The following is a 143,812-nucleotide window of genomic DNA, read 5'->3' as shown; positions in this document are numbered from 1 at the left end:
GAATCAGCTCCTTCTCATCCGAACCCAACTTGGCTCCGGTGGCCCCAGCAGTGATCCCGAAAAGCACCACCAGGTAATCCGGAGACGCCGTCATGACGATAGGTGGGGAGGGGGAGAAGGGGGGTCGGGAGGAGGTGAGGAGGGTTGGAAGTGAGAACGAGAAAACCTGTGCTTTAAAAAAAAAAAAAAAAAGTCCTCTTCTAAGAGAAAAAGAAAGAGCGCCCACCCCCCCTCCTCGCTGCCGCCGGTGCGAAAGGCGGTAACCAACCACCCAGCCTACACCTGGCCCGGCCGGGGCTCCACGCCCAGGGCAGGAAGGGGGGTGGGAAGGAGGGCGCAGGAGGCCAGGCCTTTTTGTATTCAATTGCCCGTGCGTAGCTGCTGAGCCAGGAGCCGGGCTGCACCCCCGGGAGGCGCGCAATGGCTGAAAGCTTTTCTGTTTGGGGATGTGGCTCTACCTGCCCGCCCCTTCCCCTCCCCCACGTGGTGCAGGTAAGAGACACCTGGCGGCGCCGGCCCATTGGCTCCTTCAAACCACGACGTGGCGGGGGGGGAGGGGGGTGAAGGCCGCCCGGGGAAGGGGAGGAGGAGGCGGGAGACAATGGCTGGATGAATGGAGAAGGCTCGGGGGAGAGGGCAGGAAGGGGAGGCCAGAGGGGCGGGGAAGAGGTGGTTGCCACTCGGAGGGTAGAACGAGTCAGACTGGGAGTGGGTGAGGGGGGTCCCCGCTGGAGGTTACCGGGGTTGTGTGTTAGGGGGCGGGGGTGGAGGGAAGGTTGGCTGTGGGGAACGACGCCCACGATTCTGGAGGGTCGAGCGCAAAAGGCCAGGCGCTGGGAAGCGAAAGGAGGCCAGAGGTGAGGCGCGGGCCACCGAGCAGCGCAGGGTGCGGCGCCCAAGAGGGCGAGCCGCGGTGGGAGGGACCGGCCAACGGCAGCCGGGAGGTGGCTGGGGCAGTTGCCGAACCCCGGAAAAGCCGCTCCTCTGCCTAACACACCTTGGAGTGCAAACAGCGGGGAGAAGTCCAGCCGGCCCGGCCCTACCCCGGGTCGGAGCCGGGCGCACGCCCCCCCCCCCCCCAGCACGCGACGCGTCCCGCGGCGGAGCAGGGGTGGGGAGGAACCTCTCCCGGGGCGCCGCGCCGCGGGACGCCCGGGGCTGGACGCCCGGCCACCTGGTCACGCCCCAGGACGCAGTTACTCACCGCGCGCCCCACCGCTGGGGACCCCCGGGAGGAAATCCAGTCTCCAGACTCCCTACTCCCTTCTCTCTCAAGTCCTGTAATTGCTACCTGTTTGGTTTCTCGCGGCTGCTAGTTGGAGGCAGCAAAGCCCTCCTTCAGGCTGGGGCGCTCTCACTTTGATTTGTCTGGGGCCCGAAATTGCTCCTGCCTTCGTCTACCTAATAAAAGTTTGCCTAAATCTGGCCAGACCCAACTTTGTTCCTTCACCGGGCGTTGGAATCCGCAGGCCCTCCATTCCTGCCTCCTCTGGGGGAGTGTGACTTCCCGGGGTCCCTGGTGAACTTGCTTGTCTAGCTCCAGCTTGGTGGGCGCCGTGGCCGGAGCGTCGGCCAGGCCCTTTCTCGCCAAAGCCACCCAGGGGACCGCCGGGAGCTAGGTCCCGTTGACCGTGTGGAAAGGTAGTTGTCCTCCAGCTTTGTATTTCTAACTTGGTCTATTCTTGGGGAAGGAGTGCGTCGGAAGCGTTACAGATTGGACTCAGGTGTTCGGGGCCTTGGCATTCGGGATGTGAAATCGGCCACACACACACGTCACGGCAGGAACCCACTCCCCCGTACAAGTGGGGAACGGGTCAGGGGAAGCGGGAGACCCCCGCTTTCCCCGTGGGGGCTGGGCCGGAGGCCGCCGCCACCCGTTTCCTGGTAGGGCCAGGCTCGCCCGGAGGCGGAGCGGCCCGCGGTGCAGGTGGCAGCTCGCACTCCCCACCCCCGTCCCCGGGGCGCACCCCGGCCCGGGCTCAGCTCCCACGCTCGCCACGCGGCTCGGGCCGGCGCCGGCTCAGGGTATCACTCTGGTCGGCGGCTTGGTTGCTGGGTCGCGCGTTCGTTTCCCTCGCTGGGACTTCAGGATGCGCAGTCACAAATCGCCCTAGGCTGGCTCTCGGCGGCAGCCGGGCCCCGCCCTGGCCTTGGTATCACAGAGCCAACCTAGCCAGCCCTTGGCGTCGCGGGGACAGGAACTGGGCGCGGAACCAGGCCGTGAGGGACCTGGAAAAACCACCCAGATTGCATTGCAGTGGGCGAGGCTGCTTGGCGGAGCCGGTTCCCCCGAGCCACGTCCCCGCGGGGCTTTGTCGGTGCGCACGGTTCCCAGGTGCGCTGCTCTCTAGCTCTCTACCCGGCGAGAGAGGTGCCACCTCCAAGGGGGTGCGGGACCAGGTGCGTGACTCTGGCGGGTACACCCGATCACCCGTGGCAACTGGAAGGCCGGACTCCAGGCTGGGTATTGTTGCCGAAAAAGTGATCGCAACAGCTCAGGAAGAACAGCCCCGCTTTGGTGTTTGGATCCATTTGTAGCGTCCATTTGTAGCGCTTTTGAACAAACTACAGATTTATTGAATCCACGTGTTTACTAGAGGATTCCACAGCAGGTTATCCAAATTGGAATCTTGAGTCTCACACCTGGCCTTCTTTGCACTTTCTTTTCCCCTGTTTAAGGAAATTGGATCACTTCTGGTTTTATTTAGTTAGTTAGTTTGTGCAACTGGGTTTACAAGAATATTGTTGGAATTGTTTTAGAATATATTTTCCTGGATTGGAACAAAGCCTGGCATCTAAGTTGGACTCAACAAATATTTGTTGAATGATTGAAATACACCCACCATTTTTGCAGCTCTTTGTCTTCTGATCCCAGGGCATAGTTCAACACTGTAAGAATGAGATTCTCAAAATGGGAGTCCATGGTTAATTTAAATTTCAAATGTTTGTAACGAGTAGGTGATGATTGTTCACAAATTTTGTTTTTATTACATTAAACTTGTAAAAAGAGAATGGCAAAGAAGGAAATCTATGCAATGCAAGTGAATCTGTTGTGGCTACAAAAAATGTTTTATATCTTTCACCAACATCCATTTTGGTGGTTGGCGGGAGATCGAAGAACTACATTTTTCCTCAAGTCTGTACTCAAGATCGTGCCTAAAAAACCCCAAACCAACAACACCAGGGACTCAAATTGAGAAACAAGGTACAAAATAGAACTAACTTGTACTCTGAACATATTAAAGTCTTACAAGATAAAGCCTGAAGAACTCTTTTGGATTAAACGAATTTAAGAAAAATGATCCTGAACCTGGGTTTTGTTTTGTTTTTGTAACAAATGTTAATGAGACAATAGGAAAAATTCGAATAATATGCATACATTATCAGTGATAATAGTTTATCAGTGATACTTTCTCAAATTTTTTTTTGGGGGGGGGTCGGTCATGGGGCTTGAACTCTGGGCCTGGGCGCTGTCCCTCAGCTCTTCAGCTCAAGGCTAGCACTCTACTACTTGAGCCTCAGCGCCACTTCCGGGCGCTACTTCCGGTTTTCTTGGGGTTTATTGGAGACAAGTCTCAATAGACTTTCCTCCCCAACTGGCTTTGAACCTCAATCCTCAGAGCCACGCGGCGCCCAGCGTCTTTCTCAATTTTTTGTAACATCATCATGGTGCAACAGGATATTTTTATTTTAAGAAAGTAGCCAAGAGCTGGGCACTGGTGGATTACAAATTAGGACTACACTGGATTACAAATTAGGGTTACACTGTGATTATTACCCAAGTCTGTAAACCTAACTACTCAGGAGGCTGAGATCTAAGGAGCAAAAGAAAAAAACTAAGGGAAGATCCCAGGCCCTGAGTTTAAGCACCAGTCTCAGAAAGAAAAAGAAAAAAGCCTAGAAATATTTAGGCATAAACAGGAATCACACTTACAAATTACTCTCAAAAAATTCAGACAAAACATTATTTATAGATAATGAAGGTATGGTAAGATGGAAACTAGGTGATTATACTATTCATAATGGTTCTATAAGACTACAGTTGTTTCAAATTTAAAAGTTAAAGATTTTAATGCCTTTGTTATGGTGCATAACAAGGCTCTGAATTACAACTCTTTCTGTGCTAACTTCTAATAAACGGAATACATTTTATTTTTTCCTTAGTGAATGAAAGAAAGATTAAAAAATGATCACTTTTCTATATAGTAACAATTTCATGTGCTTTAAACATGTTAACCTTTTCTAGACTATAAGCTTTAAGGTTTCATTACGATTCTTGCTTTGCTGCTCTTTATCTTCTTTATCTTTTTTTTTTTTTTTTTTTTTTTGTAGGTAGTAAGGTTTGAACTCTGGGCCTGAGCGCTTTCCCTCAGCTCTTCAGCTCAAGGCGAGCACTCTACCACTTGAGCTACAGTACCACTTCCAGTTTTCTGGTGGTTTATTGGAGATAAAGAATTTCACAGACTTTCTTGCCCAGGCTGGCTTTGAACCTTGATCCTCAGATCTCAGCCTCCTGAGTAGCTAGGATTACAGGCATGAGCTACCAGTGCCCGGCTAATCTTCTTTAACTTCTTTAGCCTTTTCCTTGTCAGTTTTCACAGAGCAGCTCTGATGCTGAACAGAATACAAATGTGTCTGGTAGGGCTCACTTTTCACACAGTGCTACCTGTGTGTCATATATATATATATATATATATTGGGTCCGGTCGTGTGGCTTGAACTCTGGGCCTGGGCGCTGTCCCTCAGCTCTTCAGCTCAAGGCAAGCGCTCTACCACTTGAGCCACAGCGTCACTTCCGGCTTTTTTCTTTTTTGCTTATGTGGTGCTGAGGAATCGAACCCAGGGCCTCATGCATTCAAGGCAAGCGCTCTACCACTGAGCCACCTTCCCAGCCTGTCATATTTTTTTTTTATTGGAATGAGTTACCTTTTTTTGTTACCATTATAGAATTAACATTGTATTTGCTCACTCTTGTTTGTTTTGAGAACGCTGTATCTTTTTTTTTTTTTTTTTGTCTTTTCTTGGTACTGGGGGTTGAGCCCAGGATGTTGCACTTGCTAGGCAAGCGTTTTGCCACTGAGTTACATCCCAACCCTATATCATTCTTAAGTTACATGAACTTAATTGTTTTTTTCATAGCTGTAAGAAAAGATCCTTCAAATGTAAGTCAGAAGTATGAAATATCTCAAATTATTCAGTGATGATAGCTGACCATATTTGTGGAAAAACTGGAATCTTGGCATTTGGGAGGTTGAGGCAGAAGGATCCTGAATTCAAGGCCACCATGGACTACAAAGCAAGACCCTGATTCAAAATAAAATGGAACAATGGAACATCTTATTAAAAAACGTCTGAAGGAAGGACTGAAGCCCAAAATTCTGAAAGCTATACATCTGTGATACAGTTCAACACAAAATAATTTTCAATAAAAAGGTTCAACATAAGCCAAGCTCAGAGAGACAAAGAGTACATGTTTTCTCTCATATACAGAAGCTAGATCTAAAATATACTGGGACCTGATAAATTATACAGGACTCTAGGCATTCACACACAGTGAGACTAGAGGATATTCTTCGGGGAGGAACACAAAGGTGCAATGCCTATGTGCTTCTGATCATATAAACAGTAACTTACTATAAAGCCCAGGCTGACCTCTAATTTAAGATCCTTCTTTCTCAGGCTCATGAGTGCTGGGATTTATAGACACACACACACACACACACACACACACACACACACACACACACACACACACACACACACACACACACACACACACACACACACACACACACACACACACACACACACACACACACACACACACACACACACACTTATATATAAATATAAAGATGTATAAATATATAAAATAAAAAATATACTAAGCAAATAAAACCCTATGTTTTGAAGCTAACACAATCACTGACATTTCTTAATTATTCTCAGTAGATATAGTTCTAAGAGACCTCATTTTATATCCTCTTGCAAAGTCTACTGTGATTTGGGCAGGTAAGGAGAAGTGATAGTAAAGATAACTAAATATAGTTTTTATCAATTACTCTGTTCATTACACATTTAAACAAATTACTGGTCTGAACTTTTATTATTACAATTATTATAGACTGTCTATATGGAAAAGCATGGGTTTAGTAGTTGGCCCGGCCACTTTCTATAGACATGTTCCTTAACCTCAAAAGAACTGTGTTTCTCACCTGTTGATGATGATGCACAGTTTGTAAGTTTTAAGGGAAGAGGTAATATGTAAAGTGTCTTCCTAGTGCCAGGCACTGGTGGCTCTTGCCTGTAATCCTAGCTACTCAGGAGGCTGATTATCATAGTTCAAAGCCAGCCCAAGCAGGAAAATCCTTGAGACTCTTATCTCAAACCACCAGAAAACCGGAAGTGGCACTGTGGCTCAAGTGGCAGAGTGCTAGCCTTGAGCTGAAGAACTCAGGGACAGCCCCCATGCCCAGAGTTCAAGCCCCATGACCATCAAAAAAAAAAAAAGTCTCTTCCTAAAAGAACACTGAGAAACAGAAGGTTACTACTAAGGAGGGCTCAGGAGGGCTCCTTGGGGCTAGAGATGTAGCTCAGTGGTGCAGTGCATACTTAGCATGTGAGTCCTGCATTCCAAGAGGGGAGGAGTATCTTAAAACCACAAAAGCCATTGACTCTGGCTTTATCTGAGACTAAAGACACCATTCAGGTGTTTAGACAAAACTTTAATACCTGCAAAATACAGAAAAATACAGATGGGAAATGTGCTAGGAATCTGGACATGGTGACATATGAGATACACTTGATCTTTGTCACTGAGTCCAGAGAGCTGGGCGCTAGTGGCTCACACCTGTAATCCTAGCTACTCAGGAGGCTGAGATCTAAGCATTATGATTCAAAACCAACCTGGGCAGAAAAGTCCTTGAGACTCGTACCTCCAATAAACCACCACAAAACAGAAGTAGTGCTGTGAGCTGGAGAACTCAGGAACATTGCCCAGGCCCAGAGTTCAAGCCCTGTGAAAAAAAAAACAAAAAACAAAAAAACCCAACCAAACAAAAACAAAACCGAGTCCATTTATCTGGTCATCTAAAGGGAGATTTACTCTGGCCATAGGACATCAAAGCACAGCTTTCTTCCTTCCATGGTCTGCCTCTTTGAAAATCCACAGAGATGGGCTGGGAAGGCAGCTCAGTGGTAAAGCGCTTGCCTTGCATGCCTGAGGCCCTGGGTTCCATTCCTCAGCACCACATCAGCAAAAAGAAAAAAGCCGGAAGTGGCGCTGTGGCTCAAGTGGTAGAGCGCTAGCCTTGAGCTGAAGAGCTGAGGGACAGCGCCCAGGCCCAGAGTTCAGGCCCCACGACCGGACCCCCCCCCAAAAAAAAAGAAAGAAAAAGAAAATCCACAGAGAAAAGAGCATGCCAGCAAACCTTTCTTTTAAGTCTTGGTGAGGTTGACAACAGCAGGTATTTCCAGAAGAAAAGGAAGTATTGTTTTCTTACCTCCTTCCATAGAGAATGCTCTATTTTTGGCCAGTTAGTCTGGCAAAAAGTAATACAAAGACCAATAAATGTTTGTCATCCTGCTTTGTGTCCTTGTGGCTGTTAAACTGTAAGAGTATATTTGGCAGAAACTTCCTGCTATTGGGGGACAATGGCAATCATTTTATGATGTGCCTGTATCTGCTTCACTTGTATATCAGTGCTTTCTCATCTGTGATTTTGGAATTGAATTAACATCTGCATAGAATGTTAGGCACAATGGATTATTTATTTACTTTTTTATTTAAATACAACTAGATTGAATCCAGCAAAATGTTAGGGACAAGAAACACAATTATAAATAAATACAGAGTTTATGCCCTTATTAAATAGGGAAGAAAGCCAATTAGGAAGACAAATAGATCATAAGAAGAATCTTAAGTGTTCTAAAATTTCAGAGCCCTGCAACTGTACAGGAGTGGGACAAAATGCCATTAGGGAAACAGCAAGTGTCCATGGAACAGTGGCATTTAAATCCATTGGTATTTACAATCCACAGGTAGAGTGGAGATAACCAGATACAGGAGCAAGTAAGGAAGAAGAAGAGCTTTCTACCAAGATTTGTAAAAATCAGTGATACGAGGCACTCAGTATCCAGAAATAATTACGGAAAGGGCCACAAGATAGCAGTGAAGATAAGGCTTTGGGAGTTGTTCTTGACTTTTTCAGAGTCTACTCATTCATTCCATTCTTCACAGAACTACAGAATCTTTCTCTCTATTTTTTTTTTTTTTTTTTTTTTTTGTCAGTGGTGGGGTTGCATTCAGGTCCTAGGTGCTGTTCCTGAGCTCTTTTGCTCAAGCCTAGCACTGTACCACTTGAACCACAGCACCATTACAGCTTTTTTTGAGTAGGGTTTTTTTTTTTTTTTTTTTGGTTCCGGTCATGGGGCCTGAACTCTGGGTCTGGGCACTGTCCCTCAGCTCTGAAGCTTGAGGCTAGCGCTCTACCACTTGAACCACAGCGCCACTTCCGGCTTTTTTCTTTTTGCTTATGTGGTGCTGAGGAATGGAACCCAGGGCCTCATGCATGCAAGGCAAGTGCTCTACCACTGAGCCATCTTCCTAGCCCTTCTGAGTAGTTTATTGGAGATATGAGTCTCACAGAATTTTCTGCCAGAGCTGGCTCTGAACTAAAATCCTTAGATCTCAATCTCCTGAAGAACTAGGATTATAGGCATGAGCCACCAGTGCCCAGCCAGAATCTTTTACTTGAATGCTTGCAACTATCTTGCATACTATGTACTAATTTTTCCCAAGAAACGTACAGTGGCTCTTAAATTATTGGATTTTATAATATTTAAATTTTAGGGGCTGGGAAGGTGGCTCAGTGGTAGAGCGCTTGCCTTGCATGCCTGAGGCCCTGGGTTCAATTCCTTAGCACCACATACACAGAAAAAGCTGGAAGTAGACACTGTAGTTTAAGTGGTAGAGTGCTCGCCTTGAGCTGAAGAGCTCAGGGACAGCACCCAGGCCCAGAGTTCAAGCTCCACAAATGACAAAAAAAAAATTAACTAAGAAAAGGACTGTGCTAGAGGTGTGGCTCAAGTGGTAAAGCACTGGCTAGCAGTGTAAAGCCCAGAGTTCAAACGTATATTACCATGAATAAAATAAATAAGTAAATCCAAAATTCAAACTGAATTGGAGCACTGGGGAGTAATGTATGTGCCCACTGGCTCATATTTCAATCCACCTATGAAGCTTAACACTTAAGCCTACAGTAGTTACCCTCTAGACCACATTGCTTAAATGCTACTCCACACTTTATTTCAAGTAAGCACTGACTTTCTTTCTTTTTTTTTTTTTTGGTGGGGGGGGGGGTCCGGTAGTGGGTCCTGAACTCTGGGCCTGGGCGCTGTCCCTCAGCTCTTCAGCTCAAGGCTAGGGCTCTACCACTTGAGCCACAGCGCCACTTCCAGCCTTTTTTTCTGCTTATGTGGTGCTGAGGAATCGAACCCAGAGCCTCATGCATGCAAGGCAAGCACTCTACCACTAAGCCCTTCCCAGCCCCTCCCTGACTTTTTTTGCTCAAGGCTAGTGATATATCATTCAAGCCACAGCTCTACTTCCAGCTCTGTTGGTAGTTTAGTGGCGATAAGAGTCTCACCAACTTTTGTGCCCAGACTGGCACCGAACTGCAATCCTCAGATCTCAGCCTCCTGAGTAGATATGAGAGGCATGAGGCACTAGTGCCCAACCTTACTGGAGTATTATAAGGAATGTCTTATCAATCATGCTGGCCTAAGAGAGAAGAGTAAACACTTCTGAAATCAAAGAACTGTTCCCAGTAATAGAAAATTCCTTTCTTGCCCAAATTTGTATCCCTGCTTTAGCTGCTAGCAGAGGCAGTATCTGATTTCAATCAATACGTTTCTACAAGCAGTATTTTGCATCAAGCCATCCTTCTGAAAGGCAACACAAAAAAACTGTCAGCACTAGCTCCCTCTGAGAATAGGTTCTAGGGTCTGATGGGAGTGTGAACAGAAAGGAGACCTTTCTCTTTATATATCACAAATAACAATAAGACAGCTTTTGTTTATTGAGTGGATACTACCTACCAAGCACTATTCTAAATACTAATCTCATTAGCTCTAAGACTTATTTAATTCATAACAGCCAAATAAGATTGAGGTTTTTACACTTGCTTTAAAGCTGAGGAGGGCTGGGAACATGGCTTAGTGGTAAAGTGATTGCTTAGCATCCTTGAAGCCCTGGGATCGATTACTCAGTACCACATACACAGAAAAAGCCAGAAGTGGCACTGTGGCCACTGTAGTAGAGTGCTAGCCTTGAGCAAAAGCAGCTCAGGGACAGTGCCCAGGCCCTGAGTTCAAGCCTCAGGACTGGCAAAAATAAACAAATAAATAAAATAAAGCTGAGGAAACCAGAGGAGAAACACAAATATCTCAGGCAAGTCTATTTGCATATATCTGAGTCTCTCAGATACTTTGGAGAATGAAGTAGGAAAATCACTTAAGCCAGCTTGGGAAACATAAAGACATTATCTCCAAAAGTCAATGAGGGGGCTGGGAAGGTGGCTCAGAGGTAGAGTGCTTGCCTAGCATGCATGAAGCCCTGGGTTTGATTCCTCAGTACCACATAAGCAGAAAGTTGGAAGTGGCACTGTGGCTCAAATGGTAGAGGCCTAGCCTTGAGCTGAAGAGCTGAGGGACAGTACCCAGTCCAGAGTTCAGCCCCACGACTGACCAAAACAAAACAAAAGTCAAGAGTTGTGAGCTCATGACATGATGGTAGTGTTGTGCCTAGGTCGCAAGACCCCCACCAAGAAGACCACCGAGAGTGAGACTTTACAGCTGTTTTAAGGTTTTATTTAAACGGGCTGTAGCTCGGGCCTCGTCCTACACTCCGACACAGCAGAGCCTAGGAGGAGAGCCCTGAGCTGAAGATTTGCAAGGGTTATAAAGGCACACAACCAACAAGGTGTTTGGATTACCACCACCTGTCGCTCTGCTAGAAACAAGCAACAAGTGGTCACTGCCTCAAAACTTTAACCCTTCAGGTAGCACATCTGACTCCCTAAGTATAAACATTGACTCAGTGTGACCAGTTTTGGGCTTCATCACAGAATTTCGGTTACTCAGTAAACTTGAGAGTTCATTTTCCACACATTCAACTGAGAGCCTTGGACCTCAAGGTTCAGGAATGGCCATCTCTAAAGACCGACCAAGCTGATGGAACAAGCAAGGAGTCTCTGCATCTTTATATTCAGGAACTTATGGAAAAGAAGGACTTATGGGACAAAGAGACTTCTCAGTTGATAGCAGGTTGCATCAGTGTGGATGAGCAGGGAGATCTCTTAGTTCCATGCATATATTGACTATACAGATGTAGGTAGGACAGTGCTGCTGAGCAAACCAGCATCCATCTACGACGTCACCACCAATGTTGTATCCAGATTTTTTTTTGGGGGGGGGGTCCGGTCATGGGGCCTGAACTCTAGACCTGGGCGCTGTCCCTCAGCTCTTCAGCTCAAGGCTAGTGCTCTACCACTTGAGCCACAGTGCCACTTCTGGCTTTTGGCTTATGTGGTGCTGAGGAATCGAACCCAGGGCTTCATGCATGCAAGGCAAACACTCTACCACTAAGCCACCTTCCCAGCCCCTGATTTTTATGATATGAAAAACAGAACAAAAGCTCCTAAGTTCTGTCTATGGCCCACAGGGTTATGTGAATGTAGATATCAGAAACAGGGAGAAGGCAAGTACAGGCGGCTCATGCCTGTAATCCTAACTACCCAGTAGGCTGGGATCTGAAGATTGAGGTTTGAAGCCAGCTCAATCAGGAAAGTCCATGAAACTCATCCCTAATTCAAGCCCCAGTAGTGACTCAAAGTAAAAGAAGAAGAAACAAGGAAAACTGAACCATTGAACCTACAGTGTTTCTAGTCAGAAAATGCTAGAACCTCTTTTCTAAAGAACCCAAGTTAGAGCAAAATACCAATAATACATGTACAAGCCTGCCACTAATGGTCCATGCCTATAATCCCAGCTACTCAAGAGGCTGAGATCAAGGATCATGGTTCAAAGCCAGCCCAGGCAGGAAAGTCCGTGAAACTCTTATTAATCATAGAAAAAGCCAGAAGCGGTGCTGTGGCTTAAGTGGCAGAGTGCTAGCCTGAGCAAAAGAGCTCAGGGACAGTGCAGGCCCAGAGTTCAGGCCCCATTACCACCAAAAAGAAAATGTAGAAATAAAAATAAATAATGTATATACATCTAAAATAATCTAGTGAAACCACTTAGTGCGATTTTAATACACACCAAAGAACAAACAAACAAAAGTGACAGCAAAGTAAAATAGGCTTTGTTAGGACAGTGGGTACCTGAAGAATGGAGTTAGGCAAACGGGGTGAAAAAAGACAAACATACTTGAAGTGATTTGTTTGCATGCATGAAAACAGAACAATGAAGTCTACAGAAATTGCTTTAAGAAAAGGGGAAGAGCCGGGCGCTGGTGGCTTACGCCTGTAATCCTAGCTACTCAGGAGGCTGAGATCTGAGGATCGCGGTTCAAAGCCAGCCCGGGCAAGAAAGACCGTGAGACTCCTATCTCCAATAAACTACCAGAAAACCGGAAGTGGCGCTGTAGCTCAAGTGGTAGAGCGCTCGCCTTGAGCTGAAGAGCTGAGGGACAACGCCCAGGCCCAGAGTTCAAGCCCCACGACCGACAAAAAAAAAAAAAAGAAAAGGGGAAGGAAGAGTGATAGAAGAGGTAAGACTGATTGGGATATATTTATCCTTGTGTGGAAATGTCATAGTAATCCCCCACTTGTGCAACTTATTCAGACTAATTTTAAAAATTAAACATTTTTAAAATTTTTTTTGTTTTTGGATAATGTGTGATGCCTAAAAGAATAAATAAAACATTATCAAGCTGAAAAAAAAAAGAACCCAAGCTACTACAGAGGCTGAAATCAGGATCACAATTGAAACCCATAGCAGGCAAAAAAGTCACAAGTCTTCGAGAGCTGAGGGCTAGTGGCTCACACATGTAATCCTAGCTACTTAGGAGGCTGAAATCTGAAGGTCATGGTTCTAGCCAACCTCGGGCAGAAAAGTTTGCAAGACTTGGGCTGGGAAGGTGGCTCAGTGGTAGAGTGCTTGCCTTGCATGCATGAGACCCTGGGTTCGATTCCTCAGCACCACATAAGCAGAAAAAGCCGGAAGTGGTGCTGTGGTTCAAGTGGTAGAGCACTAGCCTTGAGCTGAAGAGCTGAGGGACAGTGCCTAGGCCCAGAGTTCAGGCCCCTTGAGCATAAAGAATTCAGGGACAGCACCCTAGGTCCTGAGTTCAAGCCTCATGACCAACCAAAAAAAAAAGAAGAAAAAGACCCCACTCAACCAGCTAAAAGCTGGCCAAAAAGTGTGGCCAAGCACTAACTTTGAGTAAGCAAGGTGAGTGCAAGGCCTTGAGTTCAAGCCACCATACTGACACACACACACACACACACACACACACACACACACACACACACACACACAGAGTCAGGATCCTAGAGAAGTCCAGGAAGAGGCATTCCCAGTTCCAAGGTTTTTGAAATGCCTCGGTAGTACCTGTGTGTGAGTATTTATTTGTTTTTTTATTTTTATTTTTATTTTTGTCATGGGGCTTGAACTCTGAGCTTGAGCACGGTCCCTCAGTCTCTACCACTTGAGCCACAGCACCACTTCCGGCTTTCTAGTGGTTAATTGGAGATAAGAGTCTCACAGACTTTCCTGCCAGGACTGGCTTTGAACCATGATCCTCAGATCTCAGCCTCCTGATTAGCAAGGATTCCAGGCATGAGCTACCTGCTCCTGGCTTTACATCTATTTATCAATAAATATATTAACAGTAGTTTTAAAACAAAATCAAGTGTCACCTGTTTACAATCCTAGCCTTTGAAAGGCAGAAGCAGGAAAAGGACAAGCTCAAGGCCTGCCTGTATTACACAGTGAGATCCTGTCTTAAATACAAAAAATCTTGTCAAAACGACATGAATGATACTGATGGAATGAGGACTTATACCTAGTATCTGACTCTTCTGAGATCATGCTTTGGCTTCTATACTGCACAGAATTTGCACCTTAGCTATTTTAGAAAACCCTGTTAAAGGGCTAGGGAAGTTTGCTCAGTGGTAGAGTGCTTGCCTTGCATGTATGAGGCCCTGGGTTCGATTCCTCAGCACCACATAAGCAGGAAAAAGCCAGAAATGGCACTGTGGCTTAAGTGATAAGTTACTAGCCTTGAGCTGAAGAGCTGAGGGACAGCGCCCAAGCTCAGAGTTGAAGCCCCATGACCGCCATAAAAAAAAAAACAAAAAAACAAAAAAAAAAACCTGTAAACTGTGCACCAGTGGCTCACATCTGTAATCCTAGCTATTCAGGAGGCTGAGATCTGAAGATCACCGTTCAAAGCCAGCCCAGGCAACAAAGTCCATGAGACTCTTATCTCCAATTCACCACCAGAAAACCGAAAGTTGCACTATGGCTCAAGTGGTAGAGCTCTTACCTTGAGCTGAAGAGCTCAGGACCAGTGCCCAGGCCCAGAGTTCAAGCCCCATTACTGAAAAAAACAAATCGGAAATGGAGCTGTAGCTGACAATGGTAGAATGCTAGCCTTGAGCAAAGAAGGTCAGAGATAATGCCCAGGTCCTGATTTCAAGCCCCAGGACCAGCAAAAAGTAAATAGATAAGAAAGAAAGCCTGGAACAGGTGCCTCATGCCTGTAATCATACTCACAACACTGAGATCTAAGACTCGCGATTTGGAGTCAGCCCAGGCAGAAAAGTGTATGAGACTCTTATCTCCAGTTAACCAGAAAAGAAGCTAGAACTGAAGATGTGGCTCAATTGGTAGAATGCCAGCCTTGAGCGGAATAAGCTAAGGGAATAAGCTAAGGAAGAAGCTCAAGGCCTTTCATTCAAGCCCTGATACTGACAACAAAAGTAATAAAATTCTGTTACTAAACAAAAATGAGTCATATTGTGACTAAGTAAAACATTTCCGTCACTGTCATTTCCCTATGGCAGCTTGGCTACAGCATACCCACATGACCAATAATAATAATCCTGTTTAATATTTTTATCTTATCCATTTTTAATTCAATAAGCTACACATTTTGTTTTGTTTTGTTTTGTTTTATTAGTCTTGTGCTTGAACTCAGGGCCTGGGCTCTGTCCCTGATAGCACTCTACACAGCACCTAGAGGTTAATCAGAGATAACAATCTCACAGACTTTCCTGCCTGGACTAGCTCTGAACCATGAACTTCAGATCCCAGCCTCCTTAGTAGCTAGGATTACAGATGAGAGCCACCACTGCCCCCCACCTAAATACATGTTATAACCTCAGATTATAAAATAGCCACAAATTATGAAGAACACTTTGGACACCTGAAGTGACATTCTACAACAACTATACATATCATGTTAGATATTAAATGCCATGTTGGGGGAGGACATACCATGTTAGATATTAAATGCCATGTTGGGGGGGGGGAGGGCGGGGAGGATTGGATGGGGGGGAGGATGGGAAGGGATGGGAAGGGGAAACAAAGGAGGAGGCTACAATGCTTGATAAGAAATGTACTCATTATCTTGCCCATGTAATTGTAACCCCTCTGTACAGTATTTTCACAATAAAAAAATTGCCATATTAGCTATTGTTTTTCTTATTTGGAAAAGACTTCAGTAGCTATTTTATTCTAATTCCCTTGTTTCACAAGAGGCTGAAGAAGTGAAATGGCTTGCCCAACCAACGCGACACAACTAATTAGTGGCAGGACTATACTCAGCTCAGGTCTCCTGGCTCCCAATCCAATGCTCTTTCTCTGTTGTGTCCATGGCTACCCAGACACTGTGATGCCTCTGAGAATATGCTAAGTTTTCAAGATGGGCCTTTGAGATGTCTTGTGTAACTACTTTTGCTTAAAATTAGTTCTCTTGTTAAATTTCTGTATTCTAGTTTCTTTCTTTCCTTCTTTCTTTCTTTCTTTCTTTCTTTCGCTCTCTCTCTTTCTTTCTTTCTTTCTTTCTTTCTTTCTTTCTTTCTTTCTTTCTTTCTTTCTTTCTTTCTTTCTCTTTCTCTCTTTCTTTCTTTCTTTCTTTCTTTCAAGTATCAGGGCCTTTTCCTGCCTGGGATGGCTTTGGATTGTGATCCTCAGATCTCAGCCTCCTGAATAGTCTGAGATTATGGGCATGAGCCACCGACATCCAGCTTAAAAATTAATCTTGTAAGAAGAACATCCTGGAATGGCCAGGTGCTGGTAGCTCACACATGTAAGTGACAGTCTATAAGCTCTCAGGAGGCTGAGATCTGAGGATCTCAATTTCTAGCCAGCCTGGGCAGGAAAGTCTGGGAGATTCTTATCTCCAATTAACCAGCAGAAAACCAGATGTGGAGCTATAGTTCAAAGTGGTAGAACACTAGCCTTGAACAAAGATGTTCAGGGACAGTGGCCAGGCACTAAGTTCAAGCCCCATGACTGACAAAAAAACAACAAAAAGACCTGGAGTTTATCTTCACCACTTAGAATTAAGTAATGATTCCTTAAATGTGACTGCAAAAGCGCAAGTGACAGAAGAAATACATACACAAATTGTGCCTTATCAAAACTGAAAAAAGTTCTTGATGCACACCTGTAATTCCGGCACTCAGGAGGATAACACAGGAGAATCTAATTTGAGTCTAGCCTACATAGCAAGATCTTGTCTCAAAACAAAATAGCTTGGTGAGTTGGCTTGTGTCTGTAATCCTTGTTACTCAGGGATTGAGACCTGGAGGACTGTGGTTTCAGGTTAACCTGGGCAGAAAAGTTTGCTAGATTCCATCTCCAACATAACTAGCAAAATACCAAACTGAAGGCATAGCTCAAGTAGTATAGCAACAGTTGAACAAACTGAGTTAAAACCCCAGTACTGCAAAAAAAAAAAAAATCCCTACATATACAAACAGAAGAGTGAACACAAGAAAAATGCTGCCCATTATTATCACCATGGATCAGAGTAAGAAAGAAATACCATTTATCCATGTGAAGCTGCCTAAAATTAAAAGGCAGACAATGGTAAGTGTTGGTGAGAGATGGAGAAAATGGAATTTTCTTACAGTGTTGGAAGGATTATACAATAGTATAGCTACTTTGGAAAATAGTCTGATCTTCAAAAACTTAAACACAGGTGGGTACAAGTGGCTCACACCTGTAATCCTTGTTACTCAGGAGCCTGAGATCTGAGGATCACCATTTGAAGCCAACCCAGGCAGAAAAGTCCATAAGACTCTTATCCCCATTCACCAGAAAGCAAGAAATGGAACTGTGGTTCAAGTGGTAGAGCACCAGCCCTGAGCTAAAAAGGCTCAGGGACAATGCCCAGGCCCTGAGTTCACACACACACACACACACACACACACACACACACACACACACACACACACACACACACACACAGAAAGAAAGAGAATGGCCAGGTACCACTGGCTCATGCCTGTAATCCTAGCTACTCAGGAGGCTGAGATCTTAGGATCTTGGTTCAAAGCCAGCCCCAGCAGGAAAGTCCATGAGACTCTTATCTCCAGTTAACCACCAGAAAACCAGACGTGCTGCTATGGTGCAAGTGGTGGAGCACTGGCCTTGAGCTGAAGAGCTGAGGGACAGAACCTAGGTCCAGAGTTCAAGCCCCACAACTGGCAAAAAAAAAAAAAAAAAAAAAAAAAAAAAAAAAGGAAGGTGGCTGGGAAGGTGGCTCAGTGGTAGAGCACTTGCCTTGCATGCATGAGGCCCTGGGTTCAATTCCTCAGCACCACAGAAGCAGAAAAAGCTGGAAGTGGGGCTGATGCTCAAGTGGTAGAGTGCTATCCTTCAGCTGAAGAGCTGAGGGACAGCGCCCAGACCCAGAGTTCAGGCCCTACGACTGACCAAAAAAAAAAAAAGATTTCATATGCAATATTCCATTTGATATTCAATAATAAAACACCAGGAATTGGGTAGTAGGAAAGGGATGGCTTGGGTCAAGAGGAAAGAGGAATGCAGCCAAGAGTGCAATGTAAGGGAGGCAGTGGTTCACACTCAAGAGGCTGAGATTTGAGGATCAAGGTTTAAGGCCAGCCTGGGCAAGGAAGTTAGTGAGACTCTTATCTTCAATTAATCACAGGAAAAGCCTACCTTTGAGCAAAAGAAGCCCAGGAACAGTGCCTAGGACCTGAGTTCAAGTCCCAGGACTGGCACACACAAAAATTCAACATATATCCTACAAAATTAAGGATGAGGGAAGGTGTGAGTAAGAATACTGAAAGGGATATTGATTAAGATATATTGTATTCATAAACTGCTTTGTTAAATTACAACTTCTTTGTACAACTACTTAAAGATAATAAAAATAGGCCAGGCACCAGTGGCTCATTCTTTTAATCCTAACTACTGAGGAAGCTGAGATATGAGGACTGTGGTTTGAAGACAGCTAGGGCAGAAAAGTCCCCGTGAGACTCTTATCTCCAATTAACCACCCAAAACTGAAAGTGGAGCTATAACTCAAAGTAGTAGAACCCTAACCTTGAGGGAAAGAGCTCAGGGACAGTGCTAAGGCCCTGAGTTCAAGCACGTAACTGACTAATAATAATAATACATAAAGGGAGCACAGGAATGAGATTGGAGAGGTTAAATGATTTCTTCAAATACACACACAGCTTTTCATCAGAGAACCCTATTTGCAAATCCAGCCATGTACTCTTTTCTTCCTTCCTTCTTCAAGTGGTTATACAAAGGCATTTCTGCTGGTCTTAGGGCTTGAACTCAGGGCCTGGGTGCTGTTTCTTTTGCTCAAGGCTAACACTCTACCACTTTGAGCCACAGTACCACTTCTAGTTTTATGGTGGTAAATTGGAGATAAGAGTCTCAAAGATTTTTCCTGCCCAGGCTGGCTTTGAACTTCAGTCTGCAGAACACAGCCTGCTGGGTAGCTAGGATTACAGGCAGGAGCCACCAGCATCTGGCACACAGACAGAAATTCCGACTTCACAGCTTGCTTCTGTGTTTAAATAATAAGGCAGTGGAGAACCCTTAGGTGTTTTTTTTTTTTTTTTTTGTGTGTGTGTGTGTGTGTGTGTGTGTGTGAATATAGGAGTTCAAACTCAGGGCAAGGCCCTGAGATTTTACATTTTTATTTCTTTTTTGCCAGTACTGATTCTTGAATTCATGATCTGAGTGATGTTACTAGTGTTCTGCTACTTAAGCCACAGCTCCACTTTTGGCTTTTTGGTTGTGTTTTATTGGAGATAAGAGTCTCATAGACTTTTCATTGGTGGTCAGGCTTTGAACCATGATCTACATATCTCAGCCTTCTGAGTAGCTAGGGGTATAAGCATGAGCCACAGGTACCCTGTGGACTTTGCACTTTTATTTACCTTTCTTCCTCACAATTGGTGCACTACTATTTGAGCTACTCCTCCAGTCTAGAATTTTTCTGATTAATTGGAGATAGATTCTCATGGACTTTTTTGGCCTAGGCTAGCTTTTTTTATGGGGGGAGGGAGGGGTTCTGGTCATGAGCCTGAACTCTGGGCCTGGGCGCTGTCCCTCAGCTCTTCAGCTCAAGGCTAGCACTCTACCATTTGAGCCATAGCGCCACTTCTGGCTTTTATTTTTTTTTCTGCTTATATGGTGCTGAGGAATTGAACCCAGGGCCTCATGCGTGCAAGGCAAGCGCTCTACCACTGAGCCACCTTCCCAGCCCCCTAGGCTAGCTTTGAGCCTCAACTCTCCAGGTCTCATTGCCTTCTAAGTAGTTAGGACTATAGGTATAATCCAGAGATGCCCAGTTCTTTAAAAATTCTTAGTCAACTAAAAGTATGTTTATTTTTAATTTTATAAGCAAGCAGCCCTCAAGAAGCACAGTAATGAACCCAGCCAATGAGAACATTATGAAATTTTGTTTCTGTGAGACTTATAAGTACATGGTTAATAAACTGAGAAATTAAACTGTTAGGAAGTAGCCAAATGTATAGTTCTTAACTAGTAGAGGCCACCAAAACTGTGTCGTAGAGGACCTGTACTTTACCCTAAAACCACCTGCCTGCATGTGAATGAATGGCTCCCAGCCCAAGTCAGCCTGCCAAAAGCCTGGTACACTGGGCACATAAACAAAAACCAAGCCCCAGTTTTTCCAGCTCACTGTCTACCTAGTGAAACAAATAATTAAAATACAATGGCAAAGCTATGTGTAGTGGCTTGCCTATAGTCACTGCTACTACAGGCAGAAACAGGAAGATTGGGGCCTGAAGCCTGGCAACTTAATGTGACCCCCATCTCTTTAAAAAACAAAAAATAGGACTGGGAATGTGGCTTAGTGGTAGAGTGCTTGCCTCCCATGTCTGAAACCCTGAGTTTGATTCCTCGGTACCACGTACATAGAACCAGATGTAGAACTGTGACTCAAAGAGATAGCGTGCCAGTCTTGAGCAAAAGAGCTCAGGTATAGTTCCCAGGCCCTGAGTTCAAGCACCATGACCCACTCAAAAAAAAAAAGTTTGGGAGGAGATATATACAATTATCAACTGTGTTTCTAGGAAATGACATTAGAGACTTCCCTTTTACTTAAAACATTTCTAATTAGTTTTAGTGTGACTAAAACTTATGAACTCTATAAAGACATTTCTGTTTTGGTAGAACTGCACTGTGGCTCAAGTGGTAGAGCACTATCCTTGAGAACCAAGAGATTAAGGGACAGTGGCCAGGTACTGAGTTCAAGCCCCAGAACAGACAACAAAAAAAAGATATTTCTGTTTTAGGAAAATGGTTATTTGAGGGGCTGGGAAGGTAGCTCAGTGGTAGAGCGCTTGCCTTGCATGCCTGAGGCCCTGGATCTGATTCCTCAGCACCACATAAACAAAAAGAAAAAAGCTGGAAGTGGCGCTGTGGCTCAAGTGGTAGAGTGCTAGCCTTGAGCTGAAGAGCTGAGGGACAGCGCCCAGGCCCAGAGTTCAGGCCCCACGACCGGACCCAAAAACAAAAACAAAAACAAGAAAATGGTTATTTGACTCAAAGGATTCTGTTTTTTTGTTTGTTTTGGTGATGGTGGTGCTCAGGTTTGAACTCAAGGTCTTATATTTGCTAGGCAGGTGCTCTACTACTTGAACCTTGAATTCTTAAAAGACTATCCTTTGGCTGGGAATGTGCTTAGTGGTAGAGTGCTTGCCTCCCATGCATGAAACCCTGGGTTTGATTCCTCACTTCCACATAAACAGAAAAAGACAGAAGTGATTTTGTGGCTCAAGTGGTAGAGTACTACCCTTGAGCAAAAGAAGCTCAGGGACAGTACCTAGGCCCTGAGTTCAAGCCCCAGGACTGGTTTAAAAAAATTTTTTTTTTTAGTACTGGGGAATCAAACCCAAGTGTTTTGTCAATAAGCTGTATCCATCCAGCCCATACTAACATTTTTTCTTTCTCTCTCAGAGGTGAAGACTGAACGCAGGGCCTGGTACTTCCCAGGCAGGTGCCTTTCTATGGAGCTAAATTCCCAATCCCTCAGAAGACTCTTCGAAGCTTTCAAAAACTGCAATTATATGTCATGTAAACTCTTATTTCTGGTACTTGGTAAGGACATGCTCTACCACTGCATTACCTAAGTATCCCCAGAAGCTTCTTTCTTTCTTTCTTTCTTTCTTTGTTTTTTTGTCTTTTCTTTTTTGGTACTGGGGATCGAACCCAGGACGTTGCACTTGCTAGGCAAGTGCTTTGCCACTGAGCTACATCCCAGCCCATCTTTCTTTCTTTCTTTTTCTTTCTTTCTTTCTATCTTTCGTGTGTGTGTGTGTGTGTGTGTGTGTGTGTGTGTGTGTGTGTGTGTGTGTGTGTGTGTGTGTGTGTGTGTGTGTGTGTGTGTGTGTGTGCGTGCTAGTTCTGGGGCTGGAATTCAGGACCTAGCTTCTATCCGTGAGCAAGGCTAGTACTACTTGAGCCACAACTCCACTTCCAGCTATTTGCTGTCTGATGCTGTCAAACCACTATCCTTAGATCTCAGTCTCCTGAGTAGCTAAGATTAAGGGTGTGAGCCACTAGAGCCAGGGCACTGTTTCAGGTTTTCTTCTCACAGCTCTGGAAAATTGTTTAAAGAAAGATATGGATATTGTTGGGAAAATGGAGGAAAAGGAAAAGGAATAGGCCAGACTTGATTGTCAACAGGCAAGGACTGTTTATAGAGGAATAGCAGGGGCACAGACCTTCCCACGGCTTTGGAGGTTGTCCAAGGGACTGGATTTGGGGGTGGGCTTATATAGATCTTAACAAGGAAACACAGGGGAAAAAATGAGCTATGGTCTCCTGGGGACCAAGGGCGATGTCCTGGGCCAGGCCCACAGTGGAATGCTCCACCTGGGGTGTGGGGGCTATTGTCTCTTTAGAGGGTTGGAATGACCTGCCTGAGGAAAAGCACACACTTGGTGCTTTGTTTGACCCTGAGGAATTAGGCAGGACTCAAGCCTTCAGATATGTTTTACAACATTAATTATTTGATGAGGCCAATGCAATTCTAACAACATGACCAAAAATAATAGCCATAAATAAAAATGTATGTTAATCCTGTCTGTATATGTGTGCAACCCAACTTGGCTACAGAGAAGTAAAATCTTCTAGCACACTTGGAATCCTAGTTATTCAGGATACTGAAATCTGGAGGATCAAGATTTGAGGCCAGCCCAGAGAGGAAAGTCTGTAAGACTCTATCTTCAAAATAATTAGCAATAATTGTCAATGTCACAGTTCTCTGAAAGACTGAATTTAAAACCTAATACCAATATTTAAATGCATGACTGGTGTTTCAACCCAAAAAGTAGTATTTGTTTCTTTTTCAATAAAGTCATGAATACATAACTGGTTTTAGAATTGAAAAAAAAAATTAGCAAAAACAAGGACTGGAGGTGTGGCTCAAGCAGTTGAGTGCCAGCACAGTGAAAAGCTAAACAAGTCCTGTGTTCCAGCCCTGGTAAAGGCAAACAGAAAGAGAGAAAGACAGACAGACAGACAGACAGACAGTCTGACAGACAGACAGACATTTTCCTCACCCTAAGCAAACTTGTTCCAGGTATGCATATACAGATAGATAGATAGATAGATAGATAGATAGATAGATAGATAGAAGATAGATAGATAGATAATTTTTGTGTGTGTGTGATTGTGGGGTTTGAACACAGGGCCTGGGCACTGTCCCTGAGCCTCTTTGTCTTCAAGGCTAGTACTCTACCACTTGAACCACAGCACCACTTCTGGTTTTTGAGCACTTAATTAGAGATAAGAGTCTCACAAGGACTTTTCTGCCTCAGCCAGCTTTGAACCAGGATCCTCAGATTTCAACCTCCTGAGTAGGATTATAGGCATGAGCCATCCGCACCTGACATATATATATATATATATATATATAGATAGATAGATAGATAGATAGATAGATAGATAGATATATGAATATATATGAATATATGTTTACATTTTTGTCATATAATTATATTGACATAGGATACTGTATCTAACTGATGCCATCTTGGCAACATGGTGGATGATGGGGAGTTGGGTTTAACTGGCACCATCTTGTCTTCTTGGTGGCTGAATGTGAAGTCCCAACCCCAGGTGATTGGTGTGCCTAAATTCCTGGAGGCAGGGGTGGGGACCTGGACAACAGGTTACTAGACTGGCCAGTCCTGTGCCATGAACTTGGGACGCTATCAAGCTCCCTGTGACTCTACCCCCTAGAGTCCTCCCCCTCCCCACAGCTCAGCAACCATTTTGTACCAGGTCTCATGTTTCTTCTCCTGACTCTCCTCAGATCATCATGGCATCCCTCTTTGGATCTCCATTGGAGTTAATCTGTTGGTAGTGTCCTGGGGAAAACTGCTTGCAGCTGCTGGCTTTCTAATAAGACTCCAAATTGGATCTTTCAAAATGTGTCTTCTGTCGCGTGATTCTGTTCCCATGTAACAATATAATGTGAGATGTGACAAAGGGGGGTAAAGGGGACCTTGGTGTTCATTCATACATTCTCTACTCTTCTCAATGTGCTTGAGGTGTTATAATACCAAAGCTTAAATGATTAAAAATAATATATATTTAAAATTGTATTCTCAACTGCATCTTGGTATCTCATACCTGTAATTCTAACCTATTCAGGAGACAGAGATCTGAAGACTCACAGTTCAAAGTGTTGTAATATTGGAGTCTTTACTATACAGTTAACAGGCTGCAGGCAGCCTGTTGTTACAAAGGCGTGCAGACCCCATATATACATAACACAGCTAGGAAACATGCTAGAGAGGGAAGAAATAACAAAAACAATACCTATTCAGCTCAAATGGAGAGTGAATTGGGATGCCATGATGATTAGAAAGGAGCCGGGAGACAGGAGAGAGGACTCGATCACAAAGACACACTTGGCATGGTATCCTGGTGGCTAGGCTGGTCTGGGGCGAAATAGGGTCAGGGCAGGGGGCGATCCACAGGAAATTCCCAGTCCCAGGCACTGGACTGACAGATTCAACAACCTATCAGTCAAGTGCCCACCCTGCCTCCAGCCTGGGAGGCAGGTGGTAGGCAGGGGGTTTTCTTCCCCCAGCATGAAGACATGATACCAGACCCTCCCATCCACCATGTGGCCAATATGGCGCCAGCCAGACCTTACTTCAAAAGCCAACCCAGGCAGGGAAATCCCTGAAATTCTTATCTCCAATTAACTGCTACAACTGTGGTTCAAGTGGCAGAGTGTGAGCATTGAGCCAAAAAAGCTTAGGGACAGCATTGGGCCCCTGAGTTCAAGCCCCACAACCAAAAAAAAAAAAAGAAAGAAAAGAAAGAAAGAAAGAAAGGCGGGTGCCTGTGGCTCACATCTGTAATCCTAGCTACTCAGGAGATTGAGATCTGAGGATCACAGTTCAAAGACAGCCTGGGCAGGAAAGTCCGTGAGACTCTTATCTCCAATAAACCACTAGAAAACCGGAAGTGGTGCTGTGGCTCAAGTGGTAGAGCTCTCACCTTGAGCTGAAGAGCTGAGGGAGAGCGCCCAGGCTCAGAGTTCAAGCCCCAAGACGGACAAAAATGAATTAAAAAAGAAAGAAGGAAGGAAGGAAAGAAGGAAGGAAGGAAGTGTAAGGTCCGCTCCTGGATGGTGAGCAGACTCCACCCTCCTCGCAGCAAAGTCTCCACCCAGTACCTGCGATACCTAGGCAACTGGCACACCTGGAAGAGGTCACATCTGCATCCGCTGAGGTCACATCTGAATTTGATGTGGCCACACCTTTCTCTGCCCATCCCTAGATAAGGCCTAGCCCTGGACCAGACACTCTCTTTTCTAGCTCTTTTCTCAGCTCTTTCTCAGCTCTTTCCTTCTCTTCTCTTTCCCAGCTCTCTCTTCTCTTTCCCAGCTCTCTCTCTTTCCCAGTTCTCATTCCCAGGCTTTTCCCAGCCATGTGGAGTGCCAACATGGCCTGGTGCCAGGCAGAATGATGAATAAACCTACCCCTTACCTGAATACCACTTGTGTGGTGCTGTTCTTACTCAGCTATCTCTTTTTAAAAACCTAACAGGAAGGAAGGAAGGAAGGAAGGAAGGAAGGAAGGAAGGAAGGAAGGAAGGAAGGAAGGAAGGAAGGAAGGAAGGAAGGAAGGAAGGAGGGAAGGAAGGAAGGAAAAAAAAGGAAGAAAGAAAATAGTTTCATGCCCAGGACCTTGTCCCTAGCATTAGTAACTTTTGCCTGGTGCAGGGTCCCCACATTGCTCTCATTGCCTCCAAACTAGTATTCTTAATCTCAGAGCTGCTATCTTAAATCTCTCTCCAGTGATGTAGCTAAAACACAACTCTGGCAGGGCCAACCACAACTCTAGACCACCCCTGAATTAATAAGGAAGCTGAGCACAGGATCCTGTCCAGTAGTAAGTACGTAGCACGGCTTCTTTCCAACACCCCACCTCCCTAAGGGATACAGTGAAATACATACTTGGTCTGCTGACCCATTTCCTGACAAACAGTTCCTAAAATTCTTAGAATCTCAAAAGTATTTAATGTCTTTTATATGCAATGGCATTCACTCTTAGAAAGCTTAAGGAAGTAAGTTGATTACAAGACCAAAGCCCCATTTGTAGGATGGGAATTTCAGCTCTATCTCCCAGCTTCTGGGATGGGAGAGAGATTAAAAATTGGTCATTTCCAGGCACATGGCTCCCACCTGTAATTGTAGCTACTCAGGAGGCTGAGATCTGCAGTTCAAGGCCAGCCCAGGTTGAAAAGTCCTGGTGATACTCATATACAATTAAGCTCCCCCCTCCCCACACACACACAAACTGGTAGGGGCTCTGTGGATAAAGTGGTAGAGTGCTAGCCTTGAGCAAAAGAGCTTGGGGACAGCGCCCATGCCTGAGTTCAAGTCCCATGACCACCACCACCAACAACAAAAGTTGGTACTGTCAGGCACTGGTCTGTCATCTGAGGATAGTGGTTTAAAGCCATCTGGAGCAAGTAAGACCATCCTCAATTAGCTACAAAAACCAAAACCAGAAGTGGATCTATGGCTCAAGTGGTAGAGCACTAGCTTTGAGCAAAAACACTCAAGAACTCAAGAATAGCACCCAGATCCTGAGTTCAAGCCCCAGGAAAGGCAAAAAAAAATAAATAAATAAATAAAAGGTTAATGCCATTTTCCACTACCTTGACCCTTGCCATGAAAAGGCCTTGTTTGATTAAACAAAATTAAAATAAGCTGCATAGGAATAATTTTAAACTCAAAAAGGTATCAGCTTTGTTGTTATTATTATTTTTTGGGGGGGTCCAGTCGTGGGGCCTGAACTGTGGGCCTGGGCGCTGTCCCTCAGTTCTTCAGCTCGACTAGCGCTCTACCACTTGTGTCACAGCGCCACTTCTGACTTTTTTTTCTTTTTGCTTATGTGGTGCTGAGGAATCGAACCCAGGACCTCATGCATGCAAGGCAGCGCTCTACCACTGAGCCACCTTCCCAGCCCTTTGTTGTTATTTTTTACAAATATTGTTTATTTGGGTCTGGGAAGGTGGCTCAGTGGTAGAGCGCTTGCCTTGCATGCATGAGGCCCTGGGTTCGATTCCTCAGCACCACATAAGCAAAAAGAAAAAAGCTGGAAGTAGCACTGTGGCTCAAGTGGTAGAGCGCTTGTCTTGAGCTGAAGAGCTGAGGGACAGTTCCCAGGCCCAGAGTTCAGGTCCCATGACCGGACCCCACCCCCCCAAAAAAAAGAAACCCTAGTAACTAACAAATATTGTTTATTTTAATGAGGCTGGTACAGACAGTGTCCATTTAAAACCCTTGTCCCAGGCCAAAAAATACAAATAAAATAAAAAGGAGCAGTGTTTTTTTTGTATATGCTTCTTCATGAATGACTTCATTAACTTTTAATGAAAATTAGAAATTTTCTGGGTTCTTCTGACATGATTTTGTTTGTTAAACCTTGAAACACTTTCTCTTCAGTGAAGCCATCTTTGAGTTAAGCATCTCTTACCATGTCTGCCAGCTTGATTCCAATCCTGCTATATTTCCTCTTCTTTTGGTAGAAACCCTCAGACTTTAAGAAGTTTTTTTTTGTTTTGTTTTGTTTTTGGTTGGTCACGGGGCTTGAACTCTGGGCCTGGGCGCTGTCCCTCAGCTCTTCAGCTCAAGGCGAGTGCTCTACCACTTGAGCTACAGCGCCACTTCAGGTTTTCTGGTGGTTTATTGGAGATAGGAGTCTCACGGTCTCTCCTGCCCGGGCTGGCTTTGAACCGTGATCCTCAGATCTCAGCCTCCTGAGTAGCTAGGATTACAGGCGTGAGCCACCAGTGCCCAGCTACCCTCAGACTTTAAAAAGCAGCTTCAAGTTAAGAAAAGGTCAGTTCTATGAAAAACTTCCATCTATCACTGAAAGTCATAGTCCAGGAACAAAGCAATCATATGCTAGAACTTCAGGGCCAGCTGGAAAGTCTTTGTGGACACTCACATTGGTCAATCTTACCTAAAATTGCAGACCTCTCTGTGCGCATACGTCATTTATTTTTTTTTTTTATTTTACTTTTTGTGAAAATACTGTACAGAGACATGTCATTTTTTAAAATGAGAGGGCAATGTGAAAGGAACTGAGGTTTGATCACCAAAAGTCAGCACAATGAAAACAAATAATAATAATGAGCCCTAGAAAAATTAACAGATGTTTTAAAGAGATGGAGTGCCAGTATTCAGTTCCATTTTGAACACCACATTACAAAAGAACTATTTTTAAAAATAAAAAAGGATTGAAGGAAAACAAAAAGAAAAGTAAAAGAATATCTAAACTACTGAATGATTCTACCCCCCACTCACCCTCCCCACCTGTTTGTTCCTGATAAACTTCAATCACATCTTCTTCCTCCATTCCCAATTCTTTTGGAGTATGATTATCAGCAATTCTCTGACCTTCAAAGAGAAACCTGAGTGAATTCATTGGAACTCCCTGTCTTTGACAGTATGATTCTTTGAGTTTCTTGAGATGTGTTGTCATTTTCACTTTGAAGTGAGTCTCACTGCTATCCTGCCCAATGACTTTGAGTTTATGTATTCTCCCCTCTTCTCCTCCATTGAAAGTATTGCCTCCTGATCAGACATGGTGACAGTGGCTTCACCTGGAGGTCTCAACACCACTGCAGTGGCCTCGGGCAGACTGAACCACACTCGGGTTTACAAATCCTTCTCCTTTCCCTACAGCATAACACCGAAGCTGCAGGCTCAATTTTTTTTTAAGACTATAGAAGCAGATGTCCCTCTGTGCTCCCTTCTTTAGCCATTTCTGTGGACCACAAGGATATATTCAAAAGCCTATTAGCTAATACTTAGAGTAGTTTTGTTTGGGACTTGAACTCAGTGCTTGGGCACTATCTCTTTGAGAGAGAGAGTGAGAGCAAGCGAAAGTGAGAGAGAGCTATATAGATATCTATATCTATTATCTATCATATTATATATTCTGTATATATTATATGTAATATATTTGATAGTGTTGGGAATTGAATCCAGAACCTTGTACATGCTAGGAGAGTGCTCTATCTGAGACTGAGCTACATACTTAATATTGTAGGGATTTTTTGTTTGTTTCCTTTTGTGCTGGTCCTGGGACTTGAACTTAGAGTGTGCGTCCTGTCCCCAAACTTTATTGCTCAAGGATAACACTCTACCATTTGAACCACAGCTCAACTTGCAGCTTTTTTGGATGTAAGAGTCTCCCAGAATTTCCTACCCAGGCTAGCTTCAAACTGTAATCCTAAAATCTCAGCCCCCTAAATAGTTAGGATTACAGGTATCAGCCACCAGTGCTAGGCAGTAAAGGAATTTGAAACAAGTACTATTTAACTTCTTAATTCCAACCAGCAGTACTATAATAAAAACTGGTTAGAGGGCTGGGAATGTGGCTTAGTGGTTTGCTTGCCTAGCATGCATGAAGCCCTGGGTTGGATTCCTCAGCACTACATACACAGAAAAGCCAGTGGTTCCATGACTCAAGTGGTAGACTGCTAGCGTTGAGCAAAAGAATCTCAGAGACAGTGCCTAGGCCCTGAGTTCAAGCCCCAGGACTGGCAAAACAAACAAACAAAAACTGACTAGCAATACAAATTTTAAGGCCCTACTTTGAGTTGTTTGGTGCATTGAGTGGGACTAGAGACTAGTTTTTGTTTTGGAGTGTGTGTGTGTTTCTGTTTATCTGTCTGTCCTAGGTATGATACCTAAGCTTTTTTTTGCTGAAGGCTAGCACTGTACCAATTGAGCCACAGCTGAGCAGATAGGATTACAGGTGTAAGCCACTAATGCCCTACTCCAGTATTTTCTTTAATCCCCATACCTAAATTGACTGCACATTTACTAACCCTGGATTTCTGTGTAGGGGACCAGTTGATTCTAATGGTCAGCCAAGATGAGAGCCATTGCTTGATCTCACAATAATATAATTTAATATTATCACTTATTGAGCCCTAATAATATGCCAAACATTGGACTCCCTCCTTTCTATTTACATGTGGTCCTCACAACAACTTTGGTTATTACTTTGGTTGGCTTTACAGATCAAAGCCTACCAAGGTTTGCATCTTGTCCACAAGCACCAAATTAGTAGAGCTAGGATGCAAGGATTTTCTGACTCAAAATGTTGGTTACTGCACAGTAGCAGATAATATCGCATTCTGCCATCCATCATTAATAGTGAGCAAGTAATTATTAGGGTACTGTGAGAGCAGAGACCAGAACTAGGGACAAGCTCAAGGATTGCAAAGAAGAATCATTATCTCTTCTGTAAGAACTCAGAGTTACGATGCTGACAAACATGTGCCGAAGGTCCTACTTTGTGACTTTACCTCCCTGAGCCTTACTGTCCTCAGGTACAAGGTAGAGATAAGATACCTGTGTTGTGGGATTGCTGTAAAGATTACATGAGGTAATACCTATGACAGTACATGGAGCATAACTACGAATGTCTATGTATCCCTCCCCAGGGATAAATTCCTCTCTCATTTTAACCCTAACCTGTTGGAACCCTCGAGGTTAGTAGGTTGCTATCCTTGTGAAACCAGAAGTTTTTCTGGTCTCTAGTGTTTTCTAGTAGAGACTAGTTTTTGTTTTGGGATGTGTGTGTGTGTGTGTGTGTGTGTGTGTGTGTGTGTGTGTGTGTGTGTGTGTGTGTGTGTGTGTGTGTGTGTGTGTGTGTGTGTGTGTGTGTGTATGCGCACGTGCGCACGTGAGGTGGTCCTGGGGCTTGAGCCCAGGGCCTGGACACTTTTCTTCAGTGTTTGTGCTCAAGGCTATCGCTCTACCAGTAGAGCCACAGTTCTGCTGTTGGCTTTTTGGCAGTTCATTGGAGATAGGAGTCTCGAGCTTTCCTACCTGGGCTGTCTTTGAACTGTAACCCTCAGATCTCAGTCTTCTGAGTTGCTAGGATTGAGCTACCATGCCTGGCTTTCCATATTCTCTTTTTTGACTCAGACCCTGCTGAGGACTATTTTTCTCTTTTCCCTGCCACTGTTTGACTCACCTCCATTCACACCTTTGCCTAGATGCATGAAATGAGTCACCTCCCTCTTCTAGTTTGACAGTCATTTTGCCAAATCCCTCCTCCTCTCCTGATTCTGTCAGCTCTTTCCTCTTCTGATTAACCACCCCCACTGGAACCATTGCTTATAGGTCTTGCCCAAGTGTAATTACAATGTTGACCTGCACTATCTTTGGGTTGATGGCATATGCTTTTATTTTAACCATATGGACAGTGTATCTCCTGCTCATTAAGAACACTTAGCCTCCAGGAAAAGTCTGAATGAAGTGGCCCTCCCACTTTTCATTCTCCACGTAGGCTCGATAGCCTCTTGTCAGCATTCCACCACTCCTGGCTGCAAAGGCTTGTTTCCTGAGACTCAGACAAAGCTGAAAGGGACTTTAGACAGGGGATTGCCAATCCAGCCCTTTTGTGTTATAGGTGAGGAAATAACCTGTTCTAGGTCAAGTGGCAAATTGGAGGAGAAGCTCACACTGTATTATTTTGTTAACTCCAACAAAGCCCTTTTGCATCAAGAAGTTGTTTCTTTGTAGAGACACACTGGAGATGGCTTTAGACTGGAGCTGCAGTTTTATATGGAAGTCATAGAAACAGCAACATTTGTACTTTTTCAGTTTATGGGTGTCTTTGGGCTTTGGTGCTTTTTCCACAGTTTTGTTTTGTTTTGTTTTGTTTTCTGCCAGTTGTGGGGCTTGAACTCAGGGCCTGGGTACTGTCCCTGAGCTTTCCTGATCAAGGATAGTGTTTTATCACTTGAGCCACAGTTCTGCTTCTGGCTTTGACTTTTCTGCCTGGGCTGGCTTTTAACCAAGATCCTCAGATCAAAGCCTCCTGAGTAGTTGGGATTACAGATATGAGCCACTGATGCCCAGCCTTTTTTGTTAATTCCTTAAAAGTATTATACTAACTAAAACAGGGCCCTGGGTTCAATTCCTCATCACCACATAAGCAGAAAAAACCAGAAGTGGTGCTGTGGCTCAGGTGGTAGAACACTAGCCTTGAGCTGAAAGCTGAGGGACAGTGCCCAGACCCAGAGTTCAGACCCCACGACCAGCAAAAAAAAAAAAAAAAGAGTCACAGGGACTTTCTTGCCTGGGCTAGATTTAAACCATGATCCTCAGATTTTGGTCTCCTGAGTATCTTGGATTTTAGGTGTGAGCCACCAGTGCTGAGCTCCTTGCCTTTAATTATATCTTCTAGGTTAAATTTTACATATACCACCCCCTTTTATTGTGCCAGTACTAAGGCTTGAACTCAGGAGTGTGGTGCTGTCTTTAAGCTTTTTTACTCAAGGCTGGCATCATACCATTTGAGCAATAGCTCCACGTTATTTTTTTTTTTTGTCGGTCGTGGGGCTTGAACTCTGGGCCTGGGCGCTGTCCCTCAGCTCTTCAGCTCAAGGCGAGCGCCCTACTACTTGAGCTACAGCGCCACTTCCGGTTTTCTGGTGGTTTATTGGAGATAGGAGTTTGACAGTCTTTCCTGCCCGGGCTGGCTTTGAACCGCGATCCTCAGATCTCAGCCTCCTGAGTAGCTAGGATTACAGGCGTGAGCCACCAGCGCCCGGCAATAGCTCCACGTTAATATACCCCCTTTCTTACTCACTCAAATATAGTGAGTCAAGTTGGGGATTATGAGAGCAAGATCATATCTTACTTCATTTCACATAGGGATGGTATACAATGCAAAGACAAAAATAGTCATCAGAAACAAACTGACTCATTTGTTACTTTAATAGAAGCTTTTATTGAGATAATTATGGATACATATGTAGCCATAGAAATTAGACAAAGAAATCCAGTATATCCTTTATCTAGTTTTTCTTCCTATAACATTTTGTTTGATACTGATATTTAGATTCCCCCAGCTTTATGTGTGTGTGTGTGTGTCCCCAGGTTGACTCATTGCATTTAGAATAAATTAGATATATCTAAATTACTCTGGGATACATAATTAAAGGCATGTTGTACTTTATCACATGGGAAGGTTTACATATCCCCTATCATAGTCTAGATACTGAGCAGTTCCATCTTCACACAGATCCATTGTGTTGTCCTCCTACAGCTATGTCCACCTCCCTCCTACCCATTTTCTTCCCATCATATCCAACCATTCACAACCACTATTCCACTATTCTATTTCCAAAAATTCATCATACCATGTGTAACCCTTTGGCATTTCTTTTCTATTCAGCAGAATAACTTATCACACAAGTCATGTACTGGTGGCTTGCATCTGTAATCCTAGCTATTCAGGACACTGAGATCTGAGGATTATTATTATTATTATTATTATTATTATTATTATTATTATTATTATTATTATTATTATTCAAAGCCAGCTTAAGCAGAAAGTCTGAGATTCTTACTTCCAGTTGGCCACCAGAAAACTAGAAGTGAACTGTAGCTCAAAGTGGTGGAATGTTAGCCTTGAGCAAAAAAGCTCAGGGACAGAGCCCAGTTCCTGAGTTTAAGCCGGATGACCACCACCACCAAGAACAACATCAAAACAATAATCATAATAATGTGCCATACCACATATTCTATTTAATAACATAATTTGTCACACAAATTGCTCCCTGTATCAACAGTTTCCATCATTGCTGAGTTCATCCCCTCAAAATTCTGTGATTGTCAATGGGTCACTGATTAGATTATGCTTCTCTACCTGCAGAATCTTGCAAATTGTCTTTTTTTTTTTTTTTTGTCGGTCGTGGGGCCTGAACTCTGGGCCTGGGTGCTGTCCCTCAGCTCTTCAGCTCAAGGCTAGCTCTCTACCACTTGAGCCATAGCACCACTTCCAGTTTTCTGAATGGTTTATTGGTGATAATAGTCTCACAGACTTTCTTTTTTTTTTTGGTCAGTTGTGGGGCTTGAACTCTGGGCCTGGGCGCTGTCCCTGTGCTCTTCAGCTCAAGGTGAGCCCTCTGCTGCTTGAGCCACAGCACCACTTCCGGTTTTCTAGTGGTTAATTGGAGATAAGAGTCTCAAGGACTCTTCTGCCAGGGCTGGCTTTGAACTGTGATCCTCAAATCTCAGCCTCCTCAGTTGCTAGGATTACAGGCGTGAGCCACCAGTGCCCAGCTGCAAATTGTCTTAACCTATGTAAACTTCCATTTATTCATGTTCTTCAATAGTTTTTCCTAGGACTGATTTAAGGATAAAATGAGATAATAAGCCTAATGTATTGTGAAGTATAAAATGATGTACATAGTGTTAGTATAATGGCTTCTTGGAAGGAAGCTCCTATTTTCACTGTTGTTTCTTGCTTCTTCTAAATAGATAATATTACTTACTTCAGTAAGCTGAATTTAAGGGGAGCAGGGATTTTATTTTTTTCAGGCCTCCCTTGAACTTAGTTACCTGAGGAATGTGGGAGGGGTTGGCATATTATAATTTCCAGAGCTATTTTCATGTATTGATTGATTGATTGATTGATTGATTGATTGATGGTCTTAGAGCTTGAACTCAGGGCCTCGGTGCTGTCCCTGAGTCTCTTTGTGCTCAAGGCTCAAAGCACTTTACCACTTGAGCCACAGAGCCTCTTCCAGCTTTTTCTGAATAGTTTATTGGAGATCAGAGTCTCATGGACTTTTCTGCCCAGGCTGGCTTGGAACCATCCTCAGATCCTCAGATCTCAGTCTCCTGAGTAGATAGGATTACAGGTGTGAGGTATTGGCACCCAGCTTTAAATCCATTCTGGAAGTAGGCAGAAGACTTGGAAGTCTCTGTGTAATATAAAGGACACCATCAAATTGTGAAAACAACAAAATCCCCTATTATATAACAAAACAACTTTGGCTACATTAAAAAATACCACTAATTCTATACATGCAGTATAACATACATTACAGTCACTAATACACATATGCATGCAGAAGAACAGAATGTCTAACTAAGAGTTGCTTGTACCTGAGTTTTTCTGTAAATATTCACATTTTAGAGCTCACTTGAAGACAAATTATAGCAATTGCTAAAGGTTAAAGAAAAAATTTAAGAAAGAAAAACTGTGAAAATTTTAACTATTCATGAGAAGTAGGTATTTATTCGGTTTGATGGGAATATTCCTGCCCTGTTTTCAACTCTAATTCTGCTAAATCAGAACTAATTGAGGATTCTTGTATAGACTCCAGTCCCCGCCCCTTGCCGTCCCCGCGTGCGCCCCTCCCCTCTCTTTTGCTATTATTATTTTTTTTTGCAAGCATTGGGACTTGAATTCAGTTTTTGTTTTTAAATTATGACTGGTTCTCTACAACAGAGCCATGCTTCTTTTTCTGGCTTTTTGCTGGTTATGTGGAAATAAAATTCTTTTTTTTTTGGGGGGGGGGGAGGTCCAGTCATGGGGCCTGACCTATGCCTGGGCGCTGTCCCTCAGCTCTTCAGCTCAAGGCTAGCGCTCTACCACTTGAGCCACAGCGCCACTTCCGGCTTTTTTCTTTTTGCTTATGTGGTGCTGAGGAATCGAACCCATGGGCCTCAGGCATGCAAGGCAAGCACTCTACCACGGAGCCACCTTCCCAGCCCCGGAAATAAAATTCTTGAGGATTTGTCTGTCTAGTCTAGTCAATATTCTCAGATCTCAGCCTCCTGAGTAGCTGGGATTACAGGCATGAGCCACCAGTGCCTGGTTTCCAGTTCACTTTCATTAATTCAATAAATCTAAGATGGGAACGGGAAATGTATTTATTTATTTTTCTTAAATTCCAGGGGCTACGGGCATGGCTCAAGTAGAAGAGAGCCTGTGTCAGGTCCTGAGTTCAAACCCTTATACCACCAATAATAGAACAAGAAAGGCCGGGCATTGATGTCTCATGCTTGTAATCCTGGCTACTCAGGAGGCTGATATCTGAGGATTGTTGTTCAAAGCTAGCCTAGGCAAGAAAGTAAATGAGTCTCATCTCCAATTAACCATCAGAAAACCAGAAGTGGTGCTGTGTTTCAAAGTGGTAGAGTGCTAGCTAGCCTTGAGCAGAAAAACTCAGGGGCAGTGCCTATGCCCTGAGTTCAAGCCCCATGACTGACAAAAGAAGAAGAAGAAGAAGAAGAAGAAGAAGAAGAAGAAGAAGAAGAAGAAGAAGAAGAAGAAGAAGAAGAAGAAGAAGAAGAAGAAGAAGAAGAAGAAGAAGAAGAAGAAGAAGAAGAAGAAGAAGAAGAAGAAGAAGAAGAAGAAGGAAGAAGAAGAAGAAGAAGAAGAAGAAGAAGAAGAAGAAGAAGAAGGAAGGAAGGAAGAAAAAGAGAGAATGAGACACAGAAAGAAGAAACAAAGATTGTTTTTAATTTTTAAAAAATTTTTCAGGGGCTGGGAAGGTGGCTCAGTGGTAGAGCGCTTGCCTTGCATGCCTGAGGCCCTGGGTTCCATTCCTCAGCACCACATAAGCAAAAAGAAAAAAGCCGGAAGTGGCACTGTGGCTCAAGTGGTAGAGCACTAGCCTTGAGCTGAAGAGCTGAGGGACAGTGCCCAGGCCCAGAGTTCAGGCCCCACAACTGGACAAAAAAAAAAAAAAAAAAAAATTTTTTTCACGGCTGGGAAGGTGGCTCAGTGGTAGAGCGCTTGCCTTGCATGCATGAGGCCCTGGGTTTGATTCCTCAGTACCACATAAGCAGAAAAAAGCTAGAAGTGGTGCTGTGGTTCAAGTGGTAGGGTGCAGCCTTGAGCTGAAGAGCTGAGGGACAGCGACCAGGTCCAGAGTTCAGGCCCCATGACCGACCGAAAAAAAAAAAAATCAGCCAAGGTAGAAGCCTTTCCTATTTGAGATTTATCTTTATCTTTGGTGGCCCCTGGTGGACTTATCCTAACATCTCTGGATACTGCTCTCTTGTGGTTCTGGTCTCATAAAACAACTTCATTTTCATCAAAACCTATAATTCCCTTCCTCCCTCCCTCCCTTCCTTCCTTCCTTCCCTCCTTCCTTCCTTCCTTCCTTCCTTCCTTCCTTCCTTCCTTCCTTCCTTCCCATTCTTCATTTTCTTTTTTCCTCTCTTTCCCCTCCCCACTTTTTTTTCTTTTTTGCTTATGTGGTGCTGAGGAATCGAACCCAGGGCCTCAAGCATGCAAGGCAAGCGCTCTACCACTGAGCCACCTTCCCAGCCCCCCCACTTTTTTTTCTTAAAAAAATTTTTTTATTAAGTACCTGTACAAAGGAATTGCCATTTAAAAGCAGTCTGTGTCCAGGTGCTGCTGGCTTACGCCTGTAATTCTAGCTACTCAGGAGGCTGAGATCTGAGGATCGCAGTTCAAAGCCAGCCCAGGCAGGAAAGTTCATGAGACTCTTATCTCCAATTAACCACCAGAAAACTGAAAGTGGTTCTGTGGCTCAAATGGTAAGAGTGCTTGCTTTGAGCTGAAGAGCTGAGGGACAGCACCCAAGCCTAGATTTCAAGCCCCACAACCAACAAAGAAGAAGAAGAAAAAGAAGAGAGAGAGAAAGCAGTCTATGAATACAATGCATTTTGATTAGTGTCAGCCCCTTCAACATTCACATCCCCCTTGGACCCACCCTTCCTTTAAAAAATTTTGTGGCATATGTACTGAATTTTTTTTTTTTTTTTTGTCGGTTGTGGGGCTTGAACTCTGGGCTTGGGCACTGTCCCTGCACTCTTCAGTTCAAGGCGAGTGCTCTACCACTTGGGCCACAGCACCACTTCCGGTTTTCTAGTGGTTTATTGGAGATAAGAATCTCACGGACTTTCCTGCCTCGACTGGCTTTGAACTGTGATCCTCAGATCTGAGCCTCTTCAGTAGCTAGGATTACAGGCGTGAGCCGCCAGCGCCCAGCTGTAGTGAATTCTTGACTGCATCTCTCCTCTTCCTCCTTCATTGGTCTACCCCTTTCTCCTTGGCCTCTCCTCCCCTCTTTTCTCTCTTTTTCTTTTCTTTTCCTTTCTTTTTTCATTTTTTTTTCAATGCTGGGGATAGAATCTAAGGTCTTGTTCATGCTAACCATATTCATAGCACCAAGGATAAATTTTCAGATTCAGTGGGTTTTCTATTTCATCACCTGAAACTACCTTTGTCCAGTTCCTCATCACTTCACTGTCTCATCTTACTCAACTGCTCAGCTGCGTTTGATCTACTGGACCACACCCTCTTAGCTTGCTGCTTGTTCCGCTCCCATATTGTTAATGTCTCTCTCCTCTCAAATTTTTTTTTCTCATCTCCTTTACTGGCTCTACCTTTCTGCCTCCCTCCTGGTCCCAATAACTCTGGCTGTGTTCTTTTCTTCCTTGTCTGCACTGTGTCCTTAGGTGATTGAATTTAGGTACTTGGCTTTCAATAATATCCATACACTAATAATATTTACAGTTCGACCTGTACCTTCTTCCAGTGTCTTTGGATATCTTCTTGCCCTCCCTCCCTCTCTTCCTTCCTTCCTTCCTTCCTTCCTTCCTTCCTTCCTTCCTGTGCTACTGGAGTTTGAACTCAGGATCTTATTCTTGCTAGGGAGGCTCTATTCCACTTGAGCTAGGTCCCCTGCCCCAAAATAGAATTCTCAATCCCTCTATACCTTCAACATCTCTAAGCTTGGTTCTGCAGTCTCCTTCATTTTATTTAACAGCTCTTCCATCTGTGCAAGTAGTCATTCAAGAAAAACATGTAGCAATCAACCACGCTTGTTCTTACTTTTCTCATGCACTTATAAAACTTCTCACTATCATCTCTGCTACTTTGCATTCACAGCACCATCATCTTTAACTGAAACCATGAAACACAACTACTGTCACTCCTCCTGCTTCTTTCTGCACCTTTTTTTTTTGTTGGGGGTGTGTGCCTGGGATGGAAATCAGAGTCTACTGTATGCTAGGCAAGTGGTGCACCATTGAGCTACACCTCCAATTCTCTGTCTCAATGTTCGTCTCATTAGAGTTAATGTGCAACTGTGTATTATTAAAAATACATGAACTTTAATAATATGTGGCTTAGTGGTAGAGTGCTTGCCTAAGACCCTGAGCTTGATCCTTAGCACTAACGAGAGAGAGAGAGAGAGAGAGAGAGAGAGAGCGCACACACATGTACACCTCGTGCCAGTGTCTCATATGTATAATCCTAGCTATGCAGGAGACTGAGATTTATGTCCCATTAACCAGCAACAGCCAGAAGGGAAATATGGCTGAAGTGGTAGCCAGCCTTGGGTGGAAAAAGCTGAGGCATAGTAACTAGGTCCTGAGTTTGAGATCTAGTACTGGCAGCGGGCATGCACGCACACACACACACTTCTAAATAGTAAAACCCTAAATCCTCACAATGTTGTTCCCTCTGCCTGTAATGCTTTCCCGCAGATTTTTGCATTGCCAACCAGTTAGTTTTTAGCCTTGGGTAAAAGAGACTTTTCTTATGTATATTACTGAAGAGTCCTCCAGCCTGCCCAGATTTTTATTCTTTTTCCTAATCTGACTTATTTTATCCTTTGCTCTCTCCCGTCTCTTGTTTATATACTTGTTTACTTGAGCTTGGGGCTCCATTAGCATTTCCATAATCAGCCATGAATTCAGCCCATTAAATAAATAATGGACAAAACCCCTGAGTTCTCCATTTTTCTTGGGCACTGAAATTTTAGTTGGGACCAGAGCTATAAGCTCAGAAAAACCCCTAGCCACTGCTGCTGGCACAGAAGCTCAAGGACAGCACCCAGGTGCAGCCCCAGACCCAGAAAAAAAATCAGAGAAATAGCAAGCTGGTAAGCTTTCAATAACTAATTTACTGATGGAGGAGAATTTCTTCACCACTCCCCAGAAAAGTCATTCTTCTACTTTTACAGGCCACCCCTACTTTCTGTCTGTACTTGCTTCTGGAGCCCTTCCAACTTTCCTGGGAGGTTCCCTCAGAAAACTTTCTTCCCTATGAGGACTGGCCCCTCTTTTTCTGAACAGAAGTTTGAGGGTCCAGGCTTAGAAGATGACCCCTGATTCTTGTCTGCAGTAACCACAGCTCGACTTTCCCCCAGCCCCAGCAGAGGCAACGCAAGGCTCAGCTGGGATTTTTATACCCGGCTCCCAGCAGATCTCAGTAGCCTGTTGCCACCTCAGCAATATGCTCCTGGTCTGTCCACACCCTGTTGCGCCCAGCAGCTCCGCCCTGCCCTTCTTTCCTGTACCTTTTCAGGCCTGCTTAATTTTCTTGCTTTTTAACGGGCAAGATGCCAAATTTGGCCTCAAGTTTCTCTGTTTCTGGAAATATCTCACCATTACTGGAGCCTCCATTCTGCCCTCTAGTAGCTGAAACTGGCAACACAGATCTCTGCTGGAAAGACTGCACTCCCTTTTTCTAGCACCTTCCTCATAGTCTCTGCCCTTCCAGGAATTAATTAAGTGGTGGACTCAACGCAAAGGAGTTCAGGAGAGCTAGTTTTCTCAGTGCCATGGAGAAGGCAAGATATATATGTAAGCTACAGTCTCCACCTCTCCTCTCTAATGTATGTCCCCCCCCGCCCCCTCCACCCCCATAGCCATGGCTCATGCCAAGGATGAGTTATTCCAAAGGCTAGATTGAAGAGTTGATACCAGCCACACACCATGACTCATATCTGTAATCCTAGCCACTCAGGAGGCTAAGATATGAGGATCCTGATTTTAAGCCAACAACTCCATTTCTGACTTTTTTTTTTTTTGTAGCTTAGTGGAGATAAGAGTCTCACAGACTTTCTTTCTTTTTTTTTTTTTTAATTCTTTAAAAATATTTATTGTAAAGATGTTATACGGAGTCACAGACTTTCTTGCCAAGGATGGCTTTGAACTACGATCCTCAGACCTTAGCCTCCTGAATAGCTAAGATTACAGGTGTGAGCCACTGGTGCCTTGCTCAGTTTTCTTTTCCTTTCTTTCCTTCCTTCTGTCCTTGCTTCCTTCCTTTCTTTTCCTTTCCTTTCCTTTCCTTTCTTTTCTTTTCCTTTGTTCAGTCGTGGGGCTTGAACTTTGGGCCTGGGCACTGTCCCTCAGCAATTTAGCTCAAGGCTAATGCTCTACCATTGGAGCCACAATGCCACTTCTTGCTTTCTATTGGTCTTTATTAGAGATAAGAGTCTCATGGACATTCTTGCCTGGACTGAGATCCTCAGATCTCAGCCTCCTGAGTAGCTAGGATTACAGGTGTGAGCCACTGGTACCTGGCTTCAGTTTTCTTTTTTTCTTTTCCTTTCCTTTCTTCTCTATCCCGCCCCACCCCCGTGTGTGTGTGTGTGTGTGTGTGTGTGTGTGTGTGTGTGTGTGTGTGTGTGTGTGTGTGTGTGCATGAGCATGTGCCAGTACTGGGTCTTGAATTCAAGGCCTTGTGCTCGTTATTAGTTTTTTTACTCAAAACTAGCTCCACCACTTGAGCCACAGTGCCCCTTCTAGCTTTTTCTGCTTCTGTGGTGTTGAGGAATTGAACCCAAGGCCTCATGCATGCCAGGCAAGCACTCTACCACTGAGCCACCTTCCAAGCTCTATACTTGTGTATATTTGTGTTGATAGTCCTGGGGCTTGAACTTAGCACCTGGGCACTGTCCCTGAGCTTCTTTTTTTTTTGCTCAAGTTCTACCACTTGAGTCACTGCACCACTTCCGGCTTTTTCTGTGTTTGTGGTACTGAGGAATCGAATCCAGGGCTTCATGCTTGCTAGGCAAGCACTCTACCACTAAGCCACATTCCCAGCCCTACAATTTGTTTATCCATGTTATTATTGATGGACATTTAGATTTTTCCCTATTGTTTTCAGTCTCAGGAATAAACCTACTGTGAACATTTGTGTGACACTCTTTTCAAGAATGTCCAATTTAATTTGTTTGGGAAATTACTCAGGAGCAGAATTGTGTATATATATATATATATATATATATATATATATATATATACACACATATATATGACCTATAACTTAGCAATTTTGTATATATATGTATATATATATACATATATATGGCCTATAACTTATATATGGCCTATGTATATATATGGACCAACAGACTTTTATTTAAAAGCCGGAGGGGGATGCCAGAATCTTCCAGCCAGACTGGAGAGACAATTGAGATCTCTTTTTTTAAAAAAGTATTATTATTATAAAAGTGAAGTACAGAGGGGTTACAGTTTCAAAAGTCAGGTAATGAGTACATTTCTTTTTTTTTTTTTTTTGGGTCCGTTCATGGGGCCTGAACTCTGGGCCTGGGCGCTGTCAGCTCAAGGCTAGCGCTCTACCACTTGAGCCACAGCGCCACTTCTGGCTTTTTTCTTTTTGCTTATGTGGTGCTGAGGAATCGAACCCAGGGCCTCTGGCATGCAAGGCATGCGCTCTACCACTGAGCCACCTTCCCAGCCCTGAGTACATTTCTTTTGGGACAATGTTACCCCTTGCCTCATTCTTTCCCAGGTTTTCCCTCCCATCCCCATTCACAAGTTGTATAGTTCACTTTCTATATACTGTCTAGTGTGTGTCACTGCTGCATCTGTTCACCCTTTGTGCTTCCATTTCTGTGTCCCCCTTACCCTCCCAAAGACAGATAAGAAAGAAGCAAGACAAAAAGAAAACAATATGGGGCTGGGAAGGTGGCTCAGTGGTAGAGTGCTTGCCTTGCATACATGAGGCCCTGGGTTCGATTCCTTAGCACCACATAAGCAGAAAAAGTTGGAAATGCCTCTGTGGCTCAAGTGGTAGAGCACTACCCTTGAGCTGAAGAGCTGAGGGACAGTGCCCAGGCCCAGAGTTCAGGCCCCATGACCAACAACAACAACAAATGTTAAGAAAACAATACAAAAACAACTCGTATCCATTTCCTGGAGTTCATTTCTATAAATATTATTTTAGCCAGGCGCCAGTGGCTCACGCCTGTAATCCTAGCTACTGAGGAGGCTGAGATCTGAGGATTACAGTTCAAAGCCAGCCCAGGCAAGAAAGTCTGTGAGACTCTTATCTTCAATAAAACCACTAGAAAACCAGAAGTGGTGCTGTGGCTCATGCGGAAGAGCACTCACCTTGAGATGAAGAGCGCAGGGATAGTGCCCAAGCCCAGAGTTCAAGCCCTACGACCGACCAAAAAACAAAACAAAACATATTATTTTATATAATCAGAGTCTCATGAGCATCATACCTTTGTGTTCCTCTCCTAAGAGTATCTTCCTTTGTTCTCACTGTGGGTGTCCAGAATCCTATATAATTTATTATGCCCTGGTATATTTTAGATCTAGCTTCCATATATGTGAGAAAATATATGCCACTTGTCTCTCTCTGAGCTTGGCTTACCTCACTTAACATTATTTATTCTAGGCCCATCCATTATTCCTGCAAATGAATGGACCTAGAAAACAAATGTTATTCTTTCTAATGGCTGTGTAAAATTGCACTGGGTATAGCTATCACAATTTTTGGATCCACTTGACTGTTTCCATACTTTTAGGCTGTATATTTAAGTTTATTAGAAAAGTTCCAGTTTTCCAAAGTGCTTATGTCATTTTATGTTTGGGGAGATATATTAAACTGTTTAAAAGGTAGGTAGTAAAATCAATATGTGCAGTAACCATCCTTATACTATGCTTCATTTGCTGTTTGAATTTCATTGATCATGATCATGAGTCTACTGGAAATTATTGGCTAGAAAGTTTGTAGGTTGAAGGCTCACCTTTTTGTAGAGATGTTTTTGTTATAACAAGGCTTCTTTCCTTCCTCCTTCTTTGTTTTCCTCCCTACCTTCCTCTCTCACTACTTTCCTTTCTTCCCTCCTTCCTGATAAAATGTGTGTGTGTGTGAGAGAGAGAGAGAGAGAGAAAGAGAAGGAAAGACACACACACACACACACACACACACACACACACACACACACACACACACACACACACAAGATCCTCAGATCTCAGCCTTCTGAATAGCTAGAATTACTGGTGTGAGCCAACTAGCACCCAGCATAACATTCTCTGTCTCTCTCTCTGTCTCTTTCCTTCCTTCCTTCTTTCTTCCTCTTTCTCTTTCTTTCATCTCCCCTGTCCTCAAGCTTCTTTTATTCAAGGCTAGTGTTTTACCACTTGAGCCACAGTTCCTCTTCCAGCTTTTTAGTAGTTTTTATTGGAGATAAGAGTTGTACAGGGCTGGGAAGGTGGCTCAGTGGTAGAGTGCTTGCCTTGCATGCATGAGGCCCTGGGTTCGATTCCTCAGCACCACATAAGCAAAAAGAAAAAGGCCAGAAGTGGCGCTGTGGCTCAAGTGGTAGAGCACTAGCCTTGAGCTGAAGAGCTGAGGGACAGCGCCCAGGCCCAGAGTTCAGGCCCCATGACTGGACCCCCCCAAAAAAAATTTTTTTAATTAAAAAAAAAGAGGTATACAAATTTTCCTGCCTGGGCCGGCTTTGGGCTGCGGTCCTCAGATTTCAGCCTCCTGAGTAGCTAGGATTATAGGTGTGAACCATCAGTGCCCAGCATGGCATAACATTTCTTGAATCATACTGTGGTGTGAGTTTTTGCAGATGTGTAACTGTAGCCAGCCCAGTGTGAGAGGGGACTGCACAGAGGCGTGAACAGTGAGCAATGAGGGTCTTTGGGACATCTCTGAAGACTTGGTGCACATCTCTTTGGGTCCCTCTTATTCCCTTCTCATATTCCACTTTCCCAGGCTATCTCATCAACTTCCAGTCCTTTAATTACTGGCTCCCAGTGACTCCTACTCCCCTATCTCTACCATCCTTAGCTCTAGACTTAGCTTGCAGACATATCCTCCTGAAAGTGCCACAGTATCTTTTCCCAAACTTATTCCATTTGTGGTATCCTTGTGATTTGTTCTTTATTTTAACCATGCCACCTAAACTTCAATACCCACAAACAAAACCAATAGATCCCAGATGTTTGAGTTTCTTTCCAAATAGCTCTGGACTCAGTTCTCCAACTACCTGTTTTTGAGTTGGTGTTAGTATTATTATCTCTCCACTAGGATGCTTTTTGTCTCTGTGAACTTCCTTCTTCTGGCCTTCTTCTTCTCTATCTGTCACACTTTTTCTCAGACTGTATACCTCTTCCTCCTCATCTATTTTTTTTTCTCAGTCTATTCTCAACAGTCTGCAATTGTATTTTCTGTCTTCTTTCTTCTTTTTGTGCTGGTCCTGAGGTTTGAATTCAAGGCCTGTCCCTGAGCTTCTTTTGCTTAAGGCTAACACTCTACCTCTTTTTTTTTTTTTTTTTTTTTTTTTTTTGTCGGTCGTGGGGCTTGAACTCTGGGCCTGAGCGCTGTCCCTCAGCTCTTCAGCTCAAGGCGAGCACTCTACCACTTGAGCTACAGCGCCACTTCCGGTTTTCTGGTGGTTTATTGGAGATAGGAGTCTCACGGTCTCTCCTGCCCGGGCTGGCTTTGAACCGCAATCCTCAGATCTCAGCCTCCTGAGTAGCTAGGATTACAGGCGTGAGCCACCAGCGCCCGGCTTAACACTCTACCTCTTGAACCATACCTCTACTTCTAGCTTCTTTGGTAATTTATTGGGAATGAGTCTCTCAGGCTTTCCTGCCCAGTCTGGCTTTTTAAATAAACCACAGTCTTCAGATCTCAACCTCCCTACTAGCTAGGATTACAAGCAGAAGCCACTGGGCTGAACTGCTAATTTTAATTAAGCCCAGCTTCTTTTTCTTTGGTGGTTGTTGGCTTTTAACTTAGGGTCATGTTCTGGGGAAGCACTTTACCACCTGAGCCACTCGGCTTTTTTTTTTTTTTTTTTTTTTTAACTCCAGGAAATGAAAACAAGAGGGTTTTCTTTTTCTCTTTTTCTTTTCTTTCTTTTTTGCTGTTTTTGTTTTCTTTGCATTTTTTTGTAGGTCTTTGAGAGTGTATGGGGAGGCAAAGAAAAAGAAATTCACTTTAAGTTAATCAATCCCTCTAAATCCTTCCATCCCCTTTGTGCTAATTCTCAGCACTGCTCTATCATACTGCTTCAGTGATTTCATTTCTTGACAAATAAGGCTCCTTCCAGAGCTGATCCTATAGCTTGAGGCATAAGTTTCTTAACTGATAAATCAAGACTGACTTCTGCTACCTTAGACCTTAAGTAAAGTCTAAGAATGTGTACCAACCTAGATCCAGTTTCAGAGCTAGAGATATAGCTCAGTGGTGGAGTGGTTGCCTAGAATGTTCAAGGCCCTGGATTTGACTCCTAGCAACACACACACACACACACACACACACACACACACACACACACACACACACACACACACACACACACACACACACACACACACACACACACAGAGCAATGCAGTTTCTAGTATTGTGAGAGCTCATCTTCATTTTATCAGTTTGAGCCAACAGCCTTAAAATTAAACCAACCATTTGGAAATTGTCTATTGTGTGTTGAATTTATTTTTTCTTTTTCTGTCAGTCGTGGGCTTGCATTATGGGCCTGGGCACTGTCCTGAGCTCTTCAACTCAAGGCTAGCGCTCTACCACTTGAGCCACAACACTACTTATAGTTTTCCAGTGGATTATTGGAGACAAGAGTCTCAGGAGCTTTCCTGCCTGGTCTGGCTTTGAACCATGATCTCAGCCTCCTGAGTAGCTAGGATTACAGGCATGAGCCACTAGCACCCGGCTTTGTGTTGAATTTTTAAAACTAATCAACAAACTATAGAAATATGTAATATTGTAAATTTCACTCCTTCTGTTGATATATTTCATCAACTATCCATTGTACTGTGAATGGTGATGGAAAAATGAAATCTGAAGATTTTATGTTTGTGAGAGGGACAGGCATTTAAAGAACTATAAGAGAAGGCAAATGTGTGTGTGTATATATATATATATATATATATATACACACACATACATATGTGTGTATTATATACCTATATATACATATATGTATATGTGTATGTATATACATATATGTATATGCATATATGTATATATACATATGAATATATTCAAGCAAAAATATGATAGATAAGACATATATAGAGATATGCAACTATATATATATTTACACACGCAAACACTTATTTTGTTGTTGGTTGTGTGGGCTTGAACTCTGGGCCTGGGCACTGTCCCTCAAGTCTTTAGCTCAAGGCTAGCGCTCTACCACTTGAGCCACAGCACTACTTTGGTTTTCTGGTGGTTAATTGGAGATTAGAGTCTCACGGAGCCAGGCGCTGATGGCTCCTCCTCCCCCTCCTCCTCCTCCTCCTCCTCCTTCTTCTTTTTGGTCGGTCATGGGTCTTGAACTCCGGGCCTGGATGCTGTCCCTGAGCTCTTCAGCTCAAGGTGAGCGCTCTACCATGTGAGCCACAGTGCCACTTCCCACACAAGAATTTTAAACACCCACTTATAATCCTAGCTACTCAGGAGACTGAGATCTGGGGATTGTGGTTCAAAAAAGCCAGCCCAGACAAGAAGGTCTGTGAGACTCTTATCTCCAATTAACTACCAAAAAGCCAGAAATAGAGCTGTGACTCAAAATGATAGAACATTAGCCTTGAGCACAAAAGCTCAGGGACAGTGCCCAGGCCCTGAGTTCAAACCTAGGACTGGCAAAAAAAAAAAAAAAAAAAAAAGCCTCATGGACTTTCCTGCCTGGGCTGGCTTTGAACCATGGCCCTCAGACCTCAGCCTCCTGAGTAGGATTACTGGCATGCTGCTACCAGGAACACACAGCTTTTTAAAGAAAAATACATTGTCTGTCAATGTTCATGGATGATTAGTGTAGGATGTGTTGTGGATACCAAAATGTGAGGATGCTCAAATCCCTATATATAAAAATGGTATAAGCTGGGTGCCAGTGGCTCATGCCTATAATCCTAGCTACTCAGGAGGCTGAGATCTGAGGATCACCATTCAAAGCCAACCTGGGCAGGAAAGTCCGTGAGACTCTTCCCTCCAATAAACCACCAGAAAACTGGAAGTGGTGCTGTGGCTCAAGTGGTAGAGCGCTCGCCTTGAGCTGATAAAGCTGAGGGATAGTGCCCAGGCCCAGAGTTTAAGCCCCATGACCAAAAAAAAGTACAATTTATTATCTTTGTATTTATGTACTTATTTTTGCAATACTAAACTTTGTATATGCTAGCAAATGCTCTATGACTGAGCTATGTCCAAAACCCTCCCATATACTCTCTCATCTTTAGATGACATAATATTTAATACAACTAATTGCTACAGAAATCATACAGTACAGATGCTTTGATGCTTTTTCCCCTTTCTATTTTCAACCTACAGATATGTAAGGCCAATTGTGTACTGTGAATTTTTTTTTCTTTGTGGGGCTGGATTGGCTGAGAGCTTCAAGCAAGTTAGGCAAACACTTTACTTCTGAACTATAACCCCAGCCACTGTTGTGAAATCTTACACACACACACACACACACACACACACACACACACACACACACACACACACACACACAACTTTTTTAAATGAAGATAGTATCCTACTATGTCATTCAGGCTGTTCTTGAACACCTGTGCTCAAAAAAATCCTTGCGCCTTAGTACCTGGGACTATGTGTTTTCTACGGTGCCTGTTTTACCTTACTTAAATTTTTTTTTTTGTATTAATGTGGTTTTGAAGTTAGAGCTTTTTGCTTGCTAAGCAGGCACACTACCTCCACTTCTTAAACCATGAATCCAGCCCTCGAACTAACCTTTGTTGTTGGTGGTGATGGTGATGGTGGTGGTTGTGGGCCTGAACTCTGAGCACTGTTCCTGAGCAATTTTGCTCAAAGCTAACACTCTACCACTCTGAGCAATGGGGCCACTTCTGGTATTCTGATGGTTAAGGAGACAAGGGTCTTACAGACTTTCCTGCCTGGTCTGGCTTTGAACTGGGATTCTCAGATCTCAGCCTCCTGGCCTTGAACTCATTTCTTCAATAACCCCAAATTATATCTTAACTCATTTGTATTTCTCATGATGCCCACCAATTGATATTCACAAGAGACTCAATATATTGTGTTTGATTGATTCTCTGATACATTCAAATTAGTTGTTATGTATTATAAAAATTAAAAAATAGATCTTGGCTGGGAATGTGGTTTAGTGGTAGAGTGCTTGCCTAGCATGTATGAAGCACTGGGTTTGATTCCTCAATACCACACAAACAGAAAAAGCTGGAAGTGACACTGTGGCTCAAGTGGTAGAGTGTTAGCCCTGAGCAAAAGAAGCTTTAGGACAGTTCCCTGGCCCTGCGTTCAAACCCCAGGCAAAAAAAACATCCTCAGCAGAGATTAAAAGCGAGAAGGTAGATCACAAATAAACTGTAAACTGTATGTTCTTGAAATATCATGTAATAACAGTTGAGATAACACCTACCTGGTACCTTAAAATTGTAGCCTGAAATTTCTGTTTATGCCTACATGTCATTTTAAGTATATACAATATTGCCCTCATAATAACTTACAAGGACAGTTTGTTTTAGTATGTCCCTGGGCATACTACGTTTTCCTGAAGGTAATCCCAAGACTTCATGTTACTCACAATAGATATGAAAGAATAGCAAAATGAATCAGAGTTCCATTTGGAATACTCCCTTCTCTCCTCCCTCCCTTCTCTCTCTCTTATTGTTGCCAGTATCAGGGCTTGAACTCAGAGCCTCTCTATCTATGGTTTCTTAATCACAGGCACACTTCCAATCTAACACTTTGCTGGTTACTTGGAGGTAGAATCTCAGACTTTTCTGCCCTCGCTGGCTTTAAATTTCAGCTGCCCAGGTCTCAGCTGCATGAGTAGCTAGGATTATAGGTATGAACCACATTGGTGCCCAGCTTTAGAATACCTACTTTTCAATGAGAAAAATATTTCAAGAGAGTTTTGTATTTTTCTGGAAGAATAGTTTTCACAAATGATTTATTTGTTTCTTTGTTTTGGAGATTGAACCCAGACTCTTGCGCTTTATCTCATCACTAAGCTATAACCCCTAAAAGGTGTGTGTGTGTGTGTGTGTGTGTGTGTGTGTGTGTGTGTGTGTTTGTGTGTGTGTGTGTGTGTGTATGCACGCACGCGTGCATGCGTGCTCACTACTCCTGGGTATTGTACTCAGGGCCTAGATACTCTCCCTGAGCTTTTGCTCAAAGCTAACATTCTACTCATTGAGCCATAGCTTCCTTCCATCTTTTTGGTAGTTTATTAGAGATAAGAGTCTCATTGATTCTATTTCCTACTCATGCTGGCTTCAAATTGTCATCCTCAGATCTCAGCTTCCTGAGTAGTTAGAGTTACAGGCATGAGCCACTGCTGGCTTGCTTTTTAATTAAAACAACAACAACCAACAACAACAAAAATCAATGTGGTAAGCTGGGCACCAGTAGCTTACACTTGTAATCCTAGCTACTCAGTAGGCTGAGATTCAAGGACTGTGGTTCAAAGCCAGCCTGGGTTGGAAAGTCTGTAAGACTCTTATTTCCAATTAACCACCAGAAAACCAAATGTGGTGCTGTGGCTCAAAGTAGTAGAGTGCTAGCCTTGAGCACAAAGCTCGGGGACAGTGTCCATACCCTGAGTTCAAGCCCCATTACTAACCAAAAAAAAAAAAAAAAGTGTTGATGGACAAAATATCTTGTTGGTGGAATGGCTTATGGGACATGAAAGTTTAGTAATAAGCTGTTTGCACATACCCTGATATTTATTATTGAAAACTAGTAAAACAAGATTCATTGTAGATGCCTGAATAATATTATGATTATCTAATACCTATGTTAATTTCAGAAATTATTTAAATCAGAGTGGGATTCATAGAGTAAGGGAAAAAGATTAAGGTGTAAAACAGTCAGGCCCAAGTATGTTTTTAATGTTCAAATCAAAAGCTTTGACTTTTACCCTCTGCTCTTTCTAAGCTACCAAACTGGCTTTTCTGGTGGCAGGCTTTGTTGGGATGAGTGACAGTTGGTAATATTTCTGTTTTGGTAAAAATCTCCTTTGAATTTTTGGGCTGTAGCCTCAACTCTTTTAACTCTTTCATCCTTTTATCTTTATCTTGTGTTATTTTTGTCTCTGCTCCGGTTTTCTCGGATCTTGGTTTGCTTCCCTCAGCATCTTTTTGTAGTTCTTTCAGTCTTTCCAGTCTTGCTTTTCCAAGACTGTCTAGTTTTTTATTTTGTTGTAAAAGTGCTATACAGAGGGGTTACAGTTACATAAGTAAGTTAATGACTACATTTCTTTTTCTTTTATTTTTATTGTGAAAATACTGTACAGAGGGGCTACAATTACATGGACAAGATAATGAGTACATTTCTTGTCAAACATTGTTACCCATTCCTTTGTTTTTTGCTCCTAACTATCCCCCCTCTCCCCAATAAGGCTGTCTAGTTCTAAGCCTGTTTTCTTAGGCAAAGTGTTTGGGAAATGTCCTAGGGTGGGAAAGTAAACAAAGCAAGTTTGCATTTCAACTGTTGTGTGTGAGATGTTAATTGTTACAACAAATCTTTACAAACAAGTGCAATTGTTTTTGGGGAGTGTGTTTACTAAAGACACACACATTGACTCTCAGACCCTTTAGGATTACTATCATTAAGAGAAAAAAAAAAGAGAGAGAGAGAGGGCAAGAGGGCTGGGAAGGTGGCTCAGTGGTAGAGCGCTTGCCTTGCATGCCTGAGGCCCTGGGTTCGATTCCTCAGCACCACATAAGCAAAAAGAAAAAAGCTGGAAGTGGCTCTGTGGCTCAAGTGGTAGAGCGCTAGCCTTGAGCTGAAGAGCTGAGGGACAGCGCCCAGGCCCAGAGTTCAGGCCCCATGACCGGACCCAAAAAAAAAAAAAAAAAAAGAGGGCTGGGAAGGTGGCTCAGTAGTAGATGCTTACCTTACATGCATGAGGCCCTGGGTTCAATTCCTCAGCACCACATAAGCAGAAAAAGCCGGAAGTGGCGCTGTGGCTCAAGTGGTAGAGCACTAGCCTTGAGCTGAAGAGCTGAGGGACAGCACCCAGAGTTCAAACCCCACAACCAACAACAACAACAACAAAAAGATACCTTGTTTTGTGCCCTGTGTCTTCTGTGTCCTGGCTCTTCAGGTCACTGTGGTGTCCCACTACAGCTCTCCATTGGAGTTGATCTGGTTTGTTGGTGTTGTTTTTCTGCTTTACTTTGCTTTACTACTGTCATGGCTTCGTTTTCTAACAGTGTTAAGTGTACTTGGGAGCTGCAGGTCTTTGTGACAGGAGTCCTCCTGCGTTTGTTGGCTTTCCAATAAAGACTCCCAATTTGAGAATGAGCGAGTGAGCAAGAGGAGGGGGAGGGAGCGGGGGGGGGGGGTCAGGTGCCAGTGACACACACCTGTTATGCTAGTCAGGTTGCTGAGATTCTGAGGATTACTTCCAGAAGCTGGTGACTCATACCTACAATCCTAGCTACTCAGGAGGCTGAGATCTGAGGATCAGCATTCAAAACCATTCAGGGCAGGAAAGTCCATGATTCTTATCTCCAAAAAGCTGGGAGTGAAGCTGTAGTTCAAAGTTCAAAAGCTCAGGGACTGTGCCCAGGTCCTGAATTCAAGCCCCACAACAGGCACCCAAACTAAAAACAATCTTCAGATTTCATTTCCAAAACAACCAGCAAAAAATCAAGCTGTAGGGCTGGGAAGGTGGCTCAGTGGTAGAGCGCTTGCCTTGCATGCATGAGGCCTTGGGTTCAATTCCTCAGCACCACATAAGCAGAAAAAAAAAGCCGGAAGTGGTGCTGTGGCTCAAGTGATAGAATGCTAGCCTTGAGCTGAAGAGCTGAGGGACAGCGTCCAGGCCCAGAGTTCAGGCCCCACAACCGGATCCCCCCCCCCAAAAAAAATCAAGCTGTACGTGTGTTTTAAGTTATAAAGGACAAGTCAAGCCAACAAGCCAACCAAGTTTGAAGCCCTGAGTCTGAACCTCAGTAACAACAACAAAAACCCCAAAAACAGCTATTGGTGAAGATGTGGAGATATTGCAATCTTCATGCTTTGCCAATGGGGATATAACATTTTATACTTAATTACCCCATGGTCCAAAAATTCTACTCCTTAGGTATATGAATTAAAAGCAGGTGCACCAATGGTCATAGAAACTTTATGGACAAACTGTCTTACAAATTATCTCACAAATGGTGGCAGCATCCTGTTTCTATTTACTGATAAACGAGTAAACAAAATTGATTTATACATCCAATGGAATATTATTCAACCTGAAAAAGAAATGAAATCTTTTTGCCTACATTATAAATAAACCTTAGGTCTGGGCAGGTGGTTCAGTGGTAGAGTGCTTGCCTCGCATGCATGCGGCCCTGGGTTCGATTCCTCAGCACCACATAAGCAGAAAAAGCCCGAAGGACGGCCACGGCGGAGGAAGTGCTTGCAGGGTCTGGGAGCAGCTGAGCTGAGTCGCGATGTTTGGGATCGAGGGTCTTGTGCCAAAACTGGACCCTGAGGAGATGACACAGGAGATGCGCGGGGATGTGCTCTCCTCCATACGGAACTTCCTCATCTACGTGGCCCTGCTGCGAGTCAGTCCATTATCTTAAAGACATTGGACAGCACATGAAGACTTGGGTGTCAACCGTGACTGCATGATATGAAGAACCTGACTACAGTTTGTCCTCCTGTCTGCAAATGAATAGGCCCAGAAAGGTGTAAGAGACTCTGATTGAATGAATGGACATAAAAAAATCTTCTTGTTCAGAACAAGTTGACTATGGTAACTGATCTTTGCAGTTAAAATATAAAACTATTTGGAAAGTTTGAAATGTCTTGTGGTTATCATGTGCCCTTATGTCTGTGGTATTTGGCTTCTGGGAGTGTTGGTGTAATGATAAATAACATCAAACTCCACTTTCTAGCAAGTGTTAATTGTAAGGGGAATATGTCTGAAATAGCAGTCATTTCTGTTTACATTTTTGTGTTCAGAGTATATTTGTGAAGAGTCTTCTACAATTAGTTATGTTTTGCAGAAATCAGCAAACAACCACGGTGACGTTTAAGCACAGGACCCAGGACCGGTCATCAGTTCTTTATTTTAAATAAACATACCAATTGAGAAAAAAGAAAAAGAAAAAGCCAGAAGTGGGACTGTGGCTCAAGTGGTAGAGCACTAGCCTTGAGCTGAAATGCTGAGGGACAGTGCCCAGGCCCAGAGTTCAGGCCCCACAACTGACAAGATAAACAAACAAACAAACAAACCTTAACTATTATATTAAATAAATCAGGTAAAAATGGATAAAAATGGGTCTGGGAATGTGACTCAGTGGTAGAGTGCTTGCCTCACATGCATGAGGCCCTGGGTTCGATTCCTCAGCACAACATAAGCAGAAAAAGCCATAAGTAGTGCTGTGTCTCAAGTAGAGCCTTGAGCTGAAATGCTGAGGGACAGTGCCCAGACCCAGAGTTTAGGCTCCATGACCAACCAAAAAAAAAAAAAAAAAGGATAAATACTGTATGATTGTATTTCTGTGAAGTGCTTGGAGCAATCAAATGCATGGGGATGACAAGCAGAATCATGGTTTCCAGGAGCAAGTGGAATGGGATTTGTTTAATGGGTAGTTTCTGTGTTGCAGTAATAAATTCTCATGGAAAGCAATAATGACTACACTTTTTTTTTTTTTTTTGGGGTCCGGTTGTGGGGCCTGAACTCTGGGCTTGGGCGCTGTCCCTCAGCTCTTCAGCTCAAGGCTAGTGCTTTACCACTTGAGCCACAGTGCCACTTCCGGCTTTTTTCTTTTTGCTTATGTGGTGCTGAGGAATCAAACCCAGGGCCTCTGGCATGCAAGGCAAGTGCTCTACCACTGAGCCACCTTCCCAGGCTATGGCTGCACATTTTTTGTCATTGAATTGTACAATTAAATTGACTGAACTGATAAATTCTGTTGAATGTATTTTACCACACACATAAATGTGTACCGTTGGTCAACCCAAATTTGGTTCCTCTACATTGTCTTTTCCAGGGGCTGAGAAGGTGGCTCAGTGGTAGAATGCTTGCCTTGCATGCATGAGGCCCTGGGTTCAATTCCTCAGCACCATATAAGCAGAAAAAGCCAGAAGTGGCACTGTGGCTCAAGTAGTAGAGTGCTAGTCTTGAGCTGAATTGCTGAGGGACAGGGCCGAGGCCCAGAGTTCAGGCCCTATGACCAACAAAAAACAAAACAAACAAACAAAAACAACACAAATAATGTGTCTTCTCCAAATGAGAGTCATCTTTGGGCTTTCTGAATCAGCTTTGTGTCTGTACCAACTCTAGGGCTTGGAAGAGAATGAGCATTGCTTCAATGAGTTCCCAGTCAGCCAAGAGAAGTCATCAATTATTTATGCCTCCTATGGTATAGGGCTTATGGTCATACTATTTTCTGCAATAATTAAGGGGGCTGGACTCCTTGGGAAAGAAGCGGGCTGAGTATAGACACAGGGGAATGTTAAGACAGAAAGTTCATCTGCATTCTTTTTGTTGTTGTTGTTGTCATTGTGGGCTTGAATTCAGGGCCTGAGTGCTGTCTCTGAGCCCCTTAGTGCTAAAAGCTAGCACTTGAGCCACTTTTGGTTTTTGAGTGGTTAATCAGAGATAAGAGTCTCACAGGGATTTTTCTGCCTGGGCTGTCTTTGAACAAGATCCTCAGCTCTCAGTCTCCTGAGTAGCTAGCATTATAGGCGTTATAGCATATAGCTAGCATTATGAGCCTCTAGTGCAGGGCTTCTGCGTTCTTAAGTTCTTAAGACCTCAAAGTGTTTACTGTACAAGGTGCAGCACTCAATCTGACAATAAATCAAACTTATTTCTATGGCTTTTTTTCCTTTGTCCGTCCTGGGCCTTGAACTCTTGCCCTGGGCACTGTCCCTCAGCTCTTTAGCTCAATGCAAGCACTCTACCACTAGAGCCACAGCACCACTTCATGTTTCCTGGTGGTTAATCAGAGATAAGAGTCTCACAAGTACTTTCCTGCCTGGGCTGGCTTTGAACTGTGATCCTCAGATCTCAGCCTCCTGAGTAGCTAGGATTACAGGTGTGAGCCAAAGGCGCTAGGCAGATAATTTCTTTATGGAGCCTTTAAAGAGAATCTAGAAAGCAGGATAGATAGATAGATAGATAGATAGATAGATAGATAGATAGATAGATAGATAGATAGAGAAGCCAGACAGATATTGGTGGTTCATGACTGTAATCCTAGCTACTCAGGACGCTAAGATCTGAAGATCATGATTCTAAGACTACTGGGGTAGGAAAATTGATAAGACACTTATCTCCAATTAATCACTAGAAAACAAGAAGTGGAGCTGTGGCTCAAAGTGGTAGAGTCGACAGAGTCTAGGCTCCAAGTTCAAGCCCTAGCATCCCCCCCCCAAAAAAACAAACAAACAAAAAACAGAGCAGGGTATTGGTGGCTTGCTGATGGCTTGAGAATTTCTATTTGAATGAATGGTAACAGAAGCACATTATCTGTGTGAAAAGCTGAATGTGTTTTGTTTTTTAAACTATAGAATCTACTTAGTGTTCTCTACACACAAGTTGTAGTTAGAATTGGGATCCTGGTAATCACTTCTATTTGGAACACTCCCTTAGTCATACTGACCTCTTAACTACTTTGGTGAAACATCAGACAGGAAAATTCCTTAGGCATTATGACACTTCAGGAAATTAGGACTGGGTTGCCTTAAGCAATTTAGGTATGCTTTTGGATTTCAATCAGGTCAAAAGCAATGTTTCAACGCTGCGGAGGTATTGCTGATAAAATAGTCACAGTTTAGACTCCTCCTGCTGGCCATACCAAGTCAAGACAGTGAGCTTCATTTGCAGAATTACAGTTTGGTGGTTTGTTACAACTCTCTGGCCTTTTTGTTAAATTCTCAGATGATCCTTTACATCATAGAAAACATAGCTGAGGTCTTTTGTTTTTGGTTCAAGAATTCTGTCTAGAGCTGAGCGCCAGTGGCTCACACCTGTAATCCTAGGTTCTCAGTAGGCTGAGATCTGAAGATCACAGTTCAAAGCCAGCCTGGGCAGGAAAGTCTGTGAGACTCTTACCTCTAATACACCACCAGAAAACCAGAAGTGGCGCTCTGGTTTAAGTGGTAGAGTGGTCTCCTTGAGCTAAAGAGCTCAGGGACAGCGCCCAGACCTAGATTTCATGCCCCATGACCGCCCCCCCCAAATAATAATAATTTTGTCTAGAAATGAGAATAATATCAGCATCTTTACTTGAAAGTAGAATATTCAACAAAGATAAAGCATAAGAAAATAAAACATTTAGGGAATTTAGGAAGGAGGTCAATATTAGTCAGTGGAATCAGTAAGAGCCACTGTAAGATACAAACAAAAACTAGAGCTCTGGAAGCAAAGAAATCCTACTGTTACATGTTTCCAAATATTTAACAGACTTTAAAGACATCCCTTTAATTTTGTGCTTTAAGTAATAAGCTACGTGAGTCTAGGATGTTCTTTGCTTGTTTGGTTATAACAACATCTTTCCAACAAAGCCCTGCTGGCTTTGAACTCATAATCTTTTTGCCTCAATATCTAGAATTCCAGGCATGCTCCACCACACCTGTTTAGTATGCCCTTTTAAGATAAAATAGATATCTACTTGTCTGGAATGTTAGATCTCTTTCAACTATTGCTGGAATCTTATTATTCTTTCCTACACAGAAAAATGAGTGGTGGGAGAATGATGGAAGGTATGATATTGATCAAGATGCATTGCACTCATAAATTAACATTTTAAATTGAAACCCTTTGTACAGCTACTTAAAGATAACAATAACTGGGCTGGGAAGGTGGCTCAGTGGTAGAGCGCTTGCCTTGCATGCATGAGGCCCTGGGTTCAATTCCCCAGTACCACATAAGCAAAAAGAAAAAAAAGCCGGAAGCAATGCTGTGGCTCAAGTGGTAGAGTGCTAGTCTTGAGCTGAAGAGCTGAGGGACAGCGCTCAGGCCCAGAATTCAGGCCCCACAACCGGACCCCCCCCCAAAAAAAAGATAACAATAACAACAACAATAATAAAACAGCCTTATGGAATGCCCTGGTGAAACTCAAGTGCCAAACTAAAGTGGCCAGGGGAGGTAAAAACCAAAAAGTATTCTTATGACAGGCCAGTGTGCTTTGCTAGTTAGAGTTCATCAAGAAAAGTGGCTTGGGCAGTGTCCAAGTTGAGACAAGGAGGAACTGGCTGTAATAGGTACATGCAGTGTCGCCATGGCAAGTCCTTGTGAACCTGCTTCCTTCAGAGGATCTGTAATTAGTCCTGCAGAAAGTACTACCAGCTGCAGCATTCCCTTTCTGACCCAGTGGTGTTAGGTTGATATATGCAGTCTAGCATTAGAGCTTCCTACACATAGTTTGTTTTTTGTTTTTGTTTTTGTTTTTTGTTTTTGTCCATCATGGGGCTTGAACTCAGGGCTTAGGTACTGTCCCAGAGCTTTTTCTGTCAAGGCTAGTAGTGCTCTACTACTTTGAGCTACAGGGTCACTTCTGGTTTTCTAGTGATTAATTGGAGATAAGAGTCTCACAGATTTTCCTGCCCAGGCTGGCTCTAAACCAGATCTCCTGAGTAGCTAGGATTACAGGCATGAGCCACTGGCACCTAGCTTATTTTTCAAAGAACTGACATTACAAGTTTATTAGAAAAACAGGAAGGAATTGAGACCTATGCAACTTACATATGGCAGGGTATCTTCCTGACAAAATATGGGCTGGGGCTACAAACAAATGAGGAAATAAGGATCTTTGGCCCCAGAATCTTATAAGAAACAGAATGCAGACTCATCTTTAAGGACTCCAGTTCTCCCTATTTAACTGAGGGCTAGTCTCTGAGAGGACAGAACAAGATGGTTGAGATGGGCTAAAGTGCTGTCTTCCCGTGTCATGTCTGTCACATGTTCTTTTTTTAAAAAATACATTTTTATTGTGAAAATACTGTACAGAGGGGTTACAATTACACGAGTATGTCACATGTTCTTTACCGCATTTTTTTTTCTAACCAACTTTCCTATCTTTATTTATTCTTCTCTTGTCGAACTGGGGTCAACTTAGTTGCACTAAATTTCTAGTAACACTGGTTCCTCTTCCCATAAATCCCAAATCCCAAATCCAGTATTACAGGCCTTTCTCTCTCTCTCTCTCTCTCTCTTTCTTTCTTTCTTTTCCCTTCCTTCCTTCTTTCTTTTCTTTTTTTGTTGGTTGTGGGGCTTGAACTTGTGCCTGGGCACTGTCCCTGAGCCTCTTTGTGCTCAAGGCTAGTGCCATACCACTTGAGCCACAGCACCATTCCCTGTTTTTGAGTGGTTAATTGTAGATAAGAGTCTCATGGAGACTTTTCTGCCTGGGCTGGCTTTTAACGATGATCTTCAGCTCTCAGCCTACTGAGTAGCTAGGATTATAGGCATGAGCCACTGGTGCCAGGCCCAGAGTTATGGTTTTATACAAAGCTTCCCCTAATATCCCATTTGTTTTTCTTTTTCTTTCTTTCTTTCTTTCTTTTATTTTTTTTTTGTCAGTTGTGGGGCCTTAACTCTGGACCTGGGTGCTGTTGCTCAGCTCTACAGCTCAAGGCTAGAGCTCTACCGCTTGAGACACAGCACCACATCTGGCTTTTTCTGCTTATGTGGTGCTGAGGAATTGAACCCAGGGCCTTGTGCATGCAAGCAAGCATTCTACTACTGAGCCACCTTCCCAGCCCCCCTATTTGTTTTTCTATACAAGAACCATTTGTCTACTTCCAAGCACCTCTTAATTTTTAAGTGCATTTATTGGTTTGTGTCTTAGTTCTTTGAGTTGCTGAAACAAAAAACCATACATGAATAGGATAAAAGCAATAGAAATTTAATTCTCAACATTTTGGAGCCTAGAAGTCCAAGGTGAAGACACAGTTTCAATGTCTGGTGAGTGCCTACTTTTGTACATATGTGAAGCCCAAACAAAATGTAATATAGGGGAAGGGGGAGGGCAGAAATAGGGTGGGGGATGGGAGATGGGAAGGGATGGGAAGGGGAAACAAAGGAGGAGGCAACAATGCTTGATAAGAAATATACTCATTATCTTGCCCATGTAATTGTAACCCCTCTATATGGTATTTTCACAATAAAATAAAAAAAAATCAAGGTGACTTAAAAAAATGTAATATAGCCATTTTAGATTTAGATTCCATCCTATTAAGGCAGTATAACTGAAACTACAGGAACTGTTTCAGCAACTCCCCTTGAGCCCAAATTCCAGGAACAATCAATCCCCTTTACAGTAAATTCCACTAACTACAGCTAAGTTCCAAATGTTCCTGAAAGATAGAGACCACTTGGTCCCAGCTCAGATAATCTGCTTTAGCCAATTATTTTGAAAAGCATTAGCCCCATGAACCAGCCAACCCCCAGTCCCTGGTCGGTTCCCACCACTGGTTATGCTAATCATCTCTTAGAATTATTTTATGAATTTCCTGCGGTGTGATATGATTTGCTACATGATGCTATGGTATATAGAATGCCCCTGAAACCCTATAAAAACCCTGCTGAAGGAAGGGTCATGGCTCTGAACTCTGACCTACTGCGTTGTGGTGACGGTTGTGAGTCCAGGCTTGGGCTTGTAAAATAAATGACTTACATCGGTATAGGCTCCTTGGTGGTTGTTGGGGATCCTTATCTGGGCATAAGACATAGATGAACATTTTCTTTTTTTGTTGGTCATGGGGCTTGAACTCTGGGACTGGGTACTGTCCCTCAGCTCTTTAGCTCAAGGCTAGTGCTCTACCACTTGAGCCACAGCATCACTTCCAGTTTTCTGGTGGTTTATTGGAAATAAGAGTCTCATGGACTTTCCTGCTGGCTTTGAACCATGATCTCCAGATCTCAGCCTCCTGAGTAGCTAGGATTACAGGCCTGATCCACTAGTGCCCAGCCTATTTATGGTTTTTGAGTGGTTAATTGGAGATCAGAGTCTGCCCCAGCTGCCTTTGAACTGTGATCCTCATATCTCGACCTCCCGAGTTCCTAGGATTACAAGTGTGAACCTTTTATTTTTATTTTATGTCATCATGGGGGCTTGAACTCTGGGCCTGGGCACTGTCCCTGAGCTCTTCAGCCCAAGGCAAGCACTCTACCACTTGAGCCACAGCACCACTTTCCTTTTTCTGCCAGCCCAGGCTGGCTTTGAACCACGATTGGTTTTTTTATTTTTTGTTTTGACAGGTCTTGCTAGTCTTTTAGGCCATGTTAAATCATATTTACATTGATAAAATATTGCATTTTTTCTTTACATTTATAAAGTATAAAAGGTTGGTTATGTTGTGGTTATAAAGTGTTGCAAAAGGTTATATTGTTGATTTATCATTGCTGGAAATAGTGTAATTTAAAGTAACATTCTAAACAGGTGTGTTGCCATATGCCTAGGCTACATAGCAAGATCCTGTCTCAAAAACAAAGTAAAAATTAAACTGAAGAACATGAACAACCAAGTCCTGGTGGCACATGCTTGTAATCCTAGCTACTCAGGAAGCTGAGATCTGAGATTTGTGGTTACAAATTAGTCTGGCCAGGAAAGTCTGTAAGACTCATCCAATTAAACCACCAAAATGCTAGAAGTAGAGTTGCAGTTCAAGTGACTGAGTGCTAGCATTGAGTAGAAAAAACTAAGGGCCTGTAAACTCCCAGTACAACATGTGCATGGACACATGAGAGAGAGAGGGAGGGAGGGAAGGAGGGAGAGAGGGAGAGGGAGAGGGAGAGGGAGAGGGAGAGGGAGAGAGGGGCAGAGATAGAGACAGAGACACACACAGAGGGGGAAATATGTGAAATATGTTGGTTACTTTGTGGCAAGAACAGTTAAAAAAATCAGCAGGAGAGAGATGTTGGTTACTTTCTGGCAAGAACTGTTAAAAACTCAGCAGGTGGGAGAGAGAGAAAGAGAGGGAGGGAGAAAGAGGAGAGAGAGAGAGGGAAGAGGGAGAGGGAAGGAGGGTGCAAGAGCCAGAGGGAGAGAGGGGCAGAGATAGAGACAGAGACACCGAGAGAGACGGGAAATATGTGAAATATGTTGGTTACTTTCTGGCAAGAACAGTTAAAATCAGAAGGTGGGAGAGAGAGAAAGAAAGAGAGGGAGGGAGAAAAAGGAGAGAGGGGGAGGGGAGAGAGAGAGAGAGAGAGAGAGAGAGAGAGAGAGAGAGAGAGAGAGAGAGAGAGAGAGAGAGAGAGAGAGAGAATATTACAATTTTATTTGCTATTTCCAAAGTATTCTCCCAAGGACTTGTGACAATTCAGTCGCTCTCTCTTTAATATTTGAGAGAAACTTTTTTTCACTTTACTTTCTTTGTATATTCATGAACTTTCACTTATACAATTCTTTGAATTTTATGTGTTATACTCCTCATCATCAGCGATGGGTTAGGTATTGTTCCCTTCTTTTTTCTTCTTTTTTGATGCTGGTTCTGAAGCTTGAACTCAGAGCCTGGGCGCTGTCCCTGAGCTCTTCAGCTCAAGGCTAGCGCTCTACCACTTCGATCTGTAGCCTCACTAACGATTTTCTGGTGGTTCACTGGACTTTGCTGCCCGGGCTGGCTTTGAACCGCGATCCTCAGATCTCGGCCTCCTGAGTGGCTAGGATCACAGGCCGGAGCCACCGGCGGCCGGCCCGTCGTTTTTCACGTTTTACTGATGAGAAAACAAAGTCTCGTTTACTGAGACAAGTTTCTTCTTTTTAAAAATAATGTCTTTTCAGATTCACTCAAGCCATCTCTTTTTGCTTCTCAAACTGGACATTTTCTTTGTGGGGAGGGACAAAAGGGGCCCAGGTACCCCGAGTTGGGGGTGTGCCCCTCTCCACGCAACCAAAGCCGGCTCCACCCACCGCCTCCGAGACCGGGATGGCAGGGTACCGCGCTCCCACCACGGGGTTTGGGCCGCTGGTGACTCCGTAGCCCACATCCCCCTCCCGCTTCCTTGCTCTCGCTGTCGTGCGGGAGCGCCCAGCGCCGCGCTGGAGAGGGCCGGGTCAGCGACTTCCGGCGGCAAGGCGCGTTGGGATAGGTGGAGGCGTGCGGCGCGAGCGCGGCGATCACCGGAAGTGCTGTCGTTTCTCCCGCGGCAGGACCGCTGCCTTCCAGGTTGGAGCGTTGCCCCGGAAGTGCTCCCCTTACCCTAGCCAGCGGCAAACATGGCGGTGGACTCGTCCATGGAGCTGCTATTTTTAGATACTTTTAAGCATCCGAGCGCTGAGGTAAGGCTTGGCCGCTTGGTTCCGACGCCGTTTGCGGCTCTGGAGGCTCTCGCGCACAGCACGGAAGCCGTTAGGCGTCGTGGGCTCTTCGTCTGGTGCGGGTCGCCAGTTCTGCCCGTACACACCCCGCTCCCTCAGCTTGCGTGTAGCGGCGCCGCGGCGGCGGCCGGCCCGCCGTTCTCCGCCTTTACGGCCCCCCTGCGGCTTCGGCTGCCCTGAGGTCGTGCTGGCATCGGGGTTTTCTTCGTTGTCGTTGTTGCTTTTATTTTGTCCTGTCCGCCTCGGGCCTCGAGGACTGTGGGGGTCAAGAGGGAGCCTGGGCCTCTGGTGCTTGACAGGGGCCGGGGTCCGAGCAGTGCGCGCCGGCTTCGTGGACTGCCAGCGGGGGCGTCTCTACCATCCCCTCTTAGACCCCTTCTTCCGACGGGAGTCATAGGGCTCTCAGTTGTTCGCGTCCTGCAGTTCCTCACGACACTTTAACACTCTTGGGGGGCGGGTAGGGGGTGTCACACATTAGGGCCCGAGATACTTTTATCTCTCTTTTTTTTGGGGGGGGGGTGGAGGAGTACTTGGAAACAGCGAGAATTGTTATCAAAATTGGCCTCAAAAAGGCAGATATATGGTCGATTTGAGGGTCTCGCATGGGTGGGGTGTCGTGGAAAAGCCTTCCTAAAGTAACGAACGATTCCCGCTCCTCTGAATGCGTGAGATCCTTAACTATAGGTTGTTAACTATAGATTGTAATTTAAAGGCGTAAACAGATAAATCGAGGGGCTGGGAAGGTGGCTCAGTGGTAGAGCGCTTGCCTTGCATGCCTGAGGTCCTGGGTTCGATTCCTCAGCACCACATAAGCAAAAAGAAAAAAGCCGGAAGTGGCTCAAGTGGTAGAGGGCTAGCTTTGAGCAGAAGAGCTGAGGGACAGCGCCCAGGCCCAGAGTTCAGGCCCCACGACTGGACCCCCCCCCCAAAAAAAAAAAAAACAGATAAATCGAAAACAACAATAAAAAAGCAACTCTCCTTTGTTCGTCTTAATATAAACAGTTTACAGAAAGGTTCTTTCTTCGAAGATTCTTTCTTTCTTTTTAATTTGTTTTGAGCCTGTACTGGGACTTCAATTGGGAGCCTGGGCATGGTCCGTTAGCTTTTTCTTTAGCTCAAGATTGGCTCTATAGGGGCTGAGAAAGTGGCTCAGTGGTAAACCGCTTGCCTCACATGCATGAGGCCCTGGGTTCTATTCCTCAGCACCACATAAACAGAAAAGACCAGAAGTGGCTCGGTGGCTCTAGTGGTAGAGCGCTAGTCTTGAGCTGAAGAGCTGAGGGACAGCGCCCAGGCCCAGAGTTCAGGCCATACAACCAACAACAACAACAAAAAGATTGGCTCTATGCCCCTTGATCCACACTTCCACTTTAGCTTTCCATGTAACTAATAGTAGAGATGAAAGCCAACTATAGAGGAAGTAGGTATTTTTGGGGAAGGCACATGATGATTTTTTTTTTGTGTGTGTGTATGCCATCAAACTCAAAACCAGACTTTTCTGTTATCATCAGTGGTCCCATTTATTCTGTAGTCTAAAAGTAGAATTTTGATTTTTTTTCTTCTTCTGCCGGTCCTGAGGGTTGAACTCTGGACTTAGGTGCTATCCCTGAGTGCCCAAAAGTGCTCAAGCCTAGCATTCTACCACTTGAGTCACCGCTCCACTTCCGGCGTTTTGTGGTTAATTGAAGATAAGAGTCTCATGACTTTCCTGCCTTGAATTTTGATTTTTTTTTATGGCCAGTTCTGGGGCTTGAATCTAGAATCTGGGCACTGTCCCTGAGCTGCTTTTGCTCAAAACTAGCACCCTACTACTTGAGCCGCATTGCCACTTCTGGTCTTTTCTATTTATGTGGTCCTGAGGAATTGAACCCAGGGTTTGGTGCATGGTAGACAATCACTGTGCCACGAAACCACATTCCCACCCTGAAGTTTGATTTTTTTTTTTAAGCCAGGTTAATTAATCAGCAGTACCTTAAATGTTTAGGGAAAACAGAGGTGGCAAAAATCAGAAAGAAAAAAATGAGTCATATGACATCAGGGGATCAACATACCTTGAATTAGTAGGTAGAAATATTCATTTGTGCTAGAAACTGTGTTTTGGTTAAAGTACCAGCATTTGAACCCAAGGCTTTTCTGTTGCTCATTGTGCTTTGTAGTGCTGGCTTTGAACCATGATCCTGCATAGCTTATCCTGAGTAGCGAGGATGACAGGCATAAGCCAAGGCACCTATCTGCTACTAGGTTTGATGTAGTTATCTTTATTTTGTAGATAAATGAATGTGAGAAGTTCAGTGACTACCTTCAAGAGGCATAACTAGATTAAGGTACAGCCAGTTGGATATGGTGGTTCTTATTTATCCTAACACTTAATTAAGAGACCAGGGAAGTTTGACTATTTAATAAGAGACTGTCATTAAATAAAAAAATAGAAATACACTCCATGTTTTTCTGGCTCCAGCTCTGTGTTCCCACCCAACTAACTAAGAAGAAATACATATAAGATAAATTTTTTATATAGATTTGATATTATAACAGCTGATCATGTCTAGTTAAAAAATACCAGAATTCTAGTTTTAGAGAGTAGAGAATGAATGGGACCATTGATGATAATAGTAAAGTCTGGAAATGAGTTTGATGGGAACAAAATAATTTCTTTTTTTTTTTGGTTCCAGTCCTGAGACTTGAACTCAGGGCTTGTGTGCTATCCTGAGCTTTTATGCTCTCCCTCTTTTTTTTTTTTTTTTGTCAGTCATGGGGCTTGAACTCGGCCTGGGCACTGTCCCTTAGCTCTTCAGCTCAAGGTGAGCACTTGAACCAAGATCCTCAGATATCAGCCTCCTGAGTAGCTAGGATGACAGGTGTGAGCCACCAGCACCCAGCTATGCTCTACTTCTTGATCCACAGCTCCATATCCAGTGGTTTTTTTTTGTTTGTTTGTTTTAATCTTTTTTGTCAGTCATGGGCCTTGAACTCAGGACCTAGGTCCTGTCCCTGAGCTCTCTTGCTCAAGGCTTGTGCTTTACGACTTTGAACAGCAGGTAAGAGTCTAATGGATTTTCCTGCCCAGGCTGGCTTCAAACTGATCTTCAGCTCTCAGCCTCCTGAGTCACTAGGATTATGGGTGTGAGCGGCTGGCACCTGGCTGGAACAAAATAACTTGTTTAGTTTTTAATTTTTTCTTCTGTTTAGTACTAGATGCTTGAACAGGGCTTTGTATTTGGTCAGCTTCTGTGCTTGGTTAGTGCTCTACCACTTGAGCCATACCTATATAAACCAACATTTTGATGGTTGTTTTAGAGGTGGAGTTAAGGCTGAGACCTGAGGATTGCAGTTTGAAGCCAGCCTGGGTAGGAAAGTTTGTGAGACTTTTTTTTTTTTTTGTCATGGGGCTTGAAGTCAGGGCCTAAGTGCTATCCCTGAGCTCTTTTGCTCAAGGCTAGTTCTCTGCTACTTTGAGCTACAGAGCCACTTCTGATTTTTTGGTGGTTGATTGGAGCTGAGAGTCTCATGGACTTTCTTACCTGGGCTGGCTTTGAACTTTGATCTCAGCCTCCTTAGTAGTTAGGATTAGTGGTATGAACCATTAGTGCCCAGCCCAGGCAACTCTTTATCTCCATTTAGTCTCAGAAAAGCTGGAAGTGGCACTGTGAATCAAGTGGTAAAGTGCTAGTCTTGAGCAAAAAGTAGCTCAGGGACAGCACCCAAGCACAGAGTTGAAGCCCCAGGACTGACCAAAAAAATTCCAGAAATTCAGGATTTTGAAAGGTACCTGGTTGCAGAGGTTTCAGATAAGGGATTGTGGTTGTCTTTAGTGGGTCTGAGCAAAACATCAATAGAGAGTTAAGTGCATTACAGAATATTTTATGCTAATTGAGGGACTCACAACATGTATTTAATCACATGGACTTTGTTTAGATTTTAGTATTTGGAATCGAACCCAGGGCTTTACACATGCTAGTCAAACACTACAACTGAGCTACATCTCTAGCCTTGGACTTTATTTTAATGTTATTTGTGACATTTGAATGAAGAAAGCTAAAAGATAAGTGTATTTTCAGTTGGAAAAGACTGTTTTACTTATAGTATTTCCATTTCCCCCTTTTCTTTTTAAAGCAAAGTTCTCATATAGATGTGGTTCGCTTTCCATGTGTTGTTTATATAAATGAAGTCCGAGTCATACCCCCAGGAGTAAGAGCCCATAGCAGCCTACCTGACAACAGAGCATATGGGTAAGTTTCTGTATAACTACTTTGACTAAGACTAATATATATTAACGCTGGGAATGAAGGTGTGGCTCAGGTGGTAGAGTGCAGGCCTTGAGCAAAAAAGCTAAGCAAGAATGAGAGGGCCTAAGTTCAAGCTCCAGCACAGGCACTAAACAAAAAACACAATAACAAAAAGAAATGAATATATATTGTGTTGGGGATCAAATCCAGGTCATCATACATGTTAGCCAAGCACTCCTATCATTGACTTGTATCTTCAGCCCAGCATAAAGTGTTTTGACTTGACTTTTCCTTTTTAAAGTAATTCAGGATTAATTTGAGTATTTGGAATTTTTATTTATTTTTTTGCCAGTCCTGGGGCTTGAACTTAGGACCTGGGCACTGTCCCTGAGTTTCTTTTGCTCAAGGCTAGCACTCTACTACTTGAGCCACAGCGCCACTTCTGGCTTTTTCTGCTTATGTAGTACTGAGGAGTCAAACCCAGGGCTTCATGCATGCTAGGCAAGTACTCTACCACTGTGTGTGTATATATATATATTTTTTTTTTGGGGGGGGGTCTGGTCATGCGTCCTAAACTCTGGGCCTGGGTGCTGTCCCTCAGCTCTTCAGGTCAAGGCTAGCGCTCTACCACTGGAGCCACAACACCACTTCCGGCTTTTTTCTTTTTGCTTATGTGGTGCTGAGGAATCAAACCCAGGGCCTCAGGCATGCAAGGGAAGCGCTCTACCACTGAGCCACCTTCCCAGCCCCTAGAAATGTATTTTTATTATTTTCTCTCTCTCTCCCTCTTCCCCTTTCTTCCTCTCTTCCTCTCTTTCTCTCTCCCTCCCTCCTTTCCTCCTTCCCTCCTTCCCTCCTTCCCTCCTTCCCTCCTTCCCTCCTTCCCTCCTTCCCTCCTTCCCTCCTTCCCTCCTTCCCTCCTTCCCTCCTTCCCTCTCCCCCTATTTTTCTTTTCATTTGGTACTGATATTTGAATCCAGGATCTTTTTTTTTTTTTTTTTTTGTTGGTCGTGGGGCTTGAACTCTGGGCCTGGGAGCTGTCCCTCAGCTCTTCAGCTCAAGGCGAGCGCTCTACCACTTGAGCTACAGCGCCACTTCCGGTTTTCTGGTGATTTATTGGAGATAGGAGTCTCACGGTCTCTCCTGCCCGGGCTGGCTTTGAACCGCGATCCTCAGATCTCAGCCTCCTGAGTAGCTAGGATTACAGGCGTGAGCCACCAGCGCCCGGCTGAATCCAGGATCTTTTAGCTACTCTTCCATCCTCTCACCCCCATTTAAAAAATTTTATTGTGACAGGTTTTCACTAATTTACCTAGGCTGACTTTGTTGTTGGTCCTGGGGCTTGAACTCGGGCCTAGGTGCTGTCCCTCTCAGTGTTCAAGTAGCACCTTGAGCCACAGTGCTACTTCTGGTGTTTTGGTGTTTAATTGGAAATAAGTCTCAAGGAATTTTTTGTCCAGATTGTTTTTCTTTTTTTTTTTTTTTTGGTCATGGGGCTTGAACTCTGGGCCTGGGCACTGTCCCTGAGCTCTTCAGCTCAAGGCTAACACTCTTATCACTTTTATTGGAGATAAGAGTCTCACGGACTTTTCCTGCCCAGGCTGGCTTTGAACCGCAACCCTCAGATCTCAGCCTGTTGAGTAGCTAGGATTACAGGTGTGAGCCATCGGTACCTGGCTCCAGACTGGTTTTGAACTGTGATCCTCATTTCTCTGCCTCCTGACTAGTTAGGATTAGAAGTGTGAACCACTGGCTGCTTTCTTTTTTGTAAGTTCTGTGTGATAAAAAATGTAAGATTATTAGAGCTAACAGAGTGTCTCAAGTGGTAGAACACCTGGCTAACAAGTATGAGGTATTGAATTCAAACCCCACTACTACGAGGAAAAAAAAAGTTAAGAGATGGAGGTATAGATAACTTTAAGAGCCGACATCAAAGAGAGGAATGTGATCTTTATTATAACACGAATAATCATTATTTTCCAATTTTAATTACATAGGTTAGAGATACTAGCTTATAGCCTAGGTATTAGCTTTATATATTAATGTATTTCATTTTATTAATGTTATGAATAATTTCTATTATGTGAAAAAATTACTTATAAGAATTATGGAATAGATTCAAAGTTAAAGAGTTCTAATTATAAGAAAGTTATTTATAAATAACTTAAAATTTGTAAGTAAGTTTATATGTAAAATCTTCAGAGCTGCCATTTAAAAATTAAAATGAAACTAAGGATTTTTCATTAATGCTTATGATATGTTTAAGAAAATTAAAAGTTGGGTGCTGGTGGCCCACACCTATAATTTTAGCTGCTCAGGAGGTTGAGATGAGGATTGTTGTTTAAGGCCTTGGATGGAGAAAGTCCATGTATCTCTTTTTTTTTGGGGGGGTCCGGTCGTGGGGCCTGAACTCTGGGCCTGAGTGCTGTCCCTCAGCTCTTCAGCTCAAGGCTATTGCTCTACCACTTGAGCCACAGCCCAACTTCTGGCTTTTTCTTTTTGCTTATGTGGTGCTGAGGAATCGAACCTAGGACCTCATGCCTGCAAGGCAAGTTTTCTACCACTGAGCCACCTTCCTAGCCCCCCATGTATCTCTTATCTCCAATAAACTACCAAAAACAAAACAAAACAAAAACCTGGAAATGGAGCTGTGACTCAAGTGGTAGAATTCTATTCCTTGAGCAAAAGAAACACTGGGACAGTGCCCAGGCCCTGAGTTTAAACTCCACGACTGACCAATACACAAAAAGAAGAAAATTGAAGCAAGGCACTGGTGGCTCGTGCCTATATAATCCTAGCTACTCAGGAGGTTGAGATCTGAGGATCACAGTTCAAAGCCAGCCAGGGCAGGAATGTCCGTGAGACTCTTCTTACAAAAATCTGGAAATGAAGCTGTGGCTCAAGTGGTAGAGAGCTAGCCTGGAACACAAAAGCTCAGGGACAGTGTCCAAGCCCAGAGTTTAAGCTCCAGGACTGGCAAAAAGAAAATTAAAACTTTTATCTTCATCCTATACATTTTCCTCACACTTATCAGACAAAAGGAAATAAATGTGTATAAAATGGAAAAGATGGAAAATAATAGTATATCCAATAGCCTTTTCTGGTTATACTGTTTTGGTCAGGAAGGTCTATTGGTTATCTTTTTTATGCAGTCGTGGGGCTTGAACTCAGGGCCTGGGTGCTCAGTTCCACTTCTGGTTTTCTGGTGGTTAATTGGAGATAAGTCACATAGACTTTTTTTGTTGTTGTTGTTGGTTGTGGGGCTTGAACTGAGCCTTGGCGCTGTCCTTGGACCTCTTTGTACTTAAGGTTAGCATTCTACCACTTGCCACAGCACCACTTCCAGTTCTTGAGTGATTAATTGGATAAAAGTCCTATGGGAACTTTTCTGCTTGTGTTGGCTTCAAACTGCAATACTCAGATCTCAGCTTCCAGAGTAGCTAGGATTACAGGTGTGAGCCACCAATATGGGGCTCTCATAGACTTTTCAGCCTGGGCTGGCTTTTTTTTGGTCAATTGTGGTCCTTGAACTCAGGGCCTGGGCACTGTCCTTGAACTCATTTGCTCAAAGTTTGTGTTCTACCATTTTGAGCCACAGTGCCACTTCTCATTTTCTGGTGGTTAATTGGAGATAAGAGCTTATGGACTTTCCTGCCCAGGCTGGTTTTGAACTGCAGTCCTCAGATCTCAGCCTCTTAAACAGTTAGGATTACAGGCGTGAGCCATCAGCCCCTACCCTGCTTATCTATTTTTTTTTTTTTTGCCAGTCATGGACCTGAACTCTGGGCCTGGGCGCTGCCCTTAGCTCTTCAGCTCAAGGCGAGCGCTTTACCACTTGAGCCACAGCACCACTTCCAGCTTTTTCTGTTTATGTGGTGCTGAGGAATCAAACCCAGGGCCTCATGCATGCAAGGCAAGCACTCTACCACTGAGCCACCTTCCCAGCCCCACAGTGCCACTTCCTGCTTTTTTCTTTTTGCTTATGTAGTGTTGAGGAATTGAACCCAGGGCCCCAGGCATGCAAGGCAAGCGCTCTACCACTGAGCCACCTTCCCAGCCCTTGCTTATCTATTTTTAAAAGTGTAATTATACTCCAGGTACCGGTGGCTCACACCTGTAATCCTAGCTACTTAGGAGGCTGAGAACTGAAGATCACGGTTCAAAGCCAGCCTGGGCAGGGAAGTTTGTGAGACTCCTATCTCAAACCACCAGAAAACCAGAAGTGGCACTGTGGCTTAAGTGGTAGAGTGCTTGCCTTGAGCTGAATAGCTTAGGGACAGCGCCCAGGCTCAGAGTTCAAGCCCCATGACTCACAAAAAAAATATTAAATAATGGACATCATGTATCATCCCTTCTATCATTCTCCCATATCTTTCCCAATCCCATCCATACCTTCAAGTTAAGTGATTCCATATTCCCCTAAGTACATTTAACATTATGACTATTCACTGAACCTTTCACCATTCACCTGCTTCCCCCCTTCACTTTTTATTTCCCCCTAGCAAAACCATGTTTCAGCTTTCTGATATTCACTTTTTATACTGTTCATTAGTTGTTATACTGTTCATTAGGAGTTACACCATTAGAATCCTCCCGTGAATATACCATCCTTCAATTTTATATATATATATATATATATATATATATATGCACATATATATATATGCACATATATATATATATCTCACCCTGTATATGTTTTCATATATGTTTGCAGTTTAGATCTAACTTTCACATATGAGAATAAACACGTGCCATTTGTCTTTCAACCTGATTTACTTCATGTAACATTTTTTTCCCCATAGATTTTTTTGTGTGTGTCTGCTGGTGCTTGAATTAAGGGCTTGGGTGCTATCTCTAAGCTTTTTTCCTCAAGGCTTGAGAAAGTGGAGCCACAGCTCCGCTTACTGGTTTTTGCTGGTTACTTGAAGATAAAAGTCTCATGGACTTTACTGCTTGGGCTACCTTTGAATAGTGATCCTCAGATTTCAGCGTGAATTACAGATGTGAGCCACCAGCATCCAGCTATATTTGCCATTCCATTCATCATTGTAGGGCATCTGGGCTGCTTCCATAAATTGGCTATGGGTGAACAGTGCTGCAACGAACATGGATATGAAAGTGTCATTACTCTATCCTGTCTTGTGATCTTTTGGATAAATATTCAAGAACGATATTTCTGGAAAATGGGGCTTGAATTTGGGGCCTAGGCATTGTCTCTGAGCTTCTGTGCACAAGGCTACCACTTTACCATTTGAGCCACATCTCTGCTAGGATTTTATTATTCATATTCTTGATGATGGCCCCTCTTAGTTGGGTGAGATAAATATCAGAGTTGTTTTGGTTTGTATTTTCTTGACTGCTTGTTTGCTTGTTTGCTTGCTTGCTTGCTTGCTTGCTTCCTTCCTTCCTTCTTTCTTTCCTTCCTTTCTTTTCTTTCTTTCTTTCTTCTTTGGGTCCAGTTGTGGGCCTGAACTCTGGGCCTGGGCGCTGTCCCTCAGCTCTTCAGCTCAAGGCTAGTGCTCTACCACTTGAGCCACAGCACCACTTCCAGCTTCTTTTTTTCTTTTTGCTTATGTGGTGCTGAGGAATCGAGCCCAGGGCCTCAAGCATGCAAGGCAAGTGCTCTACCACTGAGCCACCTTCCCAGTCTTTTTTTTTTTGGTCCGGTCGTGGGGCCTGAACTCTGGGCCTGGGCGCTGTCCCTCAGCTCTTCAGCTCAAGGCTAGCTCTCTACCACTTGAGCCACAGCGCCACTTCTGGCTTTTTGCTTATGTGGTACTGAGGAATTGAACCCAGGGCCTCATGCATGCAAGGCAAGCGCTCTACCACTGAGCTACCTTCCCAACCCGCTTCTTTATTTCTTCATGAATTTCTTTCTTTTTTTTTTTTTTCCGGTCCGGTCGTGGGGCCTGAACTCTGGGCCTGGGCACTGTCCATCAGCTCTTCAGCTCAAGATTAGCACTCTATCACTTGAGCCACAGTGCCACTTCTGGCTTTTTTTCTTTTTGCTTATGTGGTGCTGAGAAATGGAACCCAGAGCCTCATGCATGCAAGGCAAGCGCTCTACCACTGAGCCACCTTCCCAGTCCCCTTCATGAATTTCTTGGCCATTCTTTTTTGTTGTTTCTGTTTTTCATTTTGTGCCGGTCATGAGGTTGGAACTCAGAGCCTGAGTATTGCCTCTGAGCTTTTTTGCTCAGTGGAGCCACAGCTCCACTTCTGGCTTTTTGGTGGTTAGTTGAAGATGAGTCTCACAGACTTTCCTGCGTGGGCTAGCTTTGAACCTTGATCCTCAAGTCTCAGTCTCCTTAGCAGCGAGGAATACAAGTATGAGCCACTGGTGCATAGCTTGTTGGTCATTCTTCTTCTGAAGAAGTCTCTATTTAGTAGCTTTACCCATTTATTTGGGTTATTGATTTTTTGGGAGTTTAGTTTCTTTAACTTGTATATTCTGGATATTAGGCCTTTGTCACATGTGTAGCTTGCAAAAATTTCCTATTCCGGGCTGGGAAGGTGGTTCAGTGGTAGAGCGCTTGCCTTGCATGCTTGGGTTCAATTCCTCAGCACCACATAAGCAAAAAAGAAAAAAGCTGGAAGTGGCACTGTGACTCAAGTGGTAGAGCACTAGCCTTGAGCTGAATGGCTCAGGGACAGTGTCCAGGCCCAGAATTCAGGCCCCACGACCGGACCCCCCCAAAAAAAAAAATCCTATTTCTAAGCTGTCTGTCTAGCTTGTAACTATGTCTTTTTTTTTTTTTTTTTTTTTTTTGAGGATGAATGACTGCTCATGTAACTACTAGAAATATTTTTGCAGGGGGTTAATGTTCTAACACAATAAAAGGATTAATGGAATATTACAGATATAAGAATCTAGAGGCTGGTAATGGGACTTCTGGGTTCCATTCCTTAGTACCAAATAAACAGAAAAAGCTGGACATTGTGCTGTGACTTAAGTTGGTAGTTAGTCTTGAGAAGAAGCAGCTTAGGGACAGTGCCTAGGCCGAGTTTAAGCCCCAGAACTGGCAAAAAAAAAAAAAAAAAAAAAAAGTATACTATACAAGTATATTCTGTTCTCTTAACATTACTTTTAACTGTGAGATTCCAGAGTTCCAGATTCTTTTTTTTGGCCAGTCCTGGGGTTGGACACTGATCCTAATGTTTCTTTTTGCTCAAGGCTACCATTCTGCCACTAGTAGAATTCTACCACTAGTACCATTCTACCACAGCACTAGTTCCAGCTTTTTCTGTTCATAGGGTGCTAAGGAATCGAACCCAGGGCAGAGCAAGCACTATCAAGAGTTTAAGGTCACATAAATTACATTGAGAGAATTTGTCTCAGGACCCCACATTCTCCCTATCCCTTCCCTTCCCTTTCTTTTTGCTATGGCTTGAAACCAGGGACTCACACATATTAAGTGTTAGTGCTCTGCCACTAAACTATATTTCCAACGTTAAAATTTTTTTCTTGTAATTTTTTTATTGTGATTAATCGATTACATAAATTTCACAAATTTCACAGTATTGTGAGATAGTGATACTTAGTTAAACTGTCACAAACACATTCTAATCTTCATGAGACAAATTGTCATTATCGTGATTTATAAAGTTTGTGAATTTTATGAGCTTTGACAATACAACTATTTCTTCCACATCAGGTGGCATGTACATTTCTTTCCTTTTGCTTAATGTTAGCTGTTTCCCCTTTCCCTCTTACTCTCTTAGTTCATTTTGCTTAGTTCATTTTCATTAATGTCCAGTATAGCTGATGGGCCCCTCTGTTGTATGTTTCCCGTTTCCCTCTGATTCTGTGTCCTCCTCCTAACTTCCCTCATATGTGCGCATATATATACCATGTATGTGGTCAACAACATGGGGTCATTTAGTAATGCTACGACAAGGGCTGGGAATGTGGCTCAGTGGTAGAGCGCTTGCCTTGCATGCATGAGGCCCTGGGTTCGATTCCTCAGTACCACATAAACAGAAAATAAAAAAGCCGGAAGTGGTGCTATGGCTCAAGTGGTAGAGCGCTAGCCTTGAGCTGAAAAGCTGAGGGACAGCGCCCAGGCCCAGAGTTCAGGTCCCACGACTGGACCCCCCCAAAAAAAAATTAAAAAAAAAAAGTAATGCTACAACAAGATGAGTGGAGGTCCTTTGTTTCTTGAGTCCTATTTACTTTTTTTGTTGTTGTTGTTGTGGGGCTTGAACTCTGGGCCTGGGCGCTGTCCCTCAGCTCTTCAGCTCAAGGCAAGTGCTCTACCACTTGAGCTACAGCGCCTCTTCCTGTTTTCTAGTGGTTTATTGGAGATAAGAGTCTCACACGGTCTTTTCTGCCCGGGCTGGCTTTGAACCGAGATCCTCAGATCTCAGCCTGGGAATGTGGCTCAGTGGTATGCATGCATGAGGCCCTGGGTTGGATTCCTCGGTACCACATAAGCAGAAAAATCCAGAAGTTGTGCTGTGGCTCAAGTGGTAGAGGACTAGCCTTGAGCTGAAGAGCTGAGGGACAGTGCACAGACCCAGAGTTCAGGCCCCACAACTGACAAAAATAAATAAATAAATAAAAAATTAAAGCTTAGGGTAAATGCTAAATAGCCGGTAAAAGTAATTAAAATGATCCTGATGATTTTGTTTTTAATAATTTTTAAAGCTAACAGTTGGCTACTTGGGAATTATATATGAGTGAGATTTTGCTAAATATCATAGTTAATTGCATTTTTGTTATTTGGATATGAATATTGTTATAGTCTAATTCTAGGATTGCTCTTTTTACTTGCCATGGCTTTTATTTTAACAAAGTAAATGATTGTTACAAAGGCTGACATTTTGACCTTGTTTTGTTCACAGGGAAACATCTCCACATACATTTCAACTAGACTTATTCTTCAACAATGTAAGCAAACCAAGTGCCCCAGTTTTTGATAGGTTGGGAAGGTATGTATCTACTGTGTAATTTCATTGGATACCTCATGGGTTGTAAGTTATGAGATGAGAAGACAAGGTAGTATCTGGTGGTAGAACCAGAAATGCAGGGTTTAACTTTTATCAATTGGCAATATGAAATAAATGTCAAATTTGTAAAAAGATGTCTATTTAATAGACTTAATTGTGTGAATTATAAGTCATATTTCTTTTTTTTTTTTTTTTAACTTTTACATACATTTCTTTCTTTTTTTGTGCCAGTCCTGGGGCTTGAACTTAGGACTCAGGTCACTCTTTTTCGTTTAAGGCTAGTACTCTAGCACTTGAGTCATATCTCTGCTTCTGGCTTTTTTTGTGGTTAACTGGAAATAATAGTCTCATGGATTTTCCTGTCTGGGCTGGTTTTGAATTACTATTATTATTTCTCAGGATTATAGGCATGAGCCATGGGTTCTCATGCATATATTTCTTTTTTCTTTTTCTTTTTCTTTTTTTTTTTTTTCTTTTGTCAGTCATGGGACTTGAACTCTAGGCTTGGGTGCTGTCCCTGTGTTCTTCAGCTCAAGGCGAGTGCTTTACTACTTGAGCTACAATGGCACTTTTAGTTTTCTAGTGGTTTATTGGAGATAAGAGTCTCATGGACTTTTCTGCCCAGGCTGGCTTTGAACCGTGATCCTCAGAGCTCAGCCTCCTGAGTAGTTAGGATTACAGGCATGAGCTACCAGCACCTGGTGCATGTTTCTTAGATACATGATACTATCATGATATATCTGGTTTGTTAGCAACGATTTGGAAAAGATTGCTTGGGGGGGTAGGGGGTGGGAGTGGGGTGGGCATTACTGGAATTTGAACTCAAGGCCTCACACTGCTAGGCAATAGCTCTTAACACTGAGCCATACTTCCAGGCAGAAAAGACTGCCTTTGATTTTTTTTTTTTTTCTCTCTCTCTCTCTCTCTCTTTTTTTTTTATGGTGGTACTGGGGTTTGAACTTAAAGTCTTGTACTTATTAAATGAGCACTATACCCCTTGAGCCATATTCCAGCTCTGCTGTTTGATTTTTTGAAAAGCTATATAAACACAATGAAAGATAATATTTTTGTGTATGTGGTAGTTCTAGGACTTGAATGTGGGGCTTTGTGCTCTTATTTTCCTTTTAACTTGCCTTTTCATTCACAGCTGGCTCTACCAATTGAGTCTCTTAGTCTAGTTTTTACTGTGTAATTTGAGGTAAGAGTTTCTTTATCTTCTCAGGCTGGCTTCTAACCATGTGATCATCAGATCTCAGCCTACTGAATAGCTAGGACTATAGGCACTACAGGCAGTGCCCTGTCAAAGCTAATGTTATGGTTGGTTTATTTTTTTTTGGTTGGCTGTGAGGCCTGAACTCTGGGCCAGGGCGCTGTCTCTCAGCTTTTCAGCTCAAGGCTAGCGCTCTACCACTTGAGCCACAGTAATACTTCCCACTTCTTTTTTCTGCTTATGTAGTGCTGAAGAATCAAACCCAGGGCCTCAGGCATGCAAGGGAAGCACTGTACCATTGAGCCAACCTCCCAGCCCCATGTTATGTGTTTTTTTATAGCATACTGGTGCTAAATTTGAAACTCATATCACTATCAGAGAACATTATATGCATTTTTGGAAATATCACCATAATTAATATACATTAATAAAAATAAGGACAAGAAAAATTTCTGTGGTTATATTTTCACATTTTACAAGATGAAAGTTATTTATTATTAGTAGTAAGTAGTTATACAATGCGGTTACAATTTCTTTTTTTTTTTTTGGGTCCGGTCGTGAGGCCTGAACTCTGGGCCTGGGTGCTGTCCCTCAGCTCTTCAGCTCAAGGCTAGCACTCTACCACTTGAGCCACAGCGCCACTTCCAGCTTTTTTTTTTTTCTGCTTATGTGGTGCTGAGGAATGGAACCCAGGGCCTCAGGCATGCAAGGCAAACGCTCTACCACTGAGCCACCTCCCCAGCCCCAGTTTTGATCAGTTTCTTGATCAATGAATGATGCTTTCCATTGTTCTTCCCTCCTTGTGTGTGTGTTCGTGCGTGCGTGTGTGCACACTTGGGCTTAATTCAGAGTCTGGGCACTATCCCCAAACTGCTTTTGCTCAAGCCTGGCTAGCACTCTACCACTTGAGCCACACCTCCACTTCCAGCTTTTTCAAAGTAGTTTATTGGAGATCAGAGTCTCATGGACTTCCCTGCCTGGCCTGGCTTTGAACCACAATCCTTAGATCTAGCTTCCTGAGTAGCTAGGATTATAGGTATGAGCCTATTTCCCTGTCCCCAGTTATTACTATTATTTTTTTTTTATGCCAGTTGTGGGGCTTGGTCTCAGGGTGCTGTGTTCTCCCTTAGCTTTTTTTCTTTTTCCTCAAAGCTGACAGTCTTATCACTTGAGCCACAGCTCTTCTTGTGGGCTTTCTGGTAGTTAATTGGAAATAAGAGTCTTATGGACTTTCTTTCCTATACAGCCTGACTTTGAGCCACAATCCTCAGATCTCAGCTTCCTGAGTTGTTAGGATTATAGGCATGAGCCACCAGTGCCTGGTTGAAGCTTATTTTTTTTAGAATTCATTATGCTAAAAACTAAAAAGCTTAAGATGGAAAAATGTTCTATTTCAATGAGGAATTTGTATTTTCTTTCTTTTCTTTTTTTTGGGGGGGGGGCGGTCGTGGGGCCTAAACTCTGGGCCTGGGCGCTGTCCCTCAGCTCTTCAGCTCAAGGCTAGCGCTCTACCACTTGAGCTACAGCGCCACTTCCGGCTTTTTTCTTTTTTGCTTATGTGGTGCTGAGGAATCGAACCCAGGGCCTCAGGCATGCAAGGCAAGCACTCTACCACTGAGCCACCTTCCCAGCCCCCAGGAATTTGTATTTTCTTAAACTTCATTTTATTAATTTTATAAAATCATATTGATAATTGAACCTTTTACCTTTTAAAAAAAATTGCCATCCTGGGGATCAAACCCAGAACCTTTCCCATGTGAAACAAGTGCTCATCAGTGATCTATAACCCCCAGTTCTATAATGCTTTTTCACAAATGTTGGTTCTAGCATATACTTATTATTATTTTTTTTTTTTGTCGGTCGTGGGGCTTGAACTCTGGGCCTGGGAGCTGTCCCTCAGCTCTTCAGCTCAAGGCGAGCACTCTACCACTTGAGCTACAGCGCCACTTCCGGTTTTCTGGTGGTTTATTGGAGATAGGAGTCTCACGGTCTCTCCTGCCCGGGTTAGCTTTGAACTGCGATCCTCAGATCTCAGCCTCCTGAGTAGCTAGGATTACAGGCGTGAGCCACCAGCACCTGGCTAGCGTATACTTTTGTAAGACTATAGTGCAGTGGTTCTTAACTCTGCCTGTAGATTATAGTTGCCTGGAAGATTTTTTAAAATTACCTATGTCTATATTTATCTCAAACTAAGTCAATCTTTATGGCTTATACTTTTATACTATGATTTATACTGTTTTAGGGAGAAGTAATTAAGCTCAAGCTTGTAGTTTGTTAATTCAAAACAAAAATTTTAATGGCAATTGTATTGAATTATTATATCTAGAAAGTCTTCTTCAAATTATTATATTTAGAAAGTCTCTTTCATTATTTGTAATGTTTGTTGTTTGTATTGGTATATTTATTTATTCCTACTTTTTGACAGCCTGGAATATGATGAGAATACTTCTATCATCTTTAGACCCAACTCAAAGGTAATTATATAAAAGTTATTTTTCACCTCGTCACTGCTGACTTCTCACTTGCAAAGTTTTGGTCCACATAAATGAATGGTGCAGACTTTGGTTCTAGTGCTTCAGAATGTCATTTTCTTGTCTCTGTCCTCTTGCATCCAGATGCTATTTTAAAGTTGTTTTATAAAGCCACTCTGTAAAGAGTATAAAGATCTCTTTCCCATTATTGTATACATGAGTCTTCAAGAGGACAGCATTCTTGTCTTCCCTTTTTAAAAATTTAGGTCAGGCTAGGGAACATCCAGACCTCAGGTAGAATAAGGCTAGTGAAGTAATTTGATTCATGATGAAACTCATAGGCTTCACATTTATTTCTTGTGTGCTTCTTATTGGAGGCCCAAGTCATTTTCCATCTTGGTAATTTTGTTTGAGCTGCAAATGTTCTTATAAATAGCCCTTGACAGAAGAAAAGTTCCCCACCCTTGATATAGGTGGACAAGTTCAGTAGATTCAGTTAGGCAACTTACTACATACCAGCCTGTGCTTTAATTGAGTTTTCTTTTTTCTTTTTTTGTCAGTGTTGTGCCTGAACTCTGGGCCTGGGCACTGTCCCTGAGCTCCTCAGCTCAAGGCTAGCACTCTACCACTTGAGCCACTGTGCCACTTCCAGCTTTTTCTGTTTATGTGGTGCTGAGGAATCGAACCCAAGGCCTCATGCATGCAAGGCAAGCACTCTACCACTGAGTCACCTTCCCAGCCCCTAATTGAGTTTTCTTAAAATATACATTTCCTATTTCCTTCTTTTATATCACTAACATGCCTTATTTTTTTATGTACCAAAATGCCATTATAGAAGCATCTAGTGGAAGATCTGAAATGCAAAAATAACTGTGACTAAGTATGCAACTCATTTGCTATTTGATTTTGGGAGCATCCTGTTCATTAAAAAATGATCTGGGGCTGGGACTGTGACTTAGTAGTAGAATGCTTGCCTGGCATGCATGAAGCATTGGGTTTAATTCCTTAGTACCACATAAACAGAAAAAGCCAGAAGTGGCACTGTGGCTCAAGTGGTAGAATGCTAGCCTTGAGCTAGCTCAGGGATGTACCCTGGCCCCGAGTTCCAGCCCTAGCACTGGCAAAAAAAAAAAAAAAAATCCAATGGAATTTCTGTTTTGAGTTGCTATCAGTTTATGGGCCTCATCTTTGAGATTTTTTTTTTTTTTAGGGCTTCAATGTAGAGTCTGTGCTCTGTCCCTGAGCTTTTGTGTTCAAAGCTAGTGCTTTGCTACTTTGAGCCACAGTGTCATTCTAGTTTTCTGATGGTTTATTGGAGATAGGAGTCTCACGGATTTTCTTGTCTGGGCTGGCCTTGAACAACTATCTTCAGATTTCAGCCTCCTGAATAACTAGGATTATAGTTAGGAGCTACCAGTGCCTGGCTTATCTTTCAGCCTTTCTCATCAGCCTTTCCCAACTTTCTCTTTAATAGTCTAGGAGAATAATAATTATTCTCATCCATATTGTGCCTTCAGAAGGGTTTTTTTTTTTTTTTTTTTTTTGGTCGGTTGTGGGGCTTGAACTCTGGGCCTGGGGGCTGTTCCTTAGCTCTTCAGCTCAAGGTGAGCACGAGGTCAGCTCAAGGTTTTCTGGTGCTTAATTGGAGATAATAGTTTCACAGGGACTTTTCTGCCTGGGCTGGCTTTGAAACTTGGTCCTCAGATCTCAGCCTCCTGAGTAGCTAGGATTATAGGCATCATTAGCCACAGGCGCTTGGCTTAGATGCTCTAAATTTCTTATTCATTAAATAGTAATGGTAGCCAGGCACCGGTGGCTCACGCCTGTGATCCTAGCTACTCAGGAGACTGAGATCTGAGGATTGCAGTTCAAAGCCAGCCTGGGCAGCAAAGTCCATGAGACTCTTATCTCCAATACAACAACCAGAAACCGGAAATGGCACTGTAGCTCAAGTGGCAGAGTGCTAGCTTTGAGCTGAATTGCTGAGGGACAGTGTCCAAGCCCAGAGTTCAAGCCCCACGACCAGTATATGTAAATGTGTGTGTGTATGTGTGTGTATTATTTTAAAAGGATATATTGAGGGTTAATGTTATTGGTGAAGTACGATCTTTCCTTTTTTTTTTTTTTCCAGTCCTGGGGCTTGAACTCTGGGCCTGGGCACTGTCCCTCAGCTCTTCAGCTCAAGAAGAATACCTTGAGCCACAGCAATACTTCCGATTTTCTAGTGGTTTATTGGAGATAAGAATCTCATGGACTGGGTTGGCTTTGAACCTTGATCCTCAGATCTTAGACTCCTGTGTAGGATTACAGGCGTGAGCCACCAGTGCTTGGCTAATGTGAAAATTTTATCTCCAGTTAATGACCTGAAAACCGGAAGTGGTGCTGTGGCTCAGGTGGTAGAGTGCTCTCCTTGAGCTGAAGAGGTGAGGGATAGCACCCAGGCCCAGAGTTTAAGCCCCACAACCAACCAAAAAAAAAGACAATTTATTAACTGGGTGTAGAGGCTCACACTTGTAACCCCAGCACTTGAGAGAATAGGGAAATCTAGGCTAGCCTGAGCTACATGGTAAGGTAGAAGAAACAAGTCTGGGTTATATAACAAAGCTGGGTTATATAAACAAAGTTTCAGAAGATAAGCCAGCCTCCCCAAAAAGTTGGCTTAATGAATCTGGGTGGCTATACTTTTTTTTTCTTTTTTTCGGTCTTGGTGCTTGAACTCTGGACCTGGGCGCTGTCCCTCAGCTTTTCAGCTCAAGGCTCGCGATCTAACCCCTGAGCCACAGCACCACTTCCAGTTTTTTGGTGGTTAATTGGACATAATAGTCTCATGGACTTTGCTGCCCAGGCTGGCTTTGAACCGCTATTCTCACATCTCAGCCTCCTGAATAGCTAGGATTATAGGCATGAGCCACCAGCGTGGGTGCCTATACTTTTAAGCTGCAGTTTGAATTCATAAAGCATAACTCTCAGGTATGACTTGGACCATTTGCATTCTGGAGACTGGCACAATTTATGATTTTGTTTACCTTTGTGATCCAGGTTATACATTTTGAAAAGGATTAGCAGCAAGTGCAGAGCTAGAAAAGATGTCTTAGGATAGTTTAGTTAGAGAAAGAATCATAAAATCTGTGCCTTAGGTAAATTTTGCAAATATTAGTAAAGGTACAATAACATTTTGAATTTTCAGCATGCTTTTAAAGACTTTATTCTTTAAAATTATAAACTAACAATTTCAGTTTACTTCTAGTACATTTAAATATTAATTTGAAAGATTTCCTTCCCCCCCTAAACTTCAGGTGAATACTGATGGTCTGGTGCTAAGAGGCTGGTATAATTGTCTGACACTGGCAATATATGGCTCAGTTGATAGAGTGATAAGTCATGACAGAGACTCTCCACCACCACCACCTCCTCCTCCACCACCTCCTCAGACACAGCCCAGTTTAAAAAGGAATCCAAAGCATGGTGAGAATTATAAATTTGATTTTGTCAATGAAACATGTCTGTTGTAAGAAAAGCTAATTCAAGAATTTTTTTATCTTTTTTTTTTGCCGGTTGTGGGACTTGAACTCTGGGTCTGGGTGCTGTTCCTCAGCTCTTCATCTCAAAGCTAGCACTCAACCACTTGATCCACAGCGCCACTTCCCGCTTTTTCTGTTTATGTGGTGGTGAGGAATTAAACCCAAGGCCTCATGCATGCTAGGCAAGCACTCTACTACTGAATTGTATTAAGCCAATATCTGTTCTTTTCTACAATGTCTTGTAGAATGTCTTTTTTTTAATGTTTTATTTTATTTATTTATTTTGGTCAATCATGGGGCTTGAACGCTAGGCCTGAGCGCTGTCCCTCAGCTCTTCAGCTCAAGGCTAGTGCTCTACTGTAGCACCACTTCCGGTTTTCTGGTGGTTTATTGGAGATGGTTTCACTGCTTTTTCTTCCTGGGCTGGCTTTAAACCGTGATCCTTACATGTCAGCCTCCTGAGTAGCTAGGATTATAGGCATGAGCCACCGGCGCCTGGCTTTAAGTTTTATTTTTAAAGAAAATGTCTGTATTTCTCTCTTTCTTTCTCTCTGTTTTTCCTTCCTTACCTCACAACTTTTTTTTCTTTTCTACAGACTACACATGCTAGGCAAAGCGTTTACAATTGAGCATCTCAGCTAGGGAGTTTTTCAAATTGATACAGGAATTTCTTTCTCATTCTGCAATCCAGTGCTATTTTTTTTTAAACAGAAGAATTGAAGAATAGCTAGAAAGTTGGGCATGGGTTCCTTGAACATTTATGTTAATTTTTTTAGGAGTGTGTTTAAAATATGTTGGTAGGAATGTATTATTAAATATAGAAGTAGCTTAGCTTATTAAGCTACTCAATACTTAACAGTAAATATTGAAGATAAACTCAAATGAAAAGCATTTTTCATGCATTAATTTCACTATAACAATTTGAATTTTTTTTTCCTTTCTCTAATAACACTCTAGTTGATGGTGAGAAAGAAGATCAGTTTAATGGAAGTCCTCCAAGACCACAGCCAAGGGGACCAAGAACTCCTCCAGGGCCTCCTCCACCAGATGATGATGAAGATGATCCTATGCCTTTGCCAGGTATAGAATCAGAGCTATGGGCTTGTAACCATCCCCTCTCCCACCATTAGTGTTAATTAGTGCTTTTTTCAGTTGAAAAAAAATTTTTATTTATTTTTTGGTTCTCACACTCGGGGTTGAATTCAGGGCTTTGCACTCTGGTTTAGCTTTTTCTCCTAAGGCTAATACCTCTACTTCTGTCTTTTTTTTGTTGTTGTTGCTGGTGGGGCCTGAATTCTGGGCCTGGGTGCTGTCCCTCAGCTCTTCAGCTCAAGACTATCACTCTACCACTTGAGCCACAGTGCCACTTCCCGTTTTTTCTGCTTATGTGGTCTGAAGATTCGAACCTAGGGCCTCATGCATTCAAGGCAAGCACCCTACCACTGAGCCACCTTCCCTCCTTCCCTTTTTTTTTTTTTTCCCAGTCATAGCGCTTGAATTCTGGCACTAGGCACTGTCCCTCAGCTCTTCAGCTCAAGGCAAGCACTCTACCACTGGAGCCACAGCTCCACGTCCAGTTTTCTGGTAGTTTATTGGAGATAAGAGTCTCATAGACTTTCCTGCCTGGGCTGGCTTTGAACCTTGATCCTCAGATCTCGGCCTCCTGAGAAGCCAGGATTATAGGCATGAGCTACCAACACCTGGCAAGGATTGTGTTTTGAAATGAACTCAGGAATGAAAGTTCATGAGGCCCTTACTCTAGTTACCTACCAAAAAGCTGAAAATGAAGCTGTGACTCAAGTGGTAGTGTACTAGCTCTGAGACAAAAGTGTAGGGACAGCACCTAGTCCTTGAGTTTAAGCCCTAGGAATGGCACAGATACCAAAAACAAACAAAACAAAAACTACAAATCTCTTGGATTCATCTACCTAGACTAGCTTTTTTTTTTTTTTTGGGTCCGGTCGTGGGGCCTGAACCCTGGGCCTGGGCACTGTCCCTCAGCTCTTCAGCTCAAGGCTAGCGCTCTACCACTTGAGCCACAGCACCACTTCCGGCTTTTTTCTTTTTGCTTATGTGGTGCTGAGGAATCGAACCCAGGGCCTCATGCATGCAAGGCAAGTGCTCTACCACTGAGCCACCTTCTCAGCCCTAGACTAGCTTTTATCCTCATATTCCAGCCTCTTGAGTAGCATAAGCCACAGCTCCTGGAACTCTTTAATATACATATATTTTTTAGAAGCCATTTTTTTTTCCCCAGTCCTGGGGCTTGAACTCAGGGCCTGGATACTGTTCCTGAGCTGCTTTTGCTCAAGGCTAGCACTCTACACTTGAGCCACTTCTGTTTGTATGGTACTGAGGAATTGAACCTAGGGCTTCATGCATGCTAGGCAAGCACTCTACTACTAAGTCACATTCACAGCCCTTCTTAGTATTTGTTTTTTGTTGTTGTTGTTGTTGTTGTTGTTTGTCTTGGGACTTGAACTCAAGCCTGGTGTTGTCCATGAGCTCTTCAGCTCAAGGCGGGTGCTCTACCACTTGAGTCACAGTAGCGTTGTCCATTTTCAGTTTTCTGGTGGTTAATTGGAGATAAAGAGTCTCATGAGCTCCCCATGGCTCATGCCTGTAATCCTAGCTACTTGGGATGCTGAGATTTGAGGATCAGAGTTCAAAGCCAGCCCAGGCAGGAAAAGCTGTGAGACTCTTATCTCCAATAAACCACCAGAAAACCGGAAGGGGCACTGTCACTTAAGTGGTAGAGTGCTAGGCCTTGAGCTGAAGAGTTCAGCGACAGCCCCCAGGCCCAGAGTTCAAGCCTAATGACTAAAAAAAAAAAAAGTCTCATAGACTTTTCTGCCCAGGCTGGCTTTGAACCGTGATCCGCAGATCTCAGCCTCCTGAGTTGCTAGGATTATAGGCATGAGCCACTGGCATCTGGCCTCTTAGTATTTTTTGAAAGCAAATATTCTGCCACTTTTTAAGGTATGCATAAGCTAAGTCATCCAGAATGTCATTAACTTGATGTAATATCCAGTCCTGCTGCTTTGTGTGACATAAATCATTGAAATAATATGTCTTAAATCTCATTTTTTTTCAGTGTCTGGTGATAAGGAAGAGGATGTTCCCCATAGAGAAGATTACTTTGAGCCCATTTCTCCAGATCGGAATTCTGTTCCCCAGGAAGGTCAGTATTCTGATGAAGGAGAAGTAGAAGAGGAACAGCAAGAAGAAGGAGAAGATGATGATGATGATGTGGATGTAGAGGAAGAAGAGGATGAGGATGAAGATGATCGCCATACAGTAGACAGTATCCCTGAGGAGGAAGAGGAAGATGAAGAAGAAGAAGGTGAAGAGGATGAAGAAGGTGAAGGTGGGCTATATTAATTCGAACTTTTTGGTTTTAAGTACTAGAAATTACCTAGATGTAGCTTTAAGTACTAACAGAAATTTTTTTTTTTTTTTTTTTTTTTGGGTCCAGTCGTGGGGCCTGAACTCTGGGCCTGGGCGCTGTCTCTCAGCTCTTCAGAGCTCAAGGCTAGCACTCTACCACTTGAGCCACAGCACCACTTCTGGCTTTTTTTTTTTCTGCTTATGTGGTACTGAGGAATCGAACCCAGGGCCTCAAGCATGCATGGCAAGCATTCTACCACCGAGCCATCTTCCCAGCCCCAGAAAATTTTTTATCAAAGATAAAAGGGATTCAGGAAATGAAGAGTTAAGTCGGTAGCCTTCAAGACACAACTAGAAGTGAGATTTGTATATCTGCTTTTTGTATTTATTTTATTCTGTGTCAATTAACCTGTTTATTTTCTCCACAACCAAATCTCTGTTAAACCAACTTGAATTGTCTGACTTGATTTCACTCCCATTTGCAATTTCCTAGGAGAACGATTTTTGTATTTCTTGCCACAATATGAATTGAGCCTTGTTTCCATCAGCTTTAGCCAGGAAGACTGTCATGAAGTAAAAACATGGTGATTAGGGATTTGGTGGCTTGAAGTATTTCTCATTTTATTTCTGGGATAACAAGACATCTATTATAGTTAGCTGTAAAGCTTAACAGGTGAAATAGGAGAAGTATTAAAAAAAAAAAAAAAAAACTAGTTTGTTCAGCCGGGCGCTGCTGGCTTACACCTATAATCCTAGCTACTCAGGGTACTGAGATCTTAGGATTGTGGTTCAAAACCAGCCTGGGCAGGAAAGTCTGTGAGACTCTTTTCTCCAATAAACTACCAGAAAACTGGAAGTGGTTCTATGGCTCAAGTGGTAGAGCACTAGCCTTGAGCTGAAGAGCTGAGGAACAGTGCTCAAGTCCAGAGTTCAAGCCTCATGACACACACACACACACACACACACACACACACACACACACACACACACACACAAATTTGTTGATAATTAACTATTAGGAATGAGGAAATAAATATACTTGAACTATACCTCCCACTTTATTCTTTTTTCTTTTCTCTCTCTCTCTCTCTCTCTCTCTCTCTCTCTCTCTCTCTCTCTCTCTCTCCCTCCCTCTCTCCCTCTCTCCCTCTCTCCCTCTCTCTCTCTCTCTCTCTCCCTCTCCTCTTTTGTCGGTTGTGGGTTTGAACTCTGGGCCTAGGTGTGACCCTGTGCTCTTCAGCTCAAGGTGAATGAGTGCTCTGCCACTTGAGCCACATTGCCATGCCTGCTTTTCAGGTGGTTAATTGGCAATAACAGTCTCATGGACTTTCCTGCCCCAGATGGCTTTGAACCTTGATCCTTAGATCTCAGCCTCCTGAGTAGCTAGGATTACAGGTGTGAGCCAACGGTGCCCAGCTTATTCAGGCTCTTTTGCTGGTTAATTAGATTTCTTTTTTTTTTTTTGGTCCGGTCGTGGGGCCTGAACTCTGGGTCTGGGCGCTGTCCCTCAGCTCTTGAGCTCAAGGCTAGCGCTCTACCACTAGAGCCACAGCGCCACTTCCGGCTTTTTTCTTATGTGGTGCTGAGGAACTAACCCAGGGCCTCAGGCATGCAAGGCAAGCGCTCTACCTCTGAGCCACCTTCCCAGCCCCAGTTAATTAGATTTCTGATGCTTGTAATCCTACTTAGGAAGCTTAGATCTGAAGATCATGGTTCAAAGCCAGCCAAGTACAGGAAAGTCCACGAGAGTCTTTTTGTTTTTGTTGGTTATGGGACTTGAACTTGGAATCTGAGCGCTGACTCTGAGCTGTTTTGCTGAAGGCTATCACTCTACTACTTAGAGCCACAGTTCTACTTCTAGTTTTCTGGTGGTTTAGTGGAGATATAAGAATTCGCAGGCTAGCCGGGCGCTGGTGGCTCACGCCTGTAATCCTAGCTACTCAGGAGGCTGAGATCTGAGGATCGCGGTTCAAAGCCAGCCCGGGCAGGAAAGACTGTGAGACTCCTATCTCCAATAAACCACCAGAAAACCGGAAGTGGCGCTGTAGCTCAAGTGGTAGAGCGCTCGCCTTGAGCTGAAGAGCTAAGGGACAACGCCCAGGCCCAGAGTTCAAGCCCCACGACTGACAAAAAAAAAAAAAAAAAAAAAAGAATTTGCAGGCTTTTCCTGCCTTTTCAACTGTGATGCTAAGGTTTTAGCCTCACTAAGTATGTAGGATTACGGGTGTGAGCCACTTGTGCCTGCTCTATGAGACTCTTATCTCTAATTACCACCCAGATAGCCAGAAATAGAGCTGTGGCTCGAGAAGAACACTAGTGTTTTTTGTTTTTATTTTTTTCAGCCCTGGGGCTTGAACTTAGGGCCTGGGCACTGTCTCTGAGATTCTTTTTCTCAAGGCTAGCACTCTAACACTTGAGCCACAGTGTCACTTGAGCCACAGTGTCACTTCTGGCTTTTTCTGTTTATGTGGTGCTGTGGAATCGAACTCAGGGCTTCATGCATGCTAGGCAAGCACTCTACCACTGAGCCACATTCCCAGCCTAGAGCACTAGTCTTTAACACAGAAGCTCAGGGAAGTGCCCAGGCCTCCTTGAGTTCAAAGACCAGGACTGGCACAAAAACAAAATACAAAGCCTGCCGTAGTGGCTCATGTCTGTAATCCCAGCTGCTCGGGAGGCTGAGATCTGAGAATCATAGTTTGAAGCTAGCTGCTAGTCTGGTCGGGATAGTCCATGAGACTCTTCAATTACTAACCAAAAACATTCTGGAAGTGACTTGGAAGGATGACTGTACTCTAGTTGAAACTGTGGGGCAGTACAGAGAAGAGTACAGAGAAGACAGTATAGGGGCTGGGAAGGTGGCTCAGTGGTAGAGCGCTTGCCTTGCTGCCTGAGGCCCTGGGTTCGATTCCTCAGCACCATATAAGCAAAAAAGAAAAAGCTGGAGGTGGCGCTGTGGCTCAAGTGGTAGAGCGCTAGCCTTGAGCTGAAGAGCTGAGGGACAGCGCCCAGGCCCAGAGTTCAGGCCCCACGACTGGACCCCCCCCCAAAAAAAGAAGAGACAGCATAGGAATATGTGCAGAAAAGCAAAATGGATACGATTCTCTGCAGCGGGATCAAGCTGTGTGCATCAGTACAAATGGTGCCGTCTTTGTCAATGGAAAAGAAATGACTAATCAGTTGCCTGCAGTTACCTCTGGATCCACTGTGACTCTGTGGAAACTTCAAGCTTGGAGTGACTATTAGCTCCAATAACAGAGAAGTGGTTTTTGATTGGTTACTTGATCAGTCTTGTGGTTCTCTTTATTTTGGATGTTCCTTTTTCTATCTAGGATGGAAAGTTTTGGTGTTTTGAGAGTTTTGATATATGGCTTTGATTTGCAGGGTTTATTGTAGCTATCTTCATTGTAGTTGTAGCTCATTTTTTTGTTTTTTGTTTTTTTTTGGTCAGTGGTGGGGCTTGAACTCTGGGCTTGGGCACTCTCCCTGCGTCTTCAGCTCAAGGCGAGCACTCTACCACTAGAGCCACAGTGCCATTTCCAGTTTTCTAGTGGTTTTTATTGGAGATAAGACTCTCACGGACTTTCCTGCCCAGGCTGGCTTTGAATCGCGATCCTCAGATCTCAGCCTCCTGAGTAGCTAGGATCACAGGCGTGAGCCACCAGCGCCCGGCTGTAGCTGATTTTTAAAAGCTGAATTCATCTGGTGCTGGAAATGAAAAGCATTTACAGATTCATATTCTAATATTTTAGTAATAGGAGAATTGAGCAGTGCAGACAAAACCATAAGTTATTTTTGTTTTTAGCTACTGTTAAAATGCTACAACACAATAAAAATGAAATTAGCTGTAAAACAAAAAAAATTCTGGAAGTGGAGCTGTGGTTTAAGTGGCAGAGCATCAGCCTTGAACAATAAAGTTCAGGGACAGCACTCAGGCCCTGAGTTCAAGTCCCAAGTCATGCACCTTTCTCTTTAGAGAAAGAGATGGAGACAGATAAAGTAGTAGCAAGGAGAGGGAGAAGAGAGAGTAATCATTGTTGTAAAGGGAAACAAATGGATTATGCTGAGAAAAATAATTAATTCTTGATGTTTTGCATATTATAAAATAAATTATTTTTTGAGAAAAAATATGCATTAATCACCAATGGTATAATACTCTGAAACTTATTTTCAGGGGATGATGGTTATGAACAAATTTCCAGTGATGAAGATGGAATTGCTGACTTGGAGCGGGAAACATTTAAGTATCCAAATTTTGATGTTGAATACACTGCTGAAGATTTAGCATCTGTTCCTCCTATGACATATGATCCATATGACAGAGAGCTAGTGCCACTCTTATACTTCAGTTGTCCATACAAGACTACTTTTGAAATTGAAGTCAGTAGAATGAAGGATCAAGGTCCAGATAAAGAAAATTCTGGGGCAATAGAAGCATCATTGAAGTTAACTGAATTGTTAGAGTTGTATCAGGAAGATAGAGGTGCAAAATGGGTAACTGCACTAGAAGAAATTCCAGGTTTAATAATAAAAGGATTAAGCTATTTGCAATTGAAAAACACAAAACAAGACTCACTTGGCCAATTGGTGGACTGGACAATGCAAGCTTTAAATTTACAAGTAGCCTTTCGACAACCCATTGCCTTAAATGTCCGACAGCTGAAAGCTGGGACCAAATTAGTATCTTCATTAGCAGAATGTGGAACTCAAGGAATAACAGAATTACTACAAGCAGGAGTGATCAGTGTATTATTTGAGCTTCTATTTGCAGATCATGTTTCATCTTCCCTTAAGTTAAATGCTTTTAAAGCTTTGGACAGTGTCATTAGTATGACAGAAGGAATGGAAGCTTTTTTAAGAGGTAGTCAGGATGAAAAAAGTGGCTATCAAAAACTTCTGGAGCTCATACTTTTAGATCAGACTGTGAGGGTTGTTACTGCTGGTTCAGCTATTCTTCAAAAATGCCATTTCTATGAAATCTTGTCAGAGATTAAAAGACTTGGTGATCTTTTAGCAGAGAAGACTTCATCTGTTCCTAACCATAGTGAACCTGATCATGACACAGATGCTGGACTTGAGAGAACAAATACAGATTATGAAAATGAAGTAGAAGCATCTATGGACATGGATCTTTTGGAATCCTCAAATATAAGTGAAGGGGAAATAGAAAAACTCATTAACCTCTTAGAAGAAATTTTTCATTTAATGGAAACTGCACCTCATACAATGATCCAGCCTCCTGTTAAATCTTTTCCAACAATGGCAAGAATTACTGGACCTCTAGAGAGAGATGATCCATACCCTGTTCTCTTTAGGTAAGACATATTTTGTCTTTTGGTGGAAAAAGATTTCACCAATCATTAGAGGTAATTGTATGTCATAAGTTTTTTGTTGTTGTTGTTTTTGTTTTTTACTGTACTGAGGATTGAACTTAGGACTTTCTGCTTACTATATAGGTGCTCTTGAGCCATGCTTCCAGCCCATGATACTGTTCTTTTTTCTAATTCTTCATAATGCATAAAATGATTGTAAAAATAATTGGTATTTCAAACTAGATATTCAAAATTGAGAATCATGATCCTGTAATTGAACATATATTGTTTTAGTAGTTAAAGCAGAATTAAGAACATGTGTGAAAGATAGTAAACAATTAGTATAAGCAAGTCTGTAAGTAAAAACAAATGGGAAGTAATATAAAGGCCTGGTATAGGAAGGAGAGAGCTTTTATCTATGAAACTTTGTACCTTACTAACTCCAATACATTGTAAGTTAACAACTCTTTCCTTAGATTCAAAGCAGGTCAGCAGGGATTTAAGTCCTCTGTGCTTCTAGTGCTCCTTGTGATCTGAGCATTCTTTTATAACTTTAGAGAATGCTCTGAGAATGAAGGGTGGAAGAGGCAGAGTGAATACTTAAAGCTAGATAGTGAAAGTGTGAACATATTGAATAGTGGGAGTTCAATGATGAATCCTTGGGGAGCAGAAATATATAAATGAGCTGGGTACCAGTGACTCACATCTGTAATCCTACCTACTCAGGAGGCTGAAATCTAAGGATCACAGTTTGAAGCTAGCCTGGGCAGAAAAGTCCATGAGACTATCTCCAGTTAACCACGAAAAAGCTACCAGTGGAACTATGACTCAAGCAGAGCACCAGCTTTGAGTGCAAAAGCTAAGGGAGAGCTCAAGGTCCTGAGTCCAAGCCCTAGGATGTATTCACACATGCACGTGTGTGTGTGTGTGTGTGTGCGTGTACACACGCCCAGACACACATACACGTTATGTATTCAAATAAACTTTGTAATTTGTACAGACGTATTCAGGTATATAATAAATCTAAGCTTAATGTTTATTATACATGCTATATTTTTCTTGGGTAAACTAATTCTTATATAACAATAGGCCATGAATCACGAAGAACTCTAGAGAAAAAGAATGTGTGATAAGTAGCTTAGAAAGAAGGCCCAGAGTTTAGTCAGGATTAACTGAGAAGGAAAAAACTATTTATCATTTGGTCCAGTGGAGAAAAGACTTGTCACTTTTTGTTTGGCCGGTTGTGGGGCTTGAACTCTAGGCCTGGGCACTGCCCCTGAGCTCTTCAGCTCAAGGCTAGTGCTCTACCATTTGAGCCACAGTGCCACTTCCGGCCTTTTCTGTTATGTGGTGCTGAGGAATTGAACCCAGAGCCTCCTGCATGCGAGGCAAACACTCTACCACTGAGCCACCTTCCCAGCTCCCAGACGTGCCACTTTTATTGCAGTTTTCAGTAAAAGGAGTTTATTTCTGAGGATAAGAATTAAAGACACAGCAGGGTGCTGGTGGCTCACACCTGTAATCCTAGCTACTCAGGAGGCTGAGATCTGAGGATCACAGTTCAAAGCCAGCCCGGGCAGGAAAGTCCGTGAGACTCTTATCTCCAATAAACCACTTGAAAACTGGAAGTGGTGCTATGGCTCAAGCAGTAGAGTGCTTGTCTTGAGCTGAAGAGTGCAGGGACAGGCCCAGAGTTCAAGCCCCACGACTGATCCAAAAAAAAAAAAAAAAAAAAGAGGGCTGGGAAGGTGGCTCAGTGGTAGAGCGCTTGCCTTGCATGCCAGAGGCCCTGGGTTCGATTCCTCAGCACCACATACGCAAAAAGAAAAAAGCCGGAAGTGGCGCTGTGGCTCAAGTGGTAGAGTGCTAGCCTTGAGCTGAAGAGCTGAGGGACAGCGCCCAGGCCCAGAGTTCAGGCCCCACGACCGGACCCAAAAACAAACAAACAAACAAACAAAAAAAAAAAAAAAAAAAAAAAAAGAATTAAAGACAGCTGGGTGCCTGGAGTTTACACCTGTAATCCTAGCTACTTAGGAGGCTGAGATCTGAGATATGAGGATCATGGTTCAAAGCCATCCTGGGCAGGAAAGTCTTGTGAGACTCATCTCCAATTAACCACCAGAAAACTGGAAATGATACTATGGCTCAAAGGGATAAAGCCCTAGTCTTGAACAAAAGAGCTCAGGGACAGTGCCCAGGCCCTGAATTCAAGTCCCACCAAAAAACAAAGTTACCAAATTAAAGACATTAAACATTTATCCTTTCTAGTGACTGTTTCATAAATAATGCTTTGTACTTATTTGTTATATCTCAATTTTTCCACAGATATCTTCACAGTCATCACTTCTTGGAGTTGGTTACCTTGCTTCTGTCAATTCCAGTAACAAGTGCCCACCCTGGTGTGCTACAATGCACAAAAGATGTTTTAAAGTTTCTTGCACAGTCACAAAAAGGTCTTCTTTTCTTTATGTCAGAATATGAAGCAACCAATTTGTTGATTCGAGCTCTGTGTCATCTTTATGATCAGGATGAAGAGGAAGGTCTCCAGTCTGATGGTGTTATTGATGATGCATTTGCCTTGTGGCTACAGGACTCAACTCAGACATTACAGTGTATCACTGAACTGTTCACTCATTTTCAGCGTTCTACAGCTAGTGAAGAAACTGACCATTCTGATCTTTTGGGAACTCTTCACAATCTTTATTTGATTACTTTTAATGCTGTGGGAAGATCAGCTGTTGGCCATGTTTTCAGTCTTGAGAAAAATCTCCAAAGTCTCATTACTCTAATGGAGTACTATTCCAAGGAAGCCTTAGGGTAATTTTCTACTTCTTAAACTTTCAAGTATATTAGAAAACTAGATGACTAATGGGCTAGTTATTTTTTTTAAAGTATCCATTTAAAAACAAAAACTATATTTTTTGAGATAGGTAACTTATTAATTAAGAATTAATATTGCAGAAATCTCTGAAATATAAGATGTGGCTGTAAAGCTATTTATTGGACTTTTCATTAGTTTCAGTTGCCTTATGAAAAAATCACAGTTGTAGATTCTGCTCATTTGTGTAGAGGGGAATCCTAAGGCCCAGGAATATATACCTTAAGAGTAGTGAGCATTTTCTTGTTGTCTTCTGCCCTTTCCTTTTAAAGCCTCATAGTGCTGTGGTTTCAGAAGTGATTTGACTGGATGGGGCATTTGAGAAGGATAATGGTTTTGAAGAGCCTACCCATTAGTATGATGGATTCTAGTGAGAAGAGAGAGACATGTTCTTTTTCTTGCATATATTGCATAAAACAGTAACATCCAGATAAATGCCATCACAGTGGGGACTTGGTGTGACTCCTTGAATGGTGAATCTTCTTTGAGGGCCTGTGAAAGCAAACTTTGGTGGCTTCTATACCTAGCTATATCTTAACATCTCTGAAACAGAAGACTGAGTGATGCTTCAGATTATCACATTTGTTCCTATATTTCCAGATTGGATGAATATTTTAAGGAGAACAGTATTTTTAAAATATACTTGTTAATACTTCATTGTTTATTTTTATTCTTAATAGAATTTTGCTATCTACTGTGTATGCTTTTATTCTTACATACAATTGTCCCTCCTTATCTGTGGTTCCTGCTTCCATGGATTTCAGTTATGAATCAAAAATAATTGGAAAAAATGTATCTGTACTGAACATGCACAGACTTTTTTCTCATCATTCCCTACACAATATAGTGTAACAACTGCATTTACACTATATTAGTTATTACAGGTAGAAATGATTTACAGTATATGAGAAGATGTACATAGATTCTTTGCAAATACGATTCCATTTTATATAAGAGCCTTGAACCTCCATGGATCTTGATATCATGGAGGTGTCCTGGAACCAGTACTCCATGGATGCTAGGAATGACCTTATTGTCTCATAGTGTTTTCAGGTGAATTGGATTTGAACTGTAAAATCTGATTTATTATCTTCAAGATATTAGGTGATGTTTTATCAATTCCTTGTTTAAAACCAAATAGAAAAGAATGTTTAAAATCATTCCTGAAAATCTTTTTTTTACTCCAAACTTTTAAAAACCTTATTTTGTTTCAGTGATTCCAAGTCTAAGAAGTCAGTAGCTTATAATTATGCATGCATACTTATTTTGGTGGTGGTTCAGTCTTCCAGTGATGTCCAAATGCTAGAACAACATGCAGCATCTCTCTTGAAGCTTTGTAAAGCAGATGAAAATAATGCTAAATTGCAAGGTATGGTACCAGAAGTTATTTTAAGCATTTGTGATTTGTGAAAGAAAAGTCATTGAATATCTATATCTGGTGCTTTATCGTAGTTAAATAAAATATACTTTTTAATTTTTTGAAATTACTTTCTACAAAGGCAATCAAGCCATAGATTTGATAAAACATTTCAATATATAAATTAAAAGCTTTGGAAGAGCTATTGGTTTTTTTTTTTTTTTTTGAAAGTCACAAAAATTGGTGGTTAAAGTGTATAATCAAAATGGAAGAGGTTGACTTGGAATGTGGCTTAGTGGTAGAGTGCTTGCCTAACATGCATGAAGCCCTGGGCTCAGTTCCTCAGTACCACATAAACAGAAAAAGCTGAAGTGGTGCTGTGGCTCAAATGGTACAGTGCTAGCCTTGAGCAAAAAGAAGGTCAGGGACAGTGCTTAAGCCCTGAGTTCAAGCCCCACATCTGGCACAAAAAAAAAAAAAGAAGAAGGGGTGGATCTGGGGGTGTGGGGTATACAGAAGGATCCAAAGTTGAGGCTGCTGGGTGAGTAGGTAGCTTATACCTATAATCAATCTTATCTACTCTGGATCTGAGGTTCATAGTTTGAAGCCAGCCTCGGCGGAGAAGTCCAAGGAACTTTTAGTTCTAATATATCACCAAAAAGTGGGCAGTGGAGCTGTGGATCTTGTGGTAAGAGGGCTAGTCTTGAGCATAAAAGCTCAGGGACAGCACCCAGGCCCTAAGTTCAATCATTAAGACAGGCTAGTTTGGGTTGCAAAGTGAGACACTGTCTTAAAAAACAAGACTAAAGAAAAATATAGGCCATGTAATCCTAGCACTGGAGAGGCTGAGGCAAGAAAACCTTGACTTCAGTTCAAGCCTTTGGTTCATATCATATACTTTCTCAAAAAAAAAAAAACGAAGCAGGGAAAACAAATTAACACAAATGTATCCCTTTATGAAATTTAGATTATTGAAATTAATACAAATCTAATAATGTTTTTCTTTGGAAAAAATATCTTTACTTTCTTTGTTATAACAGCTTTTAGTTTTAAATATTATAGATTATTTTGTTTGTTTGTTTTTAAGAACTTGGCAAGTGGCTTGAACCTCTGAAAAACCTTAGATTTGAAATTAACTGCATACCAAACTTAATTGAATATATTAAACAGGTAAGTAAAACTTAAAAATGCTTTGATTTTATGAAACTTGTGATAATATATGAAGTCATTTGTATTGTTAATGGCAAAATCTTGTCCTTGATTTATTAGACCACATAGGTACAAATGAAATATAGTTTTGTGTTTGAATACACACATACACACAGTTGTGTGTACTATATTGCTTTTCTACTGGGTTCTGTGCTAATTTTTATTTGAAGTAGGAATAAACTTCATTTTGATGACATTTACAAAAGTATTCTAAAGTTTTATAGTGGTATTATAATATGTAACTGTTTCATTTAAACTTTTTTTTTTTTTTTTTGTCAGTCCTGGGGCTTGAACTCTGGGTCTGGGCGCTGTTCCTCAGCTGTTCAGCTCAAGGCAAGCGCTCTACCGCTTGAGCCACAATGCCACTTCCAGTTTTCTAGTGCCTTATTGGAGATAGGAGTCTCATGGTCTTTCCTGCCTGGGCTGGCTTTGAACTGTGATCCTCAGATCTCAGCTCCCTGAGTTGCTAGGATTACAGGTGTGAACCACCAGCTCCCGGCTCAGTTAAACTTTTTTTTTGGGGGGTCCGGTCGTGGGGCCTGAACTCTGGGCCTGGGTGCTGTCCCTCAGCTCTTCAGCTCAAGGCTAGTGCTCTACCACTTGAGCCACAGCACCACTTCTGGCATTTTTCTTTTTGCTTATGTGGTGCTGAGGAATCGAACCCAGGGCCTCATGTATGCAAGGCAAGTGCTCTACCATTGAGCCACCTTCCCAGCCCTCAGAAACTTTTAACTATTGGAAATGTATTTCATTCAGAATTTTTAGTTGAAAACCAGGTGCTGGTGGCTCGTGCCTGTAATCCAAGTTACTTAGGAGACTGAGATCTGTGGATCATGGTTCAAAACAACCCTGAGCACCGAAGTGCATGAGATTCTTTATCTCCAGTTGACCACCAGAAAACCAGAAGTGGCGCTGTGGCTCAAGTGGTAGAGCGCTTGCCTTGAGCTGAAGAGCTCAGGGACAGCGGCTAGCCCCAGAGTTCAATCCCCATGACCACCAAAAAAAAAAAAAAAAAAAAAAAATTTAAGTGAAAATTGATGTGTCTACTTCTAGATAATTGAAGAAGGAACTAGTTTTCTCTGGCTAATATGAGATAGTTTATATCCTTGAAATTTATAAATTGAAATTTCTAAAAATTTATATACTTGAAATTTATAAATTGAAATTTCTAAAAACCTATAAAATTCATCATGAAAATCTATAAATTTCATTACAAAAATTTAAAAAGTTCTATGTAATCTATAAAATTTATTACAAAAACCTATAAAAATGTACTGATTTTGTAATAGTTTGCTGTTAAAAATTCACACTGGAATGCCGGGCGCCGGTGGCTCACGCCTGTAATCCTAGCTACTCAGGAGGCTGAGATCTGAGAATCGCGGTTCAAAGCCAGCCCGGGCAGAAAAGACCGTGAGACTCCTATCTCCAATAAACCACCAGAAAACCGGAAGTGGCGCTGTAGCTCAAGTGGTAGAGCGCTCGCCTTGAGCTGAAGAGCTGAGGGACAGCGCCCAAGCCCAGAGTTCAAGCCCCATGACCGACAAAAAAAAAAAAAAAAATTCACACTGGAAAACAATCACTCTATTATTAATCTTGAAAGTTATTTTTCTTTGCTCAAATGTAGCATATGGACTTGGAATTATCTTTACTTGGTAAATGAGATGTGTATATGTTTGCATCTGTGGGGGTGAGATGGGGAACTATATTGATCTTTAAACTGCAATGTATGTTTGTAAAGGATTATATATATGTATTCTAATCTTGCTAACAGATTTTGACCTAACAGCAAACAAAATATTGTTTAGGTTTCTGTTTCATAATTTTCTGGAACTTCATTTGCCTTTTTGTTTTTTAGCACAAATATAAATATCTTGTAAATATAGGTGTTCATAAATTTATATATATATATATTTTTACTGTAAAGATACTGTACAGAGGGGTTACAGTTACATGAGTAAGGTAATGAGTACATTTTCTATTGAGCATTGTTACCCCCTCCTTTGTTTTTCCCCTATCATCCCTTCCCTCCCCAGTGGTCATGAATTTTGTATACCTGTTCTTAGTAATTCTGCAGTTTGCCAATATCAAAGTGCTTGAGTAAAGATACTTAACTACTAAGAAACTTTTAGTTACAGAAATTTGAATTATATGACACAAGAGTTTTGATTCTTATGTCCATTTTTACTCTGTCATGGTATTATTATAAATATCTGTACTAAAGACCGTTGCTTCAAGACTGAAACTTCACTTTTGGCTCTCTCCTGCCTTAAGTTTAGAAAAAAATTAGAGGAAAATATAAGAAAGAAATTGTTTTGTTTTTGGTGCTGGTCCTGGAGCTTGAACTCAAGCTTGGGGGGGCTCTCACTGAGCTTTTTTTTGTTCAAAGCTAGTGCTCTACCACTTGAGTCACAGTTCTTACTCTAAGTAGTTTAGTGGAATCTTCTTTTTTGCCTAGGCTGGCTTCGAATTACGATCTTCAGATCTCAGCCTCCTAAGTAGCTAGGATTACAGGCATGAGCCATCAGTGCCTGGCTAATTTATTGATTTTATATTATTTAGAATGTTATTTTATGAAAGCTACAATTTAGACTATTTGTTGTTATAAATTATACCATAAGCAGGCAATAAAGACACAACCAGCTTCATTTCTTGTTTTGGTATAACCATGTCCTTGACGCTTGGTATCTCCATTTAAAAAAAGCAATCTATACTATGTGGTCCAGAAAGATTCCATGTTGCTTCTCTGAAGTTTAGTACCTACAGAGCTTTTTAAATACAGTCATTGTAGTCTGACGGGTTATTATATACTTGTAATCTTAGTTACTTAAGAAACTGATACAGGAGAACCATGAGATCAAGACCAACTGAGGTACGTTACCAAGACCCTGTGATCATTCTAGTCAGCTGCTTCATTTTGGAGAGAGAAGACGGTATAAAATGAATGAATAGGATGGGCTGGGGAATGTGGCTTAGTGTTGGAGTGCTTGTCTAGCATGCATGAAGCCCTGGGTTCAGTTCTTCAGTACCACATAAACAGAAAAAGCCAGAAGTGGCGCTGTGGCTCAAGTGGTAGAGTGCTAGCCTTGAGCAAAAGAAGCTCAGGGACAGAGCCCAGTCTCCGAGTCAAGCCCCAGTACTGGCCCCCCCCCCAAAAAAAAAAAAAAAAAAAAGGATGTATAGGAAAAATTTATTTTAAATTCTTTTTTAAGAGTACTGAGGATTGGACTTGGGGCTTGTCAGGCACTGTACCACCTGAGCCATGCCTCCAAGAGTCCCTTTTTACATTGATTTTTTTTTTTTTTTTTTTTAAATAGGGCCTCCGTTTATGTCTAGGCAGGCCTGAACTGTGATTCTTCTACTTGTTCCGTTTACCAGTGGCAATGATAGGCATATACCACTATGCCATTGTTTGGTTTTTTTTTTTTTTGGGTTCGGTCGTGGGGCCTGAACTCTGAGCCTGGGCACTGTCCCTCAGCTCTTCAGCTCAAGGCTAGCACTCTACCACTTGAGCCACAGCGCCACTTCCAGCTTTTTTTTTTTTTTTTTTTTTTGCTTATGTGGTGCTGGGGAATCAAACCCAGGGTCTCATGCATGCAAAGCAAGCACTCTACCACTGAACCACCTTCTCAGCCCACCACTATGCCATTGAGAGGGATGGAGTGTGATGACCTTTTATGTCTGGGCTAGCCTTGAACTGTGATCTCTGATCTCTGTCTTTGCAGTAGGTAGGATTACAGGCTTGAGGTACTATATCCAGTCCATTTTAACCTCTTAATACAGAGTACCATACATTTCTGTTTCAGTCAATACATTAAATACATTTGTATAATTCTTTTTATCTACATGATGCCACACATCATATAGAAACCTGAATTTTTTTTTTTTTTTTTTGTCCGTCATGGGGCCTGAACACTGGGCCTGAGCGCTGTTCCTCAGTTCTTCAGCTCAAGGCTAGCGCTCTACCACTTGAGCCACAGCACCACTCCCGGCTTTTACTGCTTATGTGGTGCTAAGGAATCTAACCCAGGACCTCATGCATGCAAAGCAAGCACTTTACCACTGAGCCACCTTCCCAGCCCCACACATCGTGCAAAATAATTTTCATAAGCTTCTCTAGCTCTAGAGCTTTACTCATGTTTAAATTTACTGAAAATATAAAATATTGTGTGTTCTGAAAGTTTCATTTTCTTTTTTGGTTCTGGGAATTGGAAGATCATATTCTGTGGACACGCATGTGTGTGCACATACACATGTTTGTGGGTGCACATTTGTGTTCTGTCCTAGGGCTTGAACTCAGGGCTTGGGTGCTGTCCCTAAGCTTCTTTTGCTCAAGGCTAGTGCTCTTTCCACTTGAGCCACAACTCCACTTCTGGCTTTTTCTCAGTAGTTTATTAGTTTATTTGAGGTGAGGGTTGCATGGACTTCCTATCCATGCTGGTTTTGAACTGTGATCCTTAGATCTCAGCTTTCTGAGTAGCTAGAATTACAGGTATAAGTCATCAGTGTTGGTGGTGGTGGTGGGGCTTGAACTCTGGGTCTGGGTGCTGTCCCTTAGCTCTTCAGCTCGAGGCTAGCATTCTATCAATTGAGCCACAGTGCCACTTGTGGTTTTTTGGTGGTCAATTAGAAATAATAGTCTGTCTGCCTTCCCTGCCCAGGCAGGCTTTGAACCACAGTACTCAGATCTCAGCCTCTTGAGTAGCTAGGATTATAGGCATGAGCCACTGGTATCTGGCTGGAAGATCATATTCTTTTTTTTGTTGGTCGTGGGGCTTGAACTCTGGGCCTGGGTGCTGGCCCTGAGCTCTTCATCTCAAGGCAAGCACTCTTACCACGTGGGCCATAGCACCACTTCTGGAAGATCATATTCTTAACCCTATGTTGTCACTCATTGTAATAGGAAATGAGAAATTAAGGTTTCTGTTTATTTTTATTTTTTATTTATTTACTGTTTCAGATATCATTAGTTATATAGGGAGGTTTTATTATGACATTTCCATACAGGTATAGGGTACTTTGACCATATTCACCATCCTCATTTACTCTTCATATTTGTTCTCTTGCTGATACCAACCCCATAACAGAACCTATTTTATTCTATCTTTTTTTTTTTTTTTTGGTCATGGGGCTTGAACCTCAGTGCTTAGGTGCTGTCCTTGAGTGTTTTCACTCAAAACTAGTGCTCTACCATTTTGAGCCACAGTGCCACTTCTGGTTTTCTGGAGGTAAGAGTCTCACGGACTTTCTTGCCTAGGCTGCCTTTGAACTATGATTCTTAGATTTCAGCCTCCAAGTAGCTAGGATTATAATCATGAGCCACTAGTCCCCAGCCCTGTGTGTGTATGTGTGTGTGTGTTAAGGATACCACAGGGTTTTGACATGGTATTTCACATGTGTATATATTAATCAGCATAATTCTCTCTATTCTGTCCATTTTTATTTTAAAGAATATTGATAACTTGATGACTGCAGAAGGGGTTGGCCTTACCACTGCCCTACGTGTTCTTTGTAATGTGGCGTGTCCACCACCTCCTGTTGAAGGTAATGTTAGTAATATGCTTCAAAATCTCCTATTCTTTAAGACTAGAGTGCATATCATTTACTAAATATTCAAAATTCGTGACTGATTTTTTAATATTTAAGTAATTAGGTTTTTCTTCTTCTCCCTATTATAAAGGTCAACAGAAAGACCTGAAATGGAATCTTGCTGTTATTCAGCTTTTTTCTGCTGAAGGAATGGACACCTTTATTCGGGTTCTGCAAAAATTGAACAGTATTTTGACTCAGCCTTGGAGGCTCCATGTCAACATGGGGACTACCCTTCACAGAGTTACTACTATTTCAATGGCTCGCTGCACACTCACTCTTCTTAAAACTATGTTGACGGAACTCTTGAGAGGTGGCTCCTTTGAGTTTAAGGACATGCGTGTTCCTTCAGCACTTGTTACTTTACACATGCTCCTGTGCTCTATCCCCCTCTCAGGTCGTTTGGATAGTGATGAGCAGAAAATTCAGAATGATATAATTGATATTTTACTGACTTTTACACAAGGAGTTAATGAAAAACTTACGATTTCAGAAGAGACTCTGGCCAATAATACGTGGTCTTTAATGCTAAAAGAAGTTCTTTCTTCAATCTTGAAGGTTCCTGAGGGATTTTTTTCTGGACTCATACTCCTTTCAGAGCTGCTGCCTCTTCCTTTGCCAATGCAAACAACTCAGGTATCACTTCTGTATAACATGCATCTTATAAATGACTGCAGTAACACTTTTAATAAAGCCATTGATTTTTGTTAAAAAAACAAAAGCAAACCCTCATTCTCCCCCCCCCCCAAAAAAAGACGTAACATAACTGAATGAGGATGAGATAAAACTGAAGCAAGATGGTCATTCAGGAAATATGGGGGGTAACATAAATTTTTGTCAAAGTGAGTTTTATTATGCTGTTATGTATACTTGTACTTATATTTTTCTGTTATTTCAAATCTTCTGCCCCCTCCCTTTATTATGTTATAGAATTTACCAATAACTATTGCCTCATTAATGTACTCTGTTCAACTGACTGCTAACCTGAGAACAATAAGGTTTTTTTAGAATTATTGAATTCAAACAATGTTTAATTGTGTAATAGAAAACTAAATGTTTTAGGCATGTAGTAAAAATGTTCATTTCTTAACAGTTCTTCCTGGTCAATTTTTATGACTATAAATAAAAATTAAAAACCTATGTACACACACATTATACTTTTTTAACAGGTTATTGAGCCACATGATATATCAGTGGCACTCAACACCCGAAAATTGTGGAGCATGCACCTTCATGTCCAAGCAAAGTTGCTCCAAGAGATAGTTCGTTCTTTCTCTGGCACAACCTGCCAGCCCATTCAACATATGCTACGGCGTATTTGTGTTCAGTTATGTGACCTTGCCTCACCTACTGCACTTCTGATTATGAGAACTGTGTTGGATTTGATTGTAGAAGACTTGCAAAGGTATTTTCATTTTGCCATGGAATTTTTTCCTCAAGTTATTCTCGACACCGATATACATTTTTTTCTTATATCAGGGTTTAGAATGAGTATATAACACATATCCATGTAAATGTATGTAAATGGTTTAAAACTGGAAATTAGTTGTTTTATTATTGCAAGCATAAAATACATGTAATTGTAAAGATTTGGAAAGGTGAACGATACTGGGCTTGGGGTGACTCAAGTGGTAAACTGCTTGGGAAGAATGAGGTCTTGAGTTTAAACCCTAGTTCTTGCCAAAAAGAAAAGGAAGATAAACTATGGAAAAGTAAATATTAAGAAAATATTAGGGCTGGAAAAGTGGCTTAGTGGTAGAGTGCTTGTCTTGCATGTACGAGGCTCTGAGTTTGATTCCTCAGTACCACACAAGCAGAAAAAGCTGGAAGTGGCGCTGTAGCTCAAATGGTAGAGCCCTAGCCGTTAGCTGAAGAACTGAGGGAGAGTTCCCAAGCCCAGAGTTTAGGCCCCACAACCACCCCCCCCCCAAAAAAAAAAAAGAAAAGAAAATATATTATTAAAAACTTGGACTTATAAAATTTTAGAGTCATGGTAAAATTCTAGAAGACTAAGCCAGGTGCTGGTGGCTCATGCCTGTGATCCCAGCTATTTAGGCTGAGATCTGAGAGGACTGTAGTTCAAAGTTAGCCCAGGCATGAAAGTTTATGAGACTCTTATCTCCAGTTAAACATCAGAAAACCAGAAGTGGAGCTCTGGCACAAGTGGTAGAGCACTGGCTTTGAGCAAAAGAGCTCAGGGACAGTGCCTAGACCCTAAGTTCAAGCCCCACTGCTGACAAAAAAATTCTAGAAAACTATCATATCCAAGAATGAAATGTTTTATACAAAATTTGTGTAAATTGATAATGTATAGAAAAATAAGTATTAAATAGTGCCTTTAAAATCAAGAACTTGTTTACTAAATATGTTAATTTTATTCCAGCACTTCAGAAGATAAAGAAAAACAGTATACTAGCCAAACCACAAGATTGCTTGCTCTTCTTGATGCTCTGGCTTCACATAAAGCTTGTAAATTAGCTATTTTGCACCTAATTAATGGAACTATTAAAGGTGATGAAAGATATGCAGAAATATTCCAAGATCTTTTAGCTTTGGTGCGGTCTCCTGGAGACAGTGTTATTCGGCAACAGTGTGTTGAATATATCACATCTATTTTGCAGTCTCTCTGTGATCAGGTATTTCTTTATAATTATTTATAAAGTTAGTGTGTATATGTATGTTTTAAAGCTCTTGCTATACATCTTGGTTGTGAACAAGGAGATGTCACCTATATTTTATTAGTCCTACTATTGTTTAGGAACATAAATTTGGTAAGTGAAGCAACAGTAAAATGATTTGTCGTTTCATAGCTTTTTGGGGTATTTCATGGGTTTCTCTAAAGAGCTTTTTCCTTATCCTTTGTAATGTTGCAGTTTTGGATAATTGCTTTTTTAAAAAAATTTTTATTGTGGGGCTGGGAAGGTGGCTCAGTGGTAGAGTGCTTGCCTTGCATGCCTGAGGCCCTGGGTTCAATTCCTCAGCACTACATAAGCAAAAAGAAAAAAGCCGGAAGTGGCGCTGTGGCTCCAGTGGTAGAGCGCTAACCTTGAGCTGAAGAGCTGAGGGACAGTGCCCAGGCCCAGAGTTCAGGCCCCACGACCGGACCCCCCCCAAAAAAAAATTTATTGTAAAGATGCTGTGTAGAGGGGCTGGATAAGTGCTTTTATAACACTGTTTCAACATTTTAAGGATGGTTAATGTCTATACCAATTACATTATATGCTAAGTCATGCTTGAATTTTATGGCTTTATTACTGAGTTAAATTATTTTGCCCTCCCCCTCCTTATTATTATTATTATTGCCAGTCCTGGGGCTTGAATTCAGGGCCTGGGCATTGTCCCTGAGCTTCTTTTTCTCATGGCTATCAACCACTTGGGCCACAGTGCTACTTCTGGCTCTTTCTATTTATGTGGTACTGAGGAATCAAATCTAGGGCTTCATGCATGTTAGCAAACATTCTATCACTAAGCCACATTCCCAGCACCTAGGACAACTTTTAAAGGCATTGAGAATTAGTGCATTGTTCACAAGATAACAACATTAGTTTTAAAAGCCAAATGTAATTGGAGTTTTTTTTTTTTTTTTGGTCGGTTGTGGGGCTTGAACTCTGGGCCGGGGAGCTGTCCCTCAGCTCTTCAGCTCAAGGTGAGTGCTCTACCACTTGAGCTACAGCGCCACTTCCGGTTTTCTGGTGGTTTATTGGAGATAGGAGTCTCACAGTCTCTCCTGCCCGGGCTGGCTTTGAACCGTGATCCTCAGATCTCAGCCTCCTGAGTAGCTAGGATTACAGGAGTGAGCCACCAGCGCCCGGCGTAATTGGAATTTTTTTAAGTGCTGAAATTTGAACTCAGATTCTTGGACGTATCAGGCAGTTACTCTACCACTTGAGTCATGTCACCCTAGCCCATTTTGCTTCAGGTATTTTTTGAATAGTTATTTTTCAAATAGGCTTGTACCTTGATCCTCTGTTTACACTTCCTGAATAGTTGAAATGAGGGACACTCACCACCACATCTAACTATTTGTTGAGATTGGTTCTTCTGAACTTTTCTTTTCTTTTTTTATTATGAAAATACCGTACAGAGGGGTTACAATTACATGGGCAAGGTAATGAGTACATTTCTTATCAAGCATTGTTGCCTCCTCTTTTGTTTACCCTTCCCATCCCTTCCCATCTCCCACCCCACCCCCCAACTTTTCATTTGGGCTGGCATTAATCTGTGATCTTCTCCATTTCTACCTCTTTAGTAATTAGAATTACAGATAGGAGCCACTGTGCTTACCTTTGTGTTTAAGATCTTTGGAGAAGGTTTTGATGCCTAACCGCATTTTAGATAGAATTTTTTTTTTCTTTTTCTTTTTTTTTTGTCAGTTGTGGTGCTTGAACACCGTGCTTGGGCACTGTCCCTCAGCTCTTCAGCTCAAGGCTAGCACTCTACCACTGGAGCCACAGCACCACTTTCGTTTTTCTGGTGGTTTCTTGGAGATAAGAGTTTCATGGATTTTCCTGCCCAGGCTGGCTTTGAACTGTGATCCTCAGATTTCAGCTTCCTGAGTAGCTACAATTATAGCCAGTGCCTGCTAGATAGAATTCTTTTTTTTGGGGGGGTGGGGGTGGGGGGAGGTCCAGTCGTGGGGCTTGAACTCTGGGCCTGGGCGCTGTCCCTCAGCTCAAGGCTAGCACTCTACCACTTGAGCCACAGTGCCACTTCCGGCTTTTTTTTTTTCCTGCTTATGTGGTGCTCAGGAATGGAACCCAGGGCCTCACACATGCAAGGCAAGCACTCTACCACTGAGCTACCTTTCCAGCCCCCTAGATAGAATTCTTTTTTTTTTTTTTTTTTTTTTTTTGGTCCCGTCGTGGGGCCTGAACTCTGGGCCTGGGCGCTGTCCCTCAGCTCTTCAGCTCAAGGCTAGCCCTCTACCACGTGAGCCACGGCGCCACTTCCGGCTTTTTTCTTTTTGCTTATGTGGTGCTGAGGAATCGAACCCAGGGCCTCTGGCATGCAAGGCATGCGCTCTACCACTGAGCCACCTTCCCAGCCCCTAGATAGAATTCTCATGCTAACTGATTATCAGATTTTTTTTTTTATTCAGGTTGAACTTTTTTAATATAGTTTTATATATACTTTTATATTAAGTTTTAAATGTAATTTTATTGTTATTATTAAGGTATTACATAGAAGGGTGACCATTTCTTAAGCCAGATAATATCATACTGAATGTTTTTAATAAAGTTTAATGTTGGAAAGCAAAAATCCAACTTGGTTATGTTTAAGACTCAAGTCAAGCCAGGCACTAATTGCTCACTTCTATAACCCTAGTTACTCAGAAGGCTGATATCTAAAGGTGGAGGTTAAAAAACATCCTGGGTAAACAAATCCATGAGACTCTTATATCCAGTTAGCAAGCAAAAAAATGAAGTAGAGGTATGGCTCAAGTGGTAGAGTAACAACTGTAAGAGGAAAAAGCCAAGCAAGAGCTTTAGGCTTTGAGTTCATGCCCTTGTTCGTGTGTGCGCATGCGCGTGTGCTTTGAGTTCATGCCCTTGTTCCAGTGTGTGTGTGTGTTTATCTTTTATTTATTTTTTGTCAGTCATGGGGCTTGAACTCGGCCTGAGTGCTGCCCCTGAGCATTTTAGGCTAGCTCTCTACCACTTTGAGCCACAGCGCTACTTCTGTTTATGTGGTACTGAGGAATTGAACTCAGGGCTTCGTGCATGCTAAGCAAACACTCTACCACTAAGCCACATTCCCAACCCTGACGAGAATATTTAATTGAATGATTGCTCTTAAGTGTTCATGAACTTTACCCATTCCTACACCCTTGTCCCTTTTTCATTTGATGTTGACACTAGGCTTGATCTCAGGGCTGAGCACTCTTGCTTGGCTTTTTTGATTAAAGCTGGTGCTTTTCTACTTCCAGTTTTTTGTGGATTAATTGGTGACAAAGTCTCATGGACTTCTGTGCCCAGGCTGGCAGATCTCAGCCTCCTGAATATCTAGGATTAAAATGTGAGCCACCAGTGCCTGTTTTTTTTTCATCCATTTTTAAATGAATTTTACATTTCAGTATTGATGTTTAAATTAAATTAAAATGTCTCTATATTATAATATAATTTTTATTTCTAATTAATATTTTTCTGTATAAATTAACATTTTTCTGTATATACCAGAATTAATTCAGTGATTTGAAATATTTTGGTACTAAAAGTAAGTTTTAGCCATTTGAAATTATACTCCAGTAAAGTACATATGGAAAATAAATATTTTAAGTGTTTTTAAAAAATTTTTTATTATTATAAAGATGATGTGATGATGTATATAGAGTATTACAATTATATATAAGTAAGGTAGTGAGTAAGTAAACTATGTCTTTTTTTAGGTGTTTGGTTGTTTGTTTTTTTTTTTTTTTTGCCAGTCCTGGGGCTTGAACTCAGGCATTGTCCCTGAACTTCTTTCGCTCAAGGCTAGCACTCTACCACTTGAGCCATAGCACCACTTCCGGCTTTTTGTGTTTATATAGTACTGAGGAATCAAACCCAGGGTTTCATACATGCTAGGCAAGCACTCGACCACTAAGCTGCATTCCTAGTCCCTAGGTAGGTGTTCTTATATTAACTTATAAAAGGCCAAAGCAACTCCTTTATTCTTAATATGTTTGAGTTTTGATATATTTGCTCTTGGTCTATTTGTTATGGGACTATAAAAACAATATTTTAATGAAATGATTAAGTATTTTTTGCTGTGTACTTCTGAACCAATAGTGCTAAATGATGGTGATAGCTATTTAGAAAATTTATTTTTTGTCTGCCCCTTCCTTCCTCCACAGGACATTGCCCTTATTTTGCCAACTTCTTCTGAAGGTTCTATTTCTGAACTGGAGCAACTCTCCAATTCTCTACCAAACAAAGAATTGATGTCCTCAATCTGTGACTGTCTCTTGGCTACCTTAGCTAACTCTGAAAGCAGTTATAACTGTTTACTGACATGTGTTAGAACGATGATGTTTCTTGCAGAGCATGATTATGGATTATTTCATTTAAAAAGGTAAGACTTTGTCCTCCTTTAATGTCTTATTAGATTTAAATTTTATTGACACTCATTCTCCCAAATCAGTTAATTTCTACCTGTTGTGAAGGGTTAAATGTATAATTTCTTCTATGGGAATTTTTTTGGTGTATATGTATTCATTAACAATGCTAGTAATGGACTTACTTTTAATTGGTGAGCAGTATTATAACATTCTGAATTGTTTCTAAATTTTAGTTATGGATAAAGCCTTGCACACAGCTTTTTGTGTAAACCTTAGTTTTTATTGCTCTAGGGTAGATATCTCTGAGTGAAATTATTGTGTCCTATGATAGATGTACATTTAACCTTAATAAGAAACTATAAAAATGTTTTACAAACTGGATATACCATTTTGCATTTGCATCTAATGCATTGCAGTGCATTAGAGTTGGTTTTCTTTTTTCTTTTTTTGGTTGTGGGGTTTGAACTCTGGGCCTGGGCACTGGCCCTTTAGCTCTTCAGCTCAAAGAGAGCACTTTACCACTTGAGCCATAGCGCCACTTCCAGTTTTCTGGTGGTTAATTGGAGATAAGAGTCTCATGTACTTTCCTGCTTGGGATGGCTTTGAACTGTGATCCTCAGATCTCAGCTTCCTGAGTAGCTAGGTTATAGGTGTGAGCCACCGGCAACTAGCTCATTGGCACACTTCTAGGGTTTTGGTCCCCCCCCCCTCCCCCCCAGTCCTGGGATTTAAACTCAGGGCCTAGGTGCTATCTGAACATTTTTGCTTTACCATTAGAGTTATAAGTCCACTTTTATCTTTTTTGGTGCTTCATTGGAGATAAGAGTCTTAAGAATTTTTTTGCCTGGATTGCCTAGAGCCACAATCCTCAGGTATCAGCCTCCTGAGTAGGCATGAGCCACTGTCATTTGGCTAGGGTTTGTGTGTGAGTGTGTGTGTGTGTGTGTGAGTGTGTGTGTGTGTGTGTGTGCGTGTATGGATTTTTGGTTTGAGATTTTTCTGTATTGTCTAGTTTGGCCTTGAATTCATGATCTCAAACAAGTCCTTCCTCTTAGCCTCCCAAGTAGCTGAGACTACAGGCTGGAACTACAGGCATGCAGGCATCTAGGTTCTTGCACATGTTAGTGCTTTATCACTAAGCACTGGCCATCTGTGGACTTTGTGTTTAAATAGCCCTTGGAAGAATAGTCTACTTTCTTAAGATTTTGTTGTTGTTGTTGGTGGTGGTGGTGGTCATGAGGCCTGAACTCTGGGCCTGGGTGCTGTCCCTCAGCTCTTCAGCTCAAGGCTAGCACTCTACCACTTAAGTGAGCCACAGCACCACTTCCAGCTTTTTCTGCTTATGCAGTGCTGAGGAATCGAAACCAGGGCCTCATGCATGCAAGGCAAGCACTCTACCACTGAGCCACCTTCCCAGCCCCCCTTTCTTAAGATATTATGCCATGTCTAAACATTGGTATAGTCTAATTTTGGACCCTTTCTCTATTCATTAACATAATTTTCCTTTATATTTAGTCTTTTTCCTGTTTCTTGTGCCATTCCATTTCAATATGCTATAGAGTTCTCACAAACAGCAATTGAATCTTTCTGCTTTTATTTTGCCTTTTTGTAGTCTTGTATGATGGCATCTTAGACTCTGTTATTTTCCAAATGTAAATACTGCATGTCTAGCATTAATTTCATACTTATTACTGTTTTGGCTATTATATCTTATAAGATATAACTAGAATAGTTTGCCCTTTAAATTCTGTTGATCAACTGAGAACTATATAAATGATGGAACAAGCCAGGTACTGGCAGCTCATGCCCATAATCCTATCTACTCAGGAGGCTGAGATCTGAGGATCATGGTTCAAAGCCAGCTTTGTCAGGAAAGTCCACAAGACTCTTAAACCAGAAGTGGCATTGTGGCTCAAAGTGGTAGATATCTAGCCTTGAGTGAAAGATTGCAGGGACAGTGCCTAAGTCCCAAGCTCAAACATGAGGACTGACATGAGCACATGCACCCCTCCCTCCCCCCACGAAGTAAAAAAATTAAACTGAAGGCTGGGAAGGTGGCTCAATGACAGAGTGCTGGCCTTGCATGTAGGAGGCCCTGGGTTCGATTCCTCAGCACTACATAAGCAGAAAAACCTGGAAGTGGTGCAGTGGCTCAAGTGGTAGAGCACTAGCCTTGAGCTGAAGAGCTGAGGGACAGTGCCCAGGCCCAGAGTTCAGGGCCCACGACAAGCAAAAAATAAATAAATAAATAAACTGGATACTAGTGGCTCACATATGTAGTCCTAACTACTCAGGATGCTGAGATCAGAGGATCCTGATTCTAAGCCAGCCTGGGAAGAATAGTTTGTGAGATTCTTATCTATAATTAACCACCAAAAAAATGTAAGGGGAAGGTAAGAAGTGGCGTAGTGGCAGAATATTTCTTTGTTAAATTGTGTACATGGACATACCAAAAAGTTTTTTTTTTTGGTCAGTCATGGGGCTTGAACTCTGGGCCTGAGTGCTGTCCCTCAGGTCTTCAGCTCAAGGCAAGCACTCTACCACTTGAGCCACAGCGCCACTTCTGGTTTTCTGAGTGGTTTATTGGAGATAAGAGTCTCACCGACTTTCCTGCCCTGGCTGGCTTAGAACTATAATCCTCAGATCTCAGCCTCCTGAGTAGCTAGGATTACAGGTGTGAGCCACTGGTGCTTTTTTGCATTTTTTAAATGATGAACTAAATTTTATTGTCTGAATTTACATAGTTCATTTCTCATACTATCTTTCTTTTTTTTTTTTTTTGCCAGTTCTGGGACTTGAACTCTGGGCCTGGGCAGTCACTAGCATTCTACCACCTGAGCCACAGTGCCAGTTCTAGTCTTTTCTGTGTGTATGGTACAGAGGAATCAAAGCCAGGGCTTCATGCATGCAAGGCAAGCACTCTACCACATTCCTAGCCTTTCATACTATCTCATATATATATATATATTGGCTTGTCCTGAGGCTTGAAATCTGAGCTTGGGCACTGTCCATGGGCTGCTTTTTGCTCAAGGCTAGCGCTCTACCACTTGAGCCACAGCACTACTTCTGGCTTTTTTTGAGTAGTTTATTGGAGATAAGAGTCTCGTGGAGTGCCTACCTAGCATGCATGAAGCCCTGGGTTCAATTCCTCAGCACCACATAAAGAGAAAAAGCCAGAAGTGGCTCAAGTGGTAGAGTGCTAGCTTTGAGCAAAAAAAGCTCAGAGACAGTGCCTACACCCTGAGTTCTGAGTTCAAACCCCAGGTCTGACCAAAAAAAAAAAAAAAAGTCTTGTGGAGTTTCCTCTCCGGGCTGCTTTTGAACCATAATCCTCAGATCTCAGTCTCCTGATTAGCTAGGATTATAGGCATGAGCCACTGGCACCCGGGCTTCATACTGTCTTTATATGCTCATATTTCAACACAGTATTTCCTCTCTATTTACAGTTCTTTAAGGAAAAACAGTAGTGCTCTCCATAGTTTACTGAAACGAGTGATCAGCACATTTAGTAAGGACACAGGAGAACTTGCATCTTCTTTTTTGGAATTTATGAGACAAATTCTTAATTCTGACACAATGGTAAGTGTACATATATACATATGTATTCATATTTGGTATTTTTTAATTCTGTAAACTTTGTCATGAGTTAAAAACACATTGTTTCAAAAATATCTTAAAACTTAAAAGTAGTGATTCTTTTTTTCTCTGCTCTCTTCCTATTATAAATAGCGCGTTATGATTTCTCTTTTATTTGTTGTTGTTGTTGTTTTTCTCCAGTCCTGGACTTGAACTCAGGGCCTGAGCACTGGCCCTAGCTTTTGTGTTCAGGGCTAACACTGTACCACTTGAGCCACAGCCCCCTCCCTTCTGGCTTTTTGTGGTTAATTGGAGATAAGAGTCTCCTGGACTTTTCTGCCCAACCTGGCTTTGAACCACAATCCTCCTAATATGTAGGAATACAGGCGTGAGCAGACAGTGCCCAGCTTTTTTTTTTCTTTTTTTTGGTTGGTCATGGGTCTTGAACTCTGGGCCTGGGGGTTGTCCCTGAGCTCTTCAGCTCAAGGCTAGCCCTCTACCACTTGAGCCATAATACCACTTCCAGTTTTCTGTGGTTCATTGGAGATTCTTAAGAGTCTGCTTAAGTTCCTGCTTAGGCTGGCTTTTTGAACCTTGATCCTCAGGTCTCAGTCTCCTGGTAGTGAGGATTACAGGCACCTGGCCCTTTTTTTTTTTTTTGACTCTCACTATATAGTCAAGTTGGCTTCAAACTTACTATGTAGCCTAAAGCTCAAATCATCTTGCCTTAGCCTATGAGTGCTGAGATTGAAAATGGATAGCAGCAGCACCTGAGACTGATTTATTTTTTTTTAAGATATTTAAGGTTATAATATATTGAAATCTTCTTTAGTTAGTAGGCATTGTTAATTTGAGAATAACCAATTATTTTGCAGCAGAGGAAAATACTACATATACTCTTCTTTTACAGTGATTCTTGACATTGAATTATCTTGCTCGCATAATTCAGAATAGTAAATTACTTAAATACTTAAGAGTTTTTTTAGTCTCTTAAAGTATTTCTTCATTGTCATGTAATTAAGTGTATGCTGATTCAGTTTTGGATATTGTTACTTTTTGGGTGACTAAGTTTAGAGTATCTTTTTTTTTTGGGTCCGGTCATGGGGCCTGAACTCTGGGCCTAGGCGTTATTCTTCAGCTCAAGGCTAGCGCTCTACCACTTGAGCCACAGCGCCACTCCTGGCTTTTTTCTTTTTGCTTATGTGGTGCTGAGGAATTGAACCCAGGGCCTCATGCATGCAAGGCAAGCGCTCTACCACTGAGCCACCTTCCCAACCCAGTTTAGAGTATCTTGGACCCATGTAATATATGAATTAACGGCTATTCAACCAGGTGCCAGTGGCTCATGCCTGTAATCCTAGCCACTCAGGAGGCTGAGATCTGAGTATTGCGGTTCAAAGCCAACAGGGACAGGAAAGTCCATGAGACTCTTACCTCCAATAAACCACCAGAAAACCGGAAACGGTGCTGTGACTCAAGTGGTAGAGCGCTAGCCTTGAGCTGAAGAGCTGAGGGACAGCAGCCAGGCCCAGAGTTCAAGCCCCACGAGGTACAGGCTTACCAAGTGGTCATAATGTGGGATTTCATAAGAAAAATGTGAAGTTATTATTTAGATTTTTTCTTATTTATAGAATGTATATAGAGACTGCTTAGTAAGCCTTTCTTAGTTTGCTATCATATTTGTATTGTCTGGCCATTTTTTTGTTTCTTGGTGTCAACTTGAACTCAAGTCTTCATATTCATGCTCTTGTAGCCTGTGCTACCTACCATTTGGACCGCACACTCCAGGTCAGCATTTTGCTGATTAATTGGAGATGGAGTCATACAGGCTTTTCTGCCTGGGCTGGTGGCTTCCATGATCCTTTAGGTTTCAACCTCCTGAGTAGCTAAGGAGGCATGAGCCCGTGCTGCATCCCTCCCAGCACCATCTTGCTAGTTTTTTTGATTTGTTTTGTTTTGTTGGTCATGGGGCTTGAACTCTGGGTCTGGGTACTGGGTACTGTTCCTGAGCTTTTCAGCTCAAGGCAAATACTCTACCACTTTGAGCCACAGCACTACTTCTGGTTTTCTGGTGGTTAATTGGAGAAAAGAGTCTCATGGAGTTTCCTGCCCGGCCTGGCTTTGAACCACAATCCTCAGATCTCAGCCTCCTGAGTAGGCTAGGATTACAGACAGGAGCCACCAGCACGTGGGACCTTGCTAGTTTTATTGGCAAGTGATCACACTTGATCTTAGCCAAAAGGCTAAGACGTGATTATTGACAAATTTATTGATTGTGTCATGTCTTGCTTATTAAAGTTATTATTTATCAGAGGCTTTATTTTGGGAAGATTGGCATATTTAACACTAGTTTTTTTTTTTCTTTTTGCTAGTTCTGGGACTTGAACTCAAGTCCTGGGCCTGTCCCTAGCCTCTCTATGGTCAAGGATAGCTCTCTACCACTTGAACCACAGTGCCACTTCCAGCTTTTTCTGTTTATGTGGTATTGAGAAATCAAACCCAGTGCCTCATACATGCTAAGCCACCTTTCCCAGCCCCGATAGCTATTTTAAAGATGTCGTAGAATTTTGCTTGATGGAAGAATATTTCACTAGATTCTAGGTAATATTAACAATGTTTTGACAGATTTTTATTACAAATTATCAACTAAACACTTTCTGACCCAAACCTACTAACTAGTATTCATTCATATTATCCACCATTTGCTTACTTTAGCCCCCCCAGTTGCTAATTAATATTTTATTTATACCTCATCAGTTTATTTCCCTTTTTTCAACACCTTCATTGAGAAGATTAAAGCAATCTGGTTATTTCAGAAATCTTTGATATTCCATCAGAGTCTTTCCTTATTCTTTGTAATCTGCTTTTCTCCATAATCAGAGAAAAATTGTCCCTGCATCACTTCATTTCTGTATATAAGCTAGATCTTGTAATAATTTTTCTGATTGCTTTTTTTTTTTTTAACCAATCTTTATGTCTCTAGCTATCTATCTGCCTGGTATATAGAAACTCTTGAATATCCAATGCAAAATTTAGTATCTTCCCCATAAACGTGATTGATTTTTTTTTGGGTGGGGGGGTTGGTCGTGGAGCTTGAACTCTGGGCCTGGGCACTGTTCCTCAGCTCTTCAGCTCAAGGCTAGTGCTCTACCACTATTTCCAGCTTTTTCTGCTTATGTGGTGCTGAGGAATCGAACCCAGGGCCTCATACATGCAAGCAAGCAGTCTACCACTGAGCCAGCCATGTTCCCAGGTCATGTTGAGTATTTTTATGTCTGTATTTACAAAGAATTTTGATCTATAACTTTGTTGTTTTTAAGAAGTTTTCTGTAAGTACTTATATAAAGGGATTTCAACATGTCAATTTATGAATACAGTGCATCTTGATCAATATCACCTCTTCGATCATTCCCCTTCCTCGTTTATTCCAACCCTATTCTTCATCTCATGTAACCGTCTCTTTCACCATCCTCCCCCTCTACAATTATTCCAGTCTCATCCTTCATCTACTCATGAAACTTTCTTAATAACCTCATTGAGAGGTTATTTTTTTGCTGGTTGTGGGGCCTGAGCTCTGGGCCTGGGTGCTATCCCTCAGCTCTTTAGCTCAAGGCTAGCGCTCTACCACTTGAGCCACAGCTCTACTCCTGGCTTTTTCTGCTTCTGTGGTGCTGAAGAATTGAACCCAGGGCCTTATACATGCAAGGCAAGCTCTCTACCCCTGAGCCACCTTCCCAGCCTGAGAGGTTATTTTTTAAAGAAGATTTTGTGAAGGATTGATTCATTTAAATATTTGGTAGAATCATAGGAAAATTATTGCATTTGAGTCTGGGATTTTCTCTACCACTTGAACCAAACATGAACCTCTGGCTTTTTGGGTGCTTAATTGGAGGCAAGAGTCTCATGGAATTTCCTGCACGAGTGGGCTCTGACTAACAATCCTCAGATTTTAGCCTCCTAAGTAGCTAGGTTTATAGGCACGAGCCATTGATGTCCAGTTAGGAAATTTTTATTTTATTTCTAATACTGATTCAGATGTGTTATTTAGTCTCTTCAGATTTTCTCCATCTTACCAGTTTCAGTAATTAGTATCTCCTTAGAAATATGTTCTATAATCTTTATTATCTAACATATAATTGTCCTTAGTGTTTTCTTACTGTTTTAAAGATGTCTGTTAATCTGTTACTGTTTATTTTTTTCATGTGTTTCTGTATATAAGTACATAGATACTCATATAGGTACCAGTATATATTAGAGGATCATGAATATGTGTGGACTTTTAGGTCTGCCCTCCACTTTTAAGATACAATGTTAGTACAGTTCAATTAGGTCATAGACAACGACCAGCTCTTTTCCCAAAGTACTTGGAGAAAGTTTTTTTTTGGGGGGGGGGAGAGGGGTCCAATCATGGGGCCTGAATTCTGGGCCTGGGCATTGTCCCTCAGCTCTTCAGGTCAAGGCTAGCGCTCTACCACTTGAGCCACAGCGCCACTTCCGGCTTTTTTCTTTTTGCTTATGTGGTGCTGAGGAATCGAACCCAAGGCCTCAGGCATGCAAGGCAAGCGCTCTACCACTGAGTCACCTTTCTAGCCCTTGGAGAAAGTTTTGTACAATTAAATAGCTAAACTTTTTGGATAATGAATAATGAAATTTGAAATAGAATTATATGCAGATTTGACAGAATTTCCATTTTCCTGAAACACCTCTAAATGGTATTTTTTTTCTGTCTTAAAAAATACAGAGCTGGGCACCTGTGGCTCATGTATGTAATCCTAGCTACTCAGGAGGCTGAGATCTGAGGAATACAGTTCAAAGCCAGCCTGGGCAGGAAAAGTCCATGAGACTTATCTCCAATAAGCCACCAGAAAGCTGGAAGTGGCATTGTGTGGCACAAGTCGTAGAGTGTTCACCCTAAGCTGAAGAGCTGAGGGATAGTGCCCAAGCCCAGAGTTCAAACCCTAAGGCCCACCAAAAAACAAAACAAAACAAAAACCAAACTTTACTAGTTATCATAGTAGCATATACAGGAAAGATGAAAACATGCTGAACTTAAACCTAGATTTTCTTACAGTGCTTTTAATAATAAGCAAGTTGATTAAAATTTAAATGTCATTTTATTTTGTTCAAAACTGTTTCTAGGTATAGCTCAGTGCTGGAACACTTGCCTAGCGTGCGTGAGACTCTGGGTTTAACCCCAGCACCAAAAAACAAACAAACCTGTTTCTGTTCATAATAATGAAAAAGAAAGGTAATATGGAGAGATGAAATTGTTAGATTGTTCTAAATATCTTAATGATTTCTTAGTTTAATTTTTGGGCAACTTTTAAACCTAATAGTATTAATATACTAATGTTAATGATCTTTGGCTTCCTCCATTTAGCTCCCTATCCTCTTTAAATGGACTGTTTAGGTTCACAGCAGAGTTAACTGCTTGAGTTCTCGTATCTTCTACCTCCACACAAATGCCAACTCCCACTCTAGGCATCTCAAATCACAGCATTTGTTAAATATCATGAACCTACATTGACATATCCCAGAATTGAATTGCAGTTTATATTAGAATTCAAAGACATTGTAATATCTTCCTCCCAATCACTGTTTCTTTTGTTTCCATGCATCGCTTTTTTTTCTTTACCTTTTATTTTATTTTTTAATTGTGAAAATATTGTACAAAGGGGTTACAATTACATGGGCAAGATAATGAGTACATTTCTTATCAAGCATTTGTTACATGATCCTTACCTCAGTGAGAAAGCCTCTAGTTTCTTACCATCATTATGATATGTGGCTGTTGGTTTTTTTGGTAGATGTTCTGCAGCAAGTTGAGGAAGTTCCCCTGTATTCCTGGTTTGCTGAATTGGATTTTTTTAAATAATTGGATTGTTTTTCTTCTTTAGCCTTATGATGTGATAAAACTGATATGATACCATGTAATTTTTTTTGCTGTTGTCATGGGACTTGAAACCAAGGCCAGTACACTGTTCCTGAGTTGCTGCTTCTTTCTTTTTTTTTTTTTTGGTCTGTCATGGGGCTTGAACTCTGGGCCTGGACGCTGTCCCTCAGCTCTTCGGCTCAAGGCAAGTGCTCTACCACTTGAGCTACAGAGTCATCTCCAGTTTTCTGGTGGTTAGTTGGAGATAGGAGTCTCACAGATGTTCCTGCTGGTGCTGGCTTTGAACCACTATCCTCAGATCTCAGCTTCTGAGTAGCTAGAATTACAGGCATAAGCCACCGGTGTTTGGTTCCTGAGCTTCTTTTGCTTAAAGCTAGTGCTTTTCCTCTTGAGCCACAGTGTCACTTCCAGCTTTTTTGGAGATAGTTTATTGGAGATAAGAGTCTTACGGATGGGCTGGGAAGGTGGCTCAGTGGTAGAGTGCTTGCCTTGCATGCATGAAGCCCTGGGTTTGATTCCCTCAACTCTTCAGCTCAAGGCTAGCACTCTACCACTTGAGCCACAACGCCACTTCCGGCTTTTTTTCTTTTTGCTTATGTGGTGCTGAGGAATCGAACCCAGGGTCTCAGGCATGCAAGGCAATTGCTCTACCACTGAGCCACCTTCCCAGCCCTACCTTTGGTAGGTTTTTTTGCTCATTGCTGACACTCTTACCACCTGAGTCCTGCCTCTATAGTTTTTTGCTGGTTAACTGGAGATAAGAATCTCAAATTTGGGCTGGGAATGTGGTTTAGTGCTAGAGTGCTTGCCTAGTATGCATTAAGCCCTGGGTTTGATTCCGTAGTACCACACAAACAGAAAAAGCCAGAGTGGTGCCATGGCTCAAGTGCCCAGACCCAGAGTTCAAGCCTCAGGACTTGCAAAAAAAAAAAATCTCAAATTTGTCTGGGCTAGCTTCATACCTCCATCCTTATGTCTTAGCCTCCTGAGTAACTATGATAGTAGGCTTGAGTAACTGGTGTCCAGCTTGGTATGTGGTTGCTTATTTTGGCAGTACTGGGGTTTAAACTCAGGGCTTGTTAGGCTGGTACTCCTTTTTTTTTTTTTTTTTTTTTTTGGTTATTCATAGGGCCTGAACTCTGGGCACTGTTCTCAGCTTTTCAGCTCAAGGCACTTGAGCCACAGTGCCACTTCTGGCTTTTTCTGCTTATGTGGTGCTGAGGAATTGAACCCAGGGCCTCATGCTTGCAAGGCAAACACTCTGCCAATGAGCCACCTTCCCAGCCCAGGTCTTTTATGCATTGTTGCATTTGATTATTTAATGTTTTGTTGAGGATAATAGTTTTGGTATCTGTTTGTGAGATACTTTGGTTTGTGGGTTTTTTTTCTTTCTCTCTTGTTTTTGTTCATCCTGGGGCTTGTACTCAAGGTCTGGATTTTTATCTTCAAGGCAAGCACTCTGTCACTTGAGCCACAGCTCCACATCTGGTTTTTGGTGGCTAATTGGAGATGAGTCCCATGGACTTTCCTGCCTGGGCTGGCTTTGAACTGTAATCACCAAATCTTAGCCTCTTGAGTAGCTGGGATTACAAGTGTGAGTTACCAGCATCCGCTTTAGTTTTCTTGTAATATGTTTGGTTAATTTAATAAAGCCATATGTTTCATCTGTCTTGACTGTGGGGGTATGTAGGGACTTAATAGGAGGTGGCCATATACGTGGAAGGATGAATGGTGGGAAATAGAGTCATACATGAAAGTGGAACTTGGAAACCTGATAAGATTTGTGGATGAGAGAATGATAGAAGAGGTGATTCTGATCAAAATGCATTTAAATTTAACAGGCCCATACACAAAAATGGACATGTTAATTGAAACTACTTTGTATAGCTGTTGAAGATAACTAAAAAAAAATGTCACAGGCTTCTTCATGATAGGGATACATTCTGAGAAATATTAAATTATTTAATTGCTATGTGAATATCACTTATACAAATCTAAATGGTATAGCCCAGTATGTCTCTAAGCTCTGTGACACAGCTTATTGCTCCTTGCTACAAACCTCTGCAGCATGTTACTGTATTGAATACTGTAGGCAATTGCAACATGTTGTAATAGCTACAATATCAATAGGCCATTGAAATGATTCGGCTTCACTACATAATTTTGTGGTACACTGTTTCATGTCTGTCTGTTGTTGACCAAGATTTCCATCTGTGTTTGCCACCTGTATTAATATTTTCCTTATAGAATGAATTAGGAGATATTTCCTCTGCTTCTGTCTTCTAGAAGAGGTTGAAAAGAATTGTGATAATTTTTTTTTTTAATAGAATTTAGAGTTATCGCTAAACCTATCTGGGCCTCTCCCTCTTTTTATGTGTGTTATTTCTTATTTTGTTCCAGGACAGAGGCTTGGGCTTTGGGCTTTTTTGCTTAAGGCTGGAAGTTTTATCTCTTGAGCCCTGCTCCCATTTTCAACTTTTTGCTAGTTAATTAGAGATAAGAATCCTCAGCTACTCTGCCGGTGATGGCTTCTAAACTGAAATCTTTCAGCCTCTTGAGTAGCTAAAATTATAGGTGTGAACTCATCTCTCTCTCTTATTTTAAACTTGATTATTTTCTTTTTTTTGGGGGGGGGAGTCCGGTTGTGGGGCCTGAACTCTGGACCTGGGCGCTGTCCCTCAGCTCTTCAGCTCAAGGCTAGCGCTCTACCACTTGAGCCACAGCGCCACTTCAGGCTTTTTTCTTTTTTTTTCTTTTCTTTTTCTTTTTGCTTATGTGGTGTTGAGGAATCGAACCCAGGGCCTCATGCATGCAAGGCAAGCACTCTACCACTCAGCCACCTTCCTAGCCCCTAAACTTGATTATCTTCAAACTTGATTTTGGTATACTTTCTGTGAGCTTTAAAAATACTAATTACCGGGGCTGGGAAGATGGCTCAGTGGTAGAGCACTTGCCTTACATGTATGAGGCCCTGGGTTCCATTCCTCAGTACCACATAAGCAAAAAGAAAAAAGCTGGAAGTGGCGCTGTGGCTCAAGTGGTAGAGCGCTAGCCTTGAGCTGAAGAGCTGAGGGACAGCGCCCAGGTCCAGAATTCAGGCCCCACGACTGGACCCCCCTCCAAAAAAATATACTAATTACTGGGCTGGAAAGGTGGTTTATTGGTAGAGTGCTTGCCTTGCATGCATAAGGCCCTGGGTTCAATTCCTCAGTACCACATGCACAGAAAAAGCTGGAAGTGGTGCTGTGGCTCAAGTAGTAGAGCGCTAGCCTTGAGCTGAAGAGCTGAGGGACAGTGCCCACAACTGACAAAAAACAAAACAAACCAAAAACTAATTACTATATTTGTGATTCAATTAAAGTGAACTTGCTACTTCTTGGAGAAAGTATCATGAATAACTAGGAAGGACAAGAGAAGCCATTTGTCATCTAGCTAATATACTTCTGCAAGAAGTGTGTAATCTCTTAGGTTTAAACCTCATCAAACTTTAGGGGACAATACCTGTAAGCAGAAGTGTTTTCTTTCTGTTCCTGTCAGTATATTCTTTCTGCCTTTTTTTTTTTCCTGTGAGAGTGGTACTGGAGTTTGTACTGAGAGCCTTTGGTGTTCTTTACTTATTTGCTCAGCTGGCACTGTATCATTTGAGCAATGACACTAGCCTTGCTTTTTCCTGATTATTATGCAGATAGAACATCCAGGACTTTTCTATCTAGGTTTGCCTCAAACCTTGAACCTCCAAGTCTCAGCCTCCTGAGTAGTTAAGATTATAGGTCTGAATCATTGGTCCCCAGTTGGTACTTTTTAAGAGAGGGAGGGGGGTTATAGAATTTTATTATCATTTAATATGTTGTTGGAGCTGGGAAGGTGGCTCAGTGGTAGTGTGCTTGCCTTGTATGCATGTGGCCCTGGGTTCGATTCCTCAGTACCACATAAGCAGAAAAAGCCAGAAGTGGCGCTGTGGCTTAAGTGGTAGAGCAGTAGCTTTGAGCTAAAGAGCTGAGGGACAGTACCCAAGCCCCCATGACCGACCCAAAAAAAAAAAATGTTGTACAGAGGGGCTACCATTTCAGATGAGTATAGTTCTTTTTGGGTGTCACCCCTTCCTTCACTTTCCCTCAGTTTTTCCCTCCTGCCCCTGTGCACAAGTTGCATAGTTCGTTTTCCATGTAGTATCCACTAAGTACCATGCTTGCGTTAGTTCTTCTGTGTTTTCTTCATTTCTGCACCCCTTACCCTCTCAAAAGACAGAAAAAATAACAAATAAAACAACAAAAAGCAAAAACAACACCATCACTACTTGCCACCACCACTATCAAAACCCCATGTTTCCATTTTCTGGAATTGGTTTAATAATGGTATTTTACATGTTCAGAGACTTAGGCCTTTGGGTTCCTCCTCTAAGAGTAGCCCCCTTAGTCTCCCTGTGTGTGAATGCCTGGAGTTCTATGTAATTTGTCATGCTGTAGTGTATTTTAGATCTAGTTTACACTCTTTTTAACTCATTTACTTTATTAATTACTTATATTTTGGGACTTGAACACAGGGCTTGGGTGTGGTCTCTGAGCTTTTCTGCTCAAGGCTAGCACTATACTGCTTGAGAAACAGACATTTCTGGGATTTTTGTGGTTAATTGGAGATTAGAGTTTCACAGACTTTCCTCCAGGTTGGCTTTGAATTGTGATCCTCAGATGTCAGCCTTCTGAGTAGCCAAGATTACAGGTGTGAGCCACTGGTGCCCAGTTTATCATCATCATCATCATCATCATCATCATCATCATCACTATAACTATTTATTTTTAAAAAATTTTTGGAAGCTGGGTGCTGGTGGCTCACGCCTGTAATCCTAGCTACTCAGGAGGCTGAGATCTGAGGATTGCGGTTCAAAGCCAGCCCGGGCAGGAGAGACTGTGAGACTCCTATCTCCAATAAACCACCAGAAAACCAGAAGTGGCGCTGTAGCTCAAGTGGTAGAGCACTCGCCTTGAGCTGAAGAGCTGAGGGACAGCGCCCAGGCCCAGAGTTCAAGCCCCACGACCGACAAAAAAAAAAAAAAATTTTTTTTTTTGGTGCCAGTATTGGGGTTTGAACTTAAAGAGTCCTGGACATTGTCCCTGAGCTTTTTTGCTCAACGGTAGTCCTCTACACTTGAACTACAACATTACTTCTGGCTTTTTTGGTGGTTAATTGGAGATAAGAGTGTCATGAACTTTCCAGCCCTAGCTGAATTTGAAATACAATCCTCAGATCTCAGACTGTTGAGAAGCTTGGATTATAGGCATGAGCCACTGGGCCCAGCTTTATTATTATTTTTAAGTAAAGCATAGGCTAGATAATTTTATGAGTCTATTCCTATTTTGCCATAGAGTAAATATAACCCTTACAGACTTTATTTAATTTAATTTTTTTTGGGGGGGGGTCCGTTTATGGGGCCTTAACTCTGGGCCTGGGTGCTGTCCCTCATCTCTTCAGCTCAAGGCTAGCACTCTACTACTTGAGCCACAGCGCCACTTCTGGCATTTTTCTTTTTTGCTTATGTGGTGCTGAGGAATGGAACCCAGGGCCTCATGCATGCAAGGCAAGTGCTCTACCACTGAGCCATCTTCGCAGACCTATTTAATTTCTTATTAAAACTGTATAACCTCTTCCTAACACAGTGTGAGTCACTTTCTAAGTCTAATGTTTTCTGAAATCATCAAGTATGCTTTGTTGTATCAATTTGAGATTTTTTTTTTTTTGGCCTGCTGTGGGTCTTGAATTCAGGGCTTGGTGCTGTCCCCCTTAGCTTGTCTCTCTGTCTGTCTGTCTCTCTCTCTCTGTGTCTTTCTCCTTCTCTCCCTCCCGCCCCCCCCCCAATTCCAGTGCTGTATCACTTGAACCACAGCTCTATTTCTGGCATTTTTGGTAGGTAGTTGGAGATAAGAGTCTTAGGGACTTTCTTGCCTGGTCTGGCTTTGAACCGTGATTCTGATCCTCAGATCTCACTCCTAACTTGCTAGGATTACAGGCATGAGCCACTGATGCTTGGCTAGTGAGATTAAGAATAATTTTTATCCCTCATTGGCATTTTATCAGTTATAAGACAAATTATAAGAGCTTCAAGCAAAGTTGTTTGTGTCAATTTAAATGTACTAAATCCTGCATCTAGATTGGTGGGTTTGCCTTTTCTGTATGAGCTTAATTCTAGAAGGTCATATTAATTTTAAGCCATTTTAAAATTAGGCTACATGTATCATGGGTGATATGTATACTGTAAGTCATTTCATATGTGACAGTATGAGTGATTTGAGATAAGAAAACACTTGGGTTTTATGACAAAATATTGTCATAAGTGTGATAGTTACTGTTTTGTTTGCTTGCTTACAGAAATACAATTTCATGTTTTTACAGTTCTTTGTTACAACAGGAATTTTATTGGCTCCAGAGCATCAGTCAGTATGTTGTGTCCTACAAATATCAATGTGTTTGACACTGATTTTTTTTTTTTTTAGAAATCTTGGTGCTAGTAGATTGAATGTATATGTTTACCTGTTTTGTTTTATGAGTTTTGTTTAAAGAAAACTTTCAGCTTTCAGCCAATTCTTTCTAAAAACTAGCCATTTGTACTTACGTATAACCGTAATATTGAGGGGAAGGTTGCAGCAAATGGCTTAAGTATCTGATTAAGTTTGGAAGCATCTTTGCAAAATTTTCTGCTCTCAAATTTAACTTATGTGTGACATTTACAGGGATGTTGTGGAGATGATAGTGGTCTCATGGAAGTAGATGGAGCTCATCCATCACGGACGATGAGTATTAATGCTGCAGAATTAAAACAGCTTCTACAAAGCAAAGAAGACAGTCCAGAAAATTTGTTCCTTGAACTAGAGAAGCTTGTTTTGGTAAAAAAAAAAAAAAAAAAAAGAATAACAAAACCAAAATGAAAACAGCATTCCTGAGGCATATTTTCTTTTCAGTTTGACTAGTACAAATTTTTCATAGTCACTTTTTAAAAATAATAGAACCTTTAAATATTTATACCACTTCAAATAACTCATTGAGTTACTATTTTCCAGTAAAATCTCCATATTGTTATGAATCTTAAGAAGTAAACGAAGGCAGTGCTTTTTGAATTGCCTTTTCTTTGAACAAAAGAATTTCCTGCTGCCATTGTCTAGAAATAAAGTAACAAGGATTTTGGTGTTTGTTTTATTTTAATATACTTAACTTTATGTTAATAATTTCTTGATATTCCAAAGTTTTTAGTAGTGAGAAAATTCAGCATTTCTTAATGAATCAGTAGATTATGGTCACAGATGTCAAAGTTTTATTTGCATCTTCTTATCCTGTTTTTATTTGTATCTAGGAACATTCAAAAGATGATGACAATCTGGATTCTTTGTTGGACAATGTTGTTGGACTTAAGCAAATGCTAGAGTCAACAGGTGACCCCTTACCTCTCAGTGACCAAGATGTAGAACCAATACTTTCAGCGCCAGAATCTCTTCAGAATCTATTTAACAATAGGTAAAAAAAACAAGTAGTGTTTTCTGTTTGAGTAGATAGGTATGGAATGGCTGAAAACTCTTTTTTTACAGGCTTTTTACGTCATGTACAGCCTGAATTACATACTCTTCTGTAGGTTTTTGTTTTTTAAGAAAAACTTTAAAATATACAAACTGTCTAGTAGGCAGACTGTACAAAAACAGCTTGGGCCAAGGTTTATTACTCCCTGGTTTAGTAGAAGATAGCAGTACGTTAACCTTCAGAGCACTGTAGTCATAATGACCATTTAATGTGTCAGAATTGGTCTCTGTATTTAGAAAATTCAAATTTGGACAGTTTTTGTACAGGTTGGTACAACGCAGTACACTTGCTATTTTTGAAATAAACTCAATTATTTTTCAAGTAATTGGTTTTTAAGGATACCTTTTCTTTTTCTTTTGGTGGTGCTAAGGACTGAACCCAGAGCTTTGACTAGGGTAGGCAAACACTCTATGACTTGAGTAGTACCACCCTTGGCCTAAGGACATGTGATTCTTGAAGTTAAAAAAAACTTTTAATTAAAAAGTTTTTTTCTTTAGTTGTACAATAGGTTGAATAGGTTTTGTCTATTCAGTGCTAATTTTAGTTTGTTGGGTAATATTTTAGGTTGTTCCTTCTATAGACTTTACTTAGAGTGTAGACTAATACATTTGATTTGGCATTGTGCTTTTCAGCAAATATTTTTCATGTTGTAGGACTGCATACGTGCTAGCTGATGTTATGGATGATCAGTTGAAATCTATGTACTTCACTCCATTTCAGGCTGAAGAGATTGAAACAGATCTGGATTTGGTATAAAGGACCTTTTTACTAAATATTTTTTAAAGTTACTGATATTTGTCTGTTCTTTTGTGTGTTAACATTCCAGTAGTTTGCATACTTATGTGATGGTTAAGGTACTCACTTAGCAATATCTTGAACTAAATTTTTTGGTTTTTGTTTTAATTGATTTTTTTTTGTGCCAGTCCTGGGCTTGAACTCACAACCTGGACTCTCTGTTTCATAGCTTTTTTGCTCCAGGCTAGTGCCACTTGAGCCACAGCTCTACTTCTGGATTTTTGGTGGTTAATTGGAATGAAAGTCTCATGGATTTTCATGCCTAGACTGGCTTTAAACCATGATCTTTAAATCTAAGCCTCCTAGTAGCTAGGATTATAGCTGTGAGCCACTGTCACCCAGTTCAGAGCTTAAGTTTTTATGGTTTGCTTCTTTTTTTTGTTGTTGGTTTTTTGGGGTTTTTTTGGTTTGTTTGTTTGTTCATTTCCTGTGCTTGAACTCAGAGCCTGGGTCCTGTTTCTGAGTTTTTCTGCTCAAGATAGTGCTGTACCACTTGTGCCACAGCTCCACTTCCAGCTCCCTTGATGGTTAATTGGAGATAAAGAATCTCACAGACTTTACTGCCCAGGCTGGCTTTGAACCAAGATCCTCAGATTTCAGCTAAGTAACTAAATTACAGATGTGAGCTACTAGTGCTTGGTTCTTTGTTTCTTTTTAATCTTATTTGTAATTTAAGATTGTTGTTTTTCAGGGAAAAATCACATTTTTGTATAAGTACTCGGGAGCTCTATTGGTAGGGTACAGAATAAAGTATCCTACAACAGTTCAGTTCTTACATTGGGTTTAAGGAAAGAAACAATAGTAATATCTGCTTTCAGTTTGGGAACATATAAACAATTCATCTTGGGTTGGGAAGGTGGCTCAGTGGTAGAGTGCTTGCCTTGCATGCATGAGGACCTGGGTTCGATTCCTCAGCACCACATAAGCAGAAAAAGCCAGAAGTGGTGCTGTGGCTCAAGTTGGTAGAGCACTAGCCTTGAGCTGAAGAGCTGAGGGACAGCGCCCAGGCCGAGTTCAGGCCCCACAACCGACAAAAAAAAGGCAAATTATTTTAGCCACATCTCTTCCCCAGCCCCTTCTTTTCTGTGCTTGTACTAGAATTGGTCTTGAACTGAGAGCTTTGAACAATTTCCTAGCTTTTTCACCCATGGCCTGCACTCTACCACTTGAGCCACTTCTCCAAGTATTGGTGTTTGGTGGTTAATTAGAGATGACTTTGCAGGATTTGGCCTCTCCATCTGACTTTGAACTGCAAAATCCTCAGACCCTCAGCCTCTTAAGTAGTTGAGATTATAGGTGTGAGCCATTAATGCCTGGCTAGCCACATCTTAAATATTTTATATAAGCTAATGACTATATATATATATATATATACATATATATATATATATGTATGTATGTATGTATGTATGTATGTATATGTATATATTTGGTGGCTACTTTCCCTTTTAAAAAAATCAAGTATTGGGGCTGGGAAGGTGGCTCAGTGGTAGAGCGCTTGCCTTGCATGCATGAGGCCCTGGGTTCGATTCCTCAGCACCACATAAGCAAAAAGAAAAAAGCCAGAAGTGGTGCTGTGGCTCAAGTGGTAGAGCGCTAGCCTTGAGCTGAAGAGCTGAGGGACAGCGCCCAGGCCCAGAGTTCAGGCCCCACAACTGGGCCCCCCCCAAAAAAAAAGAAAAGAAAAGAAAATCAAGTATAAATTTGGGTGTCAATGGGAAAACAACAACAAAAGTTAGGTTGGAATGGCAGCAAATAGATAGAACTTTTGGGAATCTTTAGAAAGGATGAGTGACTATAGAAGGTGACAGAGTACATTATTTTCAGATTGGTTTTATTGGTATTAATTCTGGGGATTTAACTCAGGGCCTCTCATTTTTTCTTAACTTCAATCAAGGCTGGCACTCTACCACTTGAGCCAAACCTCTACTCAGGATTTTTGCCAAAAACTCTTCACAAGATAAAAGTGTCACAGACTTTTCTGCCTAGGCTGGCTTCAAAACAAGATCATAAGATCTCTGCTTCCTGAGTAGCTACAATTACAGGCATGAGGCACCAATGCCTGGCTTATCTTCAGATTCTTTTTGGAAATTTCTGCGGTTATCACATTATTAATTTATAGAGAAAAGTCCTGAATCATTCTGCCAGGCAACAGAAGTCTTCTAGATTTATAGTTCTGCTTTGCAAAGTCATGCCACTATAAATAAATGGCAGAATTCATAAGGTATTTTTGTTTTTGTTAACTAATAGTGATGTTACTTTCTGAAAAAAGGTGACTGAGAGAAGTAAGTTTATCAATTTTTCACTATGAGAGTTAAATATCATTTATAAATTTATAGTGAAATGTTTTATTAAAAGTTACATTGAAGATGTATTTTGTATCTTTTTTTATGACTGTAGGTAAAGGTTGACTTGATTGAGCTGTCTGAGAAATGTTGTAGTGACTTTGATTTGCACTCAGAATTAGAGCGCTCATTTTTGTCAGAACCATCATCTCCAGGGAGAACCAAGACTACTAAAGGATTCAAACTTGGGAAGCATAAGCATGAAACCTTTATAACTTCAAGGTAAAATTCATTCCATTTAAAGTCTTATTTTAATCTATTTTAAGATAGATGCATAAGTGGCTGGGAAGGTGGCTCAGTGGTAGAGCGCTTGCCTTGCATGCCTGAGGCCCTGGGTTCGATTCCTCAGCACCACATAAGCAAAAAGAAAAAAGCCGGAAGTGGCGCTGTGGCTCAAGTGGTAGAGCACTAGCCTTGAGCTGAAGAGCTGAGGGACAGTGCCCGGGCCCAGAGTTCAGGCCCCACGACTGGACCCCCCCCCCCCAAGATGCATAACTCTTAAAAAAACAAAAGTTGATATAGCATCTGTGAGACAACAAATGAACTTGAATCATACCAACACATTAGCCACAACACAACACTTGAATGGTAATTTTTTTTTTTTTTGGTGCTAGTCCTGGGACTTGATCTCAGGGCTTTGTCCCTGAGCTTTTTTTTTTGGTTAAGGTTAGCACTTGAGCTAACCTTGAGTATAGTATATTTGTTACTTGTTTTCTTTTCCTTTGGTGCTTGGGATTGAACCCAAATCATTGCCCTTGCTAATCATTGCTCTATCACTAATTTACTCCCAGCCTCTGTTATTTACCAGAATTTAGAAAGCTTGAACTAGTGTATCAGATTGCTTGTGTTTGTTTGTGTGTGTGTATGTATGTATGTGTGTGTCTGTCTATCTGTCTCTCTCTGTCTCTCTCAGCTCGTCATGGGGCTTGAACTCAAGGCCTGATTGCTGTCCTTAAGCATTTTTGCTGAAAGCTAGCATTCTGCCACTTGAGCTATAGCTCACTTCCAGCTTTTTGGTAGTTAATTAGAGATAAGAGTCTGATAAGCTGGGTGGTGGCTCATGCCTGTAATCCTAGCTACTCGCCTGTAATCCTAGCTACTCAGGAAGCTGAGATCTGAGGATCACAGTTCAAAGCCAGCTGGGACAGGAAAAGTCCATGAAACTCTTATCTCCAGTTAACGAGCAGCAAACAGGAAGTGGCGCTGAGGCTGAAGTGGTACAGTGCTTACCTTGAGCTGAAGAGCTTGGACAGCACCCAGGCCCAGAGTTCAAGCCCCACAACTAAACAGCAAAACAAAAACAACAGAGACAGATAGACTTTTTCTTTCCTAATCCATCTTCAAACCATGATTCTCAGATCTCAGCCTCTAGCTAGCTTTATGGGTGTGAACCACCACCATCACCTAAGTTCCCAGCTCAGCTTTTATTTTTTTTAATTTTTTTATTGTGAAAATACCATACAGAGGGGTTACAATTACATGGGTAAGGTAATGAGTACATTTCTTTTTTTTTTTTTTTTTTTTTACATTTCTTTGTTTGTTTGTTTTTTGGGTCAGGTCATGGGGCCTGAACTTTGGGCCTGGGCGCTATCCCTCAGCTCTTCAGCTCAAGGCTAGTGCTCTACCACTTGAGCCACACCGCCACATCTGGCTCTTTTTTCTTTTTGCTTATATGGTGCTGAGTAATCGAACCCAGGGCCTCCTGCATGCAAGGTAAGTGCTCTACCACTGAGCCACCTTCCCAGACCATGAGTACATTTCTTATCAAGCTTGGGTGCTGTCCCTCAGCTCTTCAGCTGTAGACTAGCGCTCTACCACTTGAACCTCAGCCCCACTTCCGGCATTTTCTGCTTATATGTTGCTGAGGAATTGAACCAAGGGCGTCATGCATGCAAGGCAAGCACTCTACCACTGAGCCACCTTTCTAACCCCTCAGAATGCTTTTAAAATTTGTCATTTATGCCAGGCCCTGTGTGGCTCAAACTTGTAATCCTAGCTACTCAGGCATTTGAGATCTGAGAATCACTGTTCAAATCCAGCCTGGGCAGAAAAGTCTTGAGAGACTCTTCAATTAATCAGCAGAAAAAAGCTGGGATGGAGAATGAATCAAGTGGTAGATTACCAGCTTTGAGCAAAAAAAGGAGATAAAGAACATGAGGATTGGGGCTGGGAATGTGGCTCAAGTGGTAGAGTGCTAGCCTTGGGCAAAAGAAGGTCAGGGACAGTCCCCAGGCCCTGACTGAGTTCAAGCCCCAGGACTGGCAAAAGAAAAAGAGAGAACATGAGGACTTAAGTTCAAGTCCTGATATCAGCATACACAAAAAAAGTTATTTTTACCCTTAAAATATGAGCACTAGTCTTAGGTATGTTATTTTATTCCAGAAGTAATAAAACTTAGAGATTTTACAGAATTGGAATAAGAAAATAATGAAATTTAGTTTTTAATATTGCAAAGGTTGGCTTAATACATTTTTACCAAAAATAGGAAAACTTTTTTTTTAATGGAGTGTTTTTGCTTTCATAGTGGAAAATCTGAATATATTGAACCTGCCAAACGAGCTCATGTTGTGCCACCACCAAGAGGAAGGGGCAGGGGAGGTTTTGGACAGGGTATACGACCCCATGATATTTTTCGTCAGAGAAAACAGAACACAAGTAGACCTCCTTCTATGCATGTGGATGACTTCGTTGCAGCTGAAAGTAAAGAAGTGGTCCCTCAAGATGGAATACCTCCACCAAAACGGCCACTCAAAGTATCACAGAAGATTTCTTCCCGTGGTGGGTTTTCAGGAAATCGAGGAGGACGAGGTGCTTTTCATAGTCAGAATAGGTTTTTCACACCACCTGCTTCAAAAGGTAACTATGTATGTATGTATTCTAATGGGTTAGAATATTGGAATGTTATCATTTGTGATTCAGATAAAGGGTGATACAGAGAAACTATTTTTTTGTGTTTAAAGTTGAGCTGTCTCTAGACAAATAGTACTATTTGTAGAGTCCTCTGCTGGATAGAAAAATAGAAAAGAAAACCCTATGAACCTTTTTTAGTTATTAGCCTTTGCTGTATTGTGTTTTTAGTGATTTCAAAGAACAATTTTGCAAGTTATTTTCCTTCTTACATTGGAAATATATTCTGAGTAATACCCATACATTATTTTCACAATTGAACTAATTTTCATCAGTTTCCTTAAGATAGTTCTGTGTAATACATGCCTTTTCCCTTACCTGTTGTCTTTATTTTCAAACAAGGTTTTTATATGTTGCCTAACCCAGCCTTGACCTCATGATCCTTCAACACCAACTTCCCAAGTGCGAGGATTACAGGCATCTTTCACCATGACCAGTTTTAGAAATTGCTCTTTACTAGCAGACTGATGATATGTTTTTATTCCTGCTGATTTAGGTGGATATATATGGAAGAAAATAGGAATCTACATTAATGGATATCAGGAACAATTACAAGCGCAACATGTTGTAGCCTCATACCAACCCCATACTGTAGGTTCTGCTAATAACCTGATTTACCAAAGAAAATATTGTCATTCAGTTGATCAGATCACTTAACTATAAGTGGCAGGAAAAGTATGGAAACCAGTTGGGCGCTGGTGGCTCACACCTGTAATCCTAGCTACTCTGGAGGCTGAGACCTGAGGATAGCAGTTCAAAGCCAACCCTGGCAGGAAAAGTTTGTTGAAACTCTTTATCAGTAATTAATCACCAGAAAACCAGAAGTGGCAATGTGGCTCAAGTGGCAGAGCACTTGCCTTGAGCTGAAGAGCTGAGGGACAGTGCCCAGACCCGGAGTTCAAGCCGCATGACCGACCAAAAAAAAAAAAAAAGTATGGAAACTGATAGCTGCTGCTCATAACCACTTTCTCATTCTATCAGTACTGGTGCAATCAAAAGAATAACAAGGAAAAAAATGACAATTGAGATGAGAGAAACAGATTTTGATTGTGTTTCGTTTTTAGGAAATTATAGTCGTCGAGAGGGAACAAGAGGGTCCAGTTGGAGTGCTCAGAATACTCCTCGAGGAAATTACAATGAAAGTCGTGGAGGCCAGAGCAATTTTAATAGGGGCCCTCTTCCTCCATTACGACCACTTAGTTCTACAGGTACATGGCTATCCCCACTTGATTCTGCTGGGAAAGGGGAGATGAATCCCTTCTTTTCAAATTGTTGAATGTCATATACTCTCATAACAAAAGTATATATTTTTTCTTTTTCAAAATCGTTACCAAGTGATTCTCTCAGAAGTAGCTTTGGTTTTATTACAGTATCAGTTTAATTTGGCAAATTCTTTTTTTTTTTTTTTTTTGGTCAGTTGTAGGGCTTGAACTCTAGGCCTGGGCATTGTCCCTCAGCTCTTCAGCTCAAGGCAAGCACAGTGCCACTTCAGGTTTTCTGGTGGTTTGTTAGAGATAAAGAGTCTCAACAGACTTTTCCTGCCAGGGCTGGCTTTGAACTGTGATTCTTAAATTTCAGCCTCTTGAGCTGGTATTACAGACATGAGCCACCAGCACCCAGCCCAAATTGTATTTTATTTATTTATTTATTTATTTATTTATTTATTTATTTATTTATTTATTTATTTATTTATGGTACGGTCGTGTGGCCTGAACTCTGGGCCTGGGCGCTGTCCCTCAGCTCTTCAGCTCAAGGCTAGCACTCTACCACTTGAGCCACAGTGCCACTTCTGGCTATTTTTTTTTTTTTTTTTTTTTTTTTTTTGCTTATGTGGTGCTAAGGAATTGAACCCAGGGCCTCATGCATGGAAGGCAAGCACTCTACCACTGAGCCACCTTCCCAGCCCCAAATTGTATATTTTAAATAGACCAACTATATGATTATATAAGAATAATATCTCCAATAAACCACTAGAAAACCGGAAGAGGCACTGTGGCTCAAGTGGTAGAGCACTAGCCTTATTGCTGAAGAGCTGAGGGACACTACCCAGGCCCCAGTTCAAGCCCCACAACCACCAACAACAAAAATAATACACACCCCCCCACACACACAATTTGGCTGGTGCCAGTGGCTCATACTTGTAATCCTAGCTACTTGGAAGGCTGAGATCTGAGGATCATGGTTTGAAACCAGCCCAGACTATGAAGTCTATGAGATTCTTGTCTCTAGTTAACCACAAGAAAGATGGAAGTAGGGGCTGGGAAGGTGGCTCAGTGGTAGAGCGCTTGCCTTGCATGCCTGAGGCCCTGGGTTTGATTCCTCAGCACCACATAAAGCAAAAAGAAAAAAGCCGGAAGTGGCACTGTGCTCAAGTGGTAGAGCGCTAGCCTTGAGCTGAAGAGCTGAGGGACAGCACCCAGGCCCACGAATGGAACCAAAAAAGAAAGAAAGAAAGAAAGAAAGATGGAAGTAGAACTGTGGCCCAAGTGTTAGAGTGTTTAAGCCCTGAGTTCAAGCCCCAGGACCAGCACAAAAAAAAGATAGATTGATAGATAGATAGATAGATTGGATACATTTGTAGAGTATATACTTTGACAGTCCTTATCACATTCATAGAGCTTTTATGTGAGTTTATTGTGACACAGAATAATTCTTTCCTTTGATTGTTGCCTTAACATTAATATTTTAGTAATAAGGAAAGAAAGGATGGTGGAACTAAAACCTTTTTTTTTTCTTTTTAAACAGGCTACCGTCCAAGTCCTCGGGATCGTGCTTCTAGAGGTCGTGGGGGACTTGGACCTTCTTGGGCTAGTGCAAATAGTGGCAGTGGAGGCTCAAGAGGAAAGTTTGTTAGCGGTGGCAGTGGTAGAGGTCGTCATGTACGGTCATTTACACGATAAAAATGCTTTTGGGAACACACTAAGTGTATATGAACATTTCATGAGGACAAAAATAATAAGACATTGAAGGACCAATTTAGACTTAGCAGTTATATCTGGAGACATCTGAGAGAATATTTTTTATCTGAAGAAAGCAGATTTTGTTTGATACCTAACAAGATTTCAATAAAAATCCAAACTTTGTATGTATGTTTGTATATATTTTCCCCTTTTTATATGACTTATTTATTTAGAAAAATTTCTAGGTAGAAAGAGAAAAACTAAATAACTTGTTTTATATTTTTCTTGCCTATTCCACAGGTGTTCCCAGACTTTTCTCAGCCCATGACACCCTTTAGTGTCTCTGTAATTTTTTCACAGCATACCTAGGCCAAAAGGAAATATATCACTTTTGTTTATTAAAATTAGGTCCAAGCAACTTAAGAATTTACTTAATCACTACTAGTAATGAGATCACAACTAGCACTGCACAATATTTTAAATCAGTATAATTTCCTGTTCACTATTCTTGCACAGTACTTCTCATCAAACTGCTGAAAGTTTTATAAAGATAATACTGTCATTGCGAGGAGGAATATATTATCTAATGATGAAAATATAAACTACCTCGAATTAATAGTGTTTTGGTTCCCAGCAGGTGTTGCGTTTCTTCAAAAATTTAAAATATTCTGTGGCACTTACATTAATTTATTAAGGTGCCTGGTACAGTTTCAGAATCATAGCTGTACCAAAAGAAACCATTTCTCTTTATGTTGGAAAGAAATATATACAAACTTTGTGTTTCAGCTTTGGACCTATTGATGCTATTTTATTATGGTTATTTAAAGCCTAAAATGAGGCACATCCTAATACTATTATTTTGGGGATCAGAAACATCTAGTAAAAGCTGAATTTTATATTAAAAAGAAAGCTTATAACTTTGTGAAAGTAGCCATATTTTCCCCAAGGTATGTCTTAACACACTGAACCTATATATCTGACATAAAATACAGAATTCTCATGAACAAAACATAAGTGTATGTGTCTCATTCTATTGTTTCATCAATCTTTGTGTGAAAGAAAGTCTCTGTTCATTAAGATAATGGCAAGGCTGGGGATGTAGCTCAATGATAAGAAGTACTTGACTAATGTGTATTAGGCTCTCATTTTAATCCTCAGCATTGCAACACACACAAAAGCTCAGGGCTACATATGTGACTATTATAATAGAGCTCTTGCCTAGCCAGCCATTTCAGGAGGCAGAAGAGTCTCAGTTGTAAAGATTCTGATTTTAGGGCTGGGAAGGTAGCTCAGTGGTAGAGTGCTTGCCTTGCATGCCTGAGGCCCTGGGTTCGATTCCTCAGCACCACATAAGCAAAAAGAAAAAAAGCTGGAAGTGGAGCTGTGGCTCAAGTGGTGGAGCGCTAGCCTTGAGCTGAAGAGCTGAGGGACAGCGTCCAGGCCCAGAGTTCAGGCCCCATGACTGAACCACCCTCCCCCCCCAAAAAATTCTGATTTTAAATGAAAGAAATCTACATACTGCCAGGCGCCAGTGGCTCACACCTGTAATCCTAGCTACTCAGGAGGCTGAGATCTGAGGATCGTGGTTCAAAGCCAGCCCAGGCAGGAAAAGTTCATGAGACTCTTGTCTCCAATTAACTATTCAGAAAACCGGAAATAGCGCTGTGGCTCCAGTGTAAAGCCTTGAGCTGAAGAGCTGAGCTGAGGGACAGTGCCCAGGCCCAGAGTTCAAGCCCCATGACTGACAGAAAAAGAGAAAAATCCACATGCCTAGTTTCCTTGAAAAACTCAAGTGTCTTTATATGTGCTGGTTGCTATAATATGCCATAACACAATGGTGTAAGGAATGAGTTTCTTGCAATTCTGATAGTTTTTGGAGTCTTGGATACACAGGAACAAGGTGTTAACATGATTGGGTTTGGTGAGGGACTTCTAGCTGTGTTTTTACATGGTCTTCCTCAGTGCATACTTGAGGAAGGAGCTGTCATCTTCCTCTTAAAAGGGTACTAATCCTACCTTCATGAGGATTTTGCCTTCTAATACCATCACATGAGTGTTAGAGCTTCTACATAGGAGCACAAACTTCAATCCATAGCACCAAGATAACCTAAATCCTCTTCAGTCCTGAAACATGGTTATCTTCTGTAGAGATACATTTCACATAGGTAGAATTAGAAATTTGAGCCAGGTGCTGGTGGCTCACACCTGTAATCCTAGGCTGAGATCTGAGGATAACAATTCAAAGCCAGCCCAGGCAGGAAAGTCCTGAGACTTTTTTTTTTTTGTTCATCATGGGGCCTGAACTCTGGGCCTGGGCACTGGCCCTCAGCTCTTCAGCTCAAGGCTATGCTCTACCACTTGAGCCACAGTGCCACTCCAGCCTTTTCTGCTTATGTGGTGCTGAGGAATCGAACCCAGGGCCTCATGCATACAAGGCAAGCGCTCTACCACTGAGCACCTTCCCACCCCTCCCTGAGACGCTTATCACCAAGTAACCACCAGAAAACCTGAAGTGGTGCTGGTGCTTAAGTGGTAGAATGCTCGCCTTCAGCTGAAGAGCTCAAGTACAGCATCCAGGCCCAGACAGAAAGCCCTATGACTGACAAAACAAAAAAGTTTGCCCCTAATATCTGACACAAAAATGTAGAAATAGTTAACATTTCCTAGAATATGTTAAATGAGAAATCTGACAAATACAGCATTAAGCTGAATCTTTTTAAGCGTTACATGCATTTATACTGCTGTGCAGACAGTTGTAAACCTTGTTCACTTTTTTTTTTCTTTTGCCATTCCTGGCTCTTGAACTCAGAAACTGGGCACTGTCCGTGAGCTTCATTTGCTCAAGGTTAGCACTCTACCACTTGAGCCACAGTGCTACTTCTGGCTTCTGTTTATGTGGTACTGAGAAATTGAACACAGGGCTTCAGGCATGCTAGGCAAACACTACTACTAAGCCACGTTCCCAGCCCAACTTTTCCACTTTTAAAAACCTTTTTATAACCTGGCACTGTGACTTACACCTGTAATCCTGCTTGAGCAGGAAAGTCCATGAAACTCTTATCTCCAATTAACTACCAGAAAACCAGAAGTGGCACTGTGGCTCATGTGGCAGAGTATTTTTCTTGAGCTGAAGAGCCCAGGGATAGCGCCCAGGTCCAGAGTTCAAGCCCTGACAAAAAACCAAAACAAAAAAAAACAAAACAAAAAAACACACCTTTTTATTTGTAAGTAATGTAGTTTAGGCTGGCCTTGAATTCAAGAACCTCTCCCTCAATCTCTAAGTGATTTCAGTGTTCTGAAATTGTATACTGGTAATTACCATTTCATTTTGTATTTTCTGTCTGTGGTACCAAAAAAGTGGACTTTTAAGAGTTTTTTTTTGGAGGTAGGGGTCCGGCTGTGGGGCCTGAACTCTGGGCCTGGGCACTGTCCTTCAGCTCTTCAGCTCAAGGCTAGCGCTCTACCACTTGAGCCACAGCGCCACTTCTGGCTTTTTTTCTTTTTGCTTATGTGGTGCTCTACCACTGAGCCACCTTCCCAGCCCCTTAAGAGTTTTTGTAGCTGGCTTGTTTCACTTAGCATTTATAAAAGATAGCATGTGTCTAAATTGTCTTCATTTTTTTATACTGAATAATACTTCATTGTAAATATATAGGACATTTGGTTTATCCATTCATGTGTAGATGGACACTTTGGTGGCTTCTACCTTTTGGCATTTGTGAATAATGCTGTAACAAATCAGTGACACATAGATATATCTCTTTAGAACTTTGTGTGTGTGTGTGTTACTGGGGTTTGAATTCAGTGCTTGGGTGCTATCCCTTAGCCTTTGGACTAAAGATTGGCACTCTACTGCTTGAACAACATCTCTGCTTCCAACATTTTGGTAGTTAATTGGAGGTAAAAGTCTCATGGGCTTTCCTGGCTGGGCTGTCTTTGAACCAGGATTCTCAGATCAGCTAGGATTATAGACATGAGTCACAGGTACACAGCTTTTTTTTTTTTTTTCACTGTATACCTAAAGGCAAACACTCTGCCACATGAGCCACAGCACCACTTCTGGTTTTCTGGTGATTAATTGGAGATAAGAGTCTCAGGGACTTTCCTGCCTACGCTGGCTTTGAACCGTGATCCTCAGATCTCAGCTTCCTGAGTAGCTAGGATTACAGGTGTCAGCCCCTGGTACCTGGCTACCTTAAAATTTTTGAAGAACCAAAATATTTTCCACAGTTAATATACAATTTAACCTTCCCATCAGTGGTGCACAGGCCTTCCAGTTTCTTCATATGACTAGAAACACTTTTTTTTTGGGGGGGGGTGGGGGTCCGGTCGTGGGGCCTGAACTCTGGGCCTGGGCGCTGTCCCTCAGCCCTTCAGCTCAAGGCTAGCACTCTACCACTTGAGCCACAGTGCCACTTCCAGCTTTTTTCTTTTTGCTTATGTGGTGCTTTAGAATCAAACCCAGGGCCTCAAGCATGCAAGGCAAGTACTCTACCACTGAGCCACCTTCCCAGCCCCTAGAAACACTTTTTTTAGTGCAAATGCTAGGCAAATGCTATACACTGAACTACAGCCCTACCTTTTCTTCCTATCTTCTGTTGGTTTATAAATAATAGTATTCTTCATGGATATGTTTTCTGGCTTTTTCTTCAGAAAGTAGAGATAGGTTAGTCTGAGGCCAGTAGGGACAATAGTGATTGAAATCCTATCTCAAAAATCGGGCTGGGAATGTGGCAGGAAAGTCTGTGAGATTCTTTTATCTCCAGTAACTACAGAAAACCAGTAGTGGAGCTGTGGCTCAAAATGGTAGAGCACTAGCTTTGAGCAAAAGAGCTCAAGGACAGCACCTAGGACCTGAGTTCAAGCTCAATGATCGACCAAAAAAGAAAAAAAAGAACAGGTCAAGCTGGGCGCCTGTGGCTCACGCCTGTAATCCTAGCTACTCAGGAGGCTGAGATGTGAGGATCATGGTTCAAAGCCAGCCCAGGCAGGAAAGTACATGAGACTCTTATCTCTAATAAACCATTAGAAAACCTGAAGTGGCATTGTAGCTCAAGCGGTAGAGCACTCATCTTGAGCTGAAGAACACAGGGACAGTGACAAAGCCTAGACTTCAAACCCATGGCTGACAAAAAAAAAAAAAAAAAGAAAGAACAGGCCAACCACTTACTGCACACCTTTAAATCACTCCCTTGGCTCTAATGATCTGGTCTGCCTATTTCAGTGTATTTATAGATTAAGGAATGTATTTGAATTTTTGGACAGGTAGAACATCGTTTTTTTGAGACAGGGTCTCACTACATAATATGGGCTGATCTTGCACTCCAGATCTTCCTCCTGAATTCTGAGTCCTGGGATTACAGCCCTTAGCCAATATACTAAGCTTGTATTATTATTTTTTAATATTGTTATTTTTTGTCAGTTGTGGGGCTTGAACTCTGGGCCTGGGTGCTGTCCCTCAGCTCTTCAGCTCAATACTAGAGCTCTACCACTTTAGCCACAGTGCCACTTCCACTTCCGATATTCTGGTGGTTTATTGGAGATAAGACTTACTGACTTTCCTGCCCAGGCTGGCTTTGAACTGTGATCCTCAGATCTCAGTCTTCTTAGTATCTAGGATTACAGGCATGAGTCACTGGTGTCAGGCTTGTATTATTATTTTTTAAATAAACCTACAGTTTTGGGGCTGGGAAGGTGGCTCAGTGGTAGAGTGCTTGCCTTGCATGCATGAGGCCCTGGGTTCGATTCCTCAGCACCACATAAGCAGAAAAAAAAAGCTGGAAGTGGCACTGTGGCTTGAATGGTAGGATGCTAGCCTTGAGCAAAAGAAGCTCAGGTAGAGTAAGCTCAGGTACAGTGCCCAGGCCTTGAGTTCAAGCCCCAGGACTGGCCACGAAGAAAAAAAAGTGCATTCTGAAATACCGACTAGCACTAAGAATGTATATGGTGAGGAGGAGAGTTTGAATTACATGGGAAACATTTTACAGGTATTAGACTTAAGTAAAATGTAGTAGATCAGCTAGGTGCTGGTGGCTCATGCCTGTAATGTTAGCTACTCAGGTAGCTGAGAACTGAAGATCACAGTTCAAAGCCAGTCTGAGAAAGAGAATCTGTGAGATTCTTATCTCTACTAAACTACCAAGAAAGCTAGAATTAGAACTGTGGTTCAAGTGGTAGAGCACTAACTTTGGGCAAAAGAAGGTCTGGGAAGGACCCAAGCCCTGAGTTCAAGCCCCAGGAGCAGCAGATACACACATAAAAAAGTATTTCAGAAGCCGGGCACTGGTGGCTCACTTCTGTAATCCTAGCTACTCAGGAGGCTGAGATATGAGGATCATGGTTCAAAGCCAGCCTGGGCAGGAAAGTCCATGAGACTCTTATCTCCAATAAACCACTAGAAAACTGGAAGTGGTGCTATGGCTCTAGCAGTGAGCACTTGCCTTTAGCTGAAGAGCCAGGGACAGCGCCCAAGCCCAGTGTTCAAGCCCCATAACCACCACCAACAACAAAAAAAGTAGTTCAGAATTGATGAAGTATAGTGAAAAAAGACTTTTTGTTGTTGTTGTTGTTGGTCGTGGGGCTTGAATTCTGGGCTTGGGCGCTGTCCCTCAGCTCTTCAGCTCAAGGCGAGCGCTCTACCACTTGAGCTACAGCGCCACTTCTTGTTTTCTGGTGGTTTATTGGAGATAGGAGTCTCATGGTCTCTCCTGCCCGGGCTGGCTTTGAACCGTGATCCTCAGATCTCAGCCTCCTGAGTAGCTAGGATTACAGGCGTGAGCCACCAGCGCCCGGCTTGAAAAAAGACTTTTTTCTCCTTTCTACTATCACCAAGGAGAAATGTTCAGCTCTGGTGTTGGTGTTGTTTTATCAATGAACTAATGTTACTAATAACCAATTAATGTTGTTCAAAATTAATGTTTTTCCACAGAAAGGAAGATTTTTTTTTATAACACAGTAGAGTAACTACTGGTTAAATAATCTATGATACATTTCAAAATGACTACAGCTTGATGTGGTGGTTCAAACCTTGGGAGGCATACAGGAGCAAGTTCAAGAAAGTTCAAGACTAAGCTTGGCTAGGTGGCTCACACCTGTTATCCTGGCTACTTGGAAGACTGAGATTGAGAGTATTACAGTTAGAGGCAAAAAAAAAAAAAAAAAGTTGAGATCTCTCCACCCAATAAATAGCTGATCAGAGTGGTGAATGTCTGTGATTCCAGCAGCTACAGAATGCATAGGAGGACTGCTGTACAGGTGGGAGAGCCCGGGGCAGAAAGCAAAATCTTATGTCAAAATAACCAGTTCAGTAAAGGGTTGGAGGTATATGTCACAGTAGAGCACTTGCATAATAAGCACAAAAACCAGGGATCAAGGGCTGAGAAGGTGGCTCAGTGGTAGATTGCTTGCTTGCATGCATGAGGCCCTGGGTTCAATTGCTCAGCACCAAATAAGCAGAAAAAGCTGGAAGTGGCTCTATGGCTGAAGTGGTAGAGTGCTAGCCTTGAGCTGAAGAGCTGAAGGA

The 143,812-nt window shown here is 42.1% G+C and overlaps 2 protein-coding genes and 1 long non-coding RNA gene across 7 annotated transcripts in view; 2 read left to right on the top strand and 1 right to left on the bottom strand.

Annotated features, from left to right (window-relative positions):
• Positions 1–306, bottom strand: part of Esrp1 (epithelial splicing regulatory protein 1) — a 69,139-nt gene extending 68,833 nt beyond the window's left edge. For 2 of the 3 annotated variants that reach the window (XM_069991082.1, XM_069991083.1), the window contains exon 1: positions 1–116. This exon is cut by the window's left edge and continues 38 nt beyond it. In XM_069991082.1, the coding sequence (XP_069847183.1) occupies positions 1–94 (94 nt within the window). In that variant the 5' untranslated portion in view covers positions 95–116. The other variant, XM_069991084.1, reaches the window with a different exon arrangement.
• LOC138805868 (uncharacterized) overlaps positions 1–24,084 on the top strand; it is a 24,088-nt gene extending 4 nt beyond the window's left edge. The window contains exons 1-3 of one of the 2 annotated variants that reach the window (XR_011365658.1): positions 1–73; positions 21,481–21,621; positions 23,843–24,084. The exon at positions 1–73 is cut by the window's left edge and continues 4 nt beyond it. This is a non-coding gene — a long non-coding RNA (uncharacterized lncRNA). Of the gene's footprint in view, positions 74–365; positions 493–21,480; positions 21,622–23,842 lie in introns of those variants that run through there. The other variant, XR_011365659.1, reaches the window with a different exon arrangement.
• Positions 24,085–62,982: 38,898 nt separating this feature from the next.
• On the top strand, positions 62,983–136,475 carry Virma (vir like m6A methyltransferase associated). Of its 2 annotated transcripts, XM_069991080.1 has the most exons (24): positions 62,983–63,127; positions 67,280–67,395; positions 76,240–76,326; positions 79,980–80,028; positions 83,322–83,490; positions 84,504–84,626; positions 86,641–86,913; positions 91,108–92,248; positions 94,571–95,062; positions 96,338–96,492; positions 97,568–97,650; positions 103,137–103,230; positions 103,367–103,911; positions 104,445–104,680; positions 105,659–105,911; positions 110,108–110,325; positions 113,758–113,890; positions 126,506–126,658; positions 127,123–127,283; positions 127,997–128,093; positions 130,539–130,705; positions 133,008–133,339; positions 134,455–134,598; positions 136,136–136,475. In XM_069991080.1, exons 1-24 carry the CDS (start codon positions 63,065–63,067, stop codon positions 136,288–136,290), a joined length of 5,439 nt encoding a protein of 1,812 aa, XP_069847181.1. In that variant the 5' UTR covers positions 62,983–63,064; the 3' UTR covers positions 136,291–136,475. The 2 variants fall into 2 exon arrangements, with proteins under 2 accessions (XP_069847181.1, XP_069847182.1); XM_069991081.1 differs by lacking the exon at positions 126,506–126,658.
• The last annotated feature ends 7,337 nt before the right edge of the window (positions 136,476–143,812 follow it).

The sequence above is a fragment of the Dipodomys merriami genome, unplaced genomic scaffold (genome assembly GCF_024711535.1).
Source record: "Dipodomys merriami isolate MVZ:Mamm:240054 unplaced genomic scaffold, mDipMer1.0.p SCAF_4, whole genome shotgun sequence".
NCBI classification, from domain to species: Eukaryota; Metazoa; Chordata; class Mammalia; order Rodentia; family Heteromyidae; genus Dipodomys; species Dipodomys merriami.
The sequence above is the reverse complement of the archived record's forward strand: the minus strand, read 5'-3'. Positions and strand labels throughout refer to the sequence as shown.

Coding starts and splice junctions, on each gene's coding strand:
- Virma (XM_069991080.1), top strand. CDS start 63,065: ATGGCGGTGGACTCGTCCATGGAGCTGCTATTTTTAGATACTTTTAAG. Junction 80,029..83,321: donor TCTTTAGACCCAACTCAAAG/GTAATTATATAA, acceptor CCTAAACTTCAG/GTGAATACTGATGGTCTGGT. Junction 84,627..86,640: donor TGATCCTATGCCTTTGCCAG/GTATAGAATCAG, acceptor ATTTTTTTTCAG/TGTCTGGTGATAAGGAAGAG.